This window comes from Marmota monax, unplaced genomic scaffold (assembly GCF_021218885.2).
Source record: "Marmota monax isolate L192 unplaced genomic scaffold, Marmota_monax_Labrador192_F-V1.1 WCK01_AAM20220418_F8-fsc00391, whole genome shotgun sequence".
NCBI lineage: Eukaryota > Metazoa > Chordata > Mammalia > Rodentia > Sciuridae > Marmota > Marmota monax.
This window is the reverse complement of record NW_026694470.1, coordinates 24,388-168,566: the sequence shown is the minus strand read 5'-3', so window position 1 is coordinate 168,566 and position 144,179 is coordinate 24,388. Positions and strand designations below refer to the sequence as shown.

General features: G+C 34.7%; 1 long non-coding RNA gene across 1 annotated transcript; it reads left to right on the top strand.

Moving 5' to 3' along the window:
* Positions 1 to 24,320: 24,320 nt before the first annotated feature.
* On the top strand, positions 24,321 to 90,385 carry LOC124075524 (uncharacterized). Its single transcript, XR_006846087.2, has 4 exons — positions 24,321 to 24,515; positions 29,322 to 29,453; positions 72,210 to 72,276; positions 88,718 to 90,385. It is a non-coding gene; the product is annotated as an uncharacterized LOC124075524 (long non-coding RNA).
* Positions 90,386 to 144,179: the final 53,794 nt, after the last annotated feature.

Here is a 144,179-nt window from a genome sequence, read left to right as displayed (position 1 = left end):
AACAGAAAATGTTTGATATATATGATAGACTAAATATACAAATGAGCAATGGCCAGAGCATACACAATAGGGGTCTATCTCATCATATTGGCAGCAACCAAGCCTGGAAAACACAAATTAAAACTTCTGCAAGGAATTTACCTGGAATGATTTGGACCTGATCAATAACTATAATTATGCATACTCTTTGCCTTTGGTTTTAACTGAGGACAAACCAGGGAAAGTCAAATATAATTTGAAACCCATCACATAGACTGTTCCACCTCTAGTTAGCCCCCCTACAGTTTCCTCACACCAGCAGCCTCTAATCAGGGCACACTGAAGTTCCCCCTTTCTTCCACTATGAAGCTTGCCTGCTGTTCTTTTTGTCTTTGAATTTCTGCCAAGTGATGGCAGCTCTCTTGCTGAATGAATACCCTGTGCTTGATCTCATTTGGGTGGTCTTCTTTTATCTCCACTCTATTTTAAAGGTTAAAAACAAGCAGAAGTGATCTGTGTGTCTTCTCCTTTGCTTTCGGATTTTGTGATGGATTAATCAGCATGGCCTCTATCCTTCTGGAAATAGCCATTTCTTTTCTTCATGGGGCTAGATGTGAACTAAGTATGTGGGCTGGGTATGAATGCTTTTGAATATCCTTGAGTTACATTTACTAGAAACTGAGCAGAAGGTGAGATACAGCCTAAGCCTTAGAAAGCAGGGATTACCAAATACATGACAGCACAATACTTTAGCTCCACAATCTTGTACATTTATTTAACTTGCACTCCTCTACCTTTTTTTAAACTTTAGTTATGTATCTTGATTTTTCAGTTAATTTCAATTTTTCCAGGATTAGAAATTGGTGAGTAGCACAGGAACACCACATTCAAAATATGAAAAATGGATTAACAAAGAATAGAGAATCACAGCTTAGAAGGAAAGTAATAAAACACTAATAAAATAAGTCTTATCTATTGATTTCTGAATCTACTTGATTTCTGTTTCTATATGGAGTATGTGGGTAGCTCTGTACTGTATGAGTTAGAAAGAGAAACTCTGAAATTTGTGAAAAAGTGTTTCAGAGAAGGAATATGCATGTTTCATGGAAAATTAGGTGGCAGCAGAGGTGATGTAGCAAGAATATAAATATTAAAGTTATAATGAATATCTCACCATTTTTTCTGAATTTATTTCTGCTCCATTAATAATTCTCAGAGATCTCCCATAATGTCTCATTCAAAGTTATTACCCATCTTATTATAAAATCATTATGGTGTGCTTAAAATAATATTAATAAGTAAAACCCACACATATATACACATGTATATTTTCTTGATTTTTAAAAACTTTTTACCCTACTTTGAATTATACCCAAGCCAAAATATATCTTCAATCTCCTATCAAAATAACCTACCCAACTCTAGAAGGAAGAGGTAAGTGTTAATGTAGCCCTCAAAGTTATGCATACATTTATTGTACCAGGAGGAAAATATATTCACTTCTTAGAGTATTACCTTAGTTCAGTTATTGGCACAACTATCACCACATGCTATTAAATTGTAACTTAGATTTGTCTTTCATCATCCCACTGAAAATATTTCATCAAAATTACAAGGAGATGCAACACTAAGTAGAATATATAAGATACACTATAAATAGAAGAGAACATAGAATTAAAATAGAAAAAAAAGATGGTTTTACTTTTAAAAGGAAAATAAATTTTTATCACTGAAAGAAGAACCAACTTACAACACATCTTATGAAGTAACAACCAAATACTTTGTAGGACAGTAGAGAACACTCTACAATCCTACAATGGAGCCTTTTGTCATTAAGACAGAAGTGTCTCTTGAGACATGTCAGGGACTGCAATTAAAGGCCTTTTCAACTGTCAAACCTTTCAGAATAGATCAAGCATTTGCAAATCTGAGGAGATTGGTGTGACTGATTCTCACTGAAATTCAGAAAATCTACCTGTCAAAAGTTCCTAGTAGCCTCTCAAGAAAATCTGTTTAATTGTTGGTGATACATAATTCAACTTAGAGAAAAAAAGGAAAACTAAGATTTTACTCAGATGAGAAATGTAAAAAAAAAATTCAATCTTCTTCATTTTATCACCTAATTATCCTGTTAATTTTATTAGTGTTAAATGGTTCACAATTACAGATCAAGTAAATATCCCCATGTTGCCATGCAAAACAGGCAAGAATCAAAAGTTATTTCATTTTAGAACCCAAATGTGAGAAATTTTATATTCTAGGATATGATATTTAAAATTTAAATTATATTTAATTATGTTAACAAATCATGCTACTGTCTAATTGGATTTTTTTTTATTTTTAGTTTTTCAGAAAGCATTAGTTTTTCCTGGAAAAGCTGTTATGGAAATGATGGTATTTTTAATATCACAGATATCTTAGAAATGAAATATTATAACAACACTTTAAAAATCACTATCTCAAATTCTACTCCTAGATATGCTCATGGGATTTTGACTAAAATGGTGTTAAAACTGTAAATTAACATGGGGATATTATATCAATGTATAATCATGCTTCAGAATATAAAATCAGCAATTTATCTTGGGTTTCCTCTAGTATACATCCTAATTTCATTGGTAAAAATAATAAGGATGCAAAAATACCTCCACAAGTCTGTACATATGGCCCTAGATCCCAAGATTGGCATCACATATGTGAATATGACATTAAATATTAAGTCAACTCAGACCTCAAAATCACCCAGGGATGCAAAGACAGAGACATATCCCAGACATGGTCTGACTCACAGGCCAAAGTTTTTTTCACTATGCATACCAGGTCATCAAGCTGTTACTGCAGTTGAATGATGGTGTCAGTAGAGCTGGGTCAGAACCTGCCCTAAATATAATTTTGCAAATGACAAACTTATTTAGCAAACACAGCCAATGTCATTTTTAACCAGGAATCCATATTGACTCTAGGACAACAGTGGTACCAGGGTCACGCAGCCTCATTGTTATTTGTTGCAATATAGTCTATGTTGCCATCCCCAAAGAGTTGCTGCAGATTTAGATGAGGTCCAGGAAAAAGAATGAGGATTTGGGGGTGGGGGGGGGCAGATTAAGGTATCTTGGTTTGCAAAATCTTGCTTATTGGATCAATAAGAAGTTTTCAGGGTATTATGCCACTGATTTATAAAGAAAGCTTTCAAGGTACCATACTCAATTAAAATAAAATGTACTTTTTATCTGGGACTTTATTTTTCTAAAGTGACACACAATGATGTGGATTCAATAAGCAGAGGTCTGGTATATAAAAAGAATAAACTGTAAGCCAGAAAACTCACATCTCCAAATTGCAGCTGTATAGCTTTGGACAATATCTTCTCTAGATCACAATACTGACATCATTGAAATTAAGAGAAAAAGTAAACTGTCTGACTCTCAAAATTGTTTTGGTCTTCTTTTACAATAGCAGCCACAATTATGATAGTATTTCTATTTGTTAAATCATGTAACTGTGTATTTATATTCTACAGATGACAAATCTATGGCAGGTTGTGATTCAGTAGGTTAACATTAAAGATCACCTGGCTCTGAATACTTAATTCTCCCTATTATATTCCCCTGCCTCCAAAGACTGCAGGTGAAAACAGTCAACTGCCAAGTCTTCTGCTTACTTCACTTTATTCCTTCTTTCCCAATAAAATAGATAAAGGTAGCAAACAGAAACTAATCCCAAATTTAAAGTTAATAATTTTGGAACTTGCTTTAGTGGTAGGGTTTTTAAATTACTGAGAAAGAGTGTGACATATATAGCCAGTTGGAGAACCATTTGGCTAACTGTTGCTATGCATCTCTCATACCACTCTTCATAAAATTGCAAAACAGTAACCATCTTTTAAAACTAAGGTAAAGTTTATAGAACACAAAATTCACCATTTTAAACAACTTTGAAGACTACAACTTAGTGATGTCTAGTAAATTCACAGTGATGTGCATTATCCCTGTTATGTCCAGAAATTTTTCATCATCCCCCCAAAAAGTCATGTCACCACTAAACATGTATTCACCATCACCTCCTGCCTCCATTAGGTCACTGACAACCACAAATATTCTTGTCTTTTGGACATTTTAGAAATATGGAATTATAGAATACATAGCCTTTTGTGCCTGACTTCTTTCATTTAGCTTAATGTTTTCAAAGTTGATCAATGTTGTAGCCTATATCAAGAATTCATTCCATTTTGTGAATTAATTATGTATGCTGTTTCTATGTACCTTTTAGTACAAGTTTTTGTTTGGACACGGTTTTCAATTCACTGGGATACACATGAGGAGAGAAACTGCTGGGTGTGTGGTAATTCCATGTTTAACATCTTCACAATAACTGCACTATTTTATATTCCACCAGCTGTATTTTAAGTTTGCAAACTGCACATTTATCATCAAAATTTGTACTCTCCCATGTAATTCCCTACAATCTTAATGCTTATGAGGTGATACCTCATTTTGGTTTTCATTTGAAATTTTCTAATGACCAATGATGTTGAATATCTTTTTGTGTGCTTATTGGACATTTGTACATCTTTGTACATCTCTGTACAAATGTCTATCCAATTCATTTGTCAATTTCTTCATGTTGTCTATAATTTGTGGTTATTGTTGTTGTTGAGTTTTTTATACATCCTAAATGCTAGTTCCTTGCCACACATATGATTTCCCAAATACCCATTCTCTGGGTTATATTTTCATTTTCTTGACAGTGCCATTTGATATGGAAAAGCTATTAATTTTTATTGTGCCCAATTTGTCTATTTTTGTTGTTATTTCTGTTTCTAAGATTCCACTGAAAAACTTACCTTCATGAAAATTTACGCTTAGTTTATCTGCAAAGAGTTTTATAATTGGGGCCCTCATATTTAGGTATTCAATCCATTCTGAGTTCATTTTGTGTATGGTATTAGGTAAGTAAGGAATCGATTTCATTCTTGTATATGTACTAATTCATTTGTCTTATTATTACTTGTTGGAGAGAAAATTCTTTCCTGTTAAATAGTTTTGGCACCTTTTTTTGAAAATAATTTGGCCACAGGTTTATGGGATTCTTTCTGTACTTTCAATTTTCTTTGATTAATCTATCTGGCTATTCTTATGCATGTACCACATTTTTTTAATTATTATAACTTTGTTATGATTTTGAAATTTGGAAATATGAGTCCTGCAGGTTTTCTTATTTTTTAAGATTTACTATCTGGAATCCCTTGTGATTCCTATGAATTTTAGTATCAACTTACCTATTCCTACAAACAAAATATCATTGAAATTCTCTTCACTAATCCCATTGAATCTGTAGATCAACTTAGGGAGTATTACTATTTTATGTCTTAAATGCAATATTAAGTGTTCCGATCTTTTAATACAGTATTATTTTTAAAATTTATTCAATTTTTCTCTAATTTTTTAAAGACTATTTTATAGTTTAACGTACTGGTTTTACATTTCCTTGGTAAAAATATATTCCCAGTACTTCAATTTTTTCAATTATATTCTAAATGAAATGGCTTTATTAATTTTATTTTGGGATCATGAATTGCTATCATATAATAATACAATCGATTTTTATACATAGATCTTGTATCCTGCCACTTAGCTAAAATACATAGATCTTGTATCCTGCCACTTAGCTAAATCCGTTTCTTAGCTCTGATACGTTTTTGTAGGTTACAATTATAATTTTTTTACATATAACTCTACCATTTTCAAATAGAGATCATTTTATTTCATCCTTTCCAGCTTATATGTCTTTTATTTCTCTTCCTTGCTTAATTCTTTGACTTGAAATTGTAACTTCTTATTAAATATAAATGACAAAATGAGGCACTTTTGTCTCGTTCCTACTCTTGGGAAGAAAGTTTTTCAGTTTTTCACCATTGGGTAAGATGTTAACTTTTGGTTGAAGATAAATGTTTTTATTCTAATTTTATCCCACTTATTCTTAGTTTCTGGAGGACTCTTATTGATACTGGTCCCAGTGCAGATCAGGAACAAGTTCTTATTCACTGGTGTTGAGTTTCTTTGAAAACACCAAAGAAATGCCAAGGCAAGAGTAGCAATCAAGTTTTATTTAAGAAAAGTACAGCGACAGATTTCTCCAAAGAGAAGGAGCCCCAGAACTGTGTTTCCTCAAGAGGGTGTATGACTTGCTTTCTTATAGACCCCAGGACCACTCACCACCACCACCACCCATCTCCACCCTCTCACCCCCCCACTCCACCCACATCCTTAATTATTATCTTCTCTTTCTTCTCCCTGGACCTGACCAAGGGGTGGGGGGGAGCATAGAATTTAATTGTCAGCAACCCAAAGTGCCCAGGAGCATAATTAGGGAGGTTAACCCTTAGCAACCCATTGTTCTTTTTTTTTTTTGATAACAAATTGTCACAAACTGGACCCCCATCCTTCATTACCTACTCTGTTTCCTGACTGCCTGACTTTTTCCCTGCCTCAGTTTGCTGAGGAATGTGACATATCCTGTCCAGGCAGGGCTGCAGGCAAATTGATTTTGGACAAAGAAGGCATGTGGGAGTCAGCACAGTGGGCCCATTTTACAGAATTATTCTCTGAAGTTTGCATTCTTAAGCCCATCATTCTCCTCTATCTGTCTCCTAACATTATCATGAAAGAGTATTGCATTTTGTCACTTATCTATAATGCATTTACTGAAGTGATCACATGTTTGTTTTATCACGTGTTTGCTTTCCCGTATTATGTTAATATGCTGAATCATTTGTTGGTTTTCATATGTTGAACCACTCCCATTTAGTCATGAGGCATACTCCTTTTCTGTGCTATGAGATTAGGTTTGCTAGCATTTTGTTGAGGATTTTCTCATCTATATCTCTAAGTGATATTGTTCTGCAGTATACTTTTCTGGGATCCTGCCCTCATAGAATGAGTTAGGAATTATATTTTCGTAAATGTAAGAAGGTATAGTGATAATTTTTCATGAAAAATTTAGTCTGTTCAGAAATGTTCTCTTTTTTAACTTCTTCTCTTTTTCAGGATCCTTAATGGAGAAAGTTAGACTACTGATTTGATATCTTCTCAACCATAGGGGCTCACAAGTGTAAATTTTACTCTGAACATTCTTTGTAACTTATAATTTTGTGTGCATTATAGTTTTATTTTTGTTCATTTGAAATTTATTCGAATTTCCATTATGAGGAAAAAAATCTATTTTTCCTTGACCCTTTTTCTTTGAGTGCTTATTTCAATCTTTGCATATTTGTGTATTTCCCATACTTCTTTCTGTTATCAATTTCCAGTTACACTGTAAACTGAGAAGATAATTCTAGAATTTCTATGTTTTTAAAAAATTTTATTTATTCATTTATTTATTTTTTGGTAGCTGGGATTGAACCCAGGGATACTTAACCAATAAGCCACACCCCAAGCCCTTATTTATTTATTATTTATTTTTTGAGACAGAGTCTCCCTAAGTTGCTCGGTGATTCACTAAGTTGCTGAGACTGGCTTTGAACTTGAACTTAAGATCCCCTTGCCTCAGCCTACTGAATTGCCAAGATTATAGGCATGTAACACCATGCCCAGGAAAATTTCATCTTTAAAAAAATGTTTTTAGCTTAATATATGATTTATCCCAAAATATGCCTCATGGTACTTGAAAAAGATGTATGTTCTGTTTTGGGGGGAGTAGAATGATCTATAGCTGTCTAGTTTAGTGTGTAGTTTTTAAAATTTTTGTTTTCTACTTGTTTTTTCTTTTATTTGTCCTTTCATCATTAAAATATAGTTGTTGATATCTCTGATTATAATTACTAGACCATCCTTTTTACTTAATTCTTTCAGTTTTTGCTTTAAATAATTTTATGCTCTGTTATTAGGTACTTATATACATTTTTTTAAAAAAATATTGTGTAGAGAAACATTCTGATTTTGAGTAGAGGCTTGAGAATAGGGACAGGACACTTAAGAGGCACCAAGAGTTCATGTATTTTTCTAAACTAGTTGGAAGTAAGTGTCTTCACACTTTGACTTTATATTATGAAGTATTTTAAGGAGACAAGAATTTATGAGGATAGTGGGAACATGAGGTTAATTCTATAAAATGAGCCCACTGTACTGACTCCCCATATACTTTCTTTGCCCAAAAGTAATCTGCCTGCAACTCACCTGCCTGAGGAGACAGAAAATGTCACATTCCTTTACAAACTGAGACAGGGGCAGATGGCCTCCCAGTCAGTATACATAATGAATGATGGGGGTCAAGAGAGCATGATGACTGGTTATCACTGGGTTGCTAACAGCTAACCCCTGGGATCACACTTCCCCACTCAAAGAGTACATACAGAAAAGAAGGAAAAAGTGGGGGAATTCTGGGGTCTATAAATGAGCAAGACACACCCACTCCTGTGAGCACCCAGGTCTGGGCTCCCTTCTCTCCACAGAAGTCTACTACCAGTACCTCTGTCCTTTTCTTAAATAAAACTTGTTTTCTATTCTTGCCTCAGCATTTCTCTGGTATTTAATTTTTAACACCAGGGTAATAGGTGAGACCATTTCCTGATCTCTAAGACAGATACCACTATATCATACAGTAAGTGAAAATAACACACTATGACTTTAAGCAACAATAGGAAAGAATATCATGAACATAACTTTGAATAAAGAAAATCAGACACAAAAAGTACGTACTACATGATTCCATTTATATAAACAATCAAGTTAGATTAACAATCAAGTTAATCCAGGATGTTAGAATTGAAGATAGCATTTTTCTATGAAATATGAAAGTAATAATAGGGATAGGGATTTTTTAAAAAAGGAAAATGTTCTGGGTCTTGGTGATATCTTTAATTTTATATCTGAGTGCAGGTGACAAAAGTAGAGTTGAACCGGAGTTTTGAGATGAGACTAGATTCCTTGATTTGCCAATTTCCTCTGATTCTTGTCTTGCAAATTTTGAACAAAATCCATGGATAATCACAGAAGCAAAGAATAAATGGAGAAGGAATTATTTAGGCTAGAAGAGATAGAACTCCCACCATACAGGAGGGAGCTTGATAGACAAAAAAAATGGTATGCCAGCATAAGAGTTTACATATGGTTCTGGGTAGAGCATGCAGCAAATGTTTGTGAAATAGGCATTAAGAAAGTATCAAGTCTTTCTTTTCATCTGGTTTATCTCCACCTTTCTTCTTGTAACTTTCATATGGGTTAAACTCCATCTTCCATTTTCTACCTCAGACAAAAGACTTGGTTGGCTGTGTTTCCACAGGTGAGCCTTAAGATCTTTTATAATTATTTTATTTTATTTTATTTATATATGACAGCAGGATGTATTACAATTCTTATTACACATATAGAGGACAATTTTTCATATCTCTGGTTGGATACAAAGTATATTCACACCAATTCATGTCTTCATACATGTACTTTTAATAATAATGATCATCACATTCCACCATTATTTCTAACTTCGTGCCCGTGCCCCCTCTCTTCCCCTCCAACACCTCTGCCCTATCTAGAGTTCATCTATTCCTCCCATTATTCCTCTCCCTCTCCCACTACGAATCAGCCTCCTTATATCAAAGAAAACATTTGTTACTTGGTTATTTGGGATTGGCTAACTTCACTTAGCATTACCTTCTCTATGTATTTATCTGCAAAGTCATGATTTTATTCTCTTTTATGGCTGAGTAATATTCCATTGTGTATATATGCCACATTTTTTTTAATCCACTCATCTACTGAAGGCCACCTAGGTTGGTTCCACAATTTAGCTATGGCAAATTGTGCTGCTATAAATATGAATGTGGCTGTGTCCCTGTAGTATGCTGTTCTTAAGTCCTTTAGGTGTAGACTGAGAAGAGGGATAACTGAGTCAAATGGTGATTCCATTCTCACTTTTCCAAGAAATCTCCATACTGCTTTCCATATTGGCTGCACAAATTTGCAGTCCCACCAGCAATGTATGAGTGTAACTTTTTCCCCACATCCTCACCAACACTTACTGTTGTTTGTATGCATAATAGCTGTCATTGTGACTGGAGTGAGATACAATCTTAAGAGTGGTTTTGATTTGCATTTCTCTAATTGCTAGTGATGAAGAACATTTTTTCATGTATTTGTTGATTGATTGTATATTCGCTTCTGAGAAGTGTCTGTTCAGGTCCTTGGCCTGTTTATTGATTGGGTCATTTGTTTTTTGTTGCTTAGCTTTTTGAGTTCTTTATATTCCCTAGTGATTAGTGCTCTATCTGATGTTTGAGGGGTAAAGATTTGCTCCCAAGATGTGGGCACTATATTCACCCCACAGATTGTTTCTTTTGCTGAGAAGAAACTTTTTAGTTTGAGTCCATCCCATTTATTGATTCTTGGTTTTAATTCTTGAGCTATAGGAGTCTTATGATGGAAGTTGGGGCCTAATCCCACATGACAGAGATTAGGGCCTACTTTTTCTTCTATTAGACACAGGGTCTCTTGTTTTATTCCTAAATCCTTGATCCATTTTGAGTTAAGATTTGTGCATAGTGAGAGATAGGGGCTTAAGATCATTTTGTTGCATATGGATTTCCAGTTTTCCAAGCACCATTTGTTGAAGATGCTATCTTTTCTCGAATGCATGTTCTTGGCACTTTTGTCTAATATAAGATAATTGTAATTTTGTGGGTTAGTCTCTGTGTCCTCTATTCTGTACGATTGGTCTACCGGCCTGTTTTGGTACCAATACCGGGCTGTTTTTTGTTACTATTGCTCTGTAGTATAGTTTAAGGTCTGGTATAATGATGCCAGCTGTTTCAATCTTCTTGCTAAAGATTGATTTAGCAATTCTGGGTCTCTTATTTTTCTTTTTTTTTTTTTAATTTTTTATTGTTGGCTGTTCAAAACATTACATAGTTCTTGATATATCATATTTCACAATTTGATTCAAGTGGGTTATGAGCTCCCATTTTTACCCCATATACAGATTGCAGAATCACATCAGTTACACATCCATTGATTTACATATTGCCATACTAACGTCTGTTGTATTCTGCTGCCTTTCCTATCCTCTACTATCCCCCCTCCCCTCCCCTCCCCTCCCCTCCCCTCCCCTCTTCTCTCTCTGCCCCCTCTACTGACATTCGTTTGTCCCCCTTATATTATTTTTCCCCTTCCCCTCACTTCCTCTTGTATGTACTTTTGAATAACTCTGAGGGTCTCCTTCCATTTCCATGCATTTTCCCTTCTCTCTCCCTTTCCCTCCCACCTCTCATCCCTGTTTAATGTTAATCTTCTTCTCATGCTCTTCGACCCTACTCTGTTCTTAGTTACTCTCCTTATATCAAAGAAGACATTTGGCATTTGTTTTTTAGGGATTGGCTAGCTTCACTTAGCATAATCTGCTCTAATGCCATCCATTTCCCTGTAAATTCTATGAGTTTGTCATTCTTTAATGCAGAGTAATACTCCATTGTGTATAATTGCCACATTTTTTTAATCCATTCATCTATTGAAGGGCATCTAGGTTGGTTCCACAGTCTTGCTATTGTGAATTGTGCTGCTATGAACATCGATGTAGCAGTGTCCCTGTAGCATGCTCTTTTTAGGTCTTTAGGGAATAGACCGAGAAGGGGAATAGCTGGGTCAAAGGGTGGCTCCATTCCCAGCTTTCCAAGAAATCTCCATACTGCTTTCCAAATTGGCTGCACCAATTTGCAGTCCCACCAGCAATGTACAAGTGTACCCTTTTCCCCACATCCTCGCCAGCACTTGTTGTTGTTTGACTTCATAATGGCTGCCAATCTAACTGGAGTGAGATGGTATCTTAGGGTGGTTTTGATTTGCATTTCTCTGACTGCCAGAGATGGTGAGCATTTTTTCATGTACTTGTTGATTGATTGTATGTCCTCCTCTGAGAAGTGTCTGTTCAGGTCCTTGGCCCATTTATTGATTGGGTTGTTTGTTCTCTTATTGTCTAATTTTTTGAGTTCTTTGTATACTCTGGATATTAGGGCTCTATCTGAAGTGTGAGGAGTAAAGATTTGTTCCCAGGATGTAGGCTCTCTATTTACCTCTCTTATTGTTTCTTTTGCTGAGAAAAAACTTTTTAGTTTGAGTAAGTCCCATTTGTTGATTCTAGTTATTAACTTTTGTGCTATGGGTGTCCTATTGAGGAATTTGGAGCCCGACCCCACAGTATGTAGATCATAGCCAACTTTTTCTTCTATCAGACGGCGTGTCTCTGATTTGATATCAAGCTCCTTGATCCATTTTGAATTAACTTTTGTGCATGGCGAGAGAAAGGGATTCAGTTTCATTTTGTTGCATATGGATTTCCAGTTTTCCCAGCACCATTTGTTGAAGATGCTATCCTTCCTCCATTGCATGCTTTTAGCCCCTTTATCAAATATAAGATAGTTGTAGTTTTGTGGATTGGTTTCTGTGTCCTCTATTCTGTACCATTGTTCCACCTGCCTGTTTTGGTACCAGTACCATGCTGTTTTTGTTACTATTGCTCTGTAGTATAGTTTGAAGTCTGGTATCGCTATACCGCCTGATTCACACTTCCTGCTTAGCATTGTTTTTGCTATTCTGGGTCTTTTATTTTTCCATATGAATTTCATGATTGCTTTCTCTATTTCTACAAGAAATGCCATTGGGATTTTGTTCCATCCCCCCCTTCATTTCATTCTCCTTTGTCTAGTCCAGTGAACTAATATTATCCCCTTAATCCTTGTTGTGTGTTAGCATCCACATATCAGAGAAAACATTTGACTTTTTTTTGAAACAACAACAAAAACAACAACAACAAAACCCTTTATCCCCTCATATATTTTCTTTCCTAATCCTGTCCTTTCTTGATTTTCCAGGCTATATATTTCTTATCTGTGGCTATTTTCTCCTACCAGTGGCTGTTATGACCAATTGTTTGGGCAGCTCCCTCACTGTGGCTTCCAGTGGGCTATGTCATTTATTAGCATGCAGCCAAGGCCATTAATTGGGCATGTTATGGTTACTGTGAGGTCAAGGTCAGAAACATTCAGTATAGGTACTCAAGGTCATAAACATTTGCTTCTGAGCATGCACTCACTTAAGTAAACTGTAGGCAAGTTACATAACCAACAAAGATCTCTGTTTGTCCTGCATATGGAAAGGACCTATAGAAAGGGTGCAGGGCACAAAATGGAACTGGGTGGAGGCCGAAACTGGGCTTAAGGGCTGACTAAAGACTGTTCCCATGACAAAAAACTGTGTCTCCTATTCTAACGTATCTTGCATCTTCTTCCATCTGCCAGGATTCCGAATCTGTTTCCTGGGTGTGAGTTCCCACAGGACACCAATACTATCTTTTAGAAAATTTTAGCAAAATCCCATTCAGTAAACTCAGTCCCTGAAATGCTTGAGTCATGCTAAACCAAGGCTAGCTCTTTTTATGGCCTTTCAGGAAGCCACCAGGAAGACTGAAAATACAATTACTTGAGAATAAGGGCCTTTTTTGCAATCTCTGGTACTGACAACCTGCCCCAGGAGTGTGAGCTGCCATATCATGGTCACTGATGATCTGGAGGATGAGGGTTGACAAGCAAAGCCTCTCTTCCTGGATGCAGCCACTTCATTCTTCATTAAGCTCTCAAGTGGTTATTATAAGCTCTTGATCAGATTCCAGTGTTCTGTAAGAGCTGATTTTTGACTATTTATGTGAGCATTTTGGTCACTTTTATAAAGGGTTGAAGAACTAGATTTCCCTAGTCTACCCTTTTTGGTGATATCATCCACCTTTAGACGTTTGTTCTGACACTTTAAATAAAGTAGTACTCCATCAGGTAATTCTTTTTTTTTTTTTTTTTTTTTTTTTTCTACATACCAACCCTTTAAAAGCCTGTTGATATTCCCTAGCATGAGTAAACTAAATAAACAGACGACTTAACTGCTTTTTTCAACATAGGTAATATCCTACTCCTTTTTCCTCTCTGCATCCAAGCCACTCAGAAAGATGAAACTTCTTTTAATGTCTGTCTTTCCTTTTCTGTGAAGACCTTTCTGAGCATTCAGGTGGAATTGGACTTTTGATTAACTTTACCTTGCTGCAGCCATTACATACTGTGGTCATACAGGTACAATAGCCTCTTTGCAATTATTTATTTATGCTGGACTTGCAACTATTTGTTTATGCAGCATTACTTAGAGGTAGGATTGTATCTTAATGTTTTCTGTATATCTAGATCTTAGTATAGTACCTGGCATATGCCAAGGACTTAATACATGTACTGAATAAAATCTTTACAGCATACTGTAATAGTAAAATCCTTATTGTAGACTGAATTCAAAATACTCTTTCTTAAATGAAGTCTGGTATCGCTATACCGCCTGATTCACACTTCCTGCTTAGCATTGTTTTTGCTATTCTGGGTCTTTTATTTTTCCATATGAATTTCATGATTGCTTTCTCTATTTCTACAAGAAATGCCGTTGGGATTTTGATTGGCATTGCATTAAACCTATACAGAACTTTTGGTAATATCGCCATTTTGATGATGTTAGTTCTGCCTATCCATGAACAGGGTATATTTTTCCATCTTCTAAGATCTTCTTCTATTTCTCTCTTTAGGGTTCTGTAGTTTTCATTGTATAAGTCTTTCACCTCTTTTGTTAGGTTGATTCCCAAGTATTTTATTTTTTTTGAAGATATTGTGAATGGAGTGGTTGTCCTCATTTCCATTTCAGAGGATTTGTCGCTGATATACAGGAATGCCTTTGATTTATGCGTGTTGATTTTATATCCTGCCACTTTGCTGAATTCATTTATTAGCTCTAATAGTTTCTTTGTAGACCCTTTTGGGTCTGCTAGGTATAGAATCATGTCATCTGCAAATAGTGATAATTTAAGTTCTTCTTTTCCTATTTTGATGCCTTTAATTTCTTTCGTCTGTCTAATTGCTCTGGCCAGTGTTTCGAGAACTATGTTGAACAGAAGTGGTGAGAGAGGGCATCCCTGTCTTGTTCCAGATTTTAGAGGGAATGCCTTCACCACCCTGCACGCGCCCGATCTCGTCTGGGTCTCTTATTTTTCCAGATGAATTTCATGATTGCTTTTTCTATTTCTATGAGGAATGTCATTAGAATTTTGATAGAAATTACATTAAATCTGTATAGTGCTTTTGGAAGTATGGTCATTTTGATAATATTAATTCTGCCTATCCAAGAGCAAGGTAGATCTTTCCATTTTCTAAGGTCTTCTTTGACTTCTTTCTTTAAGGTTCTATAATTTTCATTATATAGATCTTTCACCTTTTTTGTTGATTCCCAAGTTTGTTTTTTGTTTGTTTGTTTGTTTGTTTTTAGGCTATTGTAAATGGGGTAGTTTTCCTCATTTACCTTTCTGAGAACTTATCACAGATATACAGAAATTCCTTTGATTTAGGGGTGGATTGATTTTATATCCTGCTACATTGCTGAATTCATTTACTAGTTCTAGAAGTTTTCTGGTGGAATTTTTAGGGTCTTTTAGGTATAGAATCATATCATCAGCAAATAGTGCCAATTTGAGTTCTTCTTTTCCTATGTGTATCCCTTTAATTTCTTACATCTGTCTAATTGCTCTGGCCAGTGTTTCAAGAACTATGTTAAATAGAAGTGGTGCAAGAGGGCATCCCTGTCTTGTTCCAGTTTTTAGAGGGAATACCTTCAATTTTTCTTCATTTAGAATGATATTGGCCTGGGGATTAGCATAGATAGCCTTTATGATGTTGAGATATGTTTCTGTTATCCCTAGCTTTTGTAGTGTTTAAGATCTTTTACATTTAAAATAGGCCTTGATGATATTCATTAATATGTCTTCCAGTTAACCTCCAGGTATGGTTCCCATGTTTGAATAAGACTTACCATTGATATTCTTATTCAGAGCCCTTTTATAAAAGTTCTTCAAGTGTAAACTTATGTACACTTTTCCTTGTATATTAAAAATAAATAAAATAAAAACAGTGAAAGTCACTGTTGAGGACAGACAGGTGAGGATGGTGGGAATACAAGGTTAAGAGAATTATTCTACAAAATGGGTCCACCATGCTGACCCCCACATGCTTTCTTTGTCAAAAAGCAATTTTCCTGCAGTCCTGCCTGGCCTAAGTGGATGGAATACGTTCCTCAGGAAACTACCTGTTATCTGCAAGGAAAAGTGGGCAGGGAATAGCATTGATAAGGAGAACCCAAGTTACTTTGAAGGTAGAAAGATTGGTGACCCTTTACACAGACCAGATTCTGGAAGGTAAGCAATACCAGTTTTGAATATCCAGAACAGGTCCTCATTCTCCCAGTGTTGAAGATTAAACACCAGAGAAATGACAAGGCAAGTATAGAAAACAAGTTTTAGTTAAGAGAGGGACAGAGGTAGAGGTAGTAGACTTCTCTAGACAGAAGGAGGTTCAGAATTGGGTATCCACAGAAGTGGGTGTGTCTTGCTCTTTTATAGATCCCCAGAATACCCCCACCTTTTCTTTCTTTTCTGTATATACCCTTTGAGTGGGGAAGTGTGATCCCCGGGGTTAGCTGTTAGCAACCCAGTGATAACCAGTCATCATGCTCTCTTGACCCCCATCATCCATTATGTGTACTGACTGGGAGGACTTCGGCCCTTTTTCTCAGTTTTTTGAGAAATAGGACATTTTCTGTCCCCTCAGGCCAGGTGGGGTGCAGCCAAATTGCTTTTTTGGCAAAGAAAGCATGTGGGGAGTCAGCATAGTGGGCTCATTTATACAATTATTCTCTTAACCTCATGTTTGTCCCCTTACATAAGGATAATTTCTTCTAACCACAAGACCTATAAAAATAATTAAGAATCCAATTAGAACCATGCAGCATGAGCCAAGGTGACATAGAGTTGTCATGGCATTGGGGACTTAAAAGTCTGATGTTACCCTATTGTCAGTCAAAAGCCAAGAGGTGGATCTGGGTGGGACTTTGGAAACTTTCCTTGGACCCCTATGCCCCAATAAAACTGGTGTACAAGGAGAGGCACGTTGTCTCTCTCCTCTCTGAGAGGACTGGCTCTCTCTTTGACTATCCCCTTTCTCTTTTCCTATCCCTTCAGTAAACTCATGCTTGTTACTCTGAATGATATGTATGAAATCTTTCTGACTCGATCACAAGAATTGGGGGTGGGGGTGAGGGTCTTTACACTGCTGCAGTTTCTCTGAAGGCCTCAACTCTGTAACAGGCATTATATAAGAAACTATACAAAATCAATTTATGTGTGTCAAAATATTGAAAAAAAAATAAATAAAAGGATGCTGCTTTTAATTAATCACATGGGATTTAAAGCACAAAACATATGTATCAACTAGAAGGTAGAAGAAATATTGTATGGGGAGAATTTTGAGTCTATGTATCTGACTTCCCTAAAATAATGTGTCAAATACATAACCTCCCCTTATTAAAATCCCATCTTGGTTTAAAAATAAAATATGATCCTCACAGTTTTAAAGCATTGCCTTACTTTGCCTTCAAATCTTTCAGAAAATAAGTGTAATATGATCCCTGCCCACTGCATTTATGTAAGACTAATACAGAAAACAAAATGAAAGATACAAAGGAATCATTAAACTATTCACTCCAAGAGACCAGCATGTGTAGATGTTTGAGAAGTTCCTACATTGTACTTCAGTGACTGTTAGTGATGGCAGCAACCTAGAGTAAACATTCTCTGATAATAGGCAAACCTACAATAGCACACACCGGAAGATCAAACTAAATAGCATTATTTAGAATGGAATAGGCCTCCAGGGAGAACTTAAAGTTCTTCTTTGTTATTGTTGTTTGTTTTTGTTTTTGTTTTTGTTTTCTTTCTTTTTCTTACTCTTCAAAATTTACCTGCTGCTTATACAGTTTTTTTTTTCATTGCATTGTAACTTATTTTACAAATTCCAGTGTTTTATTTATTTAGGTTTACAAAGACAGTTCTATTAGAGCAAGTAGAAAAATAATTACCTTGTAAACATGTTTCCAAAAATTTCACATTCATTATCTCAAATGCCTACTGTGAAGGAATTACCTCTATTGGACTTGTTTAGCACTGAACACTGTTATTTGACAAAATGCCTTTAATGAAAATGGTGATCTTGTGAGACTTCAAGAATCAGAGAAATAGCAATGCTTCTGCTGTTTTCCCTTGTGGGAATAGCACAAAAGAGGTTGTAGCATTCTGCGTTCTTAGTTGTGTTTCCCTCTCTCAAAGAGCATAAACAAACCCAGAATCAAAGGCTTGTTAGAAATCCTTGAGGGAAAGGACTCACTTGAGACCCAGCACAGAGATTAGGGGGGATTACACAGCCTCTGTATGGAAGGTCTCAGACTCCCCAAGGGAGAGCAGCTACCACACAACCTGATTATTCCCACTTTACCCACAATAACTCACAAATTTCTCTCTCTCTCTCTCTCTCTCTCTCTCTCTCTCTCTCTCTCTCTTTCCCATTGTGATGGATGCCTGAAAAGACACTCTTAGTTTAAGAAGGAGTGGGCTATATGTTGATTGCTGAATCTGTGTAATATAGAGAGATGACTAAGTCAAGCCTCAAAGATGATTGGAGAAACCACAGAAGAGTAGAGAACAACCTTTCTCTTTCCCCCAATAAAGCTTTTCCCATCAATAACTGATGCCAAAAATCCCATTACAAAACACTTCCTTAAGCCTAGGGATATGCCTTTGCAAATGTACAGAATTCCTAATGAGAAACATCATCAGACTTTGTATTCCTTTGAATACAAATACTAATGAGTATTCCTAAAAATACAAGGTGATGTGGAGGATAAAAGCAATTTCTGAAGTATTCATAAGAATTTGAGGACTAGCAAAGTTGAGGCATTTGACATGGGCAAAGAAAACAATGCAGACAAGGGAAACTGAAGTCATCAAAGAAAATTGCAAACCCTGAGGTCCATACTGATTAAGTGCAATTACTATCAAAACTCAAATGACATTTTTTTTTCCTCAGAAGTTAAAAAAAATAATTACAAAATTTGTATGGTAACATAAGGCCCCAAATAACCAAAGCAATCTTGAGAAAGAAAACCAGTGTTGGAGGAATTACATTTCCCAATTTCAAAATGTACTACAAAGCTATAATAATCAAAATAATGTGATACTGACACAAAAACGCACATACAGATGAACAGAACAGAAAAGGGAGTCTAGACATAAACCCAACAATGTATTTTAAAAAACACAGTGGAGAAGGCATAGTCTATTTAATAAGTGGTGTTAATAAACTAAATAGCTTTAATAAACTAAAAGACCTTTTCTCATATCATGAACTAAAAAAAAAAATAAAAATGAATTAGCAACTTAAAAATAAGACCAAAAACTGTAAAAAATACTGGAACATGACTTTGGGAAGGAGATTGCATGACATTGATCTGAGAAAAGATTTCTTTGAGCATGAACCCCAAAATTCAGGCAACAAAGCAGAAATAGTGGGATTTCATCAAACTGAATGCCTTCTGTGTAGCACAGAAAATGTATCAACAAATGAATGGAAACTATCAACAAATGAAGCCTACAGATTGTGAAACAATATTTGGGAACCACATATATGAGAAGGGATCAATATAAAAAATATAAAGGAGCACATATCAATTTCAATAAAAATGAGCCAATCTTTTAAATAATCAAAGAACAAAAAAGACATTTAAATAATAAATATGTGTATAAAATAATGTTCGGCATCACTTATCAAAAGGGAAATACAAACAAACCTACAATGACATAGCACTTCACACCTGTTAGGATGCTTGTCATCAAAAGATAGCAAGTATTGGCAAGGGTATGGAGAAGAGAAATTCTTGCACTTTGCATGGAAATAAATAGATGCAACCATTATGGAAAACAGTGGAGGCTTTTCTTAAAAATAAAAAAAAAAATAAATGAAAATAAAAATAACAGAGCTAACATATTGCCCAGCAATTCCTTTTCTAGGCATATAACCCCCTCAAGATGAAATCAGCAGCTCTTTGAGATATCTGCACTCCCAAGTTTATAGATAATTTAAACAGATCAATTTCAAGCATTGAAATTGAAGACACCATCAAAAGCCTATCAATAAAGAAAAGGCCAGGACCAGATGGATTCTCAGTCAAGTTCTACCAAACCTTCAAAGAACTAATCAATCCTTCTCAAATTATTCCATGAAATAGAAAAGGAGGGAACATTTCCAAACTCATTTTATGAAGCTAGGATCACCCTGATACCAAAATCAGACAAAGACATATCAAGGAAAGAAAACTTGAGACCAATATCCCTGATGAACTTTCATACCAAAATTATTAATAAAATCCTGGCAAATTGCATACAAAAACAAATTAAAAACATAGTGCACTATGATCAAGTGGGGTTCATCCCAGGAATACAAGCTTGGTTCAACATACAAAAATCAATAAATGTAATTCATCACATCAATAGACTTAATGACAAGAATCACATGATTATCTCAATAGATACAGAAAAAAAATTGACAAAATTTAGCATCCATTCATGCTCAAAACACTAGAAAAACTACGGAGAGTAAGAACATACCTCAACATAGTAAAAGCTTTATATATACTAAGCCCAAAGATAACATAATTGTAAATGGAGAAAACTGAAAGCATTCCCTCTAAAATAAAAGTGGTGTAAGATGCCTTCCTACACCACTTTTATTCAACATAATCCTGGAAATTGTAGCCAGAGAAATTAGACAAGAGAAAGAAATTTAAAAGATACGAACTGAAAAAGAGGAACTTAAACTATCTCTATTTGCTGACATAATTCTATACCTAAGCTTCTTAAACTCATAAACAAATTCAGCAAAGTATCAGGATATAACATGAACACCCATAAATCAATTGCTTTCCTATACATCAGTGATGAACCACCTGAATACCTGCAAAAGAAATTAGGTAAACTACCCATTCACAATAGCCTCAAAAAAATAGTACTTGGGAATCAATTAACAAAAGAGATGAAAGACCTCTACAATGTAAACTATAGAAGACTAAAGAAAGAAACTGAAGAAGACCTTAGAGGATGGAAAGATCTTCCATGTTCTTGTATAGGCAGAATTAATATTGTCAAAACAGCCATACTGCCAAAAGCACTATACAGATTTAATGGAATTCTTATTAAAATTCCAATGATGTTCTTCATTTTACTAGACAAGCAGTCATGAAATTTATTTGGGAAAATAAGAGACCCAGAATAGCCAAAGCAATCCTTAGCAAGAAAAGTGAAGCAGAAGCTATTACAATACCAGACCTTAAATTATACTGTAGAGCTATATAGTAACAAAAATATCATGGCATTGGTACCAAAACAGACATGAAGACCAATGGAACAGAACAGAAGACACAGAGACAAACCCACATGAATACAATAATCTTACACTAGGCAAAGATGCCATAAACATACATTGGAAAAAGCTTCTTCAACAAATGATGCTGGGAAAACTGGAAATTCATATGTAGTAGAATAAAATTTAACCCTGTCTTTCACTCTGCACAAAACTCAACTCAAAGTACATAAAGAACATAGGCATTAGACCAGAAAGTCTGTACCTGCTAGATGTAAATATAGGCCCAACTCTCTATTAGGTACTGACTTAGGTACTGACTTCCTCAACAAGACTCATAAAGTGCAAAAGGGAAAATGAAGAATCAATAGGAAAGGTAGTAGAATACAACAGTTACTAATATGGCATTATGTAAAAATGTGGATGTGTAACCGATGTGATTCTGCAATCTGTATTTGGGGTAAAAATAGGAGTTCATAACCCACTTGAATCTAATGTATGAAATATGATATGTCAAGAGTTTTGTAATGTTTTGAACAACCAATAAAAAAAGAAAAAAAAAGAATCAATAAATGGGGCTGGGGTTGTAGTTCAGTGGTAGAGTACTTGCCTAGTATGTGTGAGGAATAGGGTTTGATCCTCAGTATCACTTAAAAATAAATAGATAGATAGATAGATAAAAATAAAATAGATAAATTAAGGTATCAAAAAAGAATCAATAAATGGGATAGTATTAAATGAAAAAGCTTCTTTACAGCAAAAGAAACAATCAAGAATGTGAACACAGAATGGAAGAAAAGCTTTGCTACTTGCACCTCAGATACAGCATTATTCTGCAAGATATACAAAGAACTCAACAAACTTAACACCAAATAATAATAATAATAAAACAGATAACCCATCAATAAATGGGCGAAGGAAATGAACAGGCACTTCATAGAAAAAGAAATACAGATGGTCAATGTATATATACAAAAAAGTATTCAACATCTCTAGCAATTAGGGAAATGCAAACTATTGCCTAGTGGGATGAAAAAAATCCATAGCTTCCTGCTAGAACTTTTTGGATACTACCCTAGTGAGGGAATTGGAAAACCCCGTTATAGCCCCATTAAGATAAAGCTGAGGCCCCTCACTCAGCCTTTTTTGGTTGGTTGGAATTTGAGCCATAGTTTTTTCTTTAATGTTTGACTGCAATAAAACAGTGATCTCTTTAAAGATTTCTGTCCTGATATGCTATCTCCTTCATGATTCTTTAGAGTGAACATGTTTTGGGGAGTGGTTATCTGAGTATGATGGTTTGGGTAGATTTCTGGCTTCTCCACCACTCAGGTTGGAATAGGTGAGTCAAAAAAAAAATGCAGGGTGCTCAACATCATTTTTTTTGGGGGGGGGATCAAAGGTCCTTAATAATATTCTATCTTTTATCAAGGTTATTTTATTTGTTTTACATCAATGTCTATTATTTTCAGTTGTATTTAGGGAATACTCTTTCAACATCATCTAAGAAGTTAAAAAAAACCCATATTATTTAAAACAATGAGTTTTCTTATTATTCTTTCTTAATAAACTTCCGTGAAATATGTGACAAATGCAACATCCCAATAGATACAAAAATTAAAACAGAAAAATAAAACTCTGCCTATTATGTATTGACATAGAAATACCACTTAAACTAATTTCTAAAGGAACTATATTGTGTTTTCTGTGTGAGGTCAAGGTTTTGTCTCAACTGAAGAGAGACTTAAAATAAAATGACAGCATACCAGTATTCATAGTATTCCTTTTAATGTTCTAACACTGAAATGTTCCAATGGGCAATAAAAGAAAGACTGACTTATGAGGTGGATATTAATTTTAAAAGACAAAAATTATGAGTGATGCAAATGTATATGATGGGATTAAATATTTCATGCATTTTTCTTCAATTATGTTTTTTCTCATATACAACATCTTTATGATTCATTTGTAGCTCATTTCAAAATCTGCATGCTTTTGTTTCTGATTCTGCAGAGAAGTTTTTCCAAATTAAAAATTTAATGACTGGAGAAAGGTTGTGCAATTTGGTATTGCTATCAATAGCATTCAAAGGATGTGGAAATCTTAAGCCTAGTGACTATGAGAATGAAGGGAAGATAAATTATATAGGCCCAATATAAATATAATCTAAGTCATACATGTCTTATCTGTGGAAATTATCACTGCTAATTCTCTAGACACATGAAATTAGAGATTGAGATTGTTTTTATATTTTGATGCCTTTCAACATAGAAATATAATTTTTCAAATTTAAAACCACTTTAAGCATGAGAAAGAAATATTTTCAAGACCAAAGAATGGTTCATGTTTTCAAAAATATTTTTCAAAAATATTCAAATATTTTCAAGATCAAAGAACTCACTTTAACAGATGTTTGATCTGAGATTAAATATTTAAACATATAGTTATGTCTCCATATTTTTATTCCTACTCTAGGCCCTGAAGGTGTTAAGAACAGGCCTGGTCATTGTCAGAATTTCTTGTGGCTTGGAAGAATTTTTATCACTGACAAGTCCCAATCTCGGGTAATAGGATGTACTCTAAGCGCACAGGTCATATCTTGAGTAAGTAAATTCTGACTCTCCTTCCTATGCTAGCAAAGCTTTTGTGAATGCATTATGCTGCTTAAATTCCAACATTCCCTTGAGTAGTAAAGTCCTATTCTAAATTATAAATAAAAGGGACAGTCCTGCTGTCTTGGGTCCCACAATCTTCTACTTGTCACCATTCATGGGGACAGATTTCTTGAGATGAAAGCACAAGGAACACAACTCCAAGAACTGCTTGCTATCCAGACAGCAGATTAGAGTTTTGAAGACTGGCCTCTCAGAGCAGAACTCCTGTTCTTAAATATTCACTTCTGAGGTGACTATGGGGATTTTGCAATTTGAAATCAAGTTCAAAGCCAAGCAAATTCTCTGTAGTACTGCCCAAAGTTCAAAGCCCAGTGCCTTTCAAATCAAGTGCAGATTTATTTCTCCCCACCACTGCTCTCATGTGAAAAACTATGCCTGGAACCATAGTTAGACAAATAATTGATTCTCAAATAAAAATTTGGACTCCATTAGTCCTGTCACCATTGATAAAATTGAACCTCTAAATGGAACAAAGAAAAAAATGATTATATGGAAATACAGCTTCATCAGAACTAGCAAGCTATTTTATGGAGGATGTCAGAAGACAAACAAGTCAGGTATAGTTTACTGTTATAGTGACTAATAGTAGGTATTTGATCAAGACTTGATAGAGAAATTGGCATTTCAGAAAGATACAACTAGTGCTTCCTGATGTGCCTAATTATATCTGGGGAGGAAGGTAGGACCTTCAGAATTAATTTCACTTTGGAATAGCATCTTTCTCTTGAGATGATCGCCAGATATTTTATAAACCTGAAATTTCCCAGTGGGCAGTAATTCTCACAAAATCCTTTCTCCACAGGTCAACAGTGAGAATAACAGAGCCAAAAATGATCTTCTTGTTCCGATCAGAGGGTGTGTGTGTGTGTGTGTGTGTGTGTATACTCAATAATCAAGAAATCCAATTTGCTCCTACTTACTGATCTAAGGCATGTGCTTGTGGTGCATATAAGTCATCTACTCAAGAAATTATGCATTTGACTTCCAGGCACTGTGATTATTCAGCTATCATGTATGATTTTTTCATTTTTAAAAAATTTTATCTGTGTTTTTAGAGGTCTAGCTGCCCAATTTAATGCTTACCCAGGTCATTTATTTACCAAGTAAGACTTGCTCGTAGATTAATCATTAATTATTTGAGAGAAACAATCTCTCCATCAATTTATAGATTTCATCACTGCACTAAGATCTTTTCCTTCAGAACCATTGGTGTCTCTATTCCAGGCATTCATCTTTTAATTTTTTTTAATCTTTATTGTGTTTGTTTTGTGAAATTTCCTCTTCTCTTACATTCAGACAAAACAATCCCCACTCTCCCACCCCAGATATGTTCTTCCTTTTCTAGGACATACAATAGAACAAGGGAAGTGTTAACATTAATCCTAATTTCAAATGAAAAATAGTTAAGTGACTTTATATTTTATTAGAAATGCTTTGAGATATGTGTGGTTTTAGAGAAGGAATATGGAGAAAAGTGGTATGAGAAGGATGGTTCTTATACTTTCTGTGAATCCACAAGTGATCATTCCCCTGCCAGTGACTTTATTTATTCTATTTTATATAATCCTAACAGTAAATTAGATTAAAGTCATTATTTATTCTCTGTCAAATCATACTATTAGTGAAACTGTTATGAAAATGGTTATAAGAATTAAATAAAATAATTAAGTTTCCAATACTATGATAAAATGAATAATATCAATTAAATGTTATTTTACTTCTTTTGGGCCTTATTTTTCTCAAGTTTAAAATCAGGATGTATTAATGACATTAGTTCCTTCTAAGCAGTATTTTAACTATAATGGAATGCTTATACTTTGACTCCACTTTGGCTAGTTTTCCAAAAGGCTGAACAAAATATAATGCACAGTAAACATTCCCATATTCAAAAAGTATGGGTAAAAACAACTACACAAGATTTTTACAAGACAAAGTGTTTTTGATAATCCTTATATTTATGGTCATCTCAGAGTTATAGAAATTGTTGAAGTTGATGGGGCTTAGAAAAATAATGTCTTAGAAAAACTTTTAATATGATGGCATATGTATTAGAGTTCTCTAGAGGACCAGAATCAACAGGAAACATAATTATAAAAGGGGGACTTACTACATTGACTTACACGACCAGAAGCAAGATCGTCCACATTAGCTGTCTGCAGACGGAGAGCTGGAAGAACCAGTAGCTGCAAAGTCCATGAAGCTAAAGCCCCAGAACAAGAAAGATCAACAGTGCTAACCTAGTCCCAGACTAAAGACTTCTGGAGAATCTGCTTTGGAAGTGTGAAGAAGCAGCCAAAGTCTGACATCCTCAGAAGCAGCCCAAATCAAGAACCCATTCAAGAAAAATGAGCTTGCATCTAGTGCTGCTTCCTTGTTCCTCCACCTATTCCATCCAAACCATAATCCTATTGGATGGTGCTGCCACTCTTAGGGAGGGTCTCCATTTCAGTTTGCTATCCCACATGCCAATCATTCCTAGACACACCCTCCTCTACACTCCCATAATCCTCTTAATCCTTTCGGCATCCTAATCCAATCAAGTTGGCAATTTACATTAAACATTACAGCATAATATCCTTTCTTGTGGGGAACAGCAAAGGGAATGAATGCTTTCCACTTGTTAGATGCAAAGGTGAACGTTCTCATGGGATCACACAAAATCCTAGCTGGGAACTCCAGAGGCCCCATGAATAAAAGAGGATAACTATGAAAGACTTGCTGGCTCCCTGTGCTAGTGACAGCACAAGAAGAATTGATCACATTCCCAGCTTTCATGGAGAAAAGATGGACAAGACATGAGCCAAACACAAAACAGGGATTCTTCCGAAACCAACCTTAGAAGGTGTTGTTCAAAAGGTGACTGAAATGAACCTAACAGAGTTGAGGAGCCCATCTACTTATTAAAAACCTATGTGTGATTTTTCAAGCCTGAGAAAGGCTTTCCTTGTCAGGTCTTAGGGTGGGAAAATGCCTTCTCATGCCAGACTTGGTACAAAAGCCAGTGCATGGCCATCTCTACACAAAGTTGTGGTCAAGGACTGAGACCACCACAGCTAGCCAAGCTCGTGGGCATAATGATATTCCTAACCCAGGCACTCTCTTTCCTAATTATCTCCCTCAGGTGCCTTTGCTGAAGACTCTTTTAGGGCAGGAAGGAGGGAAAACCATGAAGGTGCTTTTGCCTACCTCGACTCAGTAGTCTGTATTTTTCTACTCTAAACCTTCTCCTTAAGCTCCAGGGGCTTAAATCTTTAGATGAAATAGGATATCCTAGCCAATAAATGAAAGGGATTGAGTATAAATCAAACCAATAAATTCAGGCTTCTTTTAAAACATAAAATAGTCATCTGTTATTTTTTCAGTAAAAATTATCCAAAATTAGTAATTTCACATGGTTCCATGTGAAATAATATGATCTTTGATAATCTGTGAAAAGATAAACATGTTGTTCCACAGGAGTGTAGGAATGGAACAGCTAACTAGTTTTTTAGTGTAGGAGAATAAAATGAAGTATATTTTGAAGGGAAAACAAAATGGAGTCTTAAAAGTGTTTAAGTAACTGGCAGAAGCTGGCTGGTAAGGAACAGAAAGGCATTCCAGGCAGGGAGGTAGCATGTGCAAATGCTAAACTATGAAAGGGCTAAGCAGGAGTTAGGAAATCATAACCTAATGGCCACAGCCACATATGGAGACAGGAACGAGAAAGCAAAGTGGAGACAAGAAGATTTTAAGCTAAGAATTTAACCCTGAAGTGCATTGATGAAGGTAGAAGCCAAGAGAGATATGCATGTAAGAAATAGCATCCTAAAAATAGAGAAGAGAGCTTTCCCAAAGATGATGCAGGAGTCAGGAAGATCAATGAGAGGTCACTACAGTCATTCAGGTTTTTAAATCTTACTTTTTCATTCTGTATGTATGGAAAATTGAGGTTTAAACTTCTTATATATCTGTAATCTAGTTACATAATTCTCCAGTCAAACGTTCTTGCTGCTGGGCTATGAATATATTTTTTATTATTCAATGGGTTTCTTTCCTTCTCCGTGTCCTACTTCAGAACAGTGTGTGTGTGTGTGCATACCCACACACACACACACACACACAAAACACAGACATGTATACACACAATTTAAAATATATGTATTTATTTAGCCAATTTATGTGTGCCAGGGACACATGAGTTAAGATGGAATTTCAAACTTCAAGAAGATAAAACTGAACACTTTCTAAACAAAAATACAATTATGTCTGAGGAACTGCAGGGACAGCCTGCTAGTGTACTGCCCTTTGAGAAAAACTCTGTACTGAAGTTTGAATTGAAAACAAAAGATGAACCTCTAAATAAAAGAGCAATTTTAACTAGAAGGCGTAAGTAGCAGTCTATCAAAGTATAATAAATCTGAGAACTGCATGGGAAAGTCCTTCTAAAAGATAATTTAATTTTTATGCTAAAAAATTATCTATGTACTGATGAGCTACCATAGGCCAGCCAGGTCTTCTGCTAGGTATTAGAGAGGCACTGAAGGAACAACCTGACAAGACTAACCCTAATGATTCTGATCCTAATTGTAAAAGGAAATATCTGGTATGTTTCAAATGGATTCTCCAGACATAAGTAAAATGAGTTTTTTGAATAAATTCTATATAAGCCTGAGAACGCAAGACACCATGTGCAGTTCCAGTGATGGTGGTGATCGTCATAATATGGTGTGACTGAGATTTGAGTACTGGGCCAGAGGACAATACTGATACCACCTACTGACCAAGAAAGCACTTTTGTGAACAGTGTTTTTGGCTTTTACTATAATGATTTTGGAGATGAAAAAGTAGAACCTCAAGCAGAATGACATCAATACATCTGAGCAGAAGCACAAAGTAACTTTAGTGGCACTGGGTACATATTTCCACTTTTTACAATCAATCATAGGAAATCTCTCCACAAAGTGTCAAAAAGAAAGCAGCAGTTTCTCACCAGGTTAAGAAAGAGGACTGATACTTGGTGTGCATGGGAGACATTTCCCATGATGTCCCAGCCTTGGACATTCTCTTAGGAGAAACTTGAGTCTATCTGTTTCTTACGAGTGGATGGAAAGAGTAAGTATGGCCAGGGACTTACCCAGTGGAGGTAAGTCTCTGGTTGTTCTCACTAAGGGAATGTTATTATTTGAATGTGAAGTATTCCCCAAAGATCCTGTGTTAATGCAAGAATGTTCAGTGATAAAGTGACTGGATTGTGAGAGATGTAACCTAATCAATCCATCCTAGTCCGAATGGGCTGACTGGATGTTAACTGTAAGCAGGTTAGGTGCAGCTGGAGAAGGTGGGTCACTAGAGGCATATCCTGTAAGGTTTCATTTTTTCTGCAGCTCCTTCACCTCCTTCCTGTGCTTCCTGGCAACCATGAACAATAGAGCAGTGCCCCTCCACCATGTCCTTCTGCCACATCTTGTGGTCAGAGCAATGCCATTGGCCAACCCATGGACTAAACTTCTGAAACTGTGAGCCAAAATTAACTTTTCCTCCTCTAAGTTGTTCTTGTCAAGCATTTTGTTCACCACAAGGAAAAGCTGACTAACACGGGGAAGTAGCAACTCATACTGCTTCTTATGTGTTTTTTGCTCAAGACCTTGTATGTGTGTGCACTGCAGACTTACTTTTAACATGATGACGAGTGGAAGGTAAAAAGTTTACTCTAGTCTATTCCCAAGATTGGAAATAATGCCAGTAGCTTGAAGAACGGCTTGAAAATTTATGATGTATTAAAAGGGAAGGAAAGACTCAAGTGCTACAGCCCCAGCATTGGCATTGGTGAAACCCAGTTTCTAAGACCTGGCTGTAGCTAGATGTTTATGAGACCACAGTGATATCTCAGGGAAGATGGGTAGGATAAACGTCCTTACATACCATTCCACACACACATACTCACTGTAAGGGTAATGATTTGGTAAGATAACCTGTAGATAATTTAGTAAAAAGACCCTCCGAATTAGAAAACAGGACAGTTTGAAGGAAGTTCTGTACCATGCATCCTCACAGATAATTATAACATGAAATAGGAAGTCAAACAGAGCAGAGAATTCACAATTTCAGTCAGCAAGATATTTGAGTAGTTTTGCCAAAGAGAGTGCAAACAATACAAATATGGCAGATGATTAATCAAAAATGAGCAAATATGACAAGCAATTAATCCAAAAAATAGGCAGAATAGCATCGTGAAAGCAATCCTCAGCTCTAGAATTAGCAGGACAAATCCAAATTCTGTCTTGGTGCTAAGTCATTAGGGTAGATTCTAGTTATTTCCAACAGGTACCAGTGGTGCCCATGATCACTGGTCTCTTTAAGATGCAGAGAGAATGAATGAATTCCTGACTTAAGCACAGTTTGTCACTTATTATTGTGTAATCACAGTCTCAACCAGCAATTTATGAACCAAACCTATAATTTAGTGTGGTTTAAGTCCTATATTTGGATCCCTCCTTAGCTTTCAATCCATATGTTTCATTCACAAGAAGGCAACATGATTGGATTGTTTTAATTCTATACTACTGTGATTTTTTTCCCCTAATAGCAGGGCAAATTTACTTCACGCCATTGCCCTTAGTAGTCCCTCATTAAAATATAGGCCACAAATATTTAAAATAAGTTGCAGTTGATAAATTATACTTTAGCACTTTTCTTAAAAGTGGAACTAGTATATTACCTTTTTTTTACTATTATTAAAGTTTGAAAATTACTCAGTGAAAGTTGGAGAGTGAATAGATTGGTTTTGAGTTTCTTTTCCAAATTGCTGTGTAACCTTAATTTTCAGGAAAGAAGTCAAATATGTTAATAGCTTGAAACTCTCTGACATGAACAAACTAACATGAAAATAGTTAATAAATTACTTTTCCCCATTTCAATGGAAAAATAATATTAGTCCACAGCCATCTTGAAAGTTTCCTAGCTTACAGATTTCAAAAACTTAAATAAATTAGAAACAATGAGGTGCTGAACAGGGATCTTGGATCTTGGCTCTTCTATTAAACTAGTTGTAAAACTTCAGCTAATATGTTCAGCCTCTTTGGACTTTGTTTGGATATGAGGTGTCCCCCAAAAAGCTCGCATGTGAGACAATGCAAGAAGGTTCAGATGAGAAATGATTGAGTTGTGAAAGTCATGACCCAATTAGTGAATAAATCCCCTGATAGGCATTAACCGGTATCTGAAGGCAAGTGGGCTATGGCTGGAGGAGGTGGGGCCATTGGGGGTATGGCTTTGGGTATATATTTGCATCTGGTAAGTGGAGATCTCTCCTTTCTGATCATCATGTGAGCTGTTTCCCTTTGCCATACTCTTCAGCCACGATGTCCTGCTTCACCTTGAGCCCAGAGAAATGGAGCCTTCTGCCTTTGGACTGAGACATCTGAAACCATGAATGCCCTGATAAACTTTTCTTCCTTTACAATTGTGCTGAGTGGGTCTTTTAGTCACAGCAGTGAAAAAAAAGCTGACTAAAACCAAGGGTGACCTAAAATAGGAAGATACAAAAGAAGACATTTTCTTCTACAGCAAAAGAAAACCTGGATGATCGTAAATTATTTACATGGATCTCACTACACCCAAGGGATCTGTGAATATGCAGACTTCTTTGTGAAGAAGCCTGTTTTACTCAGCTTTTGCATTGTCGTGACCAAAAGACCTGATAAGAACAATGTACAGGAGGAAAACTTGATATGGGGCTCAAGGTCTCACACATCTCAATTCATGGTTGGTTATCTCCATAGCTCTAAGTCCAAAAATGCAGATCATTGTGGCAGAGGGGCATGGTGGAAGAAAGCAGCTCACAATGTGGCAACAAAGAAGCAGAGAAAGCTCCACTCACCAGGGAAAAAATATAAACCACAATGGAACTCCACCAGTGACCTACCTTTTCCAGTCACACCCTATTTGCCTACAGTTATCACCCAGTTAATCCACATCAGTGGATTAATTCAGTAATTAGTTACAACTCTCATAATCTAATAATTTCATCTCTGAGAATTTTTATATTGCCTCACAAGAGCTTTGGGGAGACAGCTCATTTCTAAATTGCAACAATGCCTCTAATAATAATATTCTTCAGAGACTCAAGATACTCTAAAACAAACTTGAATCTCTTAGGGCAGTCCATTTGTTTCTACCCATCCCCCACCTGAAATCACCAACCTTTGAGCTGATCTCCATAGTACAACCCACAAATGAGTGATTCTTAAATTCTTTGTAGATATGAATACATAATTTAAATGGTGAGGAATATTAATGAGGTTAAATAAGATGAGGGGAGAAGAATATATTTAAGAAGAAATGATAATTCATGAGGTAAAGATTCTAAGAGGGGCTGGGGATGTGGCTCAAGCCGTGGAGCGCTCACCTGGCATGCATGCGGCCTGGGTTCGATCCTCAGCACCACATATAAACAAAGATGTTGTGTCCACCCAAAACTAAAAAATAAATATTAAAATTTTCTCTCTCTCTCTCTCTCTCTCTCTCTCTTAAAAAAAAAGATTCTAAGAGCTTTGGGCATTATTTCCTCCTGCCATACATCCTCACAGGAAACATGTAAAGACACCTTAAAGCTATCATTTGGGAAGTGACTAAAAAAAAATAGCGAAGTCATTCAATGGAATATTATACTGACATTAGAATAAATTAGGTATTCAAATACTGATAAAAGAAACATACCCAATATTTATTGTTAAATAAAAAATTAAAAGGTAGGTTGTAGAACATATATATGAAATGATTCATTTTTTTTAATTGAAGAAAGCAGCAGAATATTTATAAAAATAAATATAAGACACTTTTAAGAATGATTTCAGCTGGGCAAGTATATTGAGAATACAGAGTATGGGTAAAAAGGGCTATTATTTCTCATCTGATGTAATTCTGTGTAGTTGATCTTTTACCATAAGCACAAATGCCTTTTGTAATTAAAACAAAGTTATTTAAAACTCAGCATGGATCATTTGTTGTGGCCAGGAAATGCTCACATGATTTTTATGATCTCAGTAACATTTTTATTATGAAACATTACAGATATAAACAGAACAATACCAGAAACACAAATGCTCTCATCCAACTTTAAGATATCTTAATTTGTTTTTATTTTTAAAAGAATCACTACAAGGATTGCCAGAAATTCATAGATACCCTCCCCTTTTCCACCTACCAGATATGACCAAAAATCTGAACTCAATTATCTTATACTATTACTGTATATACAAGTACCTGAGACAAAATTTAATATTATTTTCCTTAAGATCTTCTATTAAAGACTTGACATGGTTCATATTATTCTTCAACTTGCATTATCCATGTAGTAAATTCGTAATGTGTCTTCCAGCTTTCCTTTCGAGACCTAGGGAATTTCTGTCCAGCTATTGGAGTATCACAATAGAAAAAACTCAGCTGTCATACCCTTCTGGAAACATCCCTTCGCTTAAAACAGTCAACTTTCCTAAGGTCACATTCATGAGCGGGGCAGCCTGTTCAAAAGGGCAGCAAGGGAGGTGAATGTGTGTGTAAAAAACACAACCCCCTCCATCCAGCTGAGGAAATTTTCAAAGTCCTTCCCAGCTTCAGAACTCCCTGGAGGGTCACATGACCCTTTTTGAGAAGGACAAGTAATGCACAACCTGGATGTAACTCTGAGAAAGCATTATATTTTCCCATATTGATGAACAGTCTTAAAAAGAATTGACCTGCATTCTTCAGAAATAGGAATGTCATGAAAGAATAAAAATCAGATGAAGTATTCCATACTAAAAGAGACTAAAAGGATATGAAAAACTGAAGCACATAAGGGATTTTCTTGTACTACAAAAATTATTAGGATAAGTTGTCACTGATAAGTCCTGCATGAGCTTACTACAGAACAGATACCGTTTTAAATACTTTACATATATTGACTCATTTAATCCCCATGTGAGTCTTATATGAGTTAAGTAGGATTATTATCCACATTTACAGATAGAGAAACTAAGTTTTTTGCCCAGATATATGGACACAATATCTCTATTTATTTATTTTTATGTGGTGCTGAGTATCGAATCCAGTGCCTTGAATGTAGGAAGCAAGCACTCTACCACTGAGCTACAACCCCAGCCCTGGAGTCACTATTCTTAAATACAGCTTCTACTACTCACTCTAATGATATCACCGATTCATACCCCAAGATTTGGAAAAATTAAAGAAATTATTACCAAGTATGGGTGAAAATGTGGCAAAATGGGAAATTCTGTTTTATTGGCCAAACTGGTATTTATATTAGAACAATTTGGAAAGAAATTTGGCAATATGTAGCAAATTTTAGGATACAAATTTCCTAAAACAGCAGCTCAAGGGCTTGTAAGCACAAGACCTGCATAAGAATGTTGACAATAACCTTGTCAGAAATACCTGAGCAGTAGAAGTATAGATAAGTTATTGTTTAATCATATAATGAAACATAATTAAACAACAAGACCCCAATGTAATGTGCTAAGTGGGATCCCAAAATTTAATTATGTAAAATAAGGACCACATTATTAACAACTAAAGTAAAGCAGTATTTCATCTATAGTGTTTTTCAAAGTGTGAAATTAAAATAGTGAAACATGACAAAAATGATCATACATTTAAGCAAGAAAATCACAAATTGATATATCATCATTTAAGGAACTATATAAATTTCTACTTGTGTTTTCCCAGGCAATCAAGAGTAGTTTGTTTAGGTTTTTGTAAATTTCTATGTGGAAAGATCTTTTTGTTTATTTTGATCTTACCTTTCAGTTTTATTATCTTGCAGTTAAGGTATTGCTTATAATAGTTTTATTTTATTGGTCTGGTCAATGATTTACTTTTTTAAAATATATGATCAATTTTATGAATGTTTTATTGTGCTAGAAAATGTTGTTTTCTCCATTATCTGTGTATAAAATTTGATGTTTAATATTAAATATATAATGAATAATGCCTTATTCATTGTGTTTTCTAGGTCTAAAATTATCTTTTCCACACAATCTGTGTTGCATAAAAAAGGAGTAGGTTTTTCTTCTTAATAATGTCTCTCTTTCCATGTTTTCCCCTATTGCTTGAAGTTTTGGCTTTATGAAGGGGCCACTATGTTATTTGGCAATATGTATCCACAATATTCTAAATTGTAGCTTTTAGTATTAAGAAGTATCCTATGTATGTCAGCGTGTTTTCTTATTAGTCTGTTCAAACCCAAAGCCTCTTTATATTATTGATCAACTTATATTTCTATTTTGATTTTTGGTACTGAATGATATTCAACTTAATTTTTAATCTAATTATGCTTATTAAATTTATCTTTTTATATATTATTCCTTGGAGTGAATGTAGAGCAAATAATGATATTCAGCACTACTTCTGTAGGAATTTGTCATTTATTCAATTCATTTTCCTTTATTTGGACTCAGTACACATAGAAAATCTTGGTCACAGAAAATATAGTGCAATTCTATTCACTTATTTTCAACTGTATAATAAATGTTTTCCCAAATATTCTACCCAGTCTTTTAATTTTCCAATTCCCATAGCATTATTATTTATTGCATTATCAATGTGTCATCATTTAAATAGTTGATGTAACATATTGTGCAAATTAATCTTATCTCTCAGTTAGTACTTGAGCTTTCCAGTCTGAGTCTCCTGGAGGTAGCTTTGTTATTGGGCAAACATGGAGGGCTCACAGGGGCTGACAATTAAGTTGAACATATGAACAAACAAAACAAACAGAAGCAAACAAACTATTGTAGATACACAGAGGGAAAAGTCAATGGCAAAAGGATACAGGTGACTTAGGAGCCATGCCTTGAATATGTAAGAAACCCATTCATTAATCAGATAAGTGGCAAAAACATTCTAACAAACAAAAAATTTGCTCAAAGGCACAAAGATATGGTAACATATGGGATATTCAGAAAATGGTGATAAATCCAATGTGAATGGAACCCAATGGGTGAATGTGTTTCCCCCATAGAGCCCTGTTTTGTATGCCCCAGGAAGGGGATGTTCTGTTGGTACTAGAGGTTAAAAGGGAAAGTGATTTGCTCATCATCAGCTTGGGAAAATAACTGCTGACAGAGTAAGAAATAAATCTCATAAGGCATTTCAAAAGAAAGCATTGGGGGCTGGAGATATAGCTCAGTTGGTAGAGTGTTTGCCTCATAATCACAAGACCCTAGGTTCAATCCCTAGCACCACAAAAAGAAAAAAAAAAGAAGCATTAGTATAAAGCCACTCCATGTGGCCAGGACCTGTTGAACAACTCAGCTAAAGCAGTAGAGGTAGGAATTGCTAAAAGAGATTAGATCTGATACCTGTTTTATAGATTGCTAAAATCTTATGTCTAATTTGCTGTTACACATAAAGCAGATACAGGGAGTGACTTCAGTATTTCTGGCTCTAAAGATTTTTGTACCTGGCCTAAGAACTAAAGAGGCAGATAAGACTAAGAACCATAGAGATGATTTAAAATTAAAATTTTTTGCAAAGTGAGGAACAAGAACTGTCTCTCTCTCCTCTCCTACTTCCCCTGCTGTTTCACATCTCTCTCTCTCTCTCTGTCAGTCCCCCTCCCTCCCTTGGCTTCAGTCTGGATATGAAAAATAACATCAGAGAAAACAATTAAATATCAAAAATGCCAGTGATTATAAAGTATGTTATTATAGGTTTATTCTTCTCAAGGATAAACAGGGAAAAATTAAGTTGCCTTAAGATTAAACAGAGGTAGGGGCTGAGGTCATAGCTCAGTGGTAGAGCACTTGCCTAGTATGTGTAAAGAAAGCACAGGGTTCGATTCTGAGCACCACCTATAAATAAATAAAAAGATCCATTGAAAACTAAAAACTAAATTTTAAAAAAAAGTTTAAACAGAGGTATATTAAACTCCTAAACAATCTTCCCTTTCTCCATCACTTTCACAGTGTTTTCACAAAGGCTGTTAATGTGTCAAGCCATAGAGTATGAAGAAATGAACTAACTCAAGAATACCAAAATCCTAGAAGGATAGTGTGCCTGGGACAGAAGCAGGTCATTACTAGTTTCAATAAGTAAATGGCCAGAATTCAGAAGCAGATTTCATACAGTGCTCATCTCCCAAGATGAAGATTCTGCAAGGAAATATGGTTAAGATACTCTTAAACCATTAAATTACATTGTCATGGAATCCTGATGCCCTGGGCACTCCCAGAACATATGGCAGGAAAATATCTTGTCGAGAATTTCATTGCCAGCATCAATCGCAGCCTTGAGAGGCACAGCTGCCATGCTGGATAGGGTCCAAAGATGTTTCAGGACTGCCTGTTCTTGAATGAGATACATGGAAAGGTTGAGGTTTGGTCCTACAACTTTGTTGTCATCTTGCTACAGAGTTCATGGATCAGGATCCACAGCCTGATGCCCTGTTTTTCCTGGTCTTCTGCTACATCTTTCTAGTAGAAAAGACAGAGCAACTTTGTGACTCAAACCAGGCATGCATGATTGTAGTGAAAGACATGGCTTTCTCAGGGAAGCTATATTTCTTGATTCTGACCTCAATTATACTGAGGCAGTTAAAAAGAAGTCCGGTAGTGAATTAGTTGAGTGTTGGTGTTTTGTTTTGTTTTGCTTCAGCAACACGGAGCACTGGAATGAATCTGGAAACCGTTTTCTAGACACTTATCGAAAGAATAGAAACCAAGAGAAACTTGGAAGAATTTTACTAATAGATAAAATCAGCAGTTGCCTAAAACTATGCCTAGCACTTCATTTGCTTCTTCTGACAGTCTACCTTTGACCAGTAAGTGTGCCTGAAACTCAAACCCTTAAATTCACTCTTATCTGAAATCAAGAAATAACCTAATCAAATCATCTCTTCTGAAGAAAATGCTACCCTTGTCAGGAATGTTAGTTTTACGACTTTTCTTTGTTTTGTTTTTGACTGGGCTCTCAGAGGGAAAAGTTTAACTGTCCTTGTTCTTTTACTGACTTTAGGTTCCTATGCACTGACCACAAAGTGTTGTATGTGAGCAGTAAAATATCAACCCCTTTTGGTATTTAAATTATCCTGTTTAGCATAACAATAAAATAACACAAAAAGAATGACATATGACCTTGCATGTTTTATTATGGGGGAAAAGGCAGGTTGGAGACATCAAGAGCCAGAAACCCTAACCCAGGAATGCACAGTGACTAGAATGGAGCTATAAAAGGACCAGGGATGCCACTCAGAACAAGGGAGCAAACACTGCTTTCATCTCTAATTCCCAGAAGACAGCAGATGCTCAGAATGAGTCAGTCAAATTTAACTCTCAGAAGATGATTGTTACCTTCCAAATTAGGTCTAGTCTACATAGTGGACTGCTAATAACTGACATTAAAACCTTCCATCTAAAATTGGAAATGGTAGTTTTCCCTCTGTATTTGCTCATGCTATATGATTTTCTAAATCTCTTTCTGCCATTATGCTGTTCTCATAAATTTGAATTTTAGACAATGAAGAAAAAATATGTTTATCACTTCTTTATCCTTCCTTCAGGGACACAAATTTGTATCCAGGAAGGATTATAACTTGGTGTAAATCAGGCTGAGAATTCTAACCTTAATAACATAAGACATTTCATAATAATAGGTAGAATCTTTCTGGATTAGTTCTCTGTGTGTTGAGCTTAGCTGATATATTAGTCTCATATTTTACTGTTTCAAAGCATACAATCAAAATTTTAAGTGCAATGGAAGTTTGCTTGATAAGGTGATTGAATAATTAGAAGTATTTTAGACTGGCTAAACAAAGACAAGAAAATTGAAAATCTCATTCTGTACTAATGCCACAGGTATGAAATGAGGGAGAGATGTTTTTGAAAACAATTAATCTTCCTCAAAAATGATTTGTGGCATTTAAACTACTTCTAATTTGGAAAAAGTACAGTGGACATAAATGTATATGAGAAATTCAATGACAGTCATATGTTTTCAGGTGGAAATAATAGAAAAGAAACTGAGAAGACCATATAAACAAGATAAACTTGTTTTATCAATGTTGTTTTTCCCCTAAATTTTGTCAAATTATCTTATTTGAGAAGTTACTCATTATAAAATAATTGATAACACTACAAATTAAAATATGAGATATCATCTAAGCAGAAAATTTTGTATGTTCTGTAAGCAGAAAAAAAGAAATGAATTTTGCCTTACAGAGAGAGATTCACCCAACCTTCCAATGTTTTGTTTTTTTGTTTTCTCTATATTTCATAAGAAGAAATGTTCTAATTCCTTCAAGTACAGAATGCAAATAAGAGAGAGTTCATTGTAATTTGAAGCATAATTTTCATGAATCATTTAATTGGTGGTGCAAATGACCCTTCAGCACTGTATGAAGAAAGGAGAGAGTAGAGAGCTCTGGCATAAGGGTGATCAGAGTGTGGGTGGAAAGCATTCAGGTGCTGGGTCTAGTGAAATGCCTATGAAGGCTTGGAGTCTAACACATTTGAGTTAAAGAAATGATGCTCAATAAAATATGAGCAAAATATTTAGTTATATAAATACCACCAATAATGTAATATCCAAAAGACCATCTTCAACACCGTTGAACATTTTTATATGCTGAATTCTAAACACGGATTTTGACATCTACATATTCAGAGGTAGAGAAGAATTACAAATGAAATGTAGCATTTTTGTAATCCTTGTCTAGAAGAGCCTGAATTCAGATATCACACAATTTAGATTTGAGTTTTGTCATTAGTGTCAATCACCATGTTATAGGTTCTATTTTATGATGTATGAAATGAAGATTTGCAGGCCACGCTATCAATTAGCAAATCACATTCACCAAGGAGTAATAGTCTAATCTACTTTTCTTGAGACAACTAGACTTTTATTACTTTGTTCCTTTAAACTTGTGGTTTCATGGAAGATGACTATTCAAAGATAGATGGTGACTTTGTGAAGCATTTTCCAAGACTTCAATATTAAACTATCTTAATAGAATAAGGCAGAGGAAAAAATAAACCTTCTAACTAAAATCCAAAATAACCTTCCACAAGGAATCAAAATCATCCATCAAAGGTGAATTTCCCAAGGTTTACTCTGTGGGAGTTGCCTTTTCTCCCTCTTCCCTTTATTTTCATTCTTTTTTAATCTCTCTTTTAAATTGATTTCAAAAAAAATAAATGAGAGCAGAATGCATTACAATTCTTATTACATGTATACAGCACAATTTTTCACAACTTTGTTGTATATAAAGTGTGTTGACACCAATTCATGTCTTCATATATGTACAATTTTCATTCTTAATTATGGTGGTTTGAAATATTTCTGAAGAACATCAAAGTTGTCCTTGCCAATATTTTTAATGAAATGAAGGCACCTTCAATGCCACTTTTGAGAGTTTAGGATGTTTATATAACAGTGACTCAGAACAAGTAGATTTTATGATGCAGATCTGGGCTTCAAAAATTACTTTTGTTACACTCAAGTATTCTTTACTGAAATCTTGTGGATATGATCATCCTTATGAGATTCCACTCTCCATTGAAAAATGGTAGGAAGAAAAACTAGCTCTGGTTTCTTTGAAGCTCAGCTCTTCTTGAATGATTCAGATCAGTGTTTGGTCTTCAAAGTTCTGGACTCTCTTCTTGCTTCTTTACAAGCATGCACTTAGTAGTCCAGGTTAAAAAAAGTCATGGAAAGAACACTACTTGATCATGTGTTCTTCTTTACACCAACCAAATGTAGAAAGGCATTAGAAGTACCACTTAGAGAAAAAGAACTGAGGAATAAAATGAGTTCCAGAAGCATTCATGAAACTAGTGACATTGTCTGAATGATTTTGATAATTCCATCCTATGAAATTCAATGTCATTCTTAAGGCAGTTAATCATCCCCCATGGGTCTTTCTCTGACTATATAACACCTTCTGTCCTTCAAAATGTGAACCCAAGTCTCTCTCTCAAAGAAGACAAAGATAAAAATAAAATGTCCTTTTTCTCTTCATCGCCCCTGTCCCCCAACATACACATACATCAGAGCTTTTTTTTTCCTAATGCATTTGTGAAGAAAAAGATGGTTAATTAATTTGCTGTACAATATGAATCATGCATAGTTGCTTTTAATCTTCTTAGGACACTTATCTTCCAAAAAAGCATGAAGAGAGATTAAGGAAAGGAGCTGTTATAATGTTAAAGTAATAGGGCCTTACACCCTATAAGTAAAAAAACCCGATAATTACCTTTTTTTTTCAATTTGAACTATATTTAATAGTTCTCTATACAGCCTAAAATCACACAATTAGGGGAAAAAACATAATTAAATGCACTAGAAGTTTAAGTAAGATGGGCTGGAATTCATTTATGCTTGAATGAAAATTAGTTAGTAGGCTTTTACTTTTTTCCCATAAGAATCAGTAATCCAGCCTTACCAATCTGTTCTTGTGCAAGTTGATTTCCTTATGCTTTTAGCATATTGCAACGTGACTATTAGTTTCACAATATCATTGTGAAAATATGATGACTAAAAGAAATGTCATCCTCATATATTTTGAGTGGCATGTAAATGGGTGCAACCTTTTAGGAGTACATTTGTTGATATCTGAAAAAAAAAATGTTTTTCGTGTAATGAAGATTTTATTTTTCAACTCAGTTCAATGTATAATTTCATTTTAATATTTTGAAGTTGACAAAGTTATATATATTTATGTTGTCCACCATAGCATTTTGACATACATACACATTGTGGAATGGCTAAAAGAAACATATTCATTACCTTACTTTATCATCATTTTTTGAGGTTAAAACATTTAACATTCAGTCTCCTAAGCAATTTTAAGGAATGTAATACACTGTTAATAACTATAATCACTATATTACAAGTATTTCTTTTGAATGTTTTTCTCCCAACAGGAATCTGTACCCTTTGACCAACATCTATCCAATTTCCCTCCTCCCTCCTTCATGCCTGCTAACCACCACTCTACTTTCTGCTTCCTTGAGTTTGGCTCTTGTAGATTGCATGCATAAGTGAGATCATATTTTATTTGTCTCTCTGTACTTGGCTTATATCACACAACACAATATACTCCCAGTTCACTCAAGTGACTGCAAATGAAAGAAATTAGTTTTTGAAGCTTTCTAGCATTCCATTGTGCATACATATCACATTTTATTTATCCATTCTTTTGTCAGTGGACAGGTAGGTTGATCCATATCTTGGCTTTTGTGAATAATCCTTCATTGACTGTGAGAGTACAATATCTCTGACATGCTGTTTTTTTTTTTTTTCCTTTGGATATATACCCACATGTGAAACTGCTGAATAGTATGGCAATTTTATTTTCACGTTTTCCATAATGACTCTACCAAATGACATTCTTACAACAGTGTGCCAGGATCCACTTTTCTCCACATCCTCACCAACACTTTTCATCTCTTGCCCTTTCCATGATAGTCATCCGAACAGGTGTGAAGTGATATCTCACTGTGGTCTTGACACCTATTTCCTTGATGAACAGTGATATTGAGCATTTTTTCATATACCTGGACAAAATGTATAATTATTTTAGAAATATCTTTTCAGCTTCTTGCCTTATTTTTTTAAAGAGAGAATGAGAGAGAGAGAGAGATAAATTTTTTTAATATTTATTTTTTAGTTTTCGGCGGACACAGCATCTTTGTTTGTGGTGCTGAGGATCGAACCCGGGCCGCACACATGCCTGGTGAGCGCGCTACCACTTGAGCCACATCCCCAGCCCTCTTGCCTTATTTTTAATCAGGTTATTTATTTTCATGCTGTTAAGTTGTTTGGGCTCCTTATATGTTTTGGATATAAAACCCTAATATGTGTGCTTCCCAAATCTCTTTTGCCATCATAAGTTTGTCTCTTCACTTTGTCAACTGCTTCATTTGTTGGGCAAATTTAGTTTAATTCAATTACATATATATATATATATATATATATATATATATATATATATATATATATATTTGTTTTGTTTTTGTTGCCTGTATCATTTTGATCAAATTCATATGCATACTTTTTGACATAGTATTTCTATTGCTAGGAACTTCCTATATCAATATACTCAAATTAATTCTGTTTCATGACTTTATATTTGACTCCTAAAAACAATGAAATAGTCATATCTTATAATGACATACATGTATTTTAAGGGGGGAAATGTATATATTAATGAGTGAACATAATATAATTAACCTTTTTTATATATTTATTATTTTATTGTGTATTAATCCTTGCCTATTTGCTGGCATGAGTTTTTTTTTTTCTTCCTTGAAGCCAGAAAATGAAAAACAATTGTTACCTTTAGAAAGAATAATATTTGTTACTTTATATCATTTGGTGATATTTGGATTTTAATTTATTAAGAATCTAACATATTTGTTATGATTTTTATCTATTGGTTGGTTTTTTCAATTTAGCTGATATTCACTAAGAAATCAAGTTTCTACCAATGGGTTATTTGTGTTTCCCCGTTTATATATTTTGCATTAAACAAAAAATGAAAGTGGCTTGGTGGTAGAGCACTTGCCTGGCATGTTTGAGGCTCTGGGTTCCATCCTCAGCACCACATAAATAAATAAATAAATAAACAAATAAACAAATAAATAAATAATTGCACTGTGTTCATCTATAGCTAAAAAAATACTTAAAAAATATAAGTGAACAAATGCCACATAAAAAGCATTCAGCTGGAGAGATGAAAATGTTTCTATGGAATGGGTGTACCACTTCCTCTTTTTGAACTAATTTATAAGAATTACATGAAATCATCTCCTATCTAGATCTAGATCACCTCCTATCTAGACTAGCATGCCTCACTGCATTTCCTCAGATAACAAAAAATTCAGGGCAGTTTAGAAAACCATATAAAATACAACAATAAAATTAAGTCTTGAGGTAGACTTTTCAAACTGGTATTTCACAGAGCACTGTTCTGCAAAATGTTTTGTATAGTAAAATGTGTATGAGAAAAGCTGCCTTCAAAAAATTATTTATCTCACAAGCACACTGTAGATGATGTACTATATTAATATAATTTAAGAGTGTCAAAGAAAGGCATATGCAGCCTTTCATTACTCAGCTATACTTCTCAGAACTGAGTTCTAGGTTATATACATTTTATGAAATGCTGTCATAGGAAAATTGGACAAGAGAAAACTAAGAGTTTGAAAGCTGTCTACAGAAGAGTACACCCAATGATTTCCTGTAGTTGGTACAGTGAGGCACATATTTGACTCTACATCCTAATGCCTATCAAAAGAGCTTTGAATGCAAATCCTAAGTGGAAAAAAAATATTACTTTAGTAGCACCCTTTTTCCAATACTGAGACTAGTAAGAGCTTATAAAATAGAATACTAGGAGATTTTATTGTTAAGAGATCAATATAGCAACACACCCTCTGCTCCTACTCTGTGGTTCATGAATGAGCTGGAGGAAATCCAACAACAGCAGAGATTTCCACAACCTTCATTTGTGATCTCCAGGGTCAACTGAACAGTAAGCATCTTTTAGTCCAAATGTGCTCCCTTAACCCGCCTCAAACCTGTAGGGATTACTCTCTTCTCTCATCAAGTGAACTTGACTCAGAGAAAATTGAAGTTCTCAGCTGTATCTTCTCTTAATTCTCCTCCCCTGCTTGTAACCTCCTCTATAGATAGAAACACCTCACATCTTAGCAAAAGTTGAACAAGGAAGTATTCTGTTTGTATTGAAGTTAAATCTTGGCATTATGCTTTTATACATGGTTCCTTTCTATAGTTTCTACCTCTTTAATGATATTCTGAAGCCTAAATTTTCCTAGGTTAGTTCTTTGTTCTGGTTTCCTTAGGCTGTTTGAGCATATGTAAGACAATTGACTTAAAATCTTTGTCTAGTTAGTCTAACGCCTAGGCTTCCTCAGGGACAGTTTCTATTCTTTATTTTGATGGAACATATTTTCTTGCTCATGTGGCTCATTATCTTTTGTTAAGGCAGGACATCGTGAGTACTATAATGTGGGTATTCTGAGAGTCAGAGTTTTCCGCTCTTCCCAGGGTTTACTGCTGCATGTTGTGGGCTATTTTCTAGTGCATTTTCTAAACAACTTTTGCAAAGTTATATGCTTATTGTGTGAGAACATTAAAGTCTGTGCCCCATTTGCTTGATGGTTAACAAGTATTTTCAGGGAGATTTCCTTAAACTCCTAGAACCAAACAAAAAGAGAAAGGAAGGAAGGAAGGAAGGAAGGAAGGAAGGAAGGAAGGAAGGAAGACCTTCTCCTAGGGTTGGCAAATTGTCTCTGTGTTGGAGAGCTACTTTACAATTAGCCAACCATTAAGGACTCTGCCTTAACTTTCACTTCTTGTTTGTGTAAAAGGTAAACTGGTAAACCAGAGATTAAGTCTTGGGGTCTTCTCAGTCATTTGGTGACCATGAGTCAAGTTCTGCACATGCACATAACATTCTTATTTTCCTGGTATACACAGAAATTTTAAAATGTTTTCATTTGTTCATTTTAAACTTTTTTTATTTGTTATAATTATTTATACATGACAATAGAATGCATTTCAATACATTGTACCAGATGGAGCATAATTTCTCATTCCTCTGGCTGTACCTGGTGCAAAGTCATTCCAGTGGTGTAATCACATATGTATATATGGTAATAATGTCTGTCTCATTCTATCGTCCTCCCCATCCCCACAGCACCCACCATCACTCCCTTCTGCACAATCCAAAAGTTACTTCATTCTTTCCTATCCCTCACTATAGATCAGGATCACCTTATCAGAGAAAACATTCGGCCTTTGTTTTTTTGGAATTGGCTTATTCCACTTAGCATAATATTCCCATCTGCCTGCCACTCACACAGCCTTACCATGATATTCATCCTTCCCACCCCCACAGCATCCAGCACTCCCCACCATCACTCCCTTCTGCACAATCCAAAGTTACTTCATTCTTCCCTATCCCCTCATTATAGATCAGGATCACCTTATCAGAGAAAACATTCAGCCTTTGTTTTTTTGGAATTGGCTTATTCCACTTAGCATGATATTCTCTAGTGCGTGGACTCTCTCTTGTCCAACAAGGAGGTACGTGGAACAGGATAGAGGAGAGTGTGGCTGCAGAGTTGCTAATCAAGACCTCCAGAGACCAAGCAGGAAGCAAGTCTGATTTTATTATGCAGTTACCATGTATGTATACTCAGGCAGTAGCTAATCAGATTACAGGCAGCCACCAATGCAATTTCTGCTAAATGTCCTTGCAGCAACCAATCGAGGAGTGGGCCATGGAGCAAGTACAGGGCTTGCAACACATGGTCTCATGCCCAGAGCTGTGCCTACCAGGTAATAGGCCTGTGGCTCACTCGCCTACCATGAGGGGAGTGGCCTGCCACTCACACAGCCTTAAAGTATGTCATGTATGCAGTACTCCATGCACTTGTCCCACACTCTAGTTCCATCCACTTACCTGCAAATGCTATAATTCCATTTTCCTTTAAGGCTGAATAATATTCCATTATGTATTTGTACCACATTTTCTTTATCCATTAATTTGTTGAAGGTCATGTAGATCTGTTCCACAGTTTAGCTATTGTGAACTGAACTGCTATAAACACTGATGTGGCTGCATCTTTGTAGTATGCTGATTTTAAGTCCTTTGTGAATAACCCCAGGAGTGGGATAGCTGGGTCAAACAGTGGTTCCATTCCAAGTTTTCTGAGGAATCTCCATACTGCTTTCCATAGTGGTTGTACCATTTTGCAGTCTCACCAGCAATGTATAAGTGTTCCTTTTTTCACACATCCTCACCAACACTTATTATTATTGTTATTTGTATTCTTGATAATAGCCATTCTGACTGAAGTGAGATGAAATCCTAGAGTAGTTTTGATTTGCATTTCTCTAATTGCTAGATGATGAACATTTTTTCATGTTTGTTGATTGATTGTATTTCTTCTTTTGTGAAGTGTCTGTTCAGTTCCTTAGTCCATTTACTGATTGGGTTATTTGTTTGTTTTTTTTTTTTTGGTGTTAAGTTTTTTGTGTTCTTAATATATCCTGGAAATTAGTGCTCTATCTGAGGTGTATGTGGTAAAGATTTTCTTCCATTCTATAGGCTCTCTCTTCGCGTTATTGTTTCCTTTCCTGAGAAGAAGCTTTTTAGTTTGACTCCATCTCATTTATTGATTCTTAATTTTATTCTTGTGCTTTAGGAGTCTTCTTAAGGAAGTTATATCCTAAGCTGACATGAAGATTTGGGCCTACTATTTCTTCTATTAGGCACAGGGTCTTTGTTCTAGTGCCTAAGTCTTTGATCCACTTTGAATTGAGTTTTATGCAGGGTGAAAGATAGAGGTTTAATTTCATTTTGCTACATATAGATTTACAGTTTTCCTAGCACCATTTGTAAAATAGGCTTTTTTTTCCTCCAATGTATGTTTTTGGTGCCTTTGTCTCATATGAGATAACCATATTTATGTGGGTTTGTCTCTGTGTCTTCTATTTTGTACCATTGGTCTACATATCTATTTTTGTGCACCATTATCAAGTAGGGTTCATCCCAGCAATGCAAGGTTGGTTCAACATACCAAAATCAATAATGTAATACATCACATCAATAGACTTAAAGACAAGAATCACATGATTATCTCAGTAGATACAGAGAAAGCATTTGACAAAATACAGCACCTCTTCATGTTCAAAACACTAGAAAAACTAGGAAGAGTAGAAACATACCTCAACATTGTAAAAACTATCTATGACAAGGCCAACATGATTCTAAATGAAGAAAAAATGAAAGCATTTCCTCTAAAAACTGGAACAAGATAAGGATGGCCTCTCTCACCACTTCTGTTCAACATAGTTCTTTTTTTTTTTTTTTTAGATAAAGACTGAATTTAATTTTTTTTATTTTTTTTTAATTTTTTATTGTTGGTTGTTCAAAACATTACATAGTTCTTGATATATCATATTTCACACTTTGATTCAAGTGGGTTATGAGCTCCTATTTTTACCCCATATACAGATTGCAGAATCACATCAGTTACACATCCATTGATTTACATATTGCCATACTAGTGTCTGTTGTGTTCTGCTGCCTTTCCTATCCTCTACTATCCCCCCTCCCCTCCCCTCCCCTCTTCTCTCTCTGCCCCCTCTACTGACATTCATTTGTCCCCCTTGTATTATTTTTCCCTTTCCCCTCACTTCCTCTTGTATGTACTTTTGTATAACTCTGAGGGTCTCCTTCCATTTCCATGCATTTTCCCTTCTCTCTCCCTTTCCCTCCCACCTCTCATCCCTGTTTAATGTTAATCTTCTTCTCATGCTCTTCGACCCTACTCTGTTCTTAGTTACTCTCCTTATATCAAAGAAGACATTTGGCATTTGTTTTTTAGGGATTGGCTAGCTTCACTTAGCATAATCTGCTCTAATGCCATCCATTTCCCTGTAAATTCTATGAGTTTGTCATTTTTTAATGCAGAGTAATACTCCATTGTGTATAACTGCCACATTTTTTTTATCCATTCATCTATTGAAGGGCATCTAGGTTGGTTCCACAGTCTTGCTATTGTGAATTGTGCTGCTATGAACATCGATGTAGCAGTGTCCCTGTAGCATGCTCTTTTTAGGTCTTTAGGGAATAGACCGAGAAGGGGAATAGCTGGGTCAAAGGGTGGCTCCATTCCCAGCTTTCCAAGAAATCTCCATACTGCTTTCCAAATTGGCTGCACCAATTTGCAGTCCCACCAGCAATGTACAAGTGTACCCTTTTCCCCACATCCTCGCCAGCACTTGTTGTTGTTTGACTTCATAATGGCTGCCAATCTAACTGGAGTGAGATGGTATCTTAGGGTGGTTTTGATTTGCATTTCTCTGACTGCCAGAGATGGTGAGCATTTTTTCATGTACTTGTTGATTGATTGTATGTCCTCCTCTGAGAAGTGTCTGTTCAGGTCCTTGGCCCATTTATTGATGGGTTGTTTGTTCTCTTATTGTCTAATTTTTTGAGTTCTTTGTATACTCTGGATATTAGGGCTCTATCTGAAGTGTGAGGAGTAAAGATTTGTTCCCAGGATGTAGGCTCCCTATTTACCTCTCTTATTGTTTCTTTTGCTGAGAAAAAACTTTTTAGTTTGAGTAAGTCCCATTTGTTGATTCTAGTTATTAACTTTTGTGCTATGGGTATCCTATTGAGGAATTTGGAGCCCGACCCCACAGTATGTAGATCATAGCCAACTTTTTCTTCTATCAGACGGCGTGTCTCTGATTTGATATCAAGCTCCTTGATCCATTTTGAATTAACTTTTGTGCATGGCGAGAGAAAGGGATTCAGTTTCATTTTGTTGCATATGGATTTCCAGTTTTCCCAGCACCATTTGTTGAAGATGCTATCCTTCCTCCATTGCATGCTTTTAGCCCCTTTATCAAATATAAGATAGTTGTAGTTTTGTGGATTGGTTTCTGTGTCCTCTATTCTGTACCATTGTTCCACCTGCCTGTTTTGGTACCAGTACCATGCTGTTTTTGTTACTATTGCTCTGTAGTATAGTTTGAAGTCTGGTATCGCTATACCGCCTGATTCACACTTCCTGCTTAGCATTGTTTTTGCTATTCTGGGTCTTTTATTTTTCCATATGAATTTCATGATTGCTTTCTCTATTTCTACAAGAAATGCCATTGGGATTTTGTTCCATCCCCCCCTTCATTTCATTCTCCTTTGTCTAGTCCAGTGAACTAATATTATCCCCTTAATCCTTGTTGTGTGTTAGCATCCACATATCAGAGAAAACATTTGACTTTTTTTGAAACAACAACAAAAACAACAACAACAAAACCCTTTATCCCCTCATATATTTTCTTTCCTAATCCTGTCCTTTCTTGATTTTCCAGGCTATATATTTCTTATCTGTGGCTATTTTCTCCTACCAGTGGCTGTTATGACCAATTGTTTGGGCAGCTCCCTCACTGTGGCTTCCAGTGGGCTATGTCATTTATTAGCATGCAGCCAAGGCCATTAATTGGGCATGTTATGGTTACTGTGAGGTCAAGGTCAGAAACATTCAGTATAGGTACTCAAGGTCATAAACATTTGCTTCTGAGCATGCACTCACTTAAGTAAACTGTAGGCAAGTTACATAACCAACAAAGATCTCTGTTTGTCCTGCATATGGAAAGGACCTATAGAAAGGGTGCAGGGCACAAAATGGAACTGGGTGGAGGCCGAAACTGGGCTTAAGGGCTGACTAAAGACTGTTCCCATGACAAAAAACTGTGTCTCCTATTCTAACGTATCTTGCATCTTCTTCCATCTGCCAGGATTCCGAATCTGTTTCCTGGGTGTGAGTTCCCACAGGACACCAATACTATCTTTTAGAAAATTTTAGCAAAATCCCATTCAGTAAACTCAGTCCCTGAAATGCTTGAGTCATGCTAAACCAAGGCTAGCTCTTTTTATGGCCTTTCAGGAAGCCACCAGGAAGACTGAAAATACAATTACTTGAGAATAAGGGCCTTTTTTGCAATCTCTGGTACTGACAACCTGCCCCAGGAGTGTGAGCTGCCATATCATGGTCACTGATGATCTGGAGGATGAGGGTTGACAAGCAAAGCCTCTCTTCCTGGATGCAGCCACTTCATTCTTCATTAAGCTCTCAAGTGGTTATTATAAGCTCTTGATCAGATTCCAGTGTTCTGTAAGAGCTGATTTTTGACTATTTATGTGAGCATTTTGGTCACTTTTATAAAGGGTTGAAGAACTAGATTTCCCTAGTCTACCCTTTTTGGTGATATCATCCACCTTTAGACGTTTGTTCTGACACTTTAAATAAAGTAGTACTCCATCAGGTAATTCTTTTTTTTTTTTTTTGTTATCTACATACCAACCCTTTAAAAGCCTGTTGATATTCCCTAGCATGAGTAAACTAAATAAATAGATGACTTAACTGCTTTTTTCAACATAGGTAATATCCTACTCCTTTTTCCTCTCTGCATCCAAGCCACTCAGAAAGATGAAACTTCTTTTAATGTCTGTCTTTCCTTTTCTGTGAAGACCTTTCTGAGCATTCAGGTGGAATTGGACTTTTGATTAACTTTACCTTGCTGCAGCCATTACATACTGTGGTCATACAGGTACAATAGCCTCTTTGCAATTATTTATTTATGCTGGACTTGCAACTATTTGTTTATGCAGCATTACTTAGAGGTAGGATTGTATCTTAATGTTTTCTGTATATCTAGATCTTAGTATAGTACCTGGCATATGCCAAGGACTTAATACATGTACTGAATAAAATCTTTACAGCATACTGTAATAGTAAAATCCTTATTGTAGACTGAATTCAAAATACTCTTTCTTAAATGTCCCTTAGTGTAAGTCATTCATATGGTTACAAAAATAAATATATTTTAAATGTTTTTATAAGAAGATGTGATGTAAGCTTGATGCATAGTTTTCCATTAATTTGATTTAATTTAATAATGCATTTCAAACATGCATAGGAATAAATGCACTGAGTGTTCTTCAGGAACTCTGTTAAAGCTTTCAATAAAAGGCAAAAAAAATAGAGATTTGAGGTTACATTACAAATATAAACCTGAAGTGCAGGAATTATATATTATGAGTTCAAGGAAGATTAGTAGCACAATAACAATCACACATTGTGCAGAATTACAAAATTAGAGTCTGACCATCACATAAAACTGAATGGATGACCATCTCAGGTCAAAACAAGTAAGGTAAGGAAATCCCTCTGGATAAACAGAACCAAAAGATTATTCAGAAGACAATCTGGAGATCGATCTTATGCAAAGACAAATGATGATCACTTTTCCACAATTCTATGCCATTTAAACCAAAATGCTTTCACATGGAACATTTTCAAGGCAGGCATCACCAATCACCCACAAAACAATATAAAATAATGATCCAAATAAGCATTAAGGTAGACAAAAATACAGCCATCAGGAACATGAATAGGGAACTCATTTGCTATAGCAAATATATTAATTTCTAGTTTAATTACTATAGCAAATGGTCTAATTTTATGTATACAAGTATTCCTGTCTTTGAAACAATTATATCATTTGTATAGCTTTTGAGCTGAGCACTGATTTAAAATCTCACATCCATCCTGTGAGGTAGGTGCTATTTTAAAATGAGAAAACTGAAACTTGAATAAATGCTTTGGCCATATATATAAAGGTGGGATTTAAATCAGAATTTAACTTAGGTGGTAAGAATTCAATTAAAAATACATGCTATGATGTATTACACTTTATCTCTAAGCAATAGTGATTGCACAATGATATCCATCTTTTAAGATTACTTCAATGATTACATTAATAAGGTAGATACAATATAGGCATTACTGGTGCCTCTGAAAACAAAAGCCCTTATAATTAACCAATGTTAAGAATGTAATGTCCAAGGAACACTTCAACATATATTGATTTCAAATTATAGAGATTAATAACTAAATGATTTTTTACCTGATTCTTAGATCAAGTATTGACAAACTTTTATTTTATAAAGAACAAGAGAGTAAATATTTATTTACTCTCTTTAAATATTTATTTAAATATTTATTTGATTTTGTAGACACATAATCTCTGTCTTGACTTCTCAGTTCTGCCACTGCATAAAACAATTTGAAAATAATATATCACTAAGTCAATAACATATAGAAGATTAACATCATTTGCCAGTAATAGCACAAATTGAGATGAGTAGCAGCAAAACTGCATTGGGTTAAAGAAATGGCTCCAGATGGAAACTTAAATCCACAAGAAAAACTGAAAATAATAAAATACTGAAAAATTGAAATAACAACCAAAATTATTATGCAAACAAAAGCTATAAGTAACAATTGTACTACTTTCTTCTATTATTGTTTTCAGAAAAATGCAATTATATAAAGTAATGACTATAATAATGAACTAGTGGGTTAGCAACATTTTTAGAAGCAATATTATATCAAAAATACTATACAAAGATAGGAGAGGGAATAGAGACATAAGAAAAATAAACATATAGTCAATTGGAATTAAGTTAGTATTAATGTAAAGTAGATTCTGATATGTTAAGATATATATTGTAAGACCTACACTAAAGTGTAAAAAAATTATTGAAAAAACAGAATACTACCAGTATAAAATATTAATTTGATACAGAAAAGCAGTAAAAAAATAACGAAAACACATGATACATAAAAAAAAAACAATAGGTAAAATGGCAGACACAAAGCTAACTATATAAAAATATTAAATTGAACAGATCAAACCATCAAAGCAAAAATCATGCATTGTCAGTCTGGTTGATATGATGTGATCAAACTATATAATGTCTACAGGACACAAACTTTAGATTCAAAGATACAAATAAATTTAAAGTAAAGGGGAAGGAAAAGTTTTCATCCAAACATAACCCACAAGAAAGCTGGAATGTCTACAATTATATTGGGCAAAACAGACTTTACACAAGAAGGTTAGTAGATATTAAGAGGAACACTTTATAAAGATAAAACAGTCAACCCAACAGGAGGAGGTAATGTTTATAAATACAATGACTCATCTAGTAACAGAGGACCAACATATGAGAAGCAAAAACTGAGTGAAATTGTAACCATATGCAATTGTTTTCTGAGGGCAAAATCAATGAACATAACTAGGAAATGAAAGAGTGGAGAAAGATTTATAACCCAAGGGAATAAGATGAGCACTGGCATTTTCTATAAAGCAATGCTCTCTTCAAAGGATTGAATCATGGAGGAGTTTTTTGGGTGCCTATGTATTTTCATATTGTAAGGCTCTTTAGGGCATGAGGACATTACTTATCATGTTTATTTTAGGATGTATATTTCAGAGCATGATCAGTGCAGGGTCATAGTTCAAGAAGAAAAGATGTTGCACACAGATATGGGAATGCTCAGCTTAAACTCATAGCTTGAGTAGCAGAAAAACTACATTGATAACAGTTAAAATGGTGGTGAAACAAATGATTCTGGGCATGTTCAGTTCAGGGTCACAAAGATAGAGACATGAACACTTCTGGGTATGCTCAGTTCAGTGTTATAAAGATCCAAGTTTAGTTCCAGAGACTAAAAGAAAAAGTTAAGAGTGGTTTGGTGATCTTGAAGAGCATGGCTAGTTCTTCATAAGTTTCTCCAAGAAATTTTTTAGCTGAAACAAAGGAAAGGACATTTTGAAGGTGTGTAAATGTAGGAACTTGCCTCTAAGGGTCACCATCTTGGCTTAGTGGCTAATAAAGTAAGGAGAGAAATAGACCATTGAACAATAATAGTGGGAGACTTTAATATTCTATTTTAAATGGAAAGAATGACAAGAAGAGTTCAATGAGAAAACAAGAAAAACAACAATCTAAACCATTAAAGCTAAAAGACGTCTATAGAACACTGCTATATCCAACAACAGCAGAGTACATATTCTTCTCAAGTGCAGTTGGACTATTCTGTAGGATAGATGATGTGCTAAACCATAAAGCAAACCTCATGCATTTTAAAGGACATAAATAACATAAAGTATATTTTCTGACCACAATTAAACAAAATTAGAAGTCAAGAACAAAAATAAACCTGAGAAACCCAAAAGTATATAAAAATTCAGCAAGTCACTCATAGAAAACCAATGGTGTGGCTGCGTTACTATAGTGTGCTGATTTTAAGTTTTTTGGGTATAGAATGAGGACTGGGATATCTGGGTCAAATAGTGGTTCTATTCCAAGTTTTCTAAGGAATCTCCATACTGCTTTCCATATTGTTGCACCAATTTGCAGTCCCAACAGCAAAGTATGAGTGTGCCTTTCCCTCTACATTCTCACCAACACTTACTATTGCTTGTAACTGCCATTCTCTGGCATGAGATGAAATCTTAGTGTAGTTTTGATTTGCATTTCTCTAATTACCAGAAATGTTGAACATTTTTTCATACATTTGTTGATCAATTGTATATCTTCTTCTGAGAAGTGTCTGTTCAGCTCCTTAGCCCATTTATTGACTGGGATTTTTTTTTTTTTTTTTTTGGTGTTAAGTTTTTTGAATTCTTTATATGTCTTGCAAATTAGTGCTATATCTGACGTGTGTGTGGCAAAAAATTTGCTCCCAAAATGTAGGCTTTCTCTTCACCTCATTGATTGTTTCTTTTTAGTTTGAATCCATCCCATTTATTGATTCAGCTCAATTTGCAATAGCTAAACTGTGGAAGCAACCTAGATGCCCTTCAATAGATGAATGGATAAACTGTGGTGTGAGTGTATGTGTGTGTGCACACACACATCGGGGTTTTTAGTGCCCCCCCACCCTGTTTCCTCCTGACCTGTGGGAGAGATGGGGAAAGCATGCCCCGACCAGGAAGAGCCAAGAAAGGTAAAGGTCGACTGGCAGCCTGCACCCAGCCCTCCCTCGCTGAAGGAAAATCAGATGTGCCAGGGAGACCAGTCAAAGCAGGATCTCATTTAATGAGAAAACACACACAGCTAGTATAATGTACAGGAGCCAATCAGGATAAAGGTCAGCAGGTGCCCATCCTACAGGCAGTAATGGAAGACACGAGCTGTCCATGGGTGCGGAAAGTTTCTGAGACTATTCTAGAGGTCGTCAGATTTTTTGTCACCATCCATAGCACCACCTCCTGGCTGATCAACAGGTGCTATCTTAGCCACATGAGGACCCAGGACCAGGAAGCGGGTCGCAAGTTAGGTTTTCCTCTTTTCTGATGCAACATGCCCCACATGTTACATCATGCCCTACACACACACACACACACACACACACACACACACACACAATGGGATATTACTCAACATTAAAAGAGAATACAATTATGGCATTTGCAGGTAAATGGATGGAGTTGGAGAATATCATGCTAAGTGAAGTAAGGCAATCCCAGCAGCTGAAGAGGCCGAGACAGGCAGATCATGAGTTAAGGCCAGCTGCAGCACCTTAGTGAGGTCCTAAGTAACTTAGCAATACCCTGTCTCAAAATAAAATATAAAAAATAAACTATGGCTATGGCTCCATGGTTGAGCACCCCTGGGTTCAATCCCTGGTACAAAAAAAAAGAAAAGAAAAAGCTAGCAAAAGGAAGGAAATAATTAAATTAGAGCAGAAGTTATTGAACTAAATGGTATAAAATACTAATTAATTTAGTTTCTTTGAAAAAATTCAACAAAATTTAAATATTTACCAGATTGATCAATAAAAGAAAGTCGATTAAAATCACAAAAAAATATTGAAAAAAATAGGAATAGAGCTGGACACAGTGGTACATGCCTGAAACCCCAGTGGCTCTGCAGGCCGAGGCAAGAGGATCACACTTTCAAAGACAGCCTCAGCAACAGCAAGGCACTAAGCAACTCAATGAAATCTTGTCTCTAAATAAAATACAAAAAAGGGCTGGGAATGTGTCTCAGTGGTCAAGTGCCCCTAAGTTCAATCCCCAGTACTGCTCCCTCAATAAAAAAAAAAAAAGCAGAAATAGAAAGTAACTACCAACCTAGTAAAAAAAAGAAAAGAAAAAAAAGAATAAAGAAAAAGAAATAAGTAAAAAGAAAGAAAGAAAGAAAGAAAAGAAAAAATCCATACTCCTTAATGGTGAATAACTGAATGTTTTCCTCTTATGTTTCAGAATCAGACAAGGATGTATTCTCTTACCTCTTCCATTCAACATTTTTCTGCTATGGACAATTAGTAAATAAAAAGACAAAAGGAATCCAGACTGTAAAGGAATAAGTAAAATTAATTCTATTAGCAGATGGCATTATTTTGTGTACAGAAAATCCTGAAAAACCCATTAAAAAATAATTGAAACTAATAAGTTCAGCAAGGAGGTTGTAGGATAAAAGCTTAATATACAAAATCATAATATTTATATAACATTTCCCATGAACCAGTTAAGAAAGAAGTTAAGAAACCAGTTATATTTATAATAACATTAAAAAGAATAATGTACTTTAAACAAAGTCATATAAGACTTGTGCATTGAAAATGTCAAAACATTGTTGCAAGATACTAATAAAGGTCTAAATAAATGTCAAAATACCCTGTTTTCATAGATTGGAAAATTTAATGTTAAGATAATAAAATTTCTCAAATCATCCCACCATGTCAGTGCAATCTGTAGCAGAATCCTCAGTGACTTGGTAATAATACACAAGCTGATTTTAAAGTTTGTATGAAATTGTGAGGAACTGAGAACTAAAAAAGTTTTCAAAAAGGAAGAATAGAACAGGACAGTTGATACCTCCCAATTTCAAATTTACTACAAAAAAAAAAAAAAGTAATCATGACAATATGATACCAGCATCAGGGTGATGTATAGGCCAATGAAATAGAGTCCAGAGGAAAAATATGTAAAATTAATTTTGTGTAAGGATGTCAATGAGTAAAGAATAATCTTTCAATAAATGATGTTGGAACAACTGGACAAGAAGAAGCAAATTAATCAAGTAGGACATTTACCTGTAACATACCATATTGCAAACATTAACTCCAAATGGGCCAAGCACCTAAACGTAAGAGCTAAAACTATAAAACTTCTAGAAGAAAAGAATGTATAGACATAAACTTTTATGCCCTTATGTTTGGTAATTATTTTCTAGACATGATATTCAAAATTCAACAAATAGAAATAATTAAAAATGAAATAAACAAGTTTCAAAAAATAAAATACCTGGGAATAAATATAACCATGTAGGTGAAAGACCTCTGAAATGAAAATTATAAAACACTGAAGAAAGAAATTGAAGAAGATAAAACAACCTTCTATGTTTTGGGGTAGGCAGAATTAATGTGGTCAAAATGGCTATATTACCAAAAGCAATATACAGCTTCAATACAATCCCCATTAAAATACCAATGACATTCTTCACAAGACTAGATAAAAAATTCTAAAATTGATTTGGAAGAATAAAATACCCAGAAGACAGAAAGCAATCTTGAGCAAGAACAGCAATGCAGGAGATATCACAAAACCTTACCTTAATTATGCTGCAGAGCTATAGTAATAAAAACAGCATGATATTGGCCTCAAAATAGACATGAAAACCAATGGAATAAAACAGAAAATGCAAAACAAACTCAGAGACATAGAGTCATATGATTCTTGACAAAATTGTCAAAAATATATGTTGGAGAAAAGATAGCATTTTTAACAAATGGTGCTGAGAAAACTAGAAATCTACATGTAGAAAAATTGCAATAGATCCCTATATTTCACCCTGAATAAAAAAAAAAAAAAACAATGAAATCACAGTGGATCAAAGACTTACAAATTAGATCAGAAATTTTGAAACTACTACAAGAAAACTTAGGATCAACTCCCAAACACAACATCATAGGCACTAACTTCCTAACAAGATCCTAAAAGTGCCAGAAATAAAACCAAGAATGATTAAGCAGGATGGCATCCAATTTAAAAAAAAAAAAAGTTTTTGCACGGAAAAAGAAACAATGAAAAGCAGGAAGTGAGAACCTACAGAATGGGAGAAAATATTAACCATCTACTCTCTTGACATGGGATTAAGGTCCAGAATGCATAAAGAACTCAAAAAACTTCTTAACACCCCCCCCAAAAAAAATTAATAAGTGAGCAAAAAGAACTAAACAGACATTTGCCAAGGAAGAAATACAAATATATAAAACATGTTCATCATCCTTAGCTATGAAGGAAATACAAATCAAAACTACATTGAGATTTTACCTCACTCCAGTCAAAATGGCAATTATCAAAAATACAAATAATAATAAATGTTGACAAGGATGTGAGGAAAGGATATATTGTTGCTGGGACTGCCAATTAATATAACCACTCTGGAAAGCAGTATGGAGATTACTCAACAAACTAGGAGTGGAACCACTGTATGACCCATCTATCCCACTCCTTGGTATTTATCCAAAAGAAATAAAGTAATTGTACTATAAAAAATATAGCCTCACCAAAATGTTTATAGCAGCACAACTCACTAGAGCAAAGATATGGAACAAACCCAGGTGTCCGTTAATAGATGACAAAGAAAATGTGGTATATATACATATTGGAGTTTAATCCAGCCATAAAGAAGAAGGAAATTATGACATTTGTGGGTAAATGGATGGAACTGGAGAACATCAGGTCAAATAAAATCAAGGTTTGAATGTTCTCTCTCACATATAGAAGCTAGAAAAAAAGTAAAGGGGAAAAAAAGAGGGGATCAGATATCATAAAGACATAGGGAAAATCAACAGAATAGACGATTAAGGGGGAGAGAAAAGGCATGGGAAAGGGGAGGAAACACAAAATAAGTTTAGCAAAAATCCCACTATGTTCATGGATAAATACACCACAATAAATAGCTATAAAACACCAATTAAAATATGTAAGTGAGCCAGACATGCCTGAGATCCCAGTAGCTGGAGAGATTGAGGCAGGAGGATCGCTAGTTCAAAGTCAGACTCAGCAAGTTAATGAGGTATAAACAACTTAGCAAGACCCTGTCTCAGAATAAAAATGGCCCTGGTACTAATTTTATATGTATACATATAATTCTATATGTGTGTGTGTGTGTGTATGCGCGTGTGTATGTGGCAGACCAGTAGAAAGGGAATAGGGAAGAAGGAGAAGAAGGAAGGAAAGGAAAGGGGGAGCACTTGGGATTGAAATGGACTCAATTAAATTCCATGCATGTATTATTACGTGAAAATCAACCCAACTATAATGCACCAAGGAAATAAAAAAAATAAAATAAAATACTTAGTATACCAAAACTAAAAACTTCCATTCCAAAGATGTTTTCTGCTTTGGGAGCTTCCTATTGAATTCCACTGGATTATCTCTTATAAATGTCATTACTCTTTTAAATATTTTGTCATTTTAGTAAATCTTTAAACTTAAGGCAAAAACTCTCTTAAATATTTGGCATTTTATTAAATCTATATAAGCAGGAAGGTAAACACTACTCCTTTTTTGTTCTTTTTAATTCAAAATTACTGAGGTGTTTTTATTTCATTTAAGTTTTTGTTTTTCTGAGTTTTTTGTTTTTGTTTTTGTTTGTTGTTGTTTGTTTTCTTGTTTTGTTTGTTGCTGGGGATAGAACCCAGGGATGCTTTATGAATGAGTTACATCCCCTGTCCATTTTATTTATTTTATTTTAAGATAGAATCTTGCTAAATTGCTGAGCACCTCACTACATTGCAGAGGCTGGCCTGCAACTTTCAATCCTCATGCCTCAGCTTCCTAAGTTACTGGAATTACAAGCTTGAACTACCTTATAGGATCATGCTGATATCATCTTGATATTCTGCTTCCACAAGAATATTTTAGAATCATCTTTTAAGTTTCTAAATAATCTTGTTTAGATTTTGATTTAAAATGTGTGTAATAGATTAATGGTGAATGTGTATATTGACAATAGAAAGTCCTATCTTTATTATTTAAGTCTTGTTCATTGGTTTGTAAATAAAATATTTTTCTGTTAAAGTACATTGTGTTAGGTGTGTTTCTGTGTAACATTTCACAAATAATAGCTTTTTAAAATTCATATTACTATGTGTTCCTGACATAGCACATCAATTTTTATATATTGGTCCTATCTTCTATACTTTCATAACAGGATATTCTATGTAGATTAAAATAAAATCTTGAACGGACAGTTTTGTTTTCTATTTTTCAAAACTTAAAAATTGGTCTTTTTTCATTCAAACAATGGAGCACATTTTAGAGTTTCAGGCAAGTTATAGGGTCAGAGAAGTTGAAGTTAGAAAAATGTTGTAAGTGAATTTCTTAATATGAACTTGCATAAAGACTTTTAAAAATCAGTCTCTTGTGAGCAGACCAGTTCATAAAATGACAGCAGATGCATGAATTCATAACAAAGCACCACACAAGCTCTTCTTAGGAATGCAGTATGTTGATGGATCACTGGGTTTGTTGTTTTTTTATTGCTGGTTTTGTCTTTGTGTGTTTGTTTCTTCAAGAGTGTAGGTAAGGAGGTAGGTGAGAGTTAGGAGTTACCAGCATAAGAAAAATATGAATCTTCTAGTATTACCCACTGCTATTACACACGGGAAGGAAAGATAAGATCAAGCTAGCTGCACTCCTCAGGGTAGTCAAGGTCAGTAGTGATTTGATTCAGGAGGAAATATGTATGCTACTATGAATAGCAGCATATAAATTTATGTGTTCTCCTGCTTAGGTGGTCACCCAGCTGCTTCTGATATCTCACAGTCTATGACAGCAATGTCCATAGGAAGGAGATTTAGATTCCGAAGAACATTACAGCTATTCAGAGCACAGAATTGAAAATGAGATATATTTTATGTGGGATGTTGGCCCTACTACTTTTGAGCAATTCACTTAGCCTCTTCAAAACAAAAGGCCTTTATTTATATGAGGGTATAATAATACATATTTAAAATTTCTTTTATGAAAATTAAACTAGATAATTTATCTAAGATTCTTTCTATAATGCCTGCTCATGGTAAAGGATCAGTGAAGGTTAGCTACTTCTGTTGCAAAACAAATAAATAATGGATCCTAGGTGGGGAACAAACTGTAACATAGCTCAATTGCAACAAGTATTAAGTTTTCCAAAATAAGTTAAGGAATAATCTTGATCTACTGACGTCTTAATTTTAGCAGCCTTCTTCCCTGAATGTCTTTCATTTTCTTTTACTTCTCAGTTTTTACTGTCAGAAATAGCACCTCATTCTTTCTACTCAATTTCATTTCCACCCTATAGAGTGACTTAAAATATGTGTTTCTACCTAAAAGATCACTTTATATCTTTAGAATCTATTTTTTTAAAGTCAGGTTAATTTGAACAAATGTATCTATATGCTTTAAGATAAATATTGTATAGGTTTAACAAGTGATTTGAGTGGAAAATGTACTAGGAGTAACTCCAAAAGAACACTTTTCATTTGCCCCAAAATAACAGGAAGTTTCAAGTTGCAAACCATCTTCAAATATTTTTATTTATTTTTATTAGTGTAATAAAACTATTCCTAACAATGGGATTCATTATTGCACGTTCATACATGCACACAGCATAATCTTTTCAATCTCATTACTGAACCTTCACTTTCCCTTTCCATCTCTTAAAACTCCCCCAACCCATTCTGCTTCCTCTACTGATATCTCTCCCATTATTATTTTCATTTTACTTAGAGGATTTTATATATATATATATATATATATATATATATATATATATATATACACATATATATATATATGCATATAATATATGCATTAACAAACATTTTAAAATGTTATGAAATTCTGTTTTGTATAGAAGCTAATTAGGATAATCCTTGTTTACCAAAGACTTGTCAGAACGATCGGTTATCACATTCATATGACTGCATATGTATTTGCTGGAGTAACTGGTAAATTTATGAAAGTTACATAAGTACTTCCCAGAACTGCCAATACTGGGAAAGACACTTTTGTGAGGAACTCTGAAGTCACTTCTAAATAAGAATGCTTAAAATCAAAACAACTATATCAAGAGAAACCACAATGGCATCACCCAGCACTTCAAGGTTTTTTCGTCTCTTTCAGCCCTTAGCATTGTATCAAAAATATTCACAGGAAAACCTGCATGTGTTTATCACATGTTTATCTGAGTCCTCCCATCTTTGATGATTTAAATCCTGAGATGTAGAATGTAAAGTTTCTCTTATACCCTTTTCTCCCTTGCATACAATACCCAGTACTATTTCCTTTCTCCAATGCATCTTTTCAAAACCATTTTAGGGGATATAGCTCAATTGGTAGAGTGCTTGCCTCTCATGCACAAGGCCCTGGGTTTAATCCCTAGCAACACACACATACACACACACACAAAAAAAAAAAAAACTACACTTTAGTCTCTCCCCCATGGACATGTCTCCCAACCACAAGTTTCCTTCATATCTTTAAACAAGGTCATCAGTTCTTTTCATTACCAAACATTTGAAAATGTTATGTAATTCTGTTTTGTATAGCAGCTAATTAGAATAATCCTTATTTACCAAATATAGTAAAAATCTCCTCAATCCTTGAAACACATTTTTCTCATAATCGCTTCTAACAAAGACACCTAACAGTTGGCCAATAAATGCAGACTGACTTGTTGATCAGAAAAAATATCTTTGCCCTTCTTTATGCATTCAAGTTTTATCATCAATTGTGCTTTAGCTGAATAGTACAATCCACACAGGAAAATCTATACTTTAAGAATATGCACTATCTAATTAGAATGCTTTCTCACTTCAACTACAGGCATAAATGTCATATTTTTATATTTAATGCCCCTATTTATTTTCTATGTGTGCACATACATAATTTTAATAATAAATTTGATATATCTCATGGTACAAAGTGTAAGTATTTCTAATTAGTTTGATCAAAGATACCATAGTCAGTGCTGAGTAATGAAAATTGTGCCAATAAAAATTCTATTGCTTTTGACAGGAAGAAAAATGGCCATACATTGATTCAGACCTCCCAGCCTTCCAGAAAAACATTTACATGTGATGTATTTATAAGGGCACATAAATGTATATGTAGTCACAGTTGTAATATTTCCTGCAGCACAAGCAGCAGGACAGCAAGCTATTTCTGCTGAGTTTTCTTATTTTATTATTATATTTGCAGTTTTTGACTCTGGTCTATTGTGATTTTAACTCTTGCACTCTCTAGGAGGTCTTGAATAGGGCAAACAAAGTAATAGACTGACCACAGAGATCCAGAAAATCTCTCTTATGTTATCCTTGTATTCTGGAGTCTTTGATGTCTGAATGAAAGAGATTATCCTTACTAAAATAATGACTTATACAATGAATATCTGGATAAGAGAAGAAGTAAACTAACATTTATTAAGTGCATAAAATCTGTGGGTAAATCAGTGGAAAATGAACTAAAGTCAAGTGTCTGGGGATAGATCTAGAAATTCCTAATTTCTCCAGAGTATGAAAGATTGGGAACCAAAAGAATTGCAGAAGGGCTCACAATACCTAGAGAGCAGAAATATGCACAGTTAATGTAGAGGCTAGCTCTTGGAGACCCTAACAGCAGATAGTTTATAGAAATACATTTGAGGATTCTGCCAGCCATTGAGGTTACCTCTGCAGCCAGAACTATACAATTTCAAGTTCTTCCTCTTCTATTAGCATATTATAATCTTAAATAAGTCTGAGCTCTGTTGAATCTTAGTTTCTGTTTCAGTCAGCTTTTTTTCTGCTTTGACTACAAGACTTAATAAGAACAATTAAAGGAGGAAATGCTTATTTGGTGGTTCACAAATTCAGAGGTTCATTCATAAAATGGCTGACTCCATTCCTCAGGGCCTAAGGTGAGCAGAACATCTTGGGGAAGAGTGCAATGGAGGGAAGTGGCTCAGGACATCATACCAAGGAAGCAGAGAGAGAGAGAATTCTACTCAACAAAGACAAAATATATACCTCCAACCATGGCCCCAGGGACCCACCTCATCCAGTCACACCCTACCTGCCTAAAGTTGCCACCAAATGAATCCATGATCAGGGGATTAATGCATGTATTAGGTTAAATCTTTTATAACAAAGTTACTTCACCTCTAAACCTTCTTGCATTGTCTTACATATGATCTTTTCAGGAACACCTAATATCTAAACCATAAGAATTTCTTCATCTAGAAAATAATAAGTTAGAAAAAAGATAATTGGCGTGCAAATATTGAGCTGGATTCCTACATGTCCTAATAAGGGAAAATATAGAGTACTGTACAAGGGACTCATGTATGGGTTTTCAGACTTTTGTTTTATGGAAGTGATATTTAAGGGAAACTAAGAAGTATAAATAAGATCAAGAATGAGAAAAAACTTTCCAAGGCAAAAATAAGAGCCAGAATTCTAAAAGATTTTAGCATGTTTTAGAAATACAAAGGCCAGGATATAGAATAGAAAGTGAAAGTGTAAACAGGATGACATGAGATAAAAATGGTAGGCAGATCATGGGTATATTAATTGCATAAATTTTAGTAATTACATGTAAAATTAATTTTTGTCCTTAGTGTAATCTGAAGACTTTAAAAGAAATAAAATGTGTGACATTGTCATTTTTTGCTTAAAAACTATCATTCTGTCTATTTAGTAATTAATCACAAAATCACAAATAGGCATATGGGAAAATTTTTCATACTTTATTTATCTCTGAGGTCAGAATTTATGATAGCTTGGAATAAAATAGCAGTAGATGAAATAAAAACTCATTATTAATTTAAATACATGTTCAGGAATGAAATGTAGAAGGATTTGGATTGATTTAGTATTTGACCTGTCATGGGGGCGAAGTGGAAGTAATATCCATAGACAAACTTCACAGTTTTTACTATGCTGGAAAGCAAGAAATGGATCATAGGTAGAGGGGAATGTCCATCCAATAGTGTTGGTATGATTTTATTAATTATGTCTGAAACAATAGTCTGGAGACATGCCTACAGGCTGCTGAACACAAAAGCATGTATTAAAGATGAAGAAAAACAAGGAATAATTTGAAGGAAAATACATAATATCCTTGGATAAAATCAGGAGAAACGGGACACCATAGACTGCAGAGACTCATCAAGCTTATTCACTTGAACATGAGAAAACAAGATAGAAAGGATGGGAAGGAAGATCAGGTGGGATATTTAGTTATGTGAAGATGAAATCTTTTCAATCAGCTGAGAGTAGAAGGCAAAAGTTAGAAGTTTAAGTGATTAAAAAGAGTAACAGAAAATATAACTGAATAGTTTAAGATTATAGAGGAACAAAAAACCTAGATAAATAAAATATAGCCCAGCAATATTGAATTACCACATTAAATTTTTGACAAAAAAAATTAAAGTAAGACCAGTTTCTAATGGTTTAATCAGGATTGGAATTTTCCAGGATTTTTTTTTCCAATGGAGTTGAGGAAAATTGCAATGAGGTGATAATTACAGTGGATCATGGAACCCAAGCTAGATAAAGTGGGTAATGAAGACATGAGAGTGGGTAACAGAATAGAAAGTTTCAATTAGTAAATTCTGTGGTTCTTGATGTGGAAAATGAGATATATATGCAGCAGTATGCTGTGAGACTGAGAGATAATGATCTGGTTTCAGAAACTGCATATTTTTTGGTTATGGTATAGTAAAAATATGACTATGAGAATAGGGTAGAGGAAATATTGAGATGAAAAAAATCATGTAATTGGAAAGCTTAAGTGTATAAGGTATAAAGTGTCAACATATGAAGAACACACAGTCTAAACAGCTTTTATAGTAGGTAAGATATAGAATACATCAATTTCAAATAATAAATCTATAAGCAAAGACATGGGGTAGCCATTTAACTCATCCTGAAAAAATATATGACCTAAGCCTATTGATATGCCTCTGTACCTCAGTTACTTGAATTGATCTTACCATGAAAACTCACAAATTATTCACAGGCTAAATGCCTCTTAGAAACCTTAAGCCCTAATCGACTTCATGTTACAAATGAAATTGATTCCCAGAAAAATAAAGTATTTCCAAAGATGGTACCTTGAATTTATAGGAAATTTAATTATAAACTCAAGCAAGCTTTCTTTCTATACCAACAAATTAAGGCAATATTTCCCATGCTCATAGTGCAAATGTTTAGGGTTTTGAGAGCAGATCAATAAATATTATTTGTCTTTTTCTCTCAAGTTCTGAAAAAGTTAGGGGAAAAGAAAAAATACTAATGCAGATAAGAAACAAAAATCATTTTATTACTTATATAATCTAAATTACAGTAGTTCATTTACAAAAGCTGAGCATACTCAGTGCATTTGTCTAAGATTTACCAAAGTGATAAGTCACTCTCTTGACAGAGGACAGCTGACAGAACTAAGAGAAATCAAGAGTATTAAATGCATCAACATGTTAACATTTAAAAAGTCATCAGGAGTTAGGAGATAACTTTTTCCACATATCAATGAAATCATTATCAGTAATGATAAAATACAAAGATACAACTCATCAAATCCATTTATAAGATAAGTAATATTGGCAATTCATACATTAAATCCAAAACATAAATAATTTTAAAAGTGTTTGAAAGAAGTATAATAGGTGTCCTGGATCATAACCAAGTCAGAAGAAGTACACCATTCTGAAGGTGAGTTAACAGTTCTGTAAGCCTGGGAGGCAAGGGGAAAATCAGATGCAAAATAGCAGTGCCAACCAATTTCCATACTGTTTAGAAGACTGAATGTGTTAGGCAATATATTTTTGACTATAGAAACCATAATTTTAAGAATATCACTTTTGACAATATAGATGTTTCCTTCATTTTTAGTCATGGCATAACTAACCTATCCTTTAAAAAAAATCTTATACTTAGTTATATATGAGTTTTCATCTCTAGTATGTATGATTACAGGAAGAAATTGTGCAGAATAAGCTGACTCAAGAACACCTATCTTCACAGTTTTTTTTTTTTTATTTCCTATATAAAATCAACCAATGGCAGCTTTAAGCACATTCATTTATAGGTTTGGTCACCTTAACAGGTTAACTTAGTACTTAACTCTGAAATCTAGCACCCAGAAATAGCCCTTCTGGGCCTATTTGCATGACACATGTTTCTATTTTAAATTTCATCATGAAATGAAAGATTCACTTTCACATGATCTTATGTTGAAAGCACAGACCAACTTCTTGAGGAATTGATAGAGTCAATGTAGAGATTGGAGATTCAGGAACACCAAGATCCTTATCTTTCTGTATTTGTCTTAATTCCATCTCCTTATATCTCAATGGGAACAATCCCTTTTGAAAATTTCTTTTGCTCTTCCTTTTTTTCTCAGTATCTTTTCCTTTCACTTCTAAAACCAAAATATAGAATATTATTTTTGTGAATAAGGAATTTTAAGAGATTGGAAGGCATACTGGAAAGTTCTATTTTTATATACCTCACAGTGAAAGAAATCAAGAACACAATTTAGCTCTATGAAATACATTGGGATGGTACTAATAAACAATTTATTTGTGTTTCCTTATGAAGTCAAGTTTAAATTAAGACAATGGGCTCATTTATGGAGAAAAAATCAATTTAAACCAGTTGTTTTAAAGGTAGTTAAGTAAAGACTACATCCATACTGCTTTGCTTCATGGTAAAAAGTTTATGAATGGTTTAAAATCATAAAAACTTCTAATCATTCTTTGTACTTTGCTTTCACTGGATACATACAGGAATCGATTGGAATCTGTGGCTTGGTCTGGATCGAAGAACCAAAGCCCCATACATACTATTTAAAAATCCTGCTTGATTAACCTTCTAGGGAAGCATCCAAGATTCATGTATAGGCTGCATAGCAGAATTGGGGTAGCATGAAAAGATGAAAGGTCTGCAAGTGCTTAGGATCAGAGCAATAAGGACACCCCATTTACCTTTTCCATGTAACAGATTGTGTCCTACAGAAATGTGCCACAGTTATCTCAGATGCCAGGTAGCCAAGTGGAAAGCATTAGTGAGGATTTACGGTTTAAGTAAATTACTTCCAGAAGTTATGTTTCCAAGCTATTAGTGTGGAAAAAAATAGTCTGAAATTCTGGGGAGAGAATACATCTTTCTGTAAGCAAGTCAGTGGAATGAGGAGAGTGTCACAACTTCACCCCTTAAAATCACTTTAATGCATCTATTTTATTACACTGGATTAAAAATACTGCACTCAACACAATTAGCAATTAGATAAATAAACATGCCCAAGGAAAAAGCAATGCCCTATCACATGTTTTTTTTTTTTTTTTTTTTCTTACCATAGAAGATACTTAGAAGTGAAAATTTTGTCAGTTATAAATTAGGACAATAGAAGTCACCATTTTTCTTTTTTGTTTATTTTTCCTAAAACAAATTAAATCTGTGTTAGACAAAAAAAATTCTAACCTGGGTCATCGTGGAAGAATAGAATCTTTCATAGATCATGCTAGAAGAGACTAGGTAACAACTCCAATCATTTAGAGCAGCCTAAACAAATAACGCCAAACTCTCAGTGACTCAACATAACAAAGGTTCATTTGTTTTTCACACTTCATGTTCAAGGAGGTAGACCACAAAACCACCATATTCATTGTTGTCTTTCTACATACAGTTTAGTCAAGGGATGCTCAATCAAACTGTGAATCACTTTATAACCATATACTTCCTTGGTTACAGTCAACATGGCAGAGAAGGTAAAGCTCTGAAAAATGAATGCTCTGGATTAAAAAATATATCCATTGTTCTGGTTTAGATGTGAGGTATCCCCCAAAAGCTCATCTGTGAGACAAGGCAAAAGAGTTTAGAAGTAAAAATGATTGGATTATGAAAGCCTTAACCTAATCAGAGTATTAATCCCCTGACAGGGATTAATTTGAGGGTAACTGTAGGCAGGTAGGGTGTGGCAGGAGCAGGTGGATACCTGGAGGCATGCCTTAGGTATATATATATTTTGTCTTTTTTGAGCAGAGCTCACTCTCTGCTACCTGGTTTGATGTCTTTGAGCTGTTTCCTTCTGCCTAGCTCTTCCACCCTGCTGTTCAGTCTCATCATAAGCCCTGAGGAATGGAGTCAGCCATCTGTGGACTGAGATCTCTGAAACAATGAGCCCCAAAATAAACTTTTCCTCCTCTAATTAAAAAAAAAATGGGGGGGGCGGTCTTTTGGTCAAAGTAGTGAAAAATCTGACTAAGGTAGAAATTGATACCCAGAAGTGGGGTCATTACTGTGACTAACTTGACCATGTGGTTCAGAAGATTTTGGAGCTTTTTAGAATTTGTGGGAGAAATTTTGAAAAATTTAATGATGCAAGCTTAATAGCTGTTTCTGGTGGAAGCTCAGAAAATCAAAACACAGATACAACTGTGGAAAGTAAAGAGTAGGCTCATGAGGTTTCAGAGGAGAAGGAGGGCTGTATTGGAAATTAAATTAGAGGCCATTCATGTTACATTCAAAAAGTTATTTAAATTTTGCCTGTGTCCTGAGACTTTCTGTGAGTCTTATTTTAAAAGTGATGGACTTTTTAATCTGGTAGAAAACCTTTCTAGGCAGTAAAATATTCAAGCAGTGGCATGGGTATAGCTAGCAGCTTTTAGCCAAGTTAATTTTGATATTCAGGAGCAGAAAGCAGAGCAGAAAGATTTGAAAAACTTTAGAACTGGGACTAAGGAAGTTAGACATTAAAGACCTTAGTACCACTAAAAAAAAAAAAAATCTTAGCAAAGACTTTGTCCATGAATATAAGATAGATGGCTTGAGGGCATCTCAGGAATTGGCAAGACCACACCCATCTCAGGCTCAAGGGAGTCTAAGTAAAAATTCCTTTGAGAAGAAACCATGTGCCCCAAATAAATTCCACCCCCCCCCCTCTAAAATTGTTCTTGTTAGGTCTTTTGGTCATAGCTGACTAATACACTCATCGCTTCTTGCTTGGTGAGAATTAGTCACCAAACAATGCCTAAATTCAAGTGGATGGAGAATTAGAATTCCTTGTGAACCATGAAGTAAATGAGAATCAGACAGTAGTGAATAGTATTGGTAATTATTAAAATGCCAACCACAATTCAATCTTAGAGTCACTGTATATTTCAGTTACTTTCAACTTTTCACCAGAGGAGATATACCAAAAGCCCAGCATACGCCTGTGGTACAAGATGGTGTTTACAGCTAGACTAGATGTGACTCCTCTTGTATAGGTAATTAGAAACTGTAAAGTGAGCTATCTATATCTGGTAACCTAGTATATACTGGCAGAACCAGAACATAATACAAACAATATATGTTCAATTCAGAGAGAAGAGTGGCAAACATAAGGTCACTGGTTCACAGCAATTCTGAAATTCCATTGTGCAGAAATTATCAGGGCTTCTTTGTAGGTAGAAAAATCTTGTATTCCTTTCATATTTCCCCAGTTGCTTCTTCTCTCTCTGGTAGTGACCTGCCTGTAGTGGACACCTTTTTCATTTTCAAATTTGAGTGAAATAACCTCACTGTAGAGCATGGAATACGGTTCTCTATCAGGTACACTCGGTGTCAGATGAGGAGAATATAAACCACATCTATGGGGGAATTAGACCCTGGTAGAAGGAACTTTGCTCAATGGGCAAAAAGGTAAATGTAAAAAGCTCCCTTCCCCTCTCCCATGTCTGACTCTGACGTGTGGTTCCCCCTCCTTGCCATCCCCTTACCAAGAAGAACTACTTTTGAAATAGTATATGGAAGAAAGGAAAGGTGGATGGATGCCTTATATTTAGTCCTCTTCTATTTCCCTATTGATGACCATCACTCCGTAGTAACTTAATCAAAACAAGAAAGTCAGACACTGCCATGAAATGCTTCAGACTGGAAGTGATGCTGTTCTCCTGCTCACTTTTCATTGTCCAGCATGAAGAACATGGACATATAAAACTTCAAGTGTTAAACAATTATAATCCTCCATGTATCTGAAAGAGGAGGGGATGTTAGAGAACAAACATATTTCTCCCACAGATATCCTCAATGTTCAGACTTCCCAGGCATATCCTCCAGCTCTTCCCTTTCCCGGGGCTCTGGTACAAATGAGGCCAAGCTCTCCATCACCTCAGAAATTCCCATAATCCACTTCAGGACCTTCCTCCACTTACTCCAATTTACTCTCTTTTAGGAACGATGTTCTCACTGCCCTCTGTCCTGCCCCAGTCTTGTTTGCTTCACTTGTTAGTTGTTCTCTTGGCTTGTTGAACAACCATTGTCCAAGGACAACATCTACTACTCTTTTGTATTGGATCTATTGATTCCATGTTTTTTCTCTTTCTTAATATTGAATTCTAGTCCTCTTGCCTTGATATATAAAAAAAATAAGTTGTAAACAATTTATCTTGGAATTTTGAAGGCATTATGGTATCTGACTTCCAGCCTCTCAGAATGCTTTTATTTTTTAATTTAATATATCATTTCATTCATTTCTAAAAGTTCTGTATTATTCTCTGATTATTTGTTTTCTGGATTTTTTTTAAATAGAGGCAGTGTTTTCTTTTACCTCTCTAAGGTTATAGGATATTTTAAGTTTCCCTCTTGGATTCTTATTTGTTTCCTTTTTAAAATCTATCTTCCATATTAGACAATTTCTTAAAATATCAATCACTATTTTTCTCTTCAGTCATATTTAAAAGTCTGACTCGAATTTTTCTTCACAATTTTCCAGTTTCCCTGTAGAGATTTTGGGCAAGAAATAAACATTGGTTGTTTTAATTGTAAAGGCCAGTTTTGTTTTGTTTTGTTTTGTTTTAGGAAGAAGTTTCCCGTCTCCTGCCTGGAGTAATTTTACTTTTCCATCAGAATCACAAGAGCAGTATAGGTAAGGTGGTTGGGGTTTTTAACACTGAGCATGCAAATATTCATTCGACCCATCTCATATCTCATCCCCAATTTCTACTCTACCTGATGAAGCAGAGACAGCAACCTTTTGGGTTTGAGTTCTCTGCAGAATATGCACAGGTTTTTCATAGGTCAGGGAATGGGTAATTTTAGACTATTCCTGGATGAGCCTATTACAACCCCTGGTTTTAGTTACTTTATGTTTAATCAGGCACACCATCTATGGGTCTAGGAGATCCTCTTTTCTGAATCTTTACTGAATCCTATAGTCTCCTCTGCTATTGGTTCTCTCTCTTTTTCCATCTTCCAATACTGCATTGACATCTCTTGTCCATTTTCATTCTGTCTTTCCATTTTCTCACTTTTGTGAATTTGTGATTTATAAATCAGTTTTCTGTCATTTGATGTGTTTTCTCAGAAATCTAGATTATTGATTTAATAATATCTTTCTAACACATTAAAGGAACACAATTCTATCAAGTAAGTCATACTGAGTGACAGAAGGTTGTGAAGAAAGCAAAGGTAGTTGATTCTCTATCCAGGCTAGGTTTCCATACTGAGAAGTTCATCCCCAGACTAAAAACTCTCATGTGTTCTTTTTTTTTTTTTTTTCAGTTCACGCCACAGGCAATTATAAGACTTTATCTTGCAGCCCCACAGGGGAAAGCTGCCCACCCCTCTCCTACCCCTGTGCAAGAGTGGTGGACAACATTAGAGTCTGTGAGAGAAGATATCATTAGGGACTCAGACCCATCTGACAGGCCGTGTTCTTATACATATCTCCATTCCTGGCCCAGGATTTTCCATTCCAAAAGCTTTATCTAGAGATTTGGACAAAGGCCTTTTTCAGGTTCCTCTGATGAGACCTCCCTATTGGCATCACTTATAGTAAGCACATTTTCCCCCACTCTATCACAATACTAATTAATTTTTCATTCCTAGCTCCTCCCTACTCATCTTCCACCTGACCTCAAAGACCATAAAACTATAGGAGCCTTTAGTGCAGAGTTTATGATGTACATAAGTTGATCCACATGACCCCAACCACTGTGCTGTTCCCTGAAAGAAAATGGCACATTAAGTTATTACTTTCTGTGATGTAACTTCTTGTATTTACTACTGTTGTGGAAAGTGACTAAACTCTTGACTATTTAATATTTGGATTAGTTTTTTTAATGTTTTAATTGATTACTGTAACACCTAGTAGCTCAGCTTTCTTCTTATTTTCAAGATAGTGGGACCCAAAGAGCACTCATCACAACAAAAAGCAAAGTTTTGTGGCTTTATAAAAATTAATTAACCTTAATTAGCCTTTGATTTTCATCTTAAAATAGCATTAAAATTATTCACTTCATTCAGCTTTGGGAGAATTCAATGAGATGGCTTTGTAAGAATCTATAGACTATTTCTGTCACCTAATAAATAAATAGAGAATCTATTTTAATGATTGTATTGAAGATGATGATGATTTAGACTTTTTAACATCAGATCCCTTTAAAACCTTTAACCCTGCCAAACTTTTCTCCATAGAGGCATTTGTGTCAAGCAACTAATTGCTTTCCTCTCACTAAATAAATAAATAAATAAATAAATATAAATGTTTAAATAATGATGAGCAGGGAGTTCCAGAAGAATGAATATTTTGAGCCCTGGGTCCTCAATTGAAATTTCATTTGATTTCTGGCAAAAAGATGCATCAGCTCAGATTACAAATCAAGTTCTCACCCTGAAGGCAGAGCCCTGGGATTCACATGAGGCTTCCATTTAAGCTTGTGTTCTATTTATTTGTGTTCTGTAAAATGTTTTCAAGTTTTCCTATTTGCATTATGGATTTTTGTTAAGGTTTACACTGTCCTAAAAGATCATCTTTATTTTCCTCCTTTTTGCTCATGACCATATTTCATAATCTAGCCCCGTACCTTTATGTGAAAAGGGAAGAATAAAAACAATTGAGAGAAGAGATCCTGACAGTTGAAAATCATTTCCTCTTCTGGCTCTGCCACATTGTCAACACTCTCAGAACATACTGCCCCTAATTGCTAGGACTTTTCCAAAATGGATTAATCCCAATATATTATTGTAAATATATAGAAGTATTTCCAAGATGCATCTGTATGTGAAGGCATAGTAACTAAACAATTCAGCAAACAAATAGAAGATATATATTCTTTATAACTTTGCACAGAAGCAGAAAAGACATTCCCAAGAGATGAAATTATACAGTGGAACTTCTTGGTTTAGAGACAGCAAGATTTTCTTGGTATTTGTTCACTTGGTAATTCATTTTTTTCATGTACCAGTCATTGTGTGTTTTTTAAATTAATTTCATCTAACACTTCTTCAAGGTGAAATGGTATATGCATCTACAGCTCAACTTCTTGGGTAAACACTTTTATCTCCATTGATTATTAATTCTCCTTTTAAATGTGATTCATTCTTTACAAGTTTTTACTTTTATATATTATATTGAATTGACTTATTTAGGCAATTATTTTGGCTATCATGAACCCATAATCTCAATCAAATAGCTACTTACATTTATGGGAAACAGAAACTATAAGTGATTTTTTATGATTTCAGACAAGACAATCACTTGCCAGATTCTTTTAATACCTACAATTTATGGAGGTTTCTTGGAGATATTCTGTTAAATTTTCTTTTTTTTTTATTGGTTGTTCAAAACATTACAAAGCTCATGACATATCATCTTCCATACATTCGATTCAAGTGGGTTATGAACTCCCATTTTTTACCCCAAATACAAGTTGCAGAATCACATCGGTTACACATCCACATTTTTACATAATACCATATTAATGACTGTTGTATTCTGCTACCTTTCCTATCCCCTACTATCCCCCCTCCCCTTCCCTCTCATCTTCCCTCTCTACCCCATCTGCTGTTGTTTAATTCTCTCCCTTGTTTTTTTTTCCCCTTTCCCCTCACAAACTCTTATATGTAATTTTGTGTAACAATGAGGGTCTCCTTCCATTTCCATACAGTTTCCCTTCTCTCTCCCTTTCTCTCCCCCCACTCGTCTCTGTTTAATGTTAATCTTTTCCTCATGCTCTTCTTCCCTGTTCTGATTTTAGTTGCTCTCTTTATATCAAAGAAGACATTTGGCATTTGTTTTTTAAGGATTGGCTAGCTTCACTTAGCATAATCTGCTCTAATGCCATCCATTTCCCTGCAAAATCCATGATTTTGTCGTTTTTTAGTGCCGCATAATACTCCATTGTGTATAAATGCCACAGTTTTTTAATCCATTCATCTATTGAAGGGCATCTAGGTTGATTCCAAAGTCTAGCTATTGTGAATTGTACTGCTATGATCATTGATGTGGCAGTATCCCTATAGTATGCTCTTTTAAGGTCCTCAGGGAATAGACCGAGAAGGGCGATAGCTGGGTCAAATGGTGGTTCCATTCCCAGCTTTCCTAGGAATCTCCATACTGCTTTCCATATTGGCCACACCAATTTGCAGTTCCACCAGCAATGTACAAGTGTACCCTTTTCCCCACATCCTCGCCAGCACTTATTGTTGCTTGACTTCATAATGGCTGCCAATCTTACTGGAGTGAGATGGTATCTTAGGGTGGTTTTGATTTGCATTTCTCTGACTGCTAGAGATGGTGAGCATTTTTTCATGTACTTGTTGATTGATTGTATGTCCTCCTCTGAGAAGTGTCTGTTCAGGTCCTTGGCCCATTTGTTGATAGGGTTGTTTGTTATCTTATTGTTTAATTTTTTGAGTTCTTTGTATATCCTGGATATTAGGGCTCTATCTGAAGTGTGAGGAGTAAAGATTTGTTCCCAGGATGTAGGTTCCCTATTTACCTCTCTTATTGTTTCTCTTGCTGAGAAAAAACTTTTTAGTTTAAGTAAGTCCCATTTGTTTATTCTTGTATTCAACTCTTGGACTATGGGCGTCCTATTAAGGAATTTGGAGCCCGACCCCACAACATGTAGATCGGAGCCAACTTTTTCTTCTATCAGGTGCAGAGTCTCTGATTTGATATCTAGCTCCTTGATCCATTTTGAATTAACTTTTGTGCATGGCGAGAGAAAGGGGTTCAGCTTCATTTTGTTGCATATGGATTTCCAGTTTTCCCAGCACCATTTGTTGAAGATGCTATCCTTCCTCCATTGCATGCTTTTAGCGCCTTTATCAAATATAAGAAAGTTGTAATTTTGTGGATTAGTCTCTGTGTCCTCTATTCTGTACCATTGGTCCACCTGCCTGTTTTGGTACCAGTACCATGCTGTTTTTGTTACTATTGCTCTGTAGTACAGTTTGAAATCTGGTATTGCTATACCTCCCGATTCACATTTCCTGCTTAGAATTGCTTTTGCTATTCTGGGTCTTTTGTTTTTCCATATGAATTTCATGATAGCTTTATCTATTTCTACCAGAAATGCCGTTGGGATTTTGATTGGCATTGCGTTAAACCTGTAGAGAACTTTGGGTAATATTGCCATTTTGATGATGTTGGTTCTGCCTATCCATGAACAGGGTACATTTTTCCATCTTCTAAGATCTTTTTCTATCTCTCTCTTTAGGGTTCTGTAGTTTTCATTGTATAAATCTTTCACCTCTTTTGTTAGGTTGATTCCCAAGTATTTTATTTTTTTTGAGGATATTGTGAATGGGGTGGTTTTCGTCATTTCCATTTCAGAAGTTTTGTTGCTGATATACAGGAATGCCTTTGATTTATGAGTGTTGATTTTATATCCTGCCATTTTGCTGAATTCATTTATTAGCTCTAGTAGTTTCTTTGTAGATCCTTTTTTGTCTTCTAGGTAAAGAATCATGTCACCTGCAAATAGTGATAACTTAAGTTCTTCTTTTCCTATTTTTATGCCTTTAATTTCTTTTGTCTGTCTAATTGCTCTGGCTAGTATTTCAAGGACTAAATTAAATAGAAGTGGTGAGAGAGGGCATCCCTGTCTTGTTCCAGATTTTAGCGGGAATGCCTTCAGTTTTTCTCCATTTAGAATGATGCTAGCCTGAGGCTTAGCATATATAGCTTTTACAATGTTGAGGTAAGTTCCTGTTATCCCCAGTTTTTCTAGTGTTTTGAACATAAAAGGATGCTGTACTTTGTGGAATGCTTTTTCTGCATCTATCGAGACGATCATATGGTTCTTATCTTTAAGTCTATTGATGTGGTGAATAATATTTATTGATTTCCGTATATTGAACCAACCTTGCATCCCAGGGATGAATCCTACTTGATCATGGTGAACAATTTTTTTGATATGCTTTTGTATTCGATTCGCCAGGATTTTATTGAGAATTTTTGCAAATATGTTCATTAGAGATAATGGTCTGTAGGTTTCTTTCTTTGAAGTGTCTTTGTCTGGTTTCAGGATCAGGGTGATGTTGGCCTCATAGAATGAATTTGGAAGAGCTCCTTCTTTTTCTATTTCTTGAAATAGCTTGAAAAGTATTGGTATTAATTCTTCTTTGAAGGTTTTGTAAAACTCCGCTGTATACCCATCCGGTCCAGCGCTTTTCTTGGTTCGTACTCTTTTGATGGCTTCTTCTATTTCTTCCTTTGTTATTGGTCTGTTTAAATTGTGTGTGTCTTCCTGACTCAATCTGGGCAGATCATATGATTTAAGAAATTTATCGATGTCTTCACTGTCTTCTATTTTATTAGAATATAGGGTTTCAAAATACTTTCTAATAATCTTCTGTATTTCTGTAGTGTCTGTTGTGATATTGCCTTTTTCATCCCATATGTTAGTAATTTGAGTTTTCTCTCTTCTTCTCTTCATTAGCATGGCTAAGGGTCTGTCAATCTTATTTATTTTTTCAAAGAACCAACTTTTAGTTTTATCAATTTTTTCAATGTTTTTTTTTTTTTGTTTCAAATCAATTTCATTGATTTCCGCTCTGATTTTAATTATTTCTTGTCTTCTGCTATATTTGCTGTTGTTTTGCTCTTCCTTTTCTAGGGTTTTGAGATGTAGTGTGAGTTCATTTATTTGTTGGTTTTTTCTTTTTTTGAGGAATGAACTCCAGGAAATGAATTTTCCTCTTAAAACTGCTTTCATTGTGTCCCATAGATTCCAGTATGTTGTGTCTGAATTGCCATTTATCTCGAAGAATTTTTTGATTTCTTCCTTTATGTCTTCTGTAACCCATTGATCATTAAGTAACATATTGTTTATTTTCCATGTGATGCAGGATTTTTCCTTCCTTCTTTTATCATTGATTTCCAGTTTCATTCCATTATGATCAGCTATGGTGCATGGTATTATCTCCACTCCTTTATATTTACTAAGAGTTGCCCTATGGCATAATATATGATCTAACTTTGAGTAAGATCCATGTGCTGCTGAGAAGAACGTGTATCCACTTGATGATGGTTGATATATTCTATATATGTCGGTTAAGTCTAGGTTATTGATTGTGTCATTGAGTTCTATAGTTTCTTTATTCAGCTTTTTTTCTGGAGGATCTGTGTAATGGCGAGAGTGGTGTGTTGAAGTCACCCATAATTATTGTGTTGTGGTCCATTTGACTCTTGAACTTGAGGAGAGTTTGTTTTATGAACGTTGCTGCACCATTATTTGGTGCATATAAATTGATAGTTGTTATGTCTTGTTGGTGGATAGTTCCTTTTAACAGGATATAGTGTCCTTCTTTATCCCTTTTGATTAACTTAGGCTTGAAGTTGATTTTATTCGATATGAGTATGGCCACTCCTGCTTGCTTCCGAGGGCCATGTGAGTGGTATGATTTTTCCCAACCTTTCACCTTCAGCCTGTGTATGTCTTTTCCTATCATGTGAGTCTCCTGAAGGGAGCATACTGTTGGATTTCTTTTTTGATCCAGGTTACTAGCCTGTGTCTCTTGATTGGTGAGTTTAGTCCATTAACATTTAAGGTTACAATTGAAATATGATTTGTACTTCCAGTCATGTTTATTTATTTATTTATTTTAGTTTGGCTAGTTTTTACTTTTTGGTTGTTTTCCTCCCCCTTTACTGAGATACCTGCTCCTATTGGTTTTGGGCACTATTTTTCCATTCCTCTTCTTGTAGAATTTTGCCCAAAATGCTTTGCAGTGCTGGTTTTCTGGCTGCAAATTCTTTTAGCTTTTGTTTATCATGAAAGATTTTAATTTCATTGTCAAATCTGAAGCTTAATTTTGCTGGATACAGTATTCTTGGTTGGAATCCATTATTTTTCAGCGTTTGAAATACATTGTTCCAGGATCTTCTCGCTTTCAAAGTCTGTGATGAAAAATCAGCCGTTAACCTAATTGGTTTACCCCTGAATGTAATCTGCCTCCTTTCCCTCGTAGCTTTTAATATTCTCTTCTTGTTCTGTATGTTGGCTATCTTCATAATTATATGTCTTGGAGTTGGTCTATTACAGTTTTGGATGTTTGGGGTCCTGTAGGCTTCCAGGATTTGGCAATCCATTCCATCTTTCATCTCTGGGAAGTTTTCTAGGATTATTTCATTTAATAGGTTGTCCATTCCTTTGGTTTGAACCTCTGTGCCTTCTTCGATCCCAATGACTCTCAAATTTGGTTTTTTGATGACATCCCATCTCTCTTGGATAGATTGCTCGTGAGATTTAAGCATCTTTTCAGTGTTGACTATATTCTTTTCAAGTTGATAAACTTTGTCTTCATTATCTGATGTTCTGACTTCTACTTGATCTAGTCTATTTGTAATATTCTCGTTAGCATTTTTAATCTGGTTTATGGTTTCTTGCATTTCTAAAATTACTGTTTGTTTGTTTTTTTAAGATCTCTATCTCCTGGTAAAGCTCATTCTTTGCAGTTTGAATTTGTTTGTCTAGTTTGTTTTCAAAATATACTTTCAATTCTTGGACTTGCTGTCTCATGTCTTCTCTAAAATTCCATTCCATCTGAGTTAGGTATGCCTTGATTTCTTTCCCTGTCCATGTTTCTGATGCTTCTAGGTCCTCCTGTAGATTTAAGTTGTCCTGCATTATCTGTAATCCTTTTTTCCCTTGTTTTTTTTTCATGTTGTTCACGTTACTTTCCAGCTCTGTTTGACTGCTTTGTAACTGCTTCTCCTATACATTTGTTTTGACTTTGTTTATCTCTGTTGTCTCTCCTTTGTGGTGGGAGATTATGCCTATAGATGTTGGGCTTTATTGTACTTTAGAGCTGATTCATTCAATTTATAAAGGGCTTCCGGATTTTGTATGCATATAGTGATATGTTTTTTGTTCTTAGGACTTTAGGTTAGGTGCTATGAAGGTATAAGGGTTAGTATGTCTTGGCTACTTTAGAAGATTGCACTACTGAAGGGGGATACTAACAGTCGATTGGATCAGGGTGTTGGTAGTAGCTAGGTATTTAGGAGCACTATAGACGGCCTTGAAACATTCACCTATTTTCATTTAGACAGTTACACGAAATGGAGGACTTAATGCTTGGGATGAAAGTTGGGGGGAAGGGGAAGGAAGGTGCTCTTGAAAAGAAAGAAGGAGAGGGAGATAGATAGCATAGAGGAGAATGGAAAGAACAATAAAACTTGGAAGGGGGGAGAAAGAGGGAAAAAGGGAGAGAAAAAAATAAAATAAAATAAGAAATAAAATTAGGTCTTAGAGATCCATTTTCTTCTCTTCCCGTAGGCAAAGCTGTGCCCTCCAGGCTGAGTTTTGCCCTCAATGTGTCAACAGCAATCCCTGTAAGGTGGCTCCTGGGAGTCTCTCAATCCTGTTGGTCCAGAGCTGTTTCATGTCTACAGACCCTCCTCCCCTTCCTCCTGCCAGCCAGCCAGGTCCTGCTCACCGGAGGCGGTTACCCAAGGATTTGGTTACACTTTCAGCCCCACAGAGTGCTCTATTTCCCTAACGACTGAGCACTCTCTCTGTCATTCATCTAAGCCCCAGTGCTGTGGAGCTGTGGTCTGGGAGTCAATAGTTTAATTTTTCCAGACCCCTTTGGTGGACACACCTTCGGAATCTGGCGGCTAAGACCATTGGTGTCGCCGCTGGTGGTAATGGGAGTTGGGGGTCGAGGATCCCCTCTGCTTCCCTCAGCCCCTACAATCATGACCACTCCGCTGGCGCTAGGAGTTGTTGGGGGTCTGGAGTGTCCTCTTTTTCCCTCCGCCCCTACCATCACGCCCTCTCAGTTGGCGGTTGGGGGAGTTGGGGGTGGGGAGTCTTCTCTGCTTCCCTCCACCCCTACAATCATGCCCATGTCACTGGCAGTAGGGGGAGTTGGGGGTCGAGAGTCCTTTGGCCCTTACGGTCATGCCCACGGAGAGATTTTGAAGTTTCCCAGTTGTTTGTATCTGATGTGGGTGGGAGTCACACACCTGCTAAAGTAGGTTCCTCTGGGAAGGAATCTCTTTGGCCGAACTTTGGTGACTTCCCCTCTCTGCTATGGCGGGCCCCTGGCTCCTTGCCGGAGTGTCCGAAGGGAGGGGTGGAACTGGCTTGTCTCTGGTCTGACACAATCTCTGGTTTTAGTTCCCAGTTTGCTATTTCATAAAGGCTTGGTTAGATTCCCTTCACGTCATCTCAGGGGGGGGGGGAGCCGTTTGCCAGGTGGGTGGGGCCGTTTGCAGAGCCGGGAGGGTGCAGGCCGTATGCCGGGCCAGGCGGGGACCCTTCTCGCCGTGCCGGGCAGCCGGGGGCCACTTGTAGAGATGAGCAGGCGGCGGCCGCATGGCTAAGAGCCTGGCGGGCAGGGTGGCTGTTAGCAGAGAGAGCGGGGCCGCCAGGAGAGCCGGGATGGCAGGGGCTGTCTGCCGGGCCGGGCGGGGACCCTTCTCGCCGCGCCGCGCCGTGCCGCGCCGGGCCGCCGGGTGCTGCTTGCAGAGCCGGGCGGGCGGTGGCCGTGGGATTGGACCTCTGCGCCCGCGTGGCCAGCCAAGATTCACTTGTCTGGTACAAACTGTCACCTCTAATAAACTTACTAATTCCCGGCAGGTCTCCTTTCAGCGGAATTTTGCTAGAAGTTCCTCAGTAGGTAGAATATAGCTGTTTTAATGGGTCTTTCAGATCCCATTAATGTGGAGATACTGAAAGGGCTGCTTCCTCGCCGGCCACCATGTTGGGTCTCTCTGTTAAATTTTCAAAGCATCATGAAAGGTAGTAAGATTTAGGGCCCAGTGTACAAGGAGTTTTGTAATTTTATAGATTCAGGAAAATGGGAATTTCATATAACAAGCAAATAATAATATTGACCTAGAAGATATGAGTTCTAAAGACGGAAACATGTTTTAGGATGCATTAATTTTAATACTGTTCAAGGAATCAGGCATGAAGTAGCAAATGGCACTGGAAAAAATGGGAGAAACCAAATTTTATTTTACGCCAGCGGGCCCAGAGATGATCAGCACTCCAAATTCTGAGCACCCCTTACCAGTTTTTCATAACATTTATAGGCTATGTCGTGTTATAAATTTTCTGGTCTAAAAACAATACATGGCTGTGCACAAGATTTGGAAAAATGATACATGTATGTAAGAGTTTTCAGGAGGAAGCCTGTTCACAAAAGGTTGTGATGGGGAGACTGGCTCCTCTTGCAAGGCCTTTGGCAGAGCCTTCACCTGCATCATACTTCCAAGGAAAGTAGTTAGATCCTAGGGTGAGATCTTTACAATACAAAAGGTAGGAGTGAATGGTGTTAATTAGATTCCCTGAAAACCGGCTGGCTGGACGGAAGAAAGGAGAAGAATACTCCCTTTCCCAGGCACTAAGTTTCATGGACAGTGTCCTTAATTCATTTTGTATCTAAGCATGGGTTAGTTACCCATTACATTACTGGGCCCAATAATGTCAATTTATTAGGTGAAGAATGATTAGAGTTACAATAGTCTGGAATTATCCTCTTAGGAAATGATTCAAGGTAAAAATTGACAAAAAAAATAGTGAAAGTTAGTAAAAAAGTAGGAAAGGATTTGAGCATTTTTAAATCATAAAAGAAATTATTGAATTCTTTCACTATTTAAGATGATGTCTTGAATCATTTCTAAGCAAACCAGAAACAAAATATTGAGCTACAAGTAGGAGCTAAATTTCACTTAGATTATTAATAGGAGTAATAGAAAAGTAAACACTTGTGGTGGGAAGTAGACAAAGCATATGTTAAGGTTAGCTTTTATGAGATGTAAATATTGCTGTGTTTCTTCCAGATGTTTATTTCTAATAGCAAATAGTATAATTCAATTCTATGAATGTTAAAGAAAAACATGCTCTAAAATGACAGCCGATATTGATCAGCTGCCTAGAACTGGTGAATCATTTGGGAACTGCAAAGGAAATCACTGTTCTTGTTTTATTTAAAAGATTTTGGCAGATGTCCTCAGATGAAAAAAAAAATGAAACCCAAAATATCATTTATAGTACCAGATGGGATTTATGAGTCAAGCATTTTCCCCTTTGGATGAAAGTATTCACAATTGTCTCTTTTTTCCAAAAATCAATCCATGATTTATTAATGGGTTAGGGTCACTCTACAATATCACACAGGTATGCAGCCAGATTGTTTCCAGTGAACAACGGGAACCTCTTGGTTTGGTATTAACTTTAGTCTCAAAACCAGTCTTGTACTCAAGTTTACTACATGGCAATATGGGCATTCACAGATATGTTAGTTGTGATACAAAGTAGGAAATACAAATAAGATTAATAGAGACATATGAACTTTTAAACAAAGAAGCAAATTCAGAGAATATATTCTACAATAATCATTAAGCTCCTTATCTGTGTCCAAAATATCAGCAATGGGTTAGCCTGTGAAGTTTGTCTCACATCATCCCGCCTAAATTTACTCTGCCGTGTGATTGCCAACTGAGTTCAAAAAGTAAAAATGGAATCTAGCCTTCATTATGCCAGGTAGGTTTAGATGGAAAAAAAAAATGTGTTGCTTTTCCAGATTTTCCAATGATCTATATGATAACACAACAATTATCTTGTTCCATTCATTACACTGGCATTTTTAAATCCTGTCCAACCACCAAATAATGAATTGTTGCTTGCTTTACCCTGTAAGTGTCAGTGTACCCTGGAATTAATGCCTGTTATCTCCTAAGCACCTATAAGCTCCTGATGATTTTCCCTGGTTCAGCAGCAACATCCATCATCCAGGAACTACTCTTCATCACTGCACAAAGGACTTGCCTGGTAGAAGCTGACACAAACTGCACCCTGCCTATAAGACAGCCTATGATAGAAGTTGCTCTATCCACAAATGAGCCTGCAAAAGCCAGTACAAACAAAGAAATTTATCAAGCAGAACTTCCTGCATTATCTGTGCACCACCCCTTCTTTCTCTCATTATAACACACACTATTTTTTTTCTGTAATGTCAGACTTATAACAGAATCACATTTTGTTTCTCCATAGTTATCAGCCCTTTATTATAAAAATCTCTAATTTATATAAATTTTACCTGCCTTCCTTTTAATTTCTATAGTAATTGATTTCATTTAGTATACTATTTGGGGCAAAAGATATGTCTGACTGTGTGTGACTATGTCTAATATACATCTGATTATGTTAAGCTCAAAGTCTAAACTCATGTTCGTGGAATCTAGGAAGTTCTCAATAGACACTAAGTGATGATTTTTATCTAGCTTTTTAAATCTGGGTAAATTTCCTTACCACATTTTTTGTCTATCTTCCTAATTCTTAACCCAGCTATCACCATCAGTTTCCCCTTGTCTTGCTTCTATGTGTTTCATTTCATCACAAAATAATTAAATTACCAGTCATCAGGATGAGATGAGAGGGAATCATAAGTGTCACTATGATGAGAACAAAAGAGAATCATATTTTCTACCAGGGTAATGATGAATGCCTATATTGGGTTTTCCCAGAGAAACAGAACAAGTAGAATATATAGAAAGAAATATAATAGATATCAATTAGGAACATTGGCTCACACAATTATGCAGCCAGAGAAATTTCACAATGTACCATCTGAAACTCAAGCTGGAGTTTCAGAGAAGGCAGTGATGGAACGGTAATTAGTAAAGAAGTGGCCATCACCTATTTTGGCAAGCAGTGTATCTGTGTGTGGAGTGGTATTTTGTGTGAGGCAGAGTGAACTCATTTTTGCATGTGCTGAGATTGTAATTATGAGATGGGCTTGTTTTGTCTCATTTTATCATTGTCTCCAAATAGCACTGCATGAGTTTGGTATTATGTGCAAATGTTCACTTGGCTGTGAGTGCCAAGACAACTTTCCAGTATTAGGGGATGCTCTTTTTTATTTTTTATTTTTTTTCGGAGAGACTCATTATTACTCCTAGAATAAAGGTAAACATCTTAAATAAGCTAAAAGCCCTCCGTAGTCAATCTCCTACCAGCTCTCACAGTGAGTTCTATTAATCCTCATTTCCTCCACTCTAGCTATGAGGAGAACTTCTGTCAGGTCCTCATGTGTACAGTGCTTCCTTCCACCCCAGGGTCTCAGCAAGTGCTATTCCAGTTCAGCTTTCACATTTTGGTTCCTGGAGTGTAAGAAATATCATGATATGCCCGAGACTTAATGTAATGCCTGGTACATAGTAAATGTGATAAATATTTGTTCAATGAATGAAGAAATAAACAATGAATTCAGGTATGCACAATCCAAGATTATATTCTTTTAAGTACATGGTGTTCTCTCTCATTGCCTGGTGAGTGGAGATATTCTACCCTTCCTCTTCCTCAAATTTACTGAAACTTGGAAAGAAAGTTGGGCTCTATCCAGTTTCCATACTAACTGTTCACAAGACAAAAAATTCAAGGAAAGAAAAAACAAGTGAAAAAAAATGAAGATCTTAAGAAAGAATTTACTTCTACTTTTAAAGGAATTATTAGGGGAAAGAAAGCATTCTTAATGGAAAAAGTAAGGTGAGAGACCCTTATAGAGAAAACTTGATCCATCATTCAAACCCAACAGTGAGGAAGGAAATATAAATTCCTAGAAGATCTAAATATTTTAATCTCTTTTTAGTTTGATTATAAAAATGTTTGATTTTTTTAATGGATTACACAAGAATTCCTCTTGGATTATAAAAGTAATATATACTTTTTACAGAACATTTGAGGAGAGGTAACAGAAACCCACAAAATATTAAAATGAATAATTTTCAAATAGTAGTACCACTACTGAAAACATGTGGATGTGTATTCATTCAAGATATATAGATAGACAATTTTTCCTTGGGATCATGCTGTTCATAAAATTCCAAATCATTTTTTTTAACTTTTTAAAAAAATCTTTACAGTAGCTCATATGAATGCCTTTATGCCATTACTCTTTGAGATTATGGTTTTAATTATTACATACTGTTTTATCTTGGAACTAACAATACTAATTACATATTATTACATAACAAATTACCCCAGAACTTAAAACAACAAACATGTATTATGTTGCACAGTTTCTGAGCATCAGGAATTCAGGAGGCATTCGATGGGTGGTTCTGACTCAGGGTCTTTCTTGAGGTGGCTGTGGACTCCAGCTGCAGTCTCTTCAGACTTGGCCAGGGTTGGGGAATTGTTAAAGCTCTCTTACCTAAATACTGCCTGGAATCCTCAGTTACTCACCACATGAGCTTCCCAGAGGGCTATTCCCAGCATGGCTTCTCCCATTCTGGGTTACTAGAAATGACCAGGGGAACATGGAGTGACGTGTTTACACTGTCTTTTACAATCTCATCTTCAAGTTATACAATATATAAGAGTCATTAGAAACAAGGCACTAAGGACAAATGTTTTTTTTCAATTGACAATAATACTTGAACTTATTCAATAGTTCCCATACAATGTTTTAATACATATATACTTTGTGTAATATTGAAATCAAGGCAAACATCTACCTCCTGAATTCTCATTTATTTGTGATAAACACATTAAAATTATTTTTTTCAAGCTTTTTGGAAATATACATTATCATGATCTAGTATCACTTTACTGTGCAATATGACACCAGAACTTATTTCTGTTATCTAAATTGTAGCTTAGAATCCACTAACTAATCTTTCCCTATCCCCACTCCTCCCTTCTCCCCAAACTCTGTGAACCACTATTCTCTCAACTTTTATGAAATCAACATTTTAGTTTCTCTATATAAATGAGATAATGTAATATTTGTCTTTTTGTGCCTGGCTTATTTTATGTAGCATACTGCCCTTCAGCTCTCTTCATCTTGTTACAAGATGGCAAGACTTCATTATTTTTTATGACTAAATAACATTCCACTGAATATATATGTACCTCATTTTCTTTGTCCAGTATGTTACTTGGAGGATTCTTAGGTTGATTCTATTTCTTGTCTATTGAAAATAGTGTTGCAATTAATGAAGGAGTGAAGAAGTTTCTTTCACATATTGATTTCATTTCCTTTGGATATATTATTTGGTTAGCAAGTTTTCTCATTTTTGAAACATCTTCATAAATATGCAACCTTCACATACCACATTTACTACAAATATAAGCTCACATATAGTAAAATTTTGCATTTTTACAAGATGCTTGCTTGATATTCAGACACTTTATATTTTTGTACCATAAAATATCTTAATTTTTTGCTTATTAAATCTCAAAGATACAGACATGACTCTTTAACTTAAAATGTTTTTAGTTAATCCAAAAGACTTTCCATCATGCCTACTTTAATTTTTTTTTTTTCTTTCATACTGATTGTATACATTCTCTGGCTAGGATCCTCCTGGGTCCCTGATTGTTTGTTAAATCACTGCTCTCTTTTATATAATAACTTTTAAGACAAAGCTATTTTTTTTATCTTATATGTAAGAGCTTTCCTAATAATCTGCTGGTAAATTCAGAGGTTTTAGCAGATTTTTCTATTTGTACATATATAATATCTGATAGTGGAGAATTTTTTTATCTTCAACATTCTAATGATTATGTTTTATTTCATATTATATTATGTTGATCAGAATATCTAGGGCATGTTTAAAAGTCACCGGTGAGTTTATTTTATTTGTAAATATAATATGACCATTTCTAATATTTAATTATTTAAAATAAGATTATGAAAGCTCAGTGTTAACAAAAAAAGAGTAAACTTTAAGAAAAACAGAAACACTTTAGCATTCTTCACATCTTCCACCTTCATCACTGTTAAATGTTTAATTTGTCCCTCAAAAGAGAATAAGGTTGATAACCAGACACCTAACATATAGACTTCACTTTTGCTCTTCTAATCTGTCTCAGTGATCATCATGCTTTCAAGAATTATCATTTGGGCCTGTGTTCTGTCATATTGGACCTTCTGGGTAATTTATGATACATTCACAGTTAATCATGGTGATTTGAACTTTTATATTGACTTTAGAACATAACACAACTCTTTACATATAAATAAATATCTCAAAGCTTACACTCTAGGCTTAGTTGTTGTTTTATATTGATTTCATTTTCATCCAGTGATAATTTGCTTTTTTTTTTTTTTACCAGACTATCAACACTACTGGGGAAGAATTCATTGTCTTTTTCATCAATTGTCATACTTGTATTAGTTTTCAACTGCTGATGTAACAAATGGCCGCATGTTTAGTGTATACAAAATATACACTTATTATCTTCAATTCTGTTAATCAATTGTCTTACATAGTCTAACAGGGCTAAAATTGAAGAATCAGCAAGTGCTCTGTTTCTCTATGCAGTCTGTAGAAGAGAATTTACTTCCTTGTCTTTCCCAGCTGCTAGAGGCCCTGCATGTCTTTTACTTTTGGTTTGCTCCCTATCTCTTTAAAGCTACCAGCATTGAGTCATGTCCTTCTCATTCTGACCTTTTCTTTTCTGTCCACCTACTTTTAAAGACACTTGCAATTAGGTCAAGCCCACTTAATAATACAGGGTAATATTTTCTATATTGATATGAGTTGATTAACAGCCTTAATTCTATCTTCAACCTTAATTCTCCTTTGTGATTTAAGTAACATCTACACAAATTATGAGTATTAGGATATGGTCATTTTTTTAGGGGACATCATTCTACTTATTACAATGCCTAAAATACTTAGCATAATTAGTACTAATTAAAAATTTTCCTTAGAAGTGAAGAAATGAATGAATAAAACCGATAGAGTTGGTATATCTTTTTGGTAGGAAATTTTACCAATATTTTTAATTTTCAAAAACACTTTTAACAACAATGACTGTGGAAGTTTTATTTTTAATGCATTTTGAGTATTCTATGTTATTATCATTATTTGTCTTATGGAATCTAGAAATGAGTTAATGGATTATTAAGCCATTGTGCTTTGTGGCCTAGTCATTTTGTGTGTGTGTGTGATTTCTTGAAGATGCTTGCATGTTGATATTGTCACCAAACTCAGGTTTGGAAGTTCATCCCATGAGAAAAAACAATGCCCAAGAGACAAGTATTGGGGACAAAGGTAAAAGACTTTATTGAGGATGCTGGCAACCTGGAAGGAGACAGACATTACAATGCCTTTTAACTTTTGGGAAGTGGAGAATATTTATATGAGGATCAGGTTAGGGCAACTTGTAAAATTTAGCATTTCCCTGGAACTTTAGTCAGGAAGTCGGGTGGTTTGGCACCTTCCACAGGTGATGAAACATTGTGATAGCATTTTCTTACCTTGGGGACAGTATGTTCCCATTTGGGGTGAGGGGCCTATTTTAGAATCAGCTCATAAAAACAAGCAAGACTACAGGAATGCATGGTGGCATAGGCCATAGTCTGAAAATGGAAATGGAACAGGAAAAGAGTAAAAAACTGGGGAACAATTTTACCTTGTTATGCAGCTTTGATCAGAGATGTCATTTGCAGTAAAGCTAATGGGAGAATAATAATATATTATTTAGTTATATGGCCTCCAAAATTAGTGATTCTTAAAGTCAACTAAAAGCAAGTTAAGCCAGAGGGATTTTTTTAGGTTTCAACTCTGTTACAATAAGACACCTGTGATTTGGATTTTAATATCATTGAAATAAGTTTAATTAGGTTTATTCACTTAACATAAAATGATACTAATAGCTTACATATGATAAATGTTTATTATCTTCCCCATACTGAGATAACTTATAAATGCTGTATTTTTTTTCTAACTGTCCTATCTGTCCTATCAGTTTGTTTTGTGTAAAATTTTATGATCAATGCTCACAATAACTATTTATCAGGCTATATTTTAGTCTTAATTTTATAGGTGAATAAAATGAATTTTATAGATGTTAAGTAGTTTTCCTGTTGTACCCTTGATAATGGTAAATACAACACACCAACTATGATTCTTTTGGGACCATAGTCTATGCTATTAACCACAGTATTCTGTCAATTGGTACATTCCCTGCCATACTCTTTGTTCTGAAACAAGCAATACAGCAGCATTTCTTAGATAAATTGACAGTGCATTTTTACAGCTGGGATTTAGAGGTCTTTCTAGTACCAGAATACACTATAACCTTGACAGTGACTTGTTTTCTTCTGGATCAACCTGGCCTCTCCTCAACACCTCCTATTTCTTAATAAGTTCATTAAATCCTACCACAATTTTTATCAAATAGTGACTTATTGCCAAGAAATATGCTCGGTGCTATATTGTCTCTGTCTTCATACAGTTATATCTTATCATAAGATCCACAGAATAAAATGAAATTAAATACTAAATAAAAACTACAATTACCACTGTGAAGGAAATTAATAAATTGCAAAACGGTACACTAAAAGGATTGAGCTAATTTACAGAGAGGTCAGGAAAGCCTCCATGACCCTCTAACCCTTGAGAAGATGATTTTCTAAGCTGACATTGGAAAAATAAGGAACCAGCACAATGAGGAGGAGCCATGCATCTTTTCCATCTCCTGGTACTGTACAATATTGACTGAATTTCTCTTTTTGTTAAGGAAGTAAAAATAAAATTATAAGCATAGTCTCCCTCTCAGTTATATGTTATGAAAATCCTTTTCCTTCCTTTTGCAACCTATGTTTCATAGGTTCTATTTGGGATTTCTGTTTGTTCAATACCTATATCTCCCTTTTCTGAGACCTGATTGGTATTGCTATCTTCCACTTCAGGGTTTAGGTCATTATAAACCCTCACTTATAATGTGAATCTGGGTCCACACCCAGAAAATATAATATAAATGAATAAAATATAATCAATTTAGGTAACAGTTTTATCCTACAAGTTTAGATGTTAAAACGCTTTTTCACAGACTAGCTCATCATATGTTCACAATTTCAAACACAACATATCACACTTTGTTATTTAACAACAGGCCTTAAAAATGTATTTCACTGAATTCTGTTGATCTTTTTATGGACTGAAGAGTAAAGACTGGTCCTACTTAATATAGTCCTATTTTTGTCTTTGATGGCAGTTATTGATACTGCCTGCTGGATGAATCCAGGATGTCTATTGGAAAGGTGAGTATCATTATACACAATTTCTGATAGATTACATTGATTTTAAAATAAAAAATATTGACATAGTATTGGAGGTTTGCAAGTCAATAATAGGAGTAATGAAGCAGCATAATAAACCTAATACACATGTTAATCTAGGAAATTAATTAAAAATGGATGGCAGAATATAAATTCTATGTCTTAAGGCATCTACTACTTTTGGCCAAATTGTAGGAGTTACTGTTGATATAGTAAATGTGCTGTTATTCTGTCTATGTGCAAATCCTCAAATTTTGAGAATGCAAGATAGTCAAGGGAGTAGCAATCCATTACACTGAACTATAAAATTTTCATTTGGGGCTGGAGGATCATACTAAAGGGAATTGTAGGCAAGGTCCAAATATCAAACAGAATATTTACATCCTACTCAAAACTACCATGTTCTGGATCTTTCATTTCTTTTGGAGGATTCCAAAGGGAAATCTCAATGGTTGCACATGGACTGTTCACTTGTAACTGACACTGAATGACTTTCAGAAGCAGAAAGTTCTAACTGCAAAGTCATTCAAAGTTCCCTAAATTGCCTCTCCCTCCCATAAAAGTAATGTCATTGACTCAAATAAATAAATTTCAAAATATTATCAAAGACTCAATTTTGTAAAGTAATGGTAGACACCAAAAAATAATGTAACTTTTTCACAAGATTTACTGGGACCCCAAGCATCACTTTCCTGGTTTGTAAAAGAGGAAACCATGCACATTTCACATAGAGAACTTATAAGCAGCTTAAATGCTCTGATATAGTTGAAGACTGATCAGAAAGCCAGACTCATTGAAAGTGCTCAACAAATACTAACCTAATCATTTTAAAATCCTTAGTCTGCTATTTAGATTCTTCTACAAAATTTAGAAAAAAAATTTGCTGAAAAAGAATCTATTAATGAAATAAAACACACCATACATCTGAAAACACACAATTTGACTAGAGTATGACGGAGGCATGCACTTAGAGAAACTGTCACATCTGATGAAAAGGATGAAACTGGCTGGGATTAGTGAAGATACGTGTGAAGTAATGGAAACATACTCTCTACAAGCAAGAGCTCAAAACAGCTTTACTTTACCTATAATGCTTAATATAGTGCTCTGATACTATTAGCACTTATTTGATATGGAGGACTGATTAATTTAAGAGAACAACTAAAAGAAAATCCCTCTATCTCAGGGTGATAATTACTGAGAAGCAATGATATTTTCCAAGAAAAAAAAATCTATGAAAACAATTATGATACATTATAATATCCAGAGATGAGTTTTCTCATACAATGGAGAAACATTTACAGTCAGGACATAATAAATGTTCAACATAAGATACTTGACAATTCAAAATCTACCCAAGAAACACTATTGAGCATGGAAAAGAAAAAGTTCCCTGTGACATTTTACAGTCATGTAACTTATTGAAGTCTGAAGTGGAGGAAAAAAAAAGCTCTACTCATATGAAGTAAATAAATCAACTTTTCGGTCCCTGGGTTTTTTTACTACAGTGAGTTTTAGAAACAAATCATATATAAATAGACTTTTTAAAAAAACTTGTTTTGAGTTCAGTACAGGGGATTGAATCCAGGGCACCACACATGCTAGACAAGTGCACTACCACTGAGCTTTATCCCTAGACCTACACCATCTATAAAATCACAGGGCAGTTTATCAGGGAGACATAGCTAGAGAAAAATACAAAGAAATCATATTTAAGGATCCACTTTCTCTCTTTCTGACTGCTTTTCGAAAGTTCTAAGAAATAAGCTGTTTGGAGTTTCTTGAATCATGCTGTGCATGGCACATATTGCTCCAAATCAATGAGCATTCTGCAGTCGATTTTGTGTTCTGAGACCCCAGAAACCCAAACAGTTTCTCTTCAGGCCTGCCCCACATCTGCATTTTAATTACTTGTGATATTACTTTGAACCAAGCTATGCTGTGTGGGGATATTCTGATAACAGAAGGCATGGTAGATAAGCACACGATCTTAAAGTCAGTATTGTTTAGTGGATTTGGACTGGGGATGTAGCTCAATGGTAGAATGCCTGCCTTGTATATGATAGGACCAGGATTTGGTTACCAGAACTGGGGAGAAAAAAAACAAGTATTTGATAGAATAATGACCCCTTAAAAATCCCACACCTTAATCCCTGAAAATTGAGATGCATATATTATCTTATAGAGCAAAGGGGACATTGTAGATATGACTTAAGTTAAGAATATTGACACAAGCAGATTATCCCAAACTATCTGGGTGAGACCAATCTAATCATACAAGTTCTTAAAAGTAGAATAAAAAGGGGGGAGGGGCAAGAGAAAAGGTAGCATGAGAAGTTTGTACACTTTGGTGCTGATAATGGAGGGAGTAAGGACTATAAAGGGAACTACAGAAATAAAGGCAGCCAGCTGACAGCCAGTCTTGCAAATGCTGGATCTGAGTTTCTCCAATACCCACTGAACAGAAAACAGATATTCTCCTAGAACTTACAGAACAGAACTTACAGAACTTACAGAACTTACAGAACTTCCCTTCACCTCAGCCCAACGTGACAGATGTTAGACTTCTGACCTACAAATAAATGGGATAAATGTGTGTTATAAACTTCCATATTTGTAGAAATTCATTATGGCAACAAAGGAAAACTAATACAGGCTCAAACCCTGATTTTCCACTCTTCACTGCTTGGCCTAAGGTAAGTTCCTGAACTTCTCTGAGACTCACTTCCCTCATCAGTACAATGATGATGATAACAGTATATATCTGAGATGGTGGTAAGGATAAAATTTAAAAAAATATACAAAAATGTTTCATGTAGTGTCTAGCATACAGCAAAAGTTTAATTATAAATGCCATTATGTGGAATCAATATTTAAAAAGAATAAAGAAATCTAGCATATAATAAAAGTATAATTATAAGTGACATTATATGGAATCAATATTTAAAAAGAGTAAAGAAATTTAGTGTTCAAAAAAAGTCTGAGAAAGGCTAGAATGACTCCTTAAAATAGCTTTATTGAGATGATGGAAAACTACACATATTTAATATATGTAATTTGGTGAATTTTGACACCACAACCAAGATGATAAATAACAGATGCTGGCTTAACCTCTTTATTGCAAACCCACTCAGAAAATTTAATAATACATATACTTTTTAATTTTTAAGAGGACATACACTTTGCAGTGTTCTCAAAGTTTTGAGAAGAAAACTTAATTTACAAAGAATAATTTTAAGCCACTGGGAACATGATTGAGGCCTAACATTTTAGAACCTTCATTACAATGGACTGAATGTTGGTACTGTCCCAAATTCATACCTTAAAGCCATAATCTTCAATGTGTTGCTATGTAAAGGTGAGGCCTTGGGAGACAATAAGGTTTAGATGATGCCATGAAAATGTAGTCATCGTGATGGCATTAGTGGCCATAAAATAAGAGGAAGAGAGCAGAGTAACCTCCTCTTTCCATCACATAAGCACACAGCAAGCAACAGTTTGCAAACCAGGAAGAGGGCTTTAACCAGACAGCAAATCCACTCTCAGAACTTCTAGAACTGTGAGCAATTGATATTTTGTTGTTTAAGCCATCCAGTCTATAGTATTTTGCTATGGCAGGACCAGGTGACTAAGACATATAAAATGCAAGCATTCTCTGGAAAGGATAATAAACATTTACTATTAATGTTTTGATATATAGGAGTATAAGGATTTTCATAAGTAATAAGAAAAACTATTATTCTATGTTAAGGAAAAGATTGTGCTGAAATTTCTTTCACAGTGAAAAAAGTGGTAGTAATTCTCAGAACACCAATCACTGGTAAGGTAGGTGAAAAATATTCTGTCTCAGAAGACATCCTGTCAGGGTGGTCTAGAGATTGCTACATTGTTCAATTTAGAAAGATTGTGGAAGGAAGATGTCATCCCCAAGATAAACTAAAGCTGAAGTGTGCAGGTGATGTCGAGATGCTTTGAAAAGTGATGTCCTATTGTACAAAAATTTCTCTTCCAAAGTATGTTGATGCTATAAGGTAGGTTACGGATGTAGCTGAAGAAAGAGATTACAGTGCCATCTTCTCACAGTGCAAAGTCATTGTCTCTTCCCTTAAATAAACAAGGATGTAGTTTTGGAGTTAGTCTAATTCCTAGCATGGTCATGTATCAACTGTACAACCTTGAGAAAGTATCACTCAACCTCCATTTATCAATTCACAAAATGGAGAAATGTATTACTTTGTAGAGTCTTATTAAAAATGAAATGAGAGATGTATGGTAAACACAGCAGACTGGGCTAATGGAAAAACATTTATCATGGTTCAAAATATTAAAATACTGAATAGAAAACAAGATAACAACAAAGAAAATTAAACATACACAGCTAAGTTAGAAACCTATGAATATAGTGACAAAAATAAAGACTCCAAGTGAGATCAGTAAAACACGAGTTGAATCCAAAAGCCTGTGATAATAGTAGAACCAAAAGATATTTCTTAACATCTGGAGGGTGTGCTTCTCAGGCAGGGCTCTTCAGGAGCAGAATGTAAGGCTTCCAGATCATGCCTGAGAGGGTGGTGTCCTCAAAATAACCTCACTGAGAGACAATATAACAAAGAATTGTCTGAGAAATAAGGGCCAGAAAAATGAGCTCACTACCATGGAAAGGGACAAAGTTTATGAAGTTTGCAAAGCATTTTGTCAAGGGTTAGGAGGGAGAAAGGATCACCTAAGGAAGGACACAACACCATATCTGAAGACCAAAACATAGGAGAACAGGAGCAACATTCATAATATCTGAATGGGTCCTGAGAAATTAACAGAACTGGTCCAGACCTGGTGAAAAGCAGGCCCCATTAGAGATGGACTAGGAACTTCTCTATAACTGGGCTTGTTCTGATTGTGGCAAGTATTATTTCCATAGGAAGCAAACCCATAGAAAATGATCTTAGAAATGAATGACCTGTATGAGGAAATGACCCAGATTGAAGAACTTCAGTAAAGTCAACAATCCTCAACAATTATACCCCAAGAAGTAGTCATAGTAAAACAATGGGGAAGAGATCTTTAAGTGTGTGTTTTGAAACTTTTTATCATATAAAGAAAGGAAGCATTAGGAGTAGATTTAAAAATAAACCTAAAAATTGGGCTGTAATATGGCTCAGTGGTAAAGGGCTGACCTACTGTTCATAAGGGCCTCAATCAATCCTTAGCACAACAAAATGAATAAATAAATAAGTAAATAAATAAATAAGCAAGCAAACTAACAAACAAATAAATAAATAAATAAAACAACACACATGTAAAATTCTTATTTCATATGTATATGTATGCATCTATACACATATGATTTGAAATGAGCAAAAACAATTTTGTGTGCATAGTTTGAACAGTAGACTGTGAAAATAAATGAGTAAATAAATGAACAAAATGTTGGATCCCAGAACTCACACACATTGTTATACATATTGATAAAAGAAGTGACAGAAGATATACTAAAAGGTCCAATGTCAAACTAAAAACTTAGAGTTTAACTATTTAAACTCTATTTATATAATGAGAGAGGTAATTTCAAAGGAGATGGTGATTTAAAGTTTCCAGAATATATGAGATATCTAGTAAGAAGAGTCTCTGAAAAGTCAAGAGAACCAGATTACATATTTTGATAAGGAAATGTTTAAAATTTCACTGGAGTGCAATAACATTTGCTGAAAATAGTGAGGTAAATTTGGACAATGAAAGGTTTAAGTAACTTTAAAAGGTCATTGGATGTAATTGTTCAAGTAAATACAACACCTGACAGACTGTTTAGTAATAACTAGCATGATCAAACATGAGGTTTTGGAGAGGTAATGTTATAATCTTTTAAAGGGGGATGCTGATGGAGAGATTAGGAATGTATGTGTTGGTACCAAGAAATAGAAATGATCAGAAGCAATACATGTACAGCTGAATGTGCACACTGGCAATAGGAATTTAGCAGATGGGACAGAGTTAAGAGTGGTCAGATGGCTATCGTTCCAGCAAAAAAAAAAAAAAAAAACCAGTAAGATTTCTGCAACTATGTAAATGGAATTGTTCAAGATAATTTAGTGATTCAGATTTGAGTCATTTGAAAATGAGGATTACAATAAAAGAAACATTAAAATAAGGAATATAAACAGGGGTACACTCTCATTTTGTTATTTTTCATTTGGAGATTAGGTATGAGGAAGGGAGGGAAGAGAGGGAGAAGATACATCTCAAATTTGTGCATACTGAATTTGAGTTACATATCAGCTAGTTAATATCCAACTGTCAAAAATAGCAGGGTTGGTGGCACAGCAACAAATATAGACCAGGTGAAAGGTTCAAAAATAGACCAAAGGAGTGTGAAGTTTCTCACAAGTTTATATGTGTAATATTTGTGATCATAAAATAAGCCAAGAAAAGATTTGTTAGAAGTCTATTGATAATGTATTCTCAAGGATGGAATAATCCTTCTAGAATATAGACTGCTCTCAGCCAACAGTGCTTTACTGGTCTGGAGTTCATATGGAACTCTGGCAGACACAGGGAGATACCTGTTCACCTCCCTCTACACTTGCTTCTCAGAATCATTCCATTGGCCTCAGATCAGGTCACTGAATCCTTTCTCCCTGGTTGTATCATATCAATTATTTAAAATTATATACTATATTCTCTAACAAAAGGCACTATTTTACACACAAGATTTTATAATTATTGCATTGAAGTACATCTTATAATTAGGTGTTAGGATGTAATATAGCATTTCCTTATGGATTTTCATGAAGAAAAATTTAATAAGCTTGTATGACTTTTAATTGGATTGAAAATTCGTTACTCGATTTTCAACAGAGGAATAAAAATCTGTATAAATATAATTACCACAGTTGTACTTAACCCTGAGAAAGGACAAAGTGGAAAGGCACCCACCACAGGGACATTTTTAAAGCAAGAGTATCAACCAGAAAGTAAATGAAGACTCCAGATTTGACACAAATTTAGCTACAAATTAAGTCATAGTCAGAAAAGCATTCAAATTGATAATGATGAAAATTAATTAGTGTTCAGTTTAGCTAGATAATAAAAGTGTGAACCCAGCCTACACTCTTAATTGATTGGTACACAGTAGCATATTTAAAATATGTATTGATATTAAAACTTAATATTTGGTAGTGTGAATTTTCTTGTTTTGTTGCCCTGACTTTTCTTGGCACTTTGCTTTTTTCAGTAAATTTTAATATCAATTTTCCAGTAAACATGTTAAAATTTTGACTGAGATCTCATTAAATCTGCAGATCAATTTGGTTAAATCTACTAGCTTTATAATACTGAGTTTTCTGATGCTTGGAACTTGGTGTAATATACCATCTTATTGGATTTTCTTTAATTTTACTAGAAAATCCCCTGTAGTTTTTGATACAGGGGACTTATTAATCTTGGACTTATTTATTAGGATGATGTTCAGGTTCTTTAAAAATCTACATTTCATTTTCTACTTTGTTTGCATACCAAGATAATTTTGAGATCTGTGCATAAGCTTCTTCAAATACTTCTTCCATTTTGATCCAGCTATACTCCCAAAGCTCAAAAGCATAGTTTCATAATACCATTGATAAAGATAATGTGACTTTGTGGGTATATGTGCATTTGTGTGTGTGTGTGTGTGTATGTGTATGTGCGCGAGCGCATGCACACGTTTGACTACAAATGGAACTCTGCTTTGAATAAATTTTATTTCCAGATAAAACAATCACTTTCTTGGTGATGAACATGGTTTAACATTAGATTTTGGTATTCTAACTAGGTATGAAGCATTTACCTTTACTGTGCCACATGCTGAACAGGCATTTAGTGAAGTGCCTTTGAGCAATCTCAGAATTTGTTCTGATAAACAATCTTAAAGAAATTAAGCTAATGAGAAAATAGAGATCAAGATATTTTCACATTGATATCATTCAGTTTGTATGCTGCTGTTAGAGCTCAAAAGGTTATCAGAAACTTATTAATCAAGGCTAAAGGAAAGGGAATCTTTGGTATATAGTTACATAAAATTACCTGAATCCTGTTCTGTGTTCAGGTAGAAAGTATAATTTATTTAATTAGATATTTACCTGAGGAGATTTCCAAACAAATTATGAAAAGTGTGGTCTGGTTTCTTCTTGCTTATTATCATAAAATATATGTAAAAATAAATAAATGGAGGAAAGATCTCTTAATAAGAGGGATCAGAACTTGATGATGTAGAAGACATCCTTAGTCTAATCAAATTGCAGAAGATACTAAATCCTAAAATCCACTGTCTAGAAAACATGCTCTGCAGAAAAGGGGTTTGCCTATATGATTTTTCAACATACCTAAAGGTCACAGTACTCAGTCACACAAAGAACTTCTCAAAAGATTAGGTGATTGACTCATGCATTCTTTCAGCTATCTTAGGAGAAGCCAAGATCACAAAATTATACAGGATGAGGTGTGTGGAGGAGCTTGGTCTAATTGAGTGAATCCTTGTGCTATGCATGGAAGATCCATAGGTACTAGAGGTTTGTTTTCCCGTAAGAAATACTATGCTATTGAATCTCAAAAGGGACAAGACCTCCAAAATCTATGGGTAGAAGACAGACTGATAAAATTACCCATAAGTCAATAAGGTCTTCAAGTCATGGAAAGAGAAAGATGTCTCAGAAATTGGAACTTTGAGTATCACTTATTCCCAGGCCTTAAAACCAAATGAAATGTGTCCTTCCAGATTTCAAAATTATTTTAGAATCAGTAACAAATTTCCTCATCCTATTTGTTCCATTTTTACACTTTTAGAATGGAAACACCCACCACTTATAAGCACATGTCTGTCCCATTATTATATTTTGGAAACTGATTAACTTCTTGTCTACTTTTATGGGTTCACCGATGGAAAGAAAATTTGCCCTAGTATCGATGATACTGGGCATCAGACTTTACTTAGACAATGAAGTTCTAAATTTTGAAGTGGAGCTATTTTTACATAACAGCTTGAATTTTGAGTAGATTAATGGGTTGAAACTCTCAGGTGTGTTGGAATGGGATGAAGATATTTTGCATGTCAGATAACTGTGGATATTTGGAGGTCAGGGGACATACTTCAATAGACAGGTCACCCAAACATGCCCATATTCTTATATTCAGATCCTTTGAATATGTGACCTTACATGGTAAAAGGGACTTTGAAAATAAAATTTAGTTGAAGCTATTGAGATATGGAGATTATCATGAGTCTTGTAGGTAGGCCCAGTGAAAGCATAAGGGTCTTCATAATAGGAGGGTGAGAACATCAAAGGAAATGGAAGGTGATGTGACAATGGAAACAGGGAAAGGCATGTGATTCTCTAGTTATTAGAGAACTGAAAATTAAAACTACACTGAGATTTCATCTCCCTCCAGTCAGAATGGCAACAATCAAGAATACAAGTAACAATAAATGTTGGTGAGGATGTGGGGGGAAAGGTACACTCTCATACATTGCTGGTGGGACTGCAAATTGGTGCAACCACTCTGGAAAGCATTATGGAGAGTCCTCAAGAAACTAGGGATGGAACCACCATTTGACCCAGTTATCCCATTTCTTGGTGTATATCCCAAAGAGTTGAAATCAGCATACTACAGTGACATAGCCACATCAATGTTTATAACAGCTCATAACAGCTAGGCCATGAAACCAACCTTGGTGCCTTTCAACAGATATACTGATAAAGAAAATGTGGGGGCTGGGGATGTGGCTCAAGCGGTAGCGCACTCTCCTGGCATGCGCGGGGCACTGAGTTCGATCCTCAGCACCACATAAAAATAAAATAAAGATGTTGTGTCCACTGAAAACTAAAAAAATAAATATTAAAAAATTCTCTCTATCTCTCTCTCTCTATCTCAAAAAAAAGAAAAGAAAATGTGGTATGTGTACACAGTAAAATATTATTACTCAATCATAAAAGAGAATGACTTTCTGACAATTGCTAGTAAATGGGTGGATCTGAAGACTATCATGCTAAGTGAAATAATCTAAAATACCCACCCCTCCCCCAAAATGTCAAATGTTCTCGCTGATATGTGGATGATAACACACAAGAAGGAGAGGGGAGAAGAGAAGTTTATTGGATTAGACAAAGGAGAATGAAGAGAAGGGAAGGGAAGGGGATAGAAATAGGAAAGATAGTGGAATGAATCTGACACAACTTTTTTATGTACATATATGGGTAGGTATGCCACAATGAATCTCCACATGATGTACAACTACAAGACTGGGATCCTAATTAGAATAAGATATACTCCATGTTTGTATAAATGTTTAGATATAGTCTATTGTCCTATATATCAAAAAAGAGCAAATAAAGTTAAAAAATAGAAAAGAAAAAGAAATCTCACATACTGCTAGAGGAAGCATAAATCTAGCATTTTGTATGGAGTATTTTGGCAATATTGATGTAAGTACTAGCTAACATCTATTTAATACAAGATCTTACTATTAGGAATTAACCATGCAAATGTATTTTCACTTACGTGCAAAGGATCCTCTACAGTCAATATCCATCAAATGGGAAAATATTACAATTTTATGTGCTTCTAAATAGAATGCAATATTATGAAGTAAAAAATAAGGTATATCTGTATATCAGGTTTCTATATTACATAAGAATTCTATCAAATTTAGGAGTTTACCACAATGCAAAAAACAAAACAAAACAAAACAAACAAACAACAAAAAAAAACATGCCATGAGGATCCCTGAGCAAAGAACCTCTAGAAACTTGAAAAGGCAAGGAAGAGAATTATTCCCTAGGACCCCCAGACAGAAACAACTTTTATAGGCATCTGATTATAGACTAGAGAGATTTATTTTGATCTTCTAACCTCCAAGAAGGTAAGATAATAAATGTGTATTGTTTTAAATTTCTAAATCTGTAGTAATTTTTATAGCAGCAATGGAAAGCTGATGCAGATGGTGTATTATCTTGATTAGTTTGATGACATTAAACCAATCTTGCTTTCCTAAGATAAACCTACCTTGATAGTTATGTATAATCCTTTTTGCATGTGACTAGATTCAGTTTGCTAACATTTCATTGAGGATCTCTGAATCTACATTTATGAAGGATATATGTATCTCTTTTATTGATTTTGATATAAAGATAATACCGAGTTCATTGAATAAGTTGGTTAATGCATGCTATTTGCATGCATGTTTTGAAATATTACACTGAATCTCATTAATAAGTACAATTATTACTTACTAATTATTAAATTTGATTAGTAAAAACACTAATCAAAAGTAAAATATTTTAAATTTAAAAATACAGTACATATCTTGTAGACAATATATGCATTCTGCCTACATTTCTTTTCAGATGTGTAATGCACTTGCATTTTATTTAATTGCTGATAAGATAGGATTTATGTCTGCCCTTTTATTGCTTGTCTTCTTTATGTCTTATGAGATTGTTCCTCTATTCCTTGATTTACATCATTGTTTGTTAAATATATTTTTCTAAAAATATTTTTCTATATGTTTTGTTAAGTGTAGTGTCTTTTTTGTTGTTTGTTTTACTAATTCAGTTATTTTGTGGTGATCATTCAGATATTACAATTAGCACCTTAATTTTTGTATGTTAACTTTAATGGCATACAAAAATTTTATTCTAAATTATTCTCATTCCCTCGCACCACTTTATACAAATGATATCTGTACACATTGTAATCCTATTAGCACAGATTTACAATTATTGTCATGTTATTGTCTTTTTAAAAGGTTGGAGAGGAAAAGAATGACAGATACAATTATATTTATACTGTCTTTTATAAACACTTATGCAATTATCCTCATCTGTATCATTTTCACATTTTCCTTTAATTTTGTATACAATATTTTCTATAATTCGTTAATCTCTTTGAATATTCATACATTCAAGTAGCTTATTTAAAATCCTCTACTAAGTTCAAAATCTGGCTCCCCTCAGGGACATTTTCTGCTGGCTGTTTTTCCTCACTCTGTATGGTGTACACGATTTCTTGTTTCTTTTTACATTTCATATTTTTTCTTGTTCCAAACAAAGTTGTTTGTAACAACTATGGTATTGGATTGCTCCACTTCCCACTGACATACCCTCTGATGAATCAAATAGCTACTTGAGGATAGAAATTTATCAGGAACTGAAAGTTCAGACAAAATATTTGACCTTGTACTGGTGATGGTATTTTTTTTTATTAGCTACACATGACATTACAATGATCTTGGCAATTTATACATTTGAAACAATTGGGGTATAATTTCTCATTTTTCTGATTGTACAGATTGCAGAATCACACTGGTCATAGAGTCACCTATATACATACAGCAATCATAATGTCTATTCTATTCTGCTGTGGTGATGGTATTTTTAAGGGAGCTCCCAGAGTTCTGTTTTGTTGTTGTTGTTGTTTTTGTTTTTCTGAGTCTATGATTCTTCTGTCTTTTTGCTTACCATATCACCAAATTGAAGAGAGAAAGAAGAAATAACAATATTACTAAACTAAAATATCACAGACCATATTTAAAGGTTCATTAGTTTTTCTTGAATAAATGATTTGTGGTTCATTTTAGTTAATTGCCACAGTTTTAAAATGACTGATTTTAGCTGTTTTACTTTTTGTGTTTGCTCTTTCAGAGGGAGAGTGAGTCCATCAATGTTATCATTGTGACAATCTATGAGATGATGCTTCCTTGGTGAACAACTACGTTGAGTGTGTGTATATATCTCAGAATATTACCAGTCATAATGTATTCCTTGTAAAATTGAAAATACTGCTGAATTTTTTGATGCTGTTTTTTTTGAAAGTTTGTCATCGTTTAGAAGAGAAAAAAAGACTTGAAACAGCTAAGTAGTATAGTTAACAAGGAAGAAGCAAAAACACATAGATAGAATTTCCCCTCATTTGGTATTCTATATATTTTGTTAAATATAGTGTCTTCATAAACTTCATAAAAAGAAATGAATAAGTCTTTAAAAGGATATTAGGTATTAATCCCAAATAAGATTTATCAGATGAAGGAGCCAGCAGCCACTTCTGGATCTTAACTTATTTTTCAATTTTACAATTCATAAAATACTCACCAAGGCATGACAAAAGTTTGGAGTTCAAGCACAGCACACTTTATGTTGCAAGATCCATTAAAAGCAATAATTTGTAATATTCTCAGTAGGAAAATATGCATTTAAAAAATACTTCAAAGAGGGAAGTAAGACCCTTTAATCCAATTTTATGTAAAAGTAATCTCATTTCTATCTGTGGCCACTTCTCTCCCATAATTATGGTTGAAGTTAGAGGACTATGAACAGAATGAGCAGCACCCCTTCATGTCAGTAGTTCTCCACAAGTATAAAATAACAGTCTGGCTTTTCCTGAAGAAGGAGCCATAAATCTCACTCTCTGGACAGGAATGGAGGAGACTTTTGATCCTGAACTCATCCTGCTCTGTGTCACCTTCATCTTTTTTTTTTTTCCTTAGTTGCTTAAAGTTCAGGGTTTAAGCATGGCTATTAGACAAGATTCACTTAGTTCGCATCATTACCTTGCTGACATTCCTTCCTCCTTCAAAAGTAGAATTCTAATGGAAAAAAGCAGTGCTAACAGTGGTTTTGGAAACATACTAGCCCAGCCTTCAATTCCGTTCCAGTTCCGTACATCCCAGGTCTGTGAAGTTGGACTTTCTCTCCTGAAGCCTCACTGTTCTCATTTGTAAGCTCGAAGATAACTTGTTTCTCTCACATGATTTTTATCAGGTTATCAAATGAAACAATGTATAGCTTGTTAAATACAGCACTCAATATAAATATAGTGCTGTGACTACTGATAGAATTAACCCAATTTCATTAGAAAAATCTTGAAAAAAGGAGCTCACACTTTGCATTAATATTTAATATGTTACAACATTTTTCCCAACAGTAAGATTTTTCTATAAGCAATGATCAATCTTTACTCTCCTACTTATTATTGACTATTTGTTTACTTATTTGTTTAAGCCATTAAAACAAAATTACACTAGAATGTTCTACACAGTTTGTAGAGATTCAAATATGAACCCAATACACAAGATTCCAAAGGCAGGGTAGTTTATAGGAGAGTTTCAAAACCATGAAGTTTGACTGTATTTTACCTCTCCTTAGTCTCATATGGAAAAAGAGACACATAAAAGTTGACATTGTCATAGATGTACTTTATCTACAATTATTTTAAGAAAAATAAAAAAGATTATACTAGTGTTTTGTGTATATATCAATGAAAAGTAGACAAAGAGCTGAATTTTATAGTTTATAAATCAATGAAAATCCGGAAAAGATCTAGCCAAAAACTAACATTTGGAAGAAAAGTATATATATATAATAGTTTCTATGATCCTTCAGGGATTTGCCAAGATGTAAAAATATGATAACATAATGTTCCTTTTAAGTCATATTTATTCTGAGGAAATATGCTTAAACTGTAAGATTCTTATGCCCTAGGGTTGATCTTCAATTCCTCATGTGTGTATCAACCTTACACAATGCTCCATGCGCTCATCAGAGTGGTGGTGATAGAATGCTCAGCAGACCAGACAAGGCCCAGAGTAGCACAGGGTCAGAAACATATTGTTGGGCTATGGTTGTTATGTCTACCTTCCTTTTTATTCTGTTGTTCCCAGACATAAAACCATTTGTTCCGTGTAGTTTTAGTTTGTTTAATATTTGAGAAGAGTGGTGATATTTGAAATAAACATGAAAAAAATTCAATATGCTACAGACATTATTCAGATCTTCCTCCTCCAGGAAGACACCTTGCTTCTCTACTTTGTTCACCCCATCTTACCTCAGTTCTCCAGACAGAGATATCTCACCTTCCCTGTCTTAGTGTTTTAATCATACATCTCACATGATTCTTATCCTGATACTTTTTACCTTCTGTTAAAATTATTTATGTGTTTTATTTTCCCTGGTTTCTTGAAATCTTCTGATGGGAAAGGTGCATACCTGATTCAACTCCAGGGACAGCTTCTATATATTTGATGCATTACACACCTACATAATTCTCCCTGTCATGACAGTTGGAGCACTGCCTGGAACATAACAAGTGCTCAATAAATATTGAATCCAACGAATGATTGCATGATGTCAGGCTAAATTGAAGAAAATACATCTATAAATGTATGATGTACTTGTTAGTGCCCTTGGCGCATTTGAAGACTGGAATAATGACTTGAGACTTCCAAAATAATCTATTCTTTTCCAGTCAAGAGACAAAGTAGAACAGTTGAGGGCTCTTTTGAAGTTCCAGATGCAAAGTAAATATGCAAAACTTCTGAAGAATTCATAATGGAAATGATATTTGAAAAAAATCAATGTCTTCACCAAGAGATTTGTTTCATTTGTAAAATTTAAATGTATGGATAAATCTGGAGGCCTAAATCTTTTAAGCACATACTGGTGTTAGGTCTAGTAGGAGAAATTAAAATTGAATACAAATATTTTTGGGCAATATTCCAAAGATAGCCAAGAGTACACAACCAAATGGAATGTAGTGTCTTTTTCATGGTTCCTTTCAGAGAGAATGAAAGTTTCTCAATCCAGTGTATCCTCAGACCTAATTTTCACTTCCTTGGTTTGACTATTCAAGAATCACTGGGAAGTTCCGCAAAATGAAGTCATTGTCTTCTTCTGTTTTTTGAATTCTATGAGACTATTATGCTGGGGAGAAATAATAATTTCTAATGGAGGCTTCCATATTTAAATTCAATTTCTTCTATTCATTAAATTAGCCATTATGAACAACTGTCATTTCTTCACTACTTCTCTCTTCACTCATGTGTTCCCTTCTCCTCTGCTCACATTTCTCTCTCTCTCTCTCCTCCTTATGGTTCTAGGGCTCAACTCCATGGCCTTGCTCTGCTACATCCCCAACCCACTGTAGCTCTTAAGAAGTGAGTTTTGTTATTGTTTTTTTTTTTTTTTGCTCATAGACTTCTTAGTGTCTAATCCCTTAAATTTAAGTGTCCTATGTATGTGGCTACCCAAAACCAAAATGACAAAAACATCTATAACTCCCCAACCATCCATATTAGAACCTAATTTGTTCACTTCTTGGTGAATATAATGGAGTTCAGAACCCAAGCAGGATGAGGAGGATGGCTCATGCAAGATAGGGGGTGTTAGGAATAATTAAGAAGGGTTATATGCAGGAGTGTTGGTTAAATAAGGATGCAAACAAAGGAAATTTAGACCTATGGTTTTCACTGTTGAAGAAGGAAGTTGTACATATGAAAATAGGTAGTTAGAATAAACCTGCAATGTTGGATTGGAACTGGAGTTAGGAATAGTGACACTCTAATAGAAATCAGTATATCTAACATCCACCTTCCTTTTAGTATGATATGGTTTCTAACTGCCTGTCTATAATAAAAAGTAGTTCAGGACCCTTGGAGAAATGGCTGATTCCAGGGCTGAGACATGCAAGTATAAGATGAGCTTGGAACACCTTGTTGTGCCACAAATTAAGAAATATGTCAAAAATTGTAACCAAACCCATTGAATCAAATAGGAAGTCATGTTTTTATTTTGAAGTTATTCTATACTTGCATAAATATTCTAAGTATAAAACAAAGAATGTATTGTACAGAAAAATTAAATGGATGGTTAAATTAAAAAGTATTTGTGTGTGGGTGTGTGTGAAGAGCAGCTCTAACATTTTTATTAACATGTACATATATTAATAGGGTGTAATATTTCCATATGTGCATAACTGTCTGCACTAATCAAATTCAGCACCATTTTCCTACCATCTCCACTGCTCCGCCCAAACCTTTCCCAAGCCCCAGCAATCACTATTCTATATTCTTTTTTGACTTCTACATGGGAGAGAGAGAACATTCGGTATTTGTCTTTCTGTGACTTATTTATTTCACTTAACAAAATGTTCTTCAATTCCATCCATCGAATTCTTCCAATCCTAAAAATTACAGTATTTCCTTGTCATTTATGGCTGAATAATACTTAAGAGAGTGTATTCGTCCACCTGTTGATGCACATCTAGGCTAACATCATATCTTAGCTATTGTGAATAGCACTAATCACTGGGAGACACAGATATTCAGGCATCTTTCTGGTGTACTGATATCATTTCCTCTGGATATATATGAAATCAGAGTTTGATAAGAAATGAAAGTCACATAGTTTAAAGAAACTTCCTACAAAATACTTCCCAATTATGAAGACAAAAAAATTTCAACTTCAAAATGGAAAATCTTGAAAGATGGAGTGAACATCATCAGTAATAACATACATTAAAATTGTGCAGTTCCTAACTAGATGCTATGCAATGTCACTTCTTTAACAGTCTTGATAAAGCTGTATAATGTGTCCCTAATCATGAGGAGGCATGAAGCAAATACAATTTGAAACACATTCTGCAAATTAATTATCCCATACCATTTAAAATTATCAAGGTCATGAAAATCAGGGAAAATAGCAACTTGTCCAGAATGAGGAATAAAAAGACATGACGACTAAATAAAACATGTTTCTGACATATAATTTTTTTGCTAAAAATTATATTATTGAAACAATTTGAGTGAGGACTGAGATTGTACAGTAGTAATGAATCTATGATAATTTTTATTCTAGTGTTTATATAGTTGTCATGTAGGAAAATATACTTACTTCTAAGAAACATACACTAACAAATTCAGAGATGTAAGAAGTCTGCATAAGCAAATTTCTTTGCATTTTGTAGATGTAAGATTGCTTCAGAACAAAATAAAAGTCAAATTGAATGTACATATTCCTTGAGCAACCCTACTTTTAGAAATCTATGGAGATATTTCATACAGTATGAGGATATTTGTATAAATATGTTCACAGTAACATTGTTTGCTATATAGGACAATTGGACAAAGTCTAATTCTCAATAAAAAAGGATTGTTAAATTATGATATGTTCATGCATTACAATATCATAGAGCTCTCATAAAAATCTTGATATGTATATATAGGCACAGAAATTGTTCAATGCATGCTACTGAGAGAAACAAATGCAAGACTCAGAAAAAAATATACAGTACAATCTTTTATTCTTGTCAAAGCAACTCCAAGACATTCACAACTAAATGTATTCAGTTTGGGGTCCATGATAAAATTTAGCTGCAAGATAAAAAAGGCATGTATCCATGTATGCTTTAGTAATCCTGGGTCACTTTTCTATTTAATATATACTTCAACTTGTTCCAGAAAGAAATTTAAATGAAAATTGCTTAGTAAAAGTAATCTCAGAATTTGACCTGTCCATTTTTTTCAGATTTGCAAGTCAAATTTTCTTTTCACATCACCATAATTAGCAAATGCTATTTTGTCTTCAATCAAAAATAAAAGCATTATTTTCTTTATTATGACTTCAGGATTTTCTTAATAGAGAAGCAACACCTAATAATGGCTTCATGATATTGAGGAAAGGATGAACTCTTTGACCTTGCAGTGTTCATTTTCTTTTTTCCCCTTCTCTTTCTTCATTTTTTTTCTCCACACAACATAAGCCTTCTTGTAAAGAGCTGCCTAGAGAAAAAAATGCTGCTGGCATCTCTTTTTTGCTTAGAAGAGGAGTTTGGACACAGCCAAGTTGTTCTATTAATTCCAAAGCTCAGTAACTTAGCTAAAAATCTATAACATTTTATAAAAGTAAAAATGGTCCTCTTAGAATTTTACACAGAGATATTTGCTAAGACTTTTCAAGCTTAGAAGATAATCCCTAAATTCAACTGTTCTAAACTCACATCTTAAGGCAATTTCACATGGAGCATCAGATCAGCTGCTCCCTCTGAGAGAACAAATTCTCATGATGCTCAGAAAAGTATTCAGCTAACCACTAGTTTTCATCGGGTTCTCAAGTTTATCTGACTTTCTTTAATGGAAAATGCATCCACAAAGTCCCTGGCATGTGTGGCTCAAACTTAGTGACATCTTTATCAAGCCAAAGTGACCCTCCTACCATGCTTAGCTCAATTCTTTCCCATGATTCAGAGGATCTTCTTTAAAAATTCACATTCACAGAATGCTAAGTGCTTTGAGTATATAATGCAATCACCACCATGGTAATTTCCTCGTAAGGGAAAACATTACCATTCACTTTTTACCGAGGGGTAGTCAGAGGCTCAAAGACAGCATATAAATTGCCAAAAAAAAATTGTTCACATCATCTCCATATTTATTCACCTTAATTTTTTCACATTGGCAAGATTTGGTCTTTTCTTTATTCCAAATGTTTATATGTATGTATATGCATACATATGAATATGTGCATATACACATATATGTATAAAAGTAGAATTTATTTGCTAATGTATATCATAGCTTATTATTTCTTAGCTCCTTCATAATACTTCATAATTTCTGATAAAGCTTTTCTCCATTTTGTTATCTTAAAAAAGATTATGTATTCAATTGCAATGGTTTGTTTTATTATCAATAACCCTCACTGATCTATAAGTATCTGAAAGGGCAGAGAAAGTGATCTCTGGCTTGTTTTTTTTTTTTTTTTTTTTGTGAAACCCATCATATATTTATTATATTTTGAAATAATGATAACAAACCTTATTCTCATTGGACAGCATATTATCATAGTATAGATTTTTCTCTTTTTGAATCACAAAATCTGCAGCTTAACTATTGTTTCATTCACCTTATAGGTCTCTTTCCCTTCAATAAACAAGACATGCTATGAAATGGTTTGATGCAATGCCTGATGGAAAATAAAACTTTACCCTTAAAGTCATCATTTCTTTGAAGAATCCAATGTGACTTTCATGTGGGAGAGAGTATGTCTGGCCAGCAATGGGCATAAAGATTCTATTAATGCAAAATGATAGATGAAATGTTAGATAAAATGATAAAATGGTAGATAAAATGATAAAACTTGCAAAATGATCAAGTTTTAGAAGACTACTGTAAAGTATTATGCTTATAATTCAGTATACTGTGCACTTAAACATTTCAGAGGGAAGATTTTACATTACGTATTCATAACGTGTGTCTGTGTGTGTGTGTGTGTGTGTTCTGGGCCTTGGAAGGCTGAGAGTTTTAGACATACTTTGGCTTGGGCAGTGTCCCTTGGAAGAAGCTCAGTGGGAAGCAGACACAGCATGGCCTACTGAAGGACAAGGTCAGCTTCTCCCTCTGAGAGGACAGAGAGACCACTTAGCAGTTACAGAACTATCCCTAGAAAGACAGAAGAGTCCTATGAATTCCCAGAAAGAATTGAGTGGATTTTCTTCATTAAGTAAGTAAGCATCCTGTGTGAGAAGGCAAAGGCAAGAACAATGACACAAAAAAGGAATCGTGTGTTAATAGGACTTTATTCATAGCTACAAGCTGAAGATGCCCAGCATTTGATGACCCTGCACTTGAGTTTCAGAGAAGAATATTGAAAACTAAGAGACAAAATGACATCCTTAGGATTGCACAGAAGCAGGGTAAAGGCCCAAGACCATGTCTTAACATGCAAAGCCCTGCAATTCTTACTATATTCAAATTCAACTGTTTCATCAGGTAATGGTTCTATACCTGGATGATCCTTCATTATCTTCTCCAGTGTAAATTCTATCTATCCTTCTGCATTCTGACAAAGCTAATTCCTACCACATTTCAGTAGACTCTACCCAATGATATGTTTACTTGTAGATTGAGTGCCTCAATCTACACATATATTTTTATAATAAACTACGCTTTGATGAACACTTTTAAATATATAAAAAAATCAGGAATGCATAGATGATATTAAATAAATAAGCATGTGCTTGAAACAATTCTAGTACAATATTACTCACATAGAGAAAGAAGAAAAATGTTAATTAACTCTAATTACAACATAATGTACAATTCTGGTACATTGCTCACACATACAGAGAAACAAACATGTAATGAGCAACTAGTGTATGTTAATCAATATTCTAGAAAAACAAAAATTACATATAAGTGGAATAAAACAGGCAAGAATCAAGCTTCAAGTATCAGCTACTAGTCTAATGCAACATTCAGATACGGGAAGGGATGATAAGCATTGGGTTCTCCTATACTTGACAGGCATGACTTTTATGACATTACTCCTAAATAAATGAGTGTATATTGACTACTTACTATATACCAGATATCACTCGTAACAACATTACTCATAAACAGAAGAAAGCAAGCATTAATTAGCAGATACCATATGTCATGTGCTATTCTAATATAACCTAAATAACTCATAAGTAATGAAAGTACCTGATATGTCTATTCACACTGAGGTGGAAAGTTGTACTATGTGTTGAGCACAGCATATGTCCAATTATCATTCTAGTAAAATGTAATTCACATATAGAGCAATGAAACAAGCATGCTTTAAGCATCTAATATTTCAATAATATATTCATACATAAGTAATAGAAAAATAGTATGCATTGAATGCCTGGCATTTGCCTGTGGTTAGCCTAATGTGCATCTCACACACAGAATGTGAGGGGGGTTGCAGTAAGTAAGTCTGCATTAAGAGTTGAATATATGGCCCATACTGCTCTGAAAAAACATTATTTACCCACAGCTAGGGAGATATGAATGCACTGATCTCCTATTAGTACCATTCCGTATTTTAGAACAAGATTTCTCACATGTAGATTAAAATAAAACCAAGCAAACATTTAGTGCCAAGAATAATGCAAATTATATTCTAGCCCAACCACTTGTACATGTAGGAAACATAGCAATACCTGGAGCACCTATTCTGTGCTGAACATTATTATAGGAACAAATTACTAAAAGGAAAAGAACACTCATGAGGACCTACCATATGCTAGTAAACGTTCTCATTTAACCTTACACAAAGGGAAGTAAATTAACATGAATTGAGGGCCTAATATATGCCAAATTCAATCTCAGTACAATTGTACTTACACAGAAAGGAAAGAAATGAAAATGCATGGACCCTGTAGCATACACCAGGCATGATTCTAGCACAATACTGCTCACATGTTGGGAAAAAAAATGATTATGTGTAGAACATATATGCAGTGTACTATTAAAATCATCAATACTCACATAGTTTAGGAAGTAAATATGTATGTAAGCCTAGTATCTGCCAGTTACTATTAAGGTGCATGCTTGCACACACATTGAGGAAGGATATTAGCATGCACTGAGGAGTGACATTTGCTAAATATTATTCTAGTACAAACTTTATCACACATAGGGAAAATAAGATGATAAATTTCCTGGTACATCTAAGGTATTCAATGCAATTCATGCCAAATTCTGCTGTGGTAATACTTGAGCACAACACTGCTTCCGTAAAGAAGAGTATAAGAAATATGCAAGACTGTCTAGTATATGCCAGGAACTATTTTACCATAAACTCATACATAATCTTAATAAGTGAACTTCTATGAAGTATCTCATATATAACTGCCATTCTACTAAATCACACATAGTAGGAAAGAGATAAGTATACTTTAAATATTTCATATATGCTGGTACTTTTCTACAGTAGCATAAATAAAAATGTGTTGAAGGGGAAATGAGCAAGTTTTGGGCACCCACATGTCATTCAGCTGTAGTAAAATACTAAAATCACATATAGAATAGGCAGACAGGTATGCAAAGAGTAGATAGTATATGAAATGTATATAATCTAGTAGGAATTGCTCTGACATAAGTGGTGGAAATGAGCATCTATTAACTTGTTGAAGCTTGTATGAGCTTAGAAACTAGGCAATATAAATTAGGAAATATTCTGATACAATTTCTCTCACACATAGGAAAAAAGGAATGACCATGAGCATGTCCAAGTTTTATTCCAATTTAATTACATATAGTATAAGAAATCAAGCATTCACTGAGCACTTACTATATTAAATGGACAATTCAATATCTCATTAATCATATTTAGTGATAAAGAAACAGGTGTGCATTGAGAACATTCTTTTTTTTTTTGGGGGGGGGCAGGGACCGAACTCAGGGGCACTTGACCACTGAGCCACATCCACAGTCCTATCTCAAATTTTATTTAGAGACAGGATCTCACTGAGTTGCTTAGTGTTTCACTTTTGCTAAGGCTGGCTTTGAACTAGCAATCCTCCTATTTCAGCCTCCAGAACCTCTGGGATTACAGGTATGAATGCCCAGATGCATTGAGGACATTCTATATTTCAGATGCTTTTCTAGTAACACATTATCAATATGTAGGGGGGAAAAAAAGAAGATTCCCTTGATCATTTACTGTATGCTAGGAAATTCTCCAGTATGACAGAAATAACACATAGAGGTAAGGAAGTATGTGTGCCTTGAGTACCTGCTATATACCACTGAATATAGTAAGTAGTACAATATTACTTACAAATAAGGAAGGGAAACTATCCTCATGATTTAAATAGTATCTCTAGACAATATTCTAGTATAATTTTCTTAGATATATAAACAAAAGAAGTATGATGAGTCCTAATTTATTCTTGCTGCTACTCTATTATAAAGCTCCCAGTAAAGCAAAAGAAAATGAGAAGCATGAATCATATAATATCATGCCAATCACTATTCCAGACCAGTCTAACTAATGCATAGACTAGGAAACAGGCTTTCATTGAATGCCTATGACATTGTTTCCACTTAAAAAAAAAAAAAAACTTTAATAACACAGGGAAAAGTTTCCCAAGGGTTCAATGAGCATCTTGTATACTCTATATAATTTTGCATTACAACATTACATGATTGATTTTTTAATATATTTTACATACTATTCTATTAAAACCTTACCCCAAAACAGGGAAAATGATATAGCACTGAGCAAATATTATATGCCAATCACCATCAAATACATTGTTTAGGCATATGGGGTAGAAGGAAAGTATATTGAAAATCTAGAATATGCTTGATAGTATCTTATTGTAAATTTTTAGAAAGCATAAATTAAAGGAGTATGGAAGGATATATGCTAAGGTCAGTTTAAGTAAAACATTGCTCACAAATATGATAAAAGTAAGAATACTATCATATTCCAACAACAGCATTTATCATGCATAGGGAAGGGATCAAACGGACTGAATCAAATAATACATGCCAAATTCTGTTGTGGGAAATATTAAACACTCATATGTTAAAGGAAGCAAACATGCCCTGACTTCCTAATACATATCAGACAATATTTTAGCACTACATTACTGGTAGATAGTAGCAAGCATGCACTGAACATCTAGGATATGCCAGGAAATACTCCAGTAAAAACTTATTTACACATAGGGAAAAGGAAAAGAACATGAATTATAGGCTATATATATTTAACAGTCTATTCTTATATCACTAAGTCATATAGAGAAAGAAGGGATGTATGGATTAAGTATATAGATGATGTAAGACAGCATTCTAATAAAACATTTGCACTATGGATGCCAAAAGTTATTTATTGTTGAGTACTGCAGGCCCAGTGCTTTTAAAGAATATTTTATGTATACACAAGGGGAAACAATAAGCATGAATAAACAAATACATAAAAATATAGACTATGTAAAGAAGCATGTAGAATAGAATGGAGGAAAAAAATGCATAGAAATATGAGGCAGAATACATACAGTCCCCCACAACATGATGGTGGTACATACATTATTTTTGCCCCAATAAAAAAGTTAAAAAGGAAAAATCTGCTATTAGTGGATACACAATATTAAAAAGTAAACTCTGACAAAAACAACAAAGTACAGATGAAGAATAAAAATGTAGAATTTTCATGTTTTGGAAGTTATGTTATTGTTAACTTAAATTAGATGGTCATAACTACAAGATATGTTATGCAAGTTTCAGGATAACCAGATACACAAAAAGTGAAGAGATTGAGAAAGATATTCTATTCAAATGAAAACCAAAATAGAGGTAGTGATACAATATTTATATGAGGCAGAATACATACAGTCCCCAACTTAAAGTAGTTTGACTTAACAGCTTTCTAACTTTGTGATGATGTTAAACTGATACGCATTCAATAGAAACCATACTTTTTAAATTTGGAATCTTGGTCTTTTCCTGTACATTTTCTCACCATCCTGGGCAGTGGTAGTGAGTAGCAAGTTCCCAGGCAAACATGTGATTGTGCAACTAGAACAACTGATATTCTATAGTATACTCTGAAGCAAATCTATATGTTCAGTAAGTTAAATATATTAAATATGTATTTTATTTATAATATTTTAATTTTATAATGGGCTTATCAAGACAAAAACTCACCAGAATATGGTGGAACAGAGGTAAATAGTGATTTTTTCAGCATTCCCACAACACAGAAAAGAGACAGTGAAGGAATAGCTGATCTGAAAGGAGAGTCACAGAATAAATGCAATATTTACTTTTTATTATATATTTATTTATTATATTATATGTTTATTTATAAATCCAATATTATGATACCTTAGATTTGATGAGATTTGATGATTGGTTATTGAAATAAAAAATAAGGGTGGAGTTCCCTAACTCTGAACCAGACCAAGAAGAGGGACAGCAGGAGGCACAACAGAGAGAAAAAGGGAGAGAAAGAGGAAGCAGAAAAACACATTAGCGAGACTGGAGGAGGAAGCCGCCCGGCGCGCACCAAGCCAGACCGGAGGAGGAAGCCCGGCCCCGCCCCGTGTGCTAGTCTGGAGGAAGCCCATCAACCCTTAAAACCCACCAAAGGGGGTGTGGCTACCAGCACAGTTCTGTGGCTGATCCAGGTACCCGGTTTCCAACTCCCCCACCTTTAGCTGCGATAACTCAAAATATTTCCCACAAGCTTTTGGGGGCTGTAGCTATCAACGCAAAACAACAACTGTACAGGCACCTGGTTTCTACCTCAGAGACTAGAGTAGGGAAGATACAGGTGGAAGCTCATTTCCTTTCACACTGACTATACCCACCATCCTGAATACAGAGGCTCAAGCTAGGAATAGACAACACCACCTACCGGAAGCAAGGAAAACAGTGTTCTGAGAGACTTTCTTTTCTTTTTTCTCTTTCTTTCTCTCTTTTCTTCTCTCTCTTCCACAACTTCAACATATGTGAAACCAAGAACTGTGCATGAACAACTGAATTACCAAAGTAATATAATATAGAGGAATTGCATATACCCCACCTTCCCCCCATTTTTTAATTTCTATCTTACTTTCCTTTTCCTTCTCTTATTTCTCTTTTCTTCCTTGTTATTTTTTTTTCCTTTTTTTTATTCGCATTCTCTCTATCCCACTTTCAATCTCCTAACTATTGCTATCTAGACATAGGGTAACTATCTAAATACAGATAGGAGGTTGAGTCTATACATTCTTTCATAAATTACCAGTCTATTGGTTAGAGTTCTCCAAAGGTGCTAAGTTAGTTTAACCTCATACCCTCACTCCTTTCCTTCTAAGTATAACATCCTTCGTCTGAAATTAAGTTTTCTATATGCCACCAGATATGGTATGCCTTTTATGAAACTAATGAATATATTCTTAAGTAATAATTAAAACCAATATCTATAGACTTAGAATCTAACTATAAATGTATTAATAATGAAAATTTGTGCTTAGATAATGTACTGTTGATATTGGGGACTGTTAACATTGTCTTTCTCCGCAAAAGAGGGATTTTGGAGCTATACAAGAACAATACAAATATATAAGGGGAAAAACATTAACACAACAGTTTCACAAAGCTAGAAAGAATCATGAGCAGTATGAAAAGACAAGGAAAGAAAGGACCACAAACAATACAGGTCAATTCAACATTAGATGAGGTAATATCTGCAGCTGATGGAATGTCAGAAAAAGAGTTCAGGATATACATGCTTCAGATGATCTGGAGTCTCAAGGAAGACATTATACAGCAAATTCAGACAATGAAAAATCACTTTGACAATGAATTACATAAACAAATCCAAGAAGCAAAAGATCAACTATATAGGGAGATAGAGGATATAAAAAACAAACAAACAGAAATCCTGGAAATGCAGGGAACAATAAACCAAATTAAAAACTCAAATGAGAGTATTACCAGCAGAGTAGAACACTTAGAAGATAGAACTTCAGACAATGGAGACAAAGTTTTTCAACTTGAAAAGAACATAGACAGCTCAGCGAGAATGTTAAGAAATCATGAGCCGAACATCCAAGAATTATGGGATAACATAAAGAAACCAAACTTAAGAGTTATTGGGATACAAGAGGGTATAGAGGTCCAAACCAAGGGAATGAACAATCTATTCAATGAAATAATACTAGAAAACTTCCCAGACTTAAAGAATGAAAAAGAAATCCAAATACTAGAAGCTTACAGGACACCGAATGTACAAAATCATAAGAGATCCACACCAAGACACATAATAATGAAGATGTCCACCATACAGAATAAGGAGAGAATCTTAAAAGCCACAAGAGAGAGGAAGCAGATTACATTTAGGGGTAAACCAATCAGGATAACTGCTGATCTTTCAACACAGACTCTGAAAGCTAGAAGATCCTGGAATAATATATTTCAAACACTGAAAGAAAAAGGGTTCCAACCAAGAATCATGTACCCAGCGAAATTAAGCTTCAGGATTGAAGATGAAATAAAAATCTTCCACGATGAACAAAAGTTAAAAGAATTTGCAGCTAGAAAACCATCTCTTCAAAACATCCTAGGCAAAACATTACAGGAAGAGGAAATGAAAAACAACAATGAAAACCAACAGCGGGAAGTAGTACAGTAAAGGAAAAACTAATCACAGAGGAAAAACAAATCATGTTAAGTAACATACATAATCAAATATGGCTGGAAATACAAACCATATCTCAATAGTAACCCTAAATGTTAATGGCTTAAATGCACCAATCAAAAGATATAGGCTAGTAGAATGGATTTAAAAAAAAGATCCAATAATATGCTGCCTACAGGAGACTCATCTGATAGGAAAAGACATACACAGACTGAAGGTGAAAGGTTGGGAAAAATCATATCACTCATACGGACCACGGAAGCAAGCAGGGGTGTCCATACTTGTATCAAATAAAATAGACTTCAAGCCAAAGTTAATCAAAAGGGATAAACAAGGACACTACATACTGCTCAAGGGAACCATACACCAACAATACTTGACGATAATTAATATATATGCCCCAAACAATGGTGCAGCTACATTCATCAAACAAACTCTTCTCAAGTTCAAGAGTCAAATAGACCACAACACAATAATCATGGGAGATTTTAACACACCTCTCTCACCACTGGACAGATCCTCCAAACAAAAGTTGGATAAAGAAACCATAGAGCTCAATAATACAATTAATAATTTAGACTTAATTGATATGTACAGAATATACCACCCAACATCAAGCAGATATACTTTCTTCTCAGCAGAACATGGATCCTTCTCAAAAATAGACCATATATTATGTCACAGGGCAATTCTTAGCAATTACAAAGGAGTAGAGATACTACCATGCATTTTATCTCATCATAATGCAATGAAATTGGAAATCAATAACAAAATGAGAAAGGAAAAATACTACATCACATGGAGATTAAACAATATGCTACTGAATGAACAAACGGTTACAGAAGACATCAAAGAGGAAATTAAAAAATTCTTAGAGGTAAATGAAAACTCAGACACAACATATTGAAATTTCTGGGACACTATGAAAGCAGTACTAAGAGGAAAATTCATTTCATGGAGTTCATTCCTTAAAAGAAGGAAAAGCCAACAAATAAATGACCTCACACTACACCTCAAAGCCTCAGAAAAAGAAGAACAAATCAGCAGCAAATACAGTAGAAGGCAAGAAATAATTAAAATTAGAGCTGAAACCAATGAAATCGAAACAAAAGAAACAATTGAAAAAATTGACAGAACTAAAAGTTGGTTCTTTGAAAAAATAAATAAGATTGACAGACCACTAGCCACGCTAACAAAGAGGAGAGAGAACCCAAATTACTAGCTTACCAGATGAAAAAGGCAATATCACAACAGACAATTCAGAAATACAGAAGATAATTAGAAATTATTTTGAAACACTATACTCTAATAAAATATAAGATAGTGAAGACATCGATAAATTCTTTAAGACATATGAACTACCCAGATTGAGTCAGGATGATATAAACAACCTAAACAGACCAATATCAAGAGAGGAAAAAGAAGAAGCCATCAAAAGACTACCAACCAAGAAAAGCCCAGGACCGGATGGATATACAGCAGAGTTTTACAAGAACTTTAAAGAAGAACTAATACCAATACTCTACAATCTATTTCAGGATATAGAAAAAGAAGGAGAACTTCCAAATTCATTCTATGAGGCCAATATCACCCTAATTCCCAAACCAGATAAAGACACCTCAAAGAAAGAAAACTACAGACCAATATACTTAATGAATTTAGATGCAAAAATCCTCCATAAAATTTTGGCAAATTGGATACAAAAACATATCAAAAAGATCATGCACCATGATCAAGTAGGATTCATCCCTGGGATGCAAGGCTGGTTCAATATACGGAAATCAATAAACATTATTCACCACATAAATAGACTTAAAGAGAAGAACCATATGATCATCTCGATAGCCGCAGAAAAAGCATTAGACAAAGTACAGCATCCCTTTATGTTCAAAACACTAGAAAAACTAGGAATAAGAGGAACTTACCTCAACATTATAAAAGCTATATATGCTAAGCCTCAGGCTAGCATCATTCTAAATGGAGAAAAACTGAAGGCATTCCCTCTAAAATCTGGAACAAGACAGGGATGCCCTCTCTCACCACTTCTATTCAATACAGTTCTCAAAATACTGGCCAGAGCAATTAGACAGACAAAAGAAATTAAACACATTAAGATAGGAAAAGAAGAACTTAAGTTATCACTATTTGCAGATGATATTATCCTATACATAGAAGACAAAAAAGGAACTACAAAGAAACTACTAGAGCTAATAAATAAATTCAGCAAAATGGCAGGATATAAAATCAACACGCATAAATCAAAGGCATTCCTGTATATCAGCGACAAATCTTCTGAACTGGAAATGAGGAAAACCACCCCATTCACAATATCCTCAAAAAAAAAAATACTTGGGAATCAACCTAACAAAAGAGGTGAAAGATTTATACAATGAAAACTACAGAACCCTAAAGAGAGAAATAGAAGAAGATCTTAGAAGATGGAAAAATATACCCTGTTAATGGATACGCAGAACTAACATCATCAAAATGGCGATATTACCAAAAGTTCTCTCTAGGTGTAATGCAATGACAATCAAAATCTCAATGGCATTTCTTGTAGAAATAGATAAAGCAATCATGAAATTCATATGGAAAAATAAAAGACCCAGAATAGCAAAAGCAACTCTAAGCAGGAAGTGTGAATCAGGCGGTATAGAGATACCAGATCTCAAATTATACTACAGAGCAATAGTAAAAAAAACAGCATGATACTGGCACCAAAACAGGCAGGTGGACCAATGGTACAGAATAGAGGACACAGAAACCAATCCACAAAATTACAACTATCTTACATTTGATAAAAGGGCTAAAAGCATGCAATGGAGGAAGGATAGCATCTTCAACAAATGGTGCTGGGAAAACTGGAAATCCATATGCAACAAAATGAAACTGAATCCCTTTCTCTCACCATGCACAAAAGTTGACTCAAAATGGATCAAGGAGCTTAATATCAAATCAGAGACTTTGCGTCTGATAGAAGAAAAAGTTGTCTCCAATCTACATATTGTGGGGTCGGGCTCCAAATTTCTTAATAGGACACCCATAGCACAAGAGTTTAAAAAAAGAATAAACAAATGGGACTTATTCAAACTAAAAAGTTTTTTCTCAGCAAGAGAAACAATAAGAGAGGTAAATAGGAAGCCTACATCCTGGGAACAAATCTTTACTCCTCACACTTCAGATAGAGCCCTAATATCCAGAGTATACAAAGAACTCAAAGAATTAAGCAATAAGAAAACAAATAACTCAATCAATAAATGGGCCAAGGACCTGAACAGACACTTCTCAGAAGAGGACATACAATCAATCAACAAGTACATGAAAAAATGCTCACCATCTCTAGCAGTCAGAGAAATGCAAATCAAAACCACCCTAAGATACCATCTCACTCCAGTAAGATTGGCAGCCATTATGAAGTCAAACAACAAGTGCTGGCGAGGATGTGGGGAAAAGGGTACACTTGTACATTGCTAGTAGGACTGTAAATTGGTGTGGCCAATTTGGAAAGCAGTATGGAGATTCCTGGGAAAGCTGGGAATGGAACCACCATTTGACCCAGATATTGCCCTTTTCAGACTATTCCCTGAAGACCTTAAAAGAGCATACTATAGGGATACTGCTACATTGATGTTCATAGCAGCATAATTCACAATAGCTAGACTGTGGAACCAACTTAGATGCCCTTCAATAGATGAATGGATTAAAAAAATGTGGCATTTATACACAATGGAGTATTACTCTGCACTAAAAAATGACAAAATCATGGAATTTGCAGGGAAATGGATGGCATTAGAGCAGATTATGCTAAGTGAAGCTAGCCAATCCCTAACACACAAATGCCAAATGTCTTCTTTGATATATGGAGAGCAACTAAAAACAGATCATGGAGGAAGAGCATGAGAAAAAGATTTACATTAAACAGGGACAAGAGGTGGGAGGGAAAGGGAGAGAGAAGGGAAATTGCATGGAAATGGAAGGAGACCCTCATTGTTATACAAAATTACATATAAGAGGATGTGAGGGGAAAGGGAAAAAAATCAAGGGAGCGAAATGAATTACAGTAGATGGGGTAGAGAGAGAAGATGGGAGGGGAGGGGAGGGGGGATAGTTGAGGATAGGAAAGATAGCAGAATACAATAGTCACTAGTATGGCAATATGTAAAAACGTGGATGTGTAACCGATGTGATTCTGCAATCTGTATACGGGGTAAAAATGGGAGTTTATAACCCACTTGAATCAAAGTGTGAAATATGATATATCAAGAACTATGTAATGTTTTAAACAACCAACAATAAAAAATTAAAAAAAGAGCTGTGTAATATTTTGAACAACCAATAAAATTTAAAAAAAAAGAAAAACACATTAGCTCACTCCTTTGCATATGAAAAGAAAGGCAGACAATATTAAAGTATGATGTGCTCCCATCATACTTTAATATTGCTGTCATTTAAAATAGTGCTGTCATTTAAAACCCAATGTGAATAGAAGGCTGTGTGGGGCTCTACAGTCATTTTTGTGAAACCCATGGCTGACCAGTCATCCTTTAAATCAACATGGCATCTCCCACCTCCAGATAGGAAGAAATTAAACCCGAGGGAGTAAAGCTTTTACCTGCAGTTAAATCTTTTAAGAATCTATCTAAAAAGGACCATAGAGAGATTACTACTAGACAAAAGTCATTGAAATCCTTCCTCATCACTGCAAACAAGGAAAATGGTGTGGAGCAACCCTAATGGGAAAAGGTTAGCCTAACCCAGCACTCCACACAGCCTCTGTGTGTAGCCCAGAAAGACAGAGGAGATGACCTCCATTCATGGAAGCAGAAGTAAGGGCTCAGATTCAAGCAGCAAGGCAGTTTTTGCCTTGAGCAGAGGATAGGAAGCTATGAGAAACACTTTTACTGCTGACTACCCATTCTTGGGGGGGCGGGTGTACAGTGGGAAGTCACATGAGTCTTGGGAGCCCTAGAGGGACTGTCTCCCTGATCATGACCATAGTCTGTGTGGAGCCCATCCCAGAGGGAATTTGCCTGGATATCCAGTGGCATTGAAGGACAGTTTCCCAGATGGTGGCAGCAGCTCGTAGAAGGTGGTAAGAAGTTGCCTGAGTCTCCAAGAAGATTAAAGGGAAGGTGCCAAGATCATTACCATAGCCAGCAGAAGGTCAGTTAAGGCAGAAAATTGCCTGAGTCCGAGGCAGCAGAGAGCAAATGCCACAAGCATGAATCAGGTCCCATCTGACCTATGGCCACAACTGATGAGCATTAGAACACTGTTTCAATACTGACTGGACTCTGCCTCTGTTACAGTCAGCAGAGGAAATTGGCACTCACTATTCACAAACTGGGGAAGTAGAAACTAGAACTCAGGTGAACCAGCTGAGTTTCTTTACTCAATAGTAAGTACAGTACCCTAGTGACCTATGTCAGCCAAAGGAAATGTCCCTGGACCACAGGTCACCTGGAGAGAATTCACAACCACAGGACCCGTGCTTGTAGATAGTCACCAGGCTCTACACCATCGTGAAAAGGATCTGCAGAGGGGATCTGAGCCTTTACTTTTTCTGCCACAATAAGCTGACCCACAATTAGCCCAGGGTAGTTCAGAGCACTATATCCTGATCCTCTGCACACAACAGAAAAAAACAATAGGCACAATGCCTCACTCTCCAAGCAGCTCGTTGCAGGCCCCTGAGCAGACAATTCAGAACCAGCTGATGGGAGGTTTATAACAACTAGGGGAGTGGCTCCTCTGCCCCAACACTTTTGGAGGGATCCAAGCCAAAGGATGACAGACATCTTCTAAATGTTCCATATCCTAATGAAATCCAAACCAAGACGCAAAAAGAATTTTGCTCACTTTGACATGGTTTACTATAAATAACCAATGTCAACTTTGATCACAGATATCACTCCTTATCTTGATTGATAGCTGTTACCCAAATAGCCAACATGCAACTTCAATCTATTTGAATGTATTTTTTCTAATGGTTTAATAGATTCCTACCCCCAGTTTATGCTAACTCTCTGTTCTCCTTCTTACATTTTCTGGTATATCTCAAAAAAATCTCTATCCATTCTTTTCTCCTTTTTAACTTAGTGTATACAGCTTTTTTCTTTTTTTTTCTCATTCTTTCTTTTTCCCAATCTTTCTTCTTCTTCCCTATTTCAGCTCCCATAAAATGTTACAGAATTTTTTCTATATTTAATAACTAATTTTTGACCTGTTCCACAACTTTACTACAAGTTGATCCCTGTATTAGAGGAATTATGAAGAATGATATCAATAAGTTTTTCACTTTTCATAAGGTTGATTACTATATCGCTTGGCCTTGAAGCTGTTGAGTAAATAGGATTCTGTGACTTCTCTCAAAGTAGTGCTGGTACTGGGATCAGCAGAAGACACATATTGAGTTCAAGTATCAAAACCTGGATATTTACCCAACTCAGAGCTCTGAAGAGAAAGAAGGCCACTTAATAGTCACTTGCTTAAAACAATAAGCAATAGACAGGGAGGACATACAAACAATACTAAAACTCAAGGGAAAAAACCCCAAACCGCCCTTAACACTTGAACAACTGACTCCATCAGCAACACTGTGGACAAAATGTCAGAGAAAAAAAAATCAGAAAGTTCAACATTCAAATATTCAATGAGTTGAAAGAAGATGTAAGAAGTGAAATTAGAGAGAAAATACAGTAAGTGAAAGATCCCTTCTAAAAAGACAGAGATCCTGAAAAAAAAAAGAAAAAGAAAAAAGAAAATCCTGGAAATGAAAGACTCAACAAACCAAATTAAAATTTGATGGACAGCATCACCAATTTATAAAAACGCTTTGAAGTTAGACGTTCAGGCCTTCGAGACAACGTATATAATCTTGAAAATAAAACTGACCATAAAGAAAATAAGTTAAAAGACGATGACAATCTGGAGTAATGTAAAGAGAAGAAATTGAAGAATTATCAGGGTGGATGAATACAAACTAAGGGATGCAGAGTCTTTTTGATGAAATAATATTTTTAAAATTTGCAAATCTTAGGAATGAAATAGAAATTCAAATACAAGAGGCATGTAGAACTACAAATAAATCATAATAGATCTAATCCAAGACAATTTAAAAAGAAAATATCTAACATACAGAAGAGGGGTACAATTTTAAAAATTGAAAGAGAAAAATGTCTAGTCACGATTGAAAGTAAACCAATTTGTATTTCAACTGCTATCTCAATCCAGACCTTAACAGGCAGGAGGGCTTAAAATAATATATTCCAACCTCTAAAAGAAAATGGGTATCAAACAAAGTCATTTTCCCCATCAAAATTATTTTTCAAATTGAAGATAAAATTAAAAACTTCCATGATAAACATAAACTAAGAGAATTAATAAATACAAAGCCTGCACTACAAAACATACTCAATGAAATATTTAATGAAGAGGAAATAAAAAATAAAAATAAAAAAACAGCATACAGATGAATTACACTAGAAGTCAATAAAAGGAGAATCAAGTTCAATTAAAACAGAAGTAAATCAAAAGACAGGAAATAATAATTATTTCTCTATAATAATAATGAACGTATGCAGTCTAAACTATTCACGCAGAAGACATAGTTTGGAAGATTGGATTAAATAAAAGAACCAACAGTATGTTGTTTGCAAGAGACTCACTTTATAGACAAAGACATCCTTGGAATAAAGGTGACAGGATGGAAAAGATATACCATAAAAAATGGTACCTGTAAACAAGGAGAAAAAGAAAACTTCAGACTCATATCCTGAATTAACATAGATGCAAAAATTCTCAATAAAATATTGACAATCAGTATCCAACAATAATACATTAAAGTGATAGTGCACATGATCAAGTGGGTTTCATACAAGAAGTACAAGGTTGGTTCAATATATGTAAGTAATAAATGTAATTCACAACATAAACAGAGTTAAAGACAAGAATCACATGATTATCTCAATAGATGTAGAAAAAGCATTTGACAAAGTGTAGAACCCATTCATGTTTAAAATACTAGAAAAACTAGGCATAAAAAGAATCTACCTCAACATTGTAAGGGTTATATGTGACATATCTAAGGCAAATATCATACTAAATGGACAAAAACTGAAAGTATTTCCTCCCAAAACAGGAAGAAGACAAGGATGCCAAGTCTCACCACTTCTATTCAATATAGTTCTTGAAATTCTATCCAAAGCAAACAGGCAAGGGAAGGAAATTAAAGGAATACAAAAAGGGAAAGGAGAAGTCATTTGACTTCTATTTGCATTTGTCTCCATTTGCTGAAGACATGATCCAAAAAACTCCATCAGAAGACTTCTAGAACTGATAAACAAATTTAGTTAAGTAGCAGAATACAAAGTCAACCTACATAAATCAATCACTTTCCTATACTCCAATAATGAATATACTGAAAAATAAATTTAAAAAAAATATATAAAAACTCCCATTCACAGTAACCTAAACAAATACTTGGCATGAAATGAAGGAGGTGAAGGACCTATACAGTGAAAACTACAGAAACTGAAGAAAGAAATTGAAGAAGACTTTGGATAGGGAAAATTAATATTGTCCAAATTGTCCAAATGGCCATAATACCAAAAGTGTTATGGAGATTACCAAAATATCAATGACATTCTTCTCAGAACTAAAAAAAAAAATCCTAAAATTTATTTGGAAAAATAAGAAAGCCAAAAGAGCCAAAGCAATCCTGAGCAAAAAGAGTAATGCTGGAGATATCAAATTATGAGTTAAAGTAACAACAACAACAAAAAAAGCATGATAGTTGTACCAAAACAGACATGAAGACCAATGGAATAGAGAAGTCACAAAGATGAATCCATATAATTACAGTTATCTGATAGTATACAAAGGTGCCCAAAACATACATTGGAGAAAGTTCACTCTTTCTAACAAATGGTATTTGCAAAACTGGATATCCATATGTAGAAAAACTGAGCCCCTATTTCTCACCCTGCATGAAAGTCAATTCAAAATGGATCAAAGATCTAGGAGTTAGACTCTAAACTCTGCAATTTCTAGAAGAAAATGTAGGCCCGACTCTCCAACATGTCAGCACAGGAACAAACTTCCTAGCAAGATCCTGAAAGTACAAGAAATAAAACTAAGAATCAGCAGGGTGTGGTGGCACATGTCTGTAATCCCCGTGGCTCAGGAGGCTGAGACAGGAGAATCACAAGTTCAAAGCCAGCCTCAGCAAAAGCAAGGCACTAAGCAACTCAGTGGGACCTCGTCTCTAAATAGAATAAAAAATAGGGCTGGGGATGTGGCTCAGTTGTCGAGTGCCCCTGAGTTCAATCCCTGGTACCCAAAAAACAAACAAACAAGCAAACACAAGAATCAATAAGTGGCATAGAATCAAAAAGTTTCTTTACAGCAAAGGAAACAATTCAGAGTGTGAGGAGAGAGCCCATAGAATGCAAGAATATCTCTGTAACTATTTCTCAGGGCATTAATATCAATATTATATAAAGAAATAAAAAATATTAACAACAACCCCAACTATTAAATGGGCAAATAAACTAAAGAGACATTTCTCAAAATAAATATAAATGACCAGAAAATATATTAAAGAATGTGTAACATCTCTAGCAATTAGAAAATACAAACCAAATTTACATTGTGATTCGATCTCACTTCAGTCAGAACTACAATTTTCAAGAAAGCAAATATTAGTAAGCATTGGCAAGGATGTGGAGTAAATGTACACATTTACATTGTTGTTGGGACTCCAAATTAATGCAACCACTCTTGAAAGCAGTATAGCTGTATAGAGATTCCTCAAAAAATCTAAGAAAGGCTGGGCATGGTGGCATGCACCTGTAATCCCAGCAGCTCAGGAGGCTGAGGTAGGAGGATCACAAGTTCAAAGCCAGCCTCAGCAACTTAGTGAGGCCTAAGCAACTCAGTGAGACCCTGTCTCTTAATACAAAATTTAACAAAGGGCTGGGAATGTAGCTCAATGGTTGAGTGCCTCTAGGTTCAATCCCAATACCAGAAAAAAAAAAAAAAACCAAAAATAGTAAATAAATTACCTAATGACCTAGATATCCCATTCTTTAGTATATATCCAAAAGATCTTCGATCAGCATATTATAAGGATGCAACCACCTCAATGCTTGCAGCACAGCATAATTCGCAATAGCCAACCTGTGGAATCAACTGAAGTGACCTTCAACAGATAAACAGATAAAGAAAATGTGATATATAAACACAATGAAGTATCCCTCAGCCATAAATAAGAATGAAATTGTAGCATTTTCTGCTAAATGGGTGGAATTAGAAATTATCATGCTAAGTGAAAGAACCCAGACTCAAAAAGACTGAGAGAGTAAAAGGATGGAAAAAAATATAATTCACATGGATCTCATAAACAAGCAGGGGTTTCTAACCTCATATCACAAAAAAAAGTACTTCAAGCCAAAAATAATCAGAAGGGACAAAGAAGGACATTTTATACTACTTAGGGAAATTATACAACAACAAGAAATAACAACCATAAATATTCATGCCCACATGATGGACCCTCTATGTACATTAAACAAACCCTTATCAATTTTAAGAATCAAATAGGCCAAAAAACAATGATATTGAGTGACTTTAACATGCCTCTATCATCACTGGTTAGATTTTCCAAACAAAAACTAAAGAAGGAGCCATAGAACAAAAAAAAGTACAATTAATTATTAAGACTTGAGAGAGAGAGAGAGAGAGAGAGAGAGAGAGAGAATATTTCATCTGTGAATGACTGAATACACTTTCTTCTCAGCAGCACATGGCTATTTCTCTAAAATAAAATATATCATAGGCCACAAAGCACCTCTGAGCAAATACAGAAGAAAAAAAAAATAGAGATAATACCTTACAACCTATCAGATCATAATGGAAAGAAAATAGAAATCAATAATAAAATAAAAATTAAAGTTACTATAACACCTGGAGACTAAATAATATGCTATTGAATGACCAATGGATAGCAGAATAAATCAGAGATGGAATAAAATAATACTTAGAGGTAAGTGAGTACACAGAATATTCTCTGGCACACAATGAAGGTGGTTCTAAAAGGAAAGTTTATAACATTGAGCTCATTCATTAAAAGAATAGAATGTTACCAACTAAATAAGCTAACACTACATCTCAAGGCCCCAGAAGAAGAAGAAGAAATCCATACCAAAAGCAGTTAAGACAGGAAATAATTGAAAGTGGAGCTAAAATCAATGAAATTGAAATTTAAAAAAAAAATCAAAAACATCAACAAAGCAAAAAGTTATTTCTTGGGCTAGAGTTGTGATTCAGTGGTAAAGTTCTTGCCTGGCATGTATAAGGCCATGGGTTCTATCCTCATCACTACATAAAAATAAATAAAACAAAATATCCACTGACAACTAAATATATATATATATATATATATATATATATATATATATATATATATATATAGTATATGTTAGTTCTTTCATAAAATAAATAAAATTGTAAACCCTTAACCAAGCTAACCATGAGAAAGAGGAGACATTTTCCAATTACTAGAATTCATAATGAAAAAAGAACTATCATGTTGGACACTACTGAAGTACAGAAGATATCAGAAACTATTTTGAAATTAACACTCAAAAAAAATAAAAAAATATTGAACACATTGACAAATTTCTAAAGACATATGACCTACCCAAATTAAATCAGAAGGACATAGAATATCTAATCAGATCAATTTCAAGCAATTAAATTGAAGACACCATCAAAAGCCTACCAATAGAGTAAAGCCCAGGACCAGACAGATTCTCAGCCAAGTTCTACCAGACCTTCAAAGAACTACCACCAATCTTCCTCATGTTATTCCATGAAATAGAAAAGAAGGGAACCTTCCAAACTCATTCTATGGGGCTAGTATCACTCTGATACAAAACCAGACAAAAACATACCAAGGAAGAAAACTTCAGACCAGCATCCTTGATAAATATAGATGTAAACATTCATAATAAAATATTGGCAATCATAGAAAAAAATACATTTAGAATGTAGTTCAACATGATCAAGTAGGTTTTATTCAAACGATGCAAGGTTGTTTCAACATACAGAAATCAATAAACAAAAATTCACCACATCAATAGACTTAAAGACAAGAATCACTCATTAGCTACAGAAAAGTATTTGACAGAATTCAGCATCCATTCATGTTCAAAGCACTAAAAAAAAAAACTAGGGATACTAGAAATATACTTCAACATTGTCAAAACTATGTCTTAAACCCAAGGCCAATATCATTCTAAATGGAGAAAAACTGAAAGCATTCCCTCTAAAAACTGGAGCAAAACAGGGATGTCCTCTTTCACCATTTCTATTCAACCTAGGCCTTGAAACTAGCCAAAGCAATTATAGAGAGGAAAGAAATTAAAGGGGTATGAATTGGAAAAGAAGAACACAAACTATCCTTATTTGTTGATGATATAATTCTATATTTAGAAGACCCAAAAAACTCCACCAGAAAACTTCCAGATCTCATAAAGGAATTTAGCAAAGTAGCAGGATATAAAAGTAACATCCATAAATAATTTGCATTCCTATACATCAATATAGGGATGAATCAACTGAAAGAGAAATTAGGAAAACTATCTCATTAACAATTGCCTAAAAGAAAAGAAAATATCAGGAAGTCAATCTAACAAAGAGTTGAAAGACCTCTATAGTGAACACTAAAGTAAACCAAAGAAAGAAATTGAAGAAGACCTTAGAAAATGGAAAGATCCCCCATATTCTTGTATAAGCAGGATTAATATTGTCAAAATAGCCATACTACCAAATGTGCTATACAGATTTAATACAATTCCTATTAAAATTCCAATGATATTGTTTGTTTTTGTTTTTGGTGTGTGTGTGTGTGTGTGTGTGTGTGTTGCTGTGGATCAAACCCAGGGCCTTGTGCATGCAAGGCAAGCTCTCTACCAACTGAGTATATTCCCAGCCCCCAATGAAATTCTTTATAGAAATAGAAAAATCACTCATAAAATTCATTTGGAAAAATAAGAGAGCCAGAATAGCCAAACCAATACTCAGAGAAGCAAAGCAGGAGGCTTCACAATACCAGACCTTAAATTACACTACAGAGCTATAGTAACAAAAACACCAAGGTATTGGCACCAAAACAGACATGAAGACCAATGAAACAGAATAAAAGACACAGAGACAAACCCACATTAATACAGTTATCTCATACTAAACAAAGGCACCATTAACATACATTGGAAAAAGCCTCTTCAATGAATGATGCTGGGAAAACGGGAAATCCTTATGCAGCAGAATGAAATTAAACCCCTATCTCTCACCCTGCACAAAACTCAACTTAAAGTGGATCAAAGACCTAGGTAATTGACCAAAAATCCTTCACTTCTTAGAAGAAATGTAGGTCCAGCACTCCATCATTTTGGCTTAGAAACCAAATTTCTTAACAAGACTCCTAAAACACAAGAAGTAAAATCAACTTTCCTATGTACATATATGAATACACCACAATGAATCTTCACATGATGTACAACCACAAGACTGGGATTCTAATTAGAATAAGATATACTCCATGTTTGTATCAATATGTCAAGATATACTATACTGTCATGTATTTCTAAAAAGAACAAATAAAGTAAACAAATGTATCTAGAGAAAAAGATCATTATGTAATTATAATAGATTCTACCCAACATGAAGTTATAATAATCATACATTTATGTGCACCCAAACAAGAACACCTAAGTAAATAAAACAAATATTGACTGATGTAAAGGGATTAATTGAATGGAATACAATAATAGCAGGAGACTTTATACCCTACTCTCAGTAATAGATAGTAATGCCTGCTGACTGAAAACAAATTTAAAAATAGCTCACTTGAACAATATTATAAATCAAATGGGCCTAAAGACATCAGATCTTTCCACTCAACAGCAAAAAAAAGTGCATATTGTTCTTAACTGCACAGAGAACACTTTTAGGATGGATTATACATTAAATACAAAACCAAACTTAATGAATTTAGAAAGATTTTGAAAAATCAAAATCATTCCAAGTATTTTTCCTCAGCCACAATGGAATGAAATTAGAAATCAATAGAGTTTTAAAATATGGAGGATCCACTAATGCATAAATCTAACTACAGATACTCTATAATTAAAGAGGAAATTTTAAATATATTAAAAAAACACAACATCCTAAAATTTATGGGATAGAGCAAGGCTGTTCTAATAGAAAAAGTTATAAATAAGCTACATTCTAGTAGAAGAAAGATCTCAAACTAGCCTTATACTTCAATGAAAAGAACAAACTAAGAATACACTTAGCAGAAAAAAAGGAAATAATATTATGGCAGAAATAAATCAAATAGATAATTAGAAAAACTAAGTTGTATTTTTTTAGAAAAAAAAATTGGTAAAACCTACCTAGACTAAGAAAAAAGAGACAAATTGAATTTTTTAAAACTCAAAAGAAAAAGAAGACACTACAACGTATGCATCAGAATTAAAGGACTATTATAAAAAAAACTCTCATGAATAGTTAATATGCCAACAAATTGGATAATCTGAAAAAATGCATACATTTCTAAAAACCTATAACTTACCAAAATTGAATCAAATAGAAAGAAAAATCCTGAATAGAACAGTAAGAAATAAAGGAGACTAAGGTAGTAATCAAAAGATTTCCAGCAAAGAAAAGCCAGGACCTGATGTCTTCATGGATGAATTCTACCAAACATTTAAAAAATTAATACCATGGCTTTTAAACTTTTCCAAAAATTAGATGAGGAACCCTCACAAACTCAACTTCTATAGCATGACCCTGAAACCAGAGTCTTAAAAGAACACTCTGAGAATTCCTTAATAAAACACTAGAAAGCCGGATTTGAGAGCACATTAAAAGGATTATACACCATCATTATCACCATAATTTAACCTATACACAACAATCAATGTGATATGCCACATTAACAAAATGAATCTGAAGAACCACATACATGATTATTTCAATATGTGCAGAAATATTTGACAAAATTCAATATCCACCCACAAAACTCCAACAAAACATACATAAAAGTAACTTACTTCAATGAATAAAATCATAACAGATAACCTCATAATTGATGGGAAAACTCTTCCTCAAAAATCAGCAACAGGTAAGGTATGCCTACTCTCACCACTTCTATTAAATACAGTACTAAAAGTTTTGGCCAGAGCAATTAGACAAGAAAAATAAATAAAAATCTGAAAGGAAGAAATAAGATTATCTGGTTGAAGATACATGTAGAAAATCCTGGATATAACCCCTCCCAAATATAATAAATAAATTCCCTAAATTTTCAGGATACAAAATTAAAATACAAAAATTAGTGATGTTTCTATACACAATGAGCCATCTGAAAATGAAGTTCTGAAAACAATCCCCTTAACAATATCAATAAAAGGACTGAAATAACCTAAGAATAAATTAACAAAAGAAGCTAAAAATTTGTACGTTATTGATTATAAAGTATTATTGAAAAAATAAAGAAGAAATAGATAAATGGAAAGACATTCTGTGTCTTTGGTTTGGAAGAAGTAATATTTTTAAAATACCTATAAAACCCAAAGTGATCTACAAACTTAATGTAATCCCTATTACAACCCTAATGTCATTCTTTATGGATTAAAAAAAAAAATCTTACAATTCATGTAAAATCACAAAAGATCCAAAAGAGCAAAAGCAACTACCAAAAAAAAGATCTAGAGGCATCACAATTCACGCTGTATCGCTGTATTACAAAACTCTGATAATCAAAACAGTATGAAATGGAAATAAAAAATATAGACCTATAGAACAGAAGAGAGAGCCCAGAAATAAATGTATACATTTATGATCAATTGACAAGTTGTCAAGAACACACAGTAGGGAAAGGATCATTTTTTCAACAAATGGTATTGAGAAAACTGGACATCCAAATGAAGAAATATATTTATCCTTATTTTATACCACATGCAAGAATTAACTCAGGACTAAAGACCAAACCTAAGCCCTGAAAGTGTAAAACTACTAACTAATAATGTAGGGGCCAAGCTTCTTGTCATTGTCTTGAATGATAGTTGTTGGATATGATATCAAAAGCAGAGGAAAAAAAAGTAGGCAGATTTGAACATATCAAAAAATAACTACACAGAAAAGAACGATATCAATAGAGTTAATGGTAACCTGCAAAATGAAATAAAACATTTGCAACTCATATCTGTTAGTCAGTATTCAAAACATGTAAGGAACTCATGTAGCACAATAGCAAAATGATAAATAGCCCAATTAAATATGGGCAAAGGAACTATGTAAACATTTCTCAAAAGAAGACATATGAATGGTCAACAGATATATGAAAAAATGTTCAACATCGTTAATCATCAGGGAAATGCACATCAAAACCACACTGGTTAGAAAAACTACATCAAAAATCCAAAACACAAGTGTGACGGAGGGTATAAAAAAAAAAGGGAATCCTCATCCTGTGATGGGAGGAATGTAAACTGTTACAGCCATTGTGGAAAATAATAAGGCATTTCCTCAAAATATTAAAAGTATATCTATCATATGAGCCATCAACCCCACTACTGGGCATATATCCAAAGAATATAGAATCAGTATATTGCAATCTACCCTGCCATATTGTTGCATGGACAGATGAGAAAATGTCACACACACACACACACACACACACACACACACACACACACACCATATCAATAATCCTGCAGTTGCAATAACATGAATAAAACTGGAAGTCTCATGCTAAATAAAGACAGACTTAGTAAATTATTGCAATACCTCATATATACCCAGAATTTAAAATAAAAAAGCTCACTCACAGAAGCAGAGTAATGCATTGGTCACAATGGTTTAGGGGATGTACTATTTCCAGGGGGAAGTGGGGAGATTTTGAACAATGTAAAGATTTCTGTTGTGTAAAATCGATACCTGTGGACATCTAACATACAACAATGTAACTAGAATTAACATTACCAAATTATACATTTGGAATGTACTTAGAGGATAGATCTTAAAGTTTCTTAATTTCTCCAAAGAACATATCAACAATAACAATATTAAGAAAAGAAAATGATAATCACAATGTGAGATTATAGACATTGTGATTAGCTTGATATTAGTGATCATTTTATAATCTATAGATATAGAAAACAGCAAATTATTTACCATAAATACACATATGATTTTTATTTATCAATTAAGCTTCAATAAGACTGAAAAATGCTCAAATATAAATAGTCCACTATTTTCTGGTGCTATCCTAGTACATTAATCACACATATTTAGAAAGAAAGATTTCATGGAACATCCAATACTGCCAAGCAGAATTTACAAACAAAAATACTGACACACAGGAAAGAGTATAAGCATGTGTGGAATTTATCATTTATCTAAGGCTCAATTTCTGGTCAAATATTATTCACATTAAAGTTACCATTTATTGGTTGTCTCATACACATCAGGTAGTATTCTAGTAAAACATTACTCACATAAGTAGGCAGAAAGCAAACACACATAAAGATCTTAATACATGGGAGACACAATTCTCAAATATCACTTGGATACAAGTGAAAGAAAATATACAAGCATAGAGTACCTAATATATGCCAGGTACTATTCTAGTACAAACTTACAGAAGGAAAAGAAAAGAGCATCATCTAGTACATTCCAGGTCTATTCTAGTTCAATTTTATCTTCACATAGAAAGGAAATTAGCATGCCTTCCAACTTAAGTTATGCCAGGCCCTATTCTATCATATCCTATTCTATGATATTATGATCACAGAAAGGAAGGAAACGAGCAATCATTCAGCATCTATTGAGTGCCAGTATTCTATTACAAACTTTCTAACACATACAGAAAAGAAATGAGAATGCATGGAGCACAGGGCATTTATGAAGCACACTTCTAATATGACATTACAAATAGTGGAAAACAAACCTTCATGAAGCTACCAGTAAATGTCAGGCATGTTATTTAGTATAACATAACTCAAGTGCAGGAGAAAATTAATCAGCATGCATTGGGTGCTTTTTAAATGCCAGGCAATCATCTAGTACAAAATTACTTACATATGGTAGAAGGAAGCAAGCAAGAAATGAATATCTAGGATATGCCAGCTACTATTTTAGTGCAACATTACTCACACAGGTGGAAGGAATTAAGCATGAACTGAGTATGCCAGATTCCCTTCTATTAAACACTTGTGCATGGAGGAAAAGAGCATTCACTGAACATCCAGTATATGTCAAGGTACTACTACTGTAGCATAATAGTACTTAGGAAGGAAGGAAGCTTGCCTTGAATATCTTATGGATTCCAAGGAACAGCTTTAAGAAATAAGTAATTATGCTGCATACGATATATGCCAACTACAATTCTAGTAAAAACTGTTTACACATAAATGAAAGTAATAAGCATGCATTAAGCACCAAGTACATGGCAACACAATTATTGCTTAAGATCTTAAATAGATAAGAACAGCAAAAATGGATGGATAAATCTAATATACTCTAGGCACTATTTTAACATTACTCACAATAGGGGATGCAAGTATCCTAGAATATGTCAAGTGAAATCTAATATTAATCAAACATAAAAAACTAGCATATTTGAACACCTAGTACATGCATAGAAAGAAATATGAATATACTGAGAGCTTATGATATCCATGAACTATTCTAATATATCACTCACATAAAAGAGGGGGCATTATTTTAACATAGTATTACTTACATATATGAAAAAGATATGTTACATTATTTACTTACAATGTACCAGGTACTACTACAAACTTACATATAGAGAGGAAATAAGCATGTACTCATAACCTGATATATGCCACTGTACTTTTATAAACTGTTATTCATTTAGAAGGGAATTGAGCATATATTTAAAGCTTAGTTTAGATGAAACATTTTTCTAGCATATTATTACTCATAATCAGGAGGAAGAAACAAGATTATTATGAACATCTAGAATATGCTAGGCATGATTCAACTTTAGCATTATTCACACATAGAGGGAAAGAAATAAGTATTAACCATCCAATACATAGCAGATACTATTTTAATATTTACATATATGGGAAGAAAATATGCATACATAAAAATACATAGTAGATTTTAGATATTCTTCCAGGAAAATAAGGGAAAGAACAAAGCATGCACCGAGTAAGCAGTTTATGTTGGACTCAGTTATAATTTATCATTAATTACATATAAGATAAAAAACAATACACTGAAAACTTAGAATATGCAAGGCCTTGTTTTTAAGGTAAACTTATCAACAGATGGGGGAAGGAAATATGAACGCATGAAGCACCTAATATATGCCAGAAAGTATTCTATTAAAACATAACTTACATGTAGGGAGAAGGAAATTACCATGTATTGAATATCCATTATGTGCCAAGTCCTGTTATAGTAAAAATTACTCATACATAAGAGAAGGAAAACAAGATTGCATTAAGCTTCATTAATATGCCAAGCCACTGGTCCAGAATGATGTTACTCACACTCAGGTAGGAGAAATGAGAATGCTTTAATCATTTAGAATATGCCTGGTGCTATTACAGCACATCACTCTCACACAGGGAAAGGAAACAAACCACCAGTATACTCAGGTTAATATTCTTGTACAATCTTATTCCCTCCAGGAGGAGCAAATGGGCATGCCTGGAATATCTGGTATTACCATTAACATGCAATACTTCCTATAATTGGAAGAAAAGTCACAAGCATGTGTCAGGTACCTGTTTATGACAGCCAGCATTTCTAGTACAATTTGCTTTATCCTAGGATAAAGGGAGTAAGACTACTGAAGTGCCTAAAATATGCCAAGCGCTATTCTAGTACAACTACTTACACACACAGGGAAGAAAATAATTTCTATAGATTGTCTACAAAATGTCAGAAGCAGTACTGGGTGAAAAGGTAAACAGCAGGATAAAAGAAGCAATCTTTCCTATGTGTTTTTTATGAGACAGGGAGTATTTTAATACAAATTTACTCACCTATAGGGGAAAGGAGCAGTTATGAATGGAGCCTGTTATATGTGTTTGACACTGTTATAATACTTCATTGCTCAACACATTAGGGGGAAAAGTAAGCATACATTAACTATCTAATATATACCAGGCACTAATCTAGTCAAATAATATTCTAACACAGAGAAAAAAAACTAATATACCTGGAACAACAGATATAACCAAGCAGGTCAGGCATTGTTCTAGAACAAATTTACTCACGCATATAAATAAAAGGAAAGAAACACTTGAGCATCTAGTATATGTTAATCACTTATTATATCTAACATAACTCACACATAGTGGGTAGGAAGCAAGCATGTATCTGGTGCCTCCCATATGTCAAATATGATTATAGTGCACCATCACTAGCTCATATAGAAAGGAAACAAGATCACACTGGGTACAACATTACTCACACAAATGTTTATCTCCTTTCTGATTTGAAAATAAAGTTTTATGATGATCATATCTGGAATGTATTCTGTTACCACATTACACATACATAGTAGGAGGAATACAATCATGTATAAGCCAGGAAACTCTAGCACAACATGAATCACACATTGGGGAAAGAAAAATGCATCCACTGTTCTCCTAACAGATGACAGGTTCTATTGCATTATAACATTATTCACACATGTGTGAAAGGACAAAGACACACATAATATCACCCATGAACTATTCTAATACAATATTACTCACACAGAAGAAGAAGATGAGCTTATATGGTTTATCTAGTTTAATCCAGGAGTTATTCAAGAATAATATTGCTTATGCATAGTGGAATTGCTTACGCATAGTGGAATTAAGTCATAATGGGTTGAGTCCTAGCATATATAAAATGATACTATTAGTTATACACTTACTGATACATAGCAGAATGATATGAGCATACATAGGCATCTAGTAAATGTCAGATCTTATATAAAACATTCCATATGCAAAGAAAAGAAGGATATAGAGAACAAATAACACATGATAGCAGAATTCTACAAAACTACTAACACATAGGTGGAAATAAAACAGGTATATACGAGCAGTGAGTACATACTAGTCGCATTTCAATACAGCACTTCTCACATGAAAAATAGCCACCGAATACTTAGTATATGCCAGATATTATTGGAGTAAATATTAAGCACTCTTCTACTGCATTACCACCAAAGAAGATAAAGAAGAAATCATCCCTTAAGTTGCTACTTGGAGGAAAACAAGTTGTGAGAGCTACAATTCTCTCTCAACTTTGTTCATATTTATGGGGAGAAAATAAGTCTGCATGATGTATCAGGTCTCTGACAGATACTTTTATTCAATCATGAAAATACTGCATCATTACACATACATGGAAAGAAAGCTTTATACACACACACATATACATATATACATATGTATACATATATACATGTATATGCATATATCCATATATATAGTGTGTGTATGTGTGTGTGTGTGTTTTAGATTCAATTTGTTTATTTCTGTAGAAAAAAAACTCTTACTTACACAGTGTCTTATATATTCTTGATATTATTCAGTACAACGTCCTCACAAATATGAAGAAACAAACACATGCTCAATACATCTAAACTATATGCTAGACTAACATTATACATACAAAGGATAGTTAAGAAAGTATGCATTGAGCACCTCATATATATCAGAAAATATTTTATTCACCAATACCTATATATCAGCAAAGATCACAGATTTGTTTTAAGTGCCTGGTAAATAGCAAGTACTTTTGTAATACAGATTTACTTTCATATAGTTGGAAAAATTTAAGTAAGCACTGAACCTCTAATAAATACCTGCTACTATCCTACTGTATCATCATTCATATTAATAAGGAGGAATTCACTGTACATAGAGTATGTACTCTATTATATCTCAAGTACTATTGGAATACAATTGTACTCAAACATAGGTAAAGAGACAAGCTTGCATTTAGTATTTAGTGTATACCAGATCCCATTCTAGAACAAAGTTACTCATCCCAAGTAGCAGGAAATAATTGAATTGAGCACCAGGTGTTTTCCAAGCACAATTCTAGTACTATGTGACTCACTAAAAGAGAACCAACATACCTTGAGCATTCATAAGGTACTGTTACAATACTAGTTTATTCATTTGTAGGAAGAAGGAAGCACAAATACATTGATTGCCTAGGGAATGCCACACACTCTTTTAGCCCAAATAGACACACACATATGGGGAAATTAAGCAAGTATGAAATGAACCAGTGCTATCTGGTACATTGTAGTCTAGTATCTTTACTTATGCATGGTTCAGAGTAAATAATCATCCATTGATAACTTAGTATATACCCCACAATCTTACTCATATATATGGGAAGATAATTACCAGTGTGAAGCAACTAGTATTAGCCATACTTTCTCATAGCACATTTCTCACATAAAAAGGGAACAAGCAAGTGTGCATACAATGCTTGGTATAGACCACATATATTTTTGCAATATTTCTCACACATAGTAGAAAGGAAGCTGTCATGCAGTGAACAGCCAGTATATTCAAAAGCTTATTCTAGTATAACTTTATTCACACACAGGGAAAGAATGCATTGGCAGTAAGTGACTCTCTACTAGTCTTGTTAATGTTTACTCTCAGATTGAAAAAGAAAATCAATATGTATTAATTGCCAAGTATCCCTTTTATAATGTAACATCAAACATAAGTCAATGAAATGATATCAGTACACATTAGGTCCCTAATGTTTATCTTCTTATTCACTCATAGGAGAAAAAATAAGCATACTTGGAGCATCTGGTATTGTCAAGCTCTATATTGTAATGCAACATAACTCATAATTAATAGAAATAAAATAATCATTTTTAAGTGCTAGTGTATGCCAGGCAGTTTTCTAGTACAAACTTATTCTTACATAGAAAGAAGAATATATGCTTGCATTAGGACCTAAGGTAAGCCATATCCACCTGGTACTTGTCAGGTTATATTCTAGCAGAGTATTACTAATGTAAGAGGAAGGGAAGAATATTACACTGATCACAATGTTAGTCAGCTTTTCATCACTGTTGTCCAAAATACCTGACAAGAACAACTTAAATGAGGAAAGCTTTATTTTGACTCACAGTTTCAGAGGTTTCAATCCAAGGTCGTTCAACTCCATTGTTCTGGGTCTGAGGTAAGGTAGATACGGAAGAAGGGCATAGAGGAGGAAAACTACTCAGCTCATGATAGCCAAGAATCATATACAATAACTGAGGTAACAGGGACAAAATAACAACCTCAAGGAATACCCTTAGTGACCTACTACCTCCAGCCTACATGCTACCTGCCTATGGTTACCACCTAGTACAGTAGTCCTTTCAAATTGTTAATGCATCAAATGGGTTAATCCACTGGTTGGGATATAGCTTTTGTAACTTAATAATTTCACTTCTGAACATCCTTGCATCATCCCACACATTTTTTGGGGGGTGGGGGCAAGTCATACTTAAACCATAACAAACACAACATGAGAGGTACAATTTTACTTACTCATAAATAGGAAACAAGTACCCACTAAGAATACTTCCTATGCAAAGTAACAATTTTGAGCAATCTCACTCATATGGAATGGAAAGAGCATGTATGTAGTACATAATATGGGTGGACATGCTCTTGAGCATTCTTACTTACATGTAAATAAAGAAAACAAGCATGCTCAGAGTTCACAAGATTGTCAGACCCTAAGAATATATATATATATATATTAGAAAAGAAAGAATTGTACTATTTTAGTCAACTTTTCTGTCATAGGACCAAAAGACCTAACAAAATAACTTATTTATTGTTTCAGAGGTTCAGACTATAGTCAGTGAACTCCATAGCTCTGGGCCCAAGGTGAGACAGAATATCATGGCAGAAGGGCATGGCTGAAGAAAGCAGCTTAGGAAATGGTACCAGGAAGCAGAGAGCAAACTCTGCTCTTCAGGGACACAATATAAACCCCAAAGCCACACCCCAGTGACTTACCTCTTCCAGTCAATGGTTATGCTTATGGTTACTGCCCAGTTACAGTCCTCATGAAAATTCTTGCATTATCTCACACATGAGCTTTTGGGGGACAACTCCTATCTAAACCATAATATGTACTTCACTAATATATTGCAGATAATTCTTTAGTGTAATATTATTCTCCCATAGGAGAGGACATGAGCATGATTGTTTGGTATACTTCAGGTGTTAGTCTATTATAAAACCTAGGGGAAAGATGCAAACATTCAATAGAAACCTAGCATATGCAAGGTATGATTTTAGTACAACATAATTTTTGTCCTAATTTTTAAGACAAAAAAAGTAGCATGTGTGGAGCAGAAACATGCCAGACAATATTTTAGTACACTATCACTATGTGGATGGAGAAAAGCATGTTTGGAGAATTTATTATATGCCAAGTTCTATTCTAGTACAGATTCATCCACACACACATAAATAATTGTGAAGCACCTTGTACACTTCAGACATTGATCTACTTCAACTTCACTAACACATGAGGTAAGGAAACAGGGATGCATTGAGCTCCAGGTATGTGCCGGGCACACATCTCTAACATCACTCACACATGATGGGAAGAAGCATCCTTGCATTAGCACCTAAAATATAACTGAAACTATTCAACTACAGCACATCCACATAAAGAGGAA